The sequence below is a fragment of the Mytilus californianus genome, unplaced genomic scaffold, assembly GCF_021869535.1.
Source record: "Mytilus californianus isolate M0D057914Y unplaced genomic scaffold, xbMytCali1.0.p SCAF_7, whole genome shotgun sequence".
NCBI lineage: Eukaryota > Metazoa > Mollusca > Bivalvia > Mytilida > Mytilidae > Mytilus > Mytilus californianus.
Window position 1 is genome coordinate 102,738,765 of NW_026262723.1, and position 118,305 is coordinate 102,857,069.

A 118,305-nucleotide genomic window follows, 5' to 3' on the forward strand; every position below is an offset into this window, starting at 1 on the left:
ACCATAGTGCTAACTTAATCTATTTTATAATAGAATTAAAAATATAGTGTCAAATCTTTCATATGGATTTTTTTGTAAAAAAAAATGATGCAACATTTGCAGATATTTTTACTAGTCTTCCTTTATAAATATGCATTTCTTTAAACATAATTTAAAAGCAGTGCAAGGGAAGTAACCAAAACGTTGTATTTGGATTACCTCCCTTACACTGTTTTAAATTATCTTTATTGTTCATTAACCATTACTTTATACATAATTTAAAAGCAGTGTAAGGGAGATAATTTCAATGATGAATTTGATTTATCTCCCTTACACTGCTTTAAATTATGTTTTGAACTAAAGTATTTGTCCATTAACCAGGACAACCTTGTTTTTCCCCCTTTTTTGCCCCTAATTCCTAAACGGTTTGAGCCATAACCCCCCAAAGAAAATCCTAACCATCCCTTTGTGGTATGGAAACTTGTAGTATAATTTCAGAGAGATCCATACACCGTTCCACAGTTATTGTCTGGAAACTAGAAAATGCTTATTTTTGGCCCCTTTTTGGCCCCTAATTCCTTAACTGTTGGTACCATAACCCCCAAAATCAATCCCAACCTTCCTTTTGTGGTATTTAACCTTATGGTCAAATTTCAAAAAGATCCATTCACTTAAACTAAAGTTAGAGTGCGAAAACCAATGTGTCTTCGGACGACGACGCCGGACGACGACGACGACGCCAACGTCATACCATTATATGACCACAAAATTTTTTTGCGGTCGTATAAAAACAGAATATATTGGTTTTTTCCTGGAAATAACTGCCATATAAAACATTCGCCAGATCTATTAAGTAGTTAATACAAATATCACAGATCAACAACTAAGTTCTAATTTTTCATTCTTCTGAGACAGTTGGTACATTTTATTAAGTGTCTTTTTCACACGGAGAGAGGTCAACCTAGCTGCAGGATTCTGACTCCAACATTCTGTCATAACTTTTATCATAGCTTTCAAATACTGAAAATAGAAAAATACACAACTAATTGTAAACAGGAATAACTATTACAGCGGATTTCATTCAGTGTGTAGGAACCGTGAAGTCATTATTAGGTTAGGTAAACTACCCTCCTTTATGAGTAGACTAGTCCGACAGACTGATAGAATTGGTTATCTGTGGGACTAGTCTACTCATATAGGAGGGTGGTTTACCTAACCTAATAATGACTTCACGCTTCAGCAAGCAAGCAAGCTAACCAAAGATATTACCTTTTCCTACACACTCAATGAAATCAGCTGTAATTTGAATAAATGGAACATGTGAATAGCTCTCACTGTGACAGCTACCTAACAAAGATACAGGAAAAGAATATTTAAATCATTTGAGGATCACATATATCATGTTTGTTTTCATTATCATCTTTAACTAAAGTTATAGAAGCTATACATGTTTACTTATCTTTAAACTGCATTCAACTTTATTCAGATTTGCTTTCATGGTTCCTGCTTTAGAAATTGGAATTTTGAAAGTGTTATTGTGGATTCTTATTCGTGGGGTACCAATTTCTGTTGATTTTGTGGGTATTGGCAAACCCAAAATTTAAATGTTCAAAAACATATAAATTTTCTATAGCCTTTTATACAAACTTTTGCAAAACCACAAAATGAAATATCCATGAAAAAATAAATTTTTTCCTCTATTCGCAAAAATTAATAGATCCCCAGAATTTCATTTTCAAAGAAACTTAAGAACAGACAGTTATCAGTTGGTAGCAGTTCCATCATCACAACTATACTAGAAAGCTTGAATCTGTAACCACCTATTAGAAATCTTACCTGGTCATTTAACCACCTATTGGGAATCTCTGGTCGCATTTTCTCTATACAGACAACTTTCCTCATTTCATCAAAACTAGGATCTGTCTGTACACAGTCATAATATGGGACTTGTTGGTCTTCAACTACACCTTCTGAAATTAACAGCATGAAATCTTATTTGTTTGTAAACACATTGCATTTTTGAATGTTATATTCATAGGGATATTGCACTTATACTGACAAATTGATCAGAGCACCATATCATGTTGTATAAATTTGCTACTGCAATATAATTTTCTTGGATGAACAATATTTCTGAATGTTTGAGCAATAACCTTTTTATAATTGGTATCAAAATATTTCAATCATCTGAACAAACTTTTTTTTTAAATGTGCATGTTCCATTTTGTTTACTCCATTACAGATTTTACCTTTAAAACTGCGAAATTTTTTTACAGTTGACATCCTTAGTCAAAAGTATCTCTCACATAAGCATTTCACTACAACAAAAATATTAATAAAATTGAGAATGGAAATGGGGAATGTGTCAAAGAGACAGCAACCTGACCAAAGAGCAGAAAACAGTGCAAGACCATCAATGGGTCTTCAACAATATCTGATTATAGACAGACACCTTGCTTAATTCCATGGAATTATTTTTTGTCAAAAGAGATTGTATGTCCAATTTCATATTTTCTGTCTTTTGTTTCCAAGTACATTATCATATTATACTTTTGGAACCTCTGTAGTCTCTCCTAAACTCCTGAAGGAAGAGTTCTTTTCCTTGTCAGTGCTGTTTTTTGTTAAATTATAATGGAACCTTTTACTCACATGCATGCCTCTTTCATACAAGATAAAGCCCACTTCCAAATAAATTGATATTTTTAATAAACTGTTAACACAGAGATATGTCTCGCCTATTTGTTATTCTGATAATGCAAATGTTGAAATTAAAATAGCAATACTTTAACATGTAAGCTATGCAAATATTCAAAGCCAATGAACCATGACTGAAGGTACAGGGCTAAACAATCTCCATGGAAATGAGATGTGCCAATGTTAATACAACTGCTAACCAAATACCATTGTCTTTTCGTAAGTCATTCCCTTTAAAGTTTAAACAAACCTAAACACATCCATGGGACACAGATGATGCCCCCCCCCTTGCATATAATGTTATAAAGGGAAATAAATCAAGAACTGTAAAAGTGACGCTACCCAAATTTGTTCTTGATCTGAGTTTTGTGGTGATAAGCATTTAGGATACGTTTCATACCATTTAGTTAAGGCACAGGGGCGGATCCAGCCATTTTTAAAAGGGGGGGTTCCCAACCCAGGATAAAGGGGGGTTCCAACTATATGTCCCCATTCAAATGCATTGATCGTCAAAAAAAAAAGGGGGGGGGGGGGGTTCAAACCCCGGAACCCCCCCCCCCCCCCTGGATCCACCACTGAGGCAAACTTATTAGAGAACGGAAACGAAAAATTCAGCAATTTTTCCATTTGTAAAGGAGCATAACTCTAGAACGGTAAAAGTGACGCCACCAAAATTAAAATTTGATCTGTGTTATGTGGTAATCAGCATTGTGTATAAGTTTCATAAAATTTTGTTGAGGTAAAAGTTAGAGAACAGAAACCAATTTTGGGACGTACTGACGTAAGTATGCACGTACGGACGTACAGACGGACGAGGGTAAAACTTAATGGGGCATAAAAACATAAAAAACCTTGAATTGAAAGCAATGTGACAAGAAATAAAGATCAATATTTATGTACATATAAGTTGATTTTACCATTTGCAACACATCTGCGACATATCTCCCACATAACTAATCCAAAAGCATAAATATCAGCTTTTCTATATGCGTCAAAATGATGTGTTAACAATGTCTCATCTAATACTTCTGGTGCCATATATCGTTTGGTTCCCTGCCTTGTGATAGGTGGTACATCTACTTCATTGTTTTCACTGAAAGTTAACATACAAAGGTTAAAAATCATTCCTAGGAGCCTATAGTTTTGCAAGAATTTTATCTTGAGTAAGCCTATTTTTTTATAAAGTTATCTGATAATTGTAAGAAAAATTTATTCTTTGTATGCAAGTGTGTGGGGAGGGATAATGATTCTGCCTATTAAGATATTCTATTACAATATCACAATTTTCTTCCAACTTGCAATTAAAGAATTTACATCATCTTATATGTACACCCCTTCGGGGGTGATAACCCTGTCCTGTGATTGCTGCTGTTAGTGTAAAAGGGTAATGTTTACTTTCAACAATTTATTTCTTTAATAAAAAAAAACAAAGAAAGAAAAAAAATCTCAAACTTTTTCTTCAGATCATATTTTTTTAACACGGAGAAGCTTCTGTTAAAATATTCATAAAATTCTATAAAGGTTTGGCAAAGGATACTGATGTCTGAAATTTTTAACATTAGATTGCATCTAAAGGTAAACTGCAAAAAATACTAAGTCTAGTTATTAGTAAACTAGAACGGTTAAAGTGACACCACCAAAAGTTTCATAACATTTGGTTGAGGCAAACTAAAATTAGAGAACGGAAACCAACTTTGGGACGTACGGACGGACGGACAAGGGTAAAACTTAATGCCCCCTCCGCTATGGCTGAGGTATAAAAACTGAAAAGTTACAAAAAAGTTTTCAAATTTTGCTCTGGGTACTGTCTTTTGATCATGAAAACTGATGCCACTGACGATGGAATGTAGGATGGCTTTGTCTCCATTCTGCAACTCTCTTCACAGTCTTGACATAACAGGAGTGTGTATCTTTGTATAAGTTGCAATGTAATATCTCTGTTCTCATGTATTCAATAGGTTCAACAACCATCTTTCAGAACAGAACATATATATTTCTAAGGAGCTTACAGTAAATACTTTTATACATGAATACTGCTATGTACATATTGACATTGTAAGTAGTTTTACCTGATATATCTACCTGCTAATCCTAAATCAGCAATACATTGTAAGTAGTTTTACCTGATATATCTACCTGCTAATCCTAAATCAGCAATACATTGTAAGTAGTTTTACCTGATATATCTTACTGCTAATCCTAAATCAGCAATACATTGTAAGTAGTTTTACCTGATATATCTACCTGCTAATCCTAAATCAGCAATACATGGAAAGTAGTTTTACCTGATATATCTAACTGCTAATCCTAAATCAGCAATACATTGTAAGTAGTTTTACCTGATATATCTTACTGCTAATCCTAAATCAGCAATACATGGAAAGTAGTTTTACCTGATATATCTTACTGCTAATCCTAAATCAGCAATACATGGAAAGTAGTTTTACCTGATATATCTAACTGCTAATCCTAAATCAGCAATACATTGTAAGTAGTTTTACCTGATATATCTTACTGCTAATCCTAAATCAGCAATACATGGAAAGTAGTTTTACCTGATATATCTTACTGCTAATCCTAAATCAGCAATACATGGAAAGTAGTTTTACCTGATATATCTAACTGCTAATCCTAAATCAGCAATACATTGTAAGTAGTTTTACCTGATATATCTTACTGCTAATCCTAAATCAGCAATACATGGAAAGTAGTTTTACCTGATATATCTAACTGCTAATCCTAAATCAGCAATACATTGTAAGTAGTTTTACCTGATATATCTTACTGCTAATCCTAAATCAGCAATACATTGTAAGTAGTTTTACCTGATATATCTTACTGCTAATCCTAAATCAGCAATACATTGTAAGTAGTTTTACCTGATATATCTTACTGCTAATCCTAAATCAGCAATACATTGTAAGTAGTTTTACCTGATATATCTTACTGCTAATCCTAAATCAGCAATACATGGAAAGTAGTTTTACCTGATATATCTTACTGCTAATCCTAAATCAGCAAGACATGGAAAGTAGTTTTACCTGATATATCTAACTGCTAATCCTAAATCAGCAATACATGGAAAGTAGTTTTACCTGATATATCTAACTGCTAATCCTAAATCAGCAATACATTGTAAGTAGTTTTACCTGATATATCTTACTGCTAATCCTAAATCAGCAATACATTGTAAGTAGTTTTACCTGATATATCTTACTGCTAATCCTAAATCAGCAATACATTGTAAGTAGTTTTACCTGATATATCTTACTGCTAATCCTAAATCAGCAATACATGGAAAGTAGTTTTACCTGATATATCTAACTGCTAATCCTAAATCAGCAATACATTGTAAGTAGTTTTACCTGATATATCTAACTGCTAATCCTAAATCAGCAATACATTGTAAGTAGTTTTACCTGATATATCTTACTGCTAATCCTAAATCAGCAATACATTGTAAGTAGTTTTACCTGATATATCTTACTGCTAATCCTAAATCAGCAATACATGGAAAGTAGTTTTACCTGATATATCTAACTGCTAATCCTAAATCAGCAATACATGGAAAGTAGTTTTACCTGATATATCTAACTGCTAATCCTAAATCAGCAATACATTGTAAGTAGTTTTACCTGATATATCTAACTGCTAATCCTAAATCAGCAATACATTGTAAGTAGTTTTACCTGATATATCTTACTGCTAATCCTAAATCAGCAATACATGGAAAGTAGTTTTACCTGATATATCTAACTGCTAATCCTAAATCAGCAATACATGGAAAGTAGTTTTACCTGATATATCTAACTGCTAATCCTAAATCAGCAATACATTGTAAGTAGTTTTACCTGATATATCTTACTGCTAATCCTAAATCAGCAATACATGGTAAGTAGTTTTACCTGATATATCTAACTGCTAATCCTAAATCAGCAATACATGGAAAGTAGTTTTACCTGATATATCTAACTGCTAATCCTAAATCAGCAATAAATGGTAAGTAGTTTTACCTGATATATCTAACTGCTAATCCTAAATCAGCAATACATGGTAAGTAGTTTTTCCTGATATATCTAACTGCTAATCCTAAATCAGCAATACATGGAAAGTAGTTTTACCTGATATATCTTACTGCTAATCCTAAATCAGCAATACATGGTAAGTAGTTTTACCTGATATATCTAACTGCTAATCCTAAATCAGCAATACATGGTAAGTAGTTTACCTGATATATCTAACTGCTAATCCTAAATCAGCAATACATGGAAAGTAGTTTTACCTGATATATCTTACTGCTAATCCTAAATCAGCAATACATGGTAAGTAGTTTTACCTGATATATCTAACTGCTAATCCTAAATCAGCAATACATGGAAAGTAGTTTTACCTGATATATCTAACTGCTAATCCTAAATCAGCAATACATGGTAAGTAGTTTTACCTGATATATCTAACTGCTAATCCTAAATCAGCAATACATGGTAAGTAGTTTTACCTGATATATCTAACTGCTAATCCTAAATCAGCAATACATGGTAAGTAGTTTTACCTGATATATCTAACTGCTAATCCTAAATCAGCAATACATGGTAAGTAGTTTTACCTGATATATCTAACTGCTAATCCTAAATCAGCAATACATGGTAAGTAGTTTTACCTGATATATCTAACTGCTAATCCTAAATCAGCAATACATGGAAAGTAGTTTTACCTGATATATCTTACTGCTAATCCTAAATCAGCAATACATGGTAAGTAGTTTTACCTGATATATCTAACTGCTAATCCTAAATCAGCAATACATGGAAAGTAGTTTTACCTGATATATCTAACTGCTAATCCTAAATCAGCAAGACATGGTAAGTAGTTTTACCTGATATATCTAACTGCTAAACCTATTAAAGTCAGCAATACATGGAAAGTAGTTTTACCTGATATATCTACCTGCTAATCCTAAATCAGCAAGACATGGTAAGTAGTTTTACCTGATATATCTAACTGCTAAACCTATTAAAGTCAGCAATACATGGTAAGTAGTTTTACCTGATATATCTTACTGCTAAACCTCAATCAGCAATATCCTAAATCAGCAATACATGGAAAGTAGTTTTACCTGATATATCTACCTGCTAATCCTAAATCAGCAATACATCGAAAGTAGTTTTACCTGATATATCTAACTGCTAATCCTAAATCAGCAATACATGGAAAGTAGTTTTACCTGATATATCTGACTGCTTATCCTAAATCAGCAAGACATGGTAAGTAGTTTTACCTGATATATCTGACTGCTAATCCTAAATCAGCAATACAACAACTACCATCCCTTTTTACCAAAATGTTTTTACTTTTAATATCTCTGTGAGCCATGGCAGGTTTTCCTAAAACATATCAAAGTTAGCTCTTTATTTTCATAGGTATATCTATGTTATTTTTACAGAGATTATATAAAATCATTGTTGCATCTCAAAAGACAGTTCCAATTAAACATAAATGGTATGGAGAGTAATTCTTATTTCTTACTTTACAGGAAAACCTTTATAAACAAATTTAACTGCTTAACTTGTCTATACACATAGGGCTACCAGGTGGTATATGGTGACCAATCTTACAAAATGTAAAGAAATAAAAAATCCGAACATAATATTCCTTTAAAAAATTTTATGATAAATGTCTACCTTTTGTGCCAAATATTTCTGTATGTAAATGAGTGAGTCCACATGATATAGTATGAACCATCTTCAGTGTATCATCCACATCTAGAATGTGTGTTGACAGGTAATCATACAGGGAACCATTCTCATGGTAATCTGTTATCAGAAATAGCTGTGTCCAGGATCCTGTTCCCTTAATATCTGATGCTATAAAACCTGTTTTAAAAAAATTCAGTTGTACTGTAATAAGTTCAAATAACAAGACAGGGTCATTTCTACAATACAACAAGCTGAAGTAGTAAAGTCTTTTTATTTCATGTTTGCATGCTCAGAAAGGGATGTAACTGCTTTACTTTTTTGTGTCTCTATTTTTTTTAATTAAAATAAAATTATTTTTGTGCTATAGTACAATAAATAAACCTGATTTATGCATACATTTACCATATATTTTCTGATATTAAACTGAAGGACACCTGAGAGTAAATGGGGAAAAGTTTTCCATAGGGGAAAAGTGTCTTTTATTTCATAGTTATAGTTCATATATTCTTTTGATCCAAGATTTCAATTTTATTCTTTTTTCTAACTATAGGCTGTTCGACAAAGTAAAATGTTTTTGTGTTTTGAAGGTTTATTATTATGTAAAGCAAATAATTTTGTTAATAGTTTTTACAGAATATGATGGTCAATGTGCTTGTCCATACTGTATTGAAATAGTTTTACAGGGTATGATGGTCAATGTGCTTGTCCATACTGTATTGAAATAGTTTTTACAGGGTATGATGGTCAATGTGCTTGTCCATACTGTATTGAAATAGTTTTTACAGGGTATGATGGTCAATGTGCTTGTCCATACTGTATTGAAATAGTTTTTACAGGGTATGATGGTCAATGTGCTTGTCCATACTGTATTGAAATAGTTTTTACAGGGTATGATGGTCAATGTGCTTGTCCATACTGTATTGAAATAGTTTTTACAGAGTAGGATGGTCAATGTGCTTGTCCATACTGTATTGAAAATCACATTGAGGCATCTTGTCCAATACTGTATTTCAAAGCATGTATGTTCATTCAAAACTGTTTTACTATAGTCCAGCCCATATTCTTATTCTTTTAAATTTATACAGGTAAATGTGTTCTTACATTTTTTCCTACAACCCTCCAACATATAATGTGGGATGTTTAACATTGCTAATTGATGTTCAACACAAACCTAGTATATTATCATGTCTAAGTAAAACTGTCTGATATAATTCTGTTTCCCTGAACCAACTTCCTTCTTCTGTTGTAAAGAATATTTTGACAGCAACATTTTCTTCCCTCCATTTTCCTTTCCAAACCTCTCCATATCTACCTTTTCCAATACTTTTTATCAAATTGATCTGTCTTGCTATTGTTCTTTGGACCTGAAAAACAATCAATCAATTTCTTGACTCAGGTAGGTTTATATATGACTAAATAAATGGGGAATGTGTCCATAAGGCACAGATGATGCCCCCGCTTGCATATAACGTTATAAAGGGACATAACTCCTGAACAGTAAAAGTGACGCTACCCAAATTCGTATTTGATCTGAGTTTTGTGGTAATAAGCATTGTGTATAAGATTCATAACATTTGGTTGAGGCAAACTTAAGTTAGAGAACGGAAACGAAAAATTCAGCAATTTTTCCATTTGTAAAGGGGCATAACTCTAGAATGGTAAAAGTGATGCCACCAATATTCAAACTTGATCTGTGTTTTGTGGTATTTGGCATTGTGTATAAGATTCATAACATTTGGTAAAGGCAAACTAAAGTTAGAGAACTGAAACGAAAAATTCAGCAATTTTTCCATTTGTAAAGGGGCATAACTCTAGAACGGTAAAAGTGAAGCCAATAAAATTCAGACCTGATCTGTGTTTTGTGGTAATGAGCATTGTGTAGAAGTTTCATAACATTTGGGGCCAAAATAAAAATATTGTATGTTTGCCCAAACGCGACCGACCCAAAAAAAACATGCGGACTCAAATTCTTTTTTTGCTGTTTTTTTTAAGATTTTTTTTTCGGATTTTTTCGTGTCCGCTCCGTCATCGTATAAAACTTAATGTTCGTCGTCTTTGCGTTTGAAAGTAACTGTGAATAAGATTAAAAGAAAGCGTGTAAGAGATGCAGTTAATTGATGCAGAAATGCCTTAAGAACAAAGCCCCTGTATATCTCACTGAAAAATTTATAGAAATGCCAGAAATAAACCAATACTGTTTGAGGAATGCGTCTTGCAAAAATTTACAAGTTCCAAAAGCCAAAACAGAGCTGTATAAGAAATCTTTTATATATTCAGGATCTATTTTATGGAATAACTTACCAACATCCCTGAAAAAATCAACCTCAAGTACCAGCCCATTCAAAAAAGATTTAAAAAATTACTTGTTGGAACATTAAGAAGCTGTGTAATTTTATATGTATAATAATTTTCACACACTTACTCAAACTTAAGATATTGTTGAGGTAATTTGAATGATGCCAATACTATATGAATTTGTAATTTTTACCTGTTTTGTAAATTGTATATTTCATAACAATTTTTATTTCATTTTTTCATATATGTGTGTTTGTTTGATATTTCTGTAATTGTTTGTTATATTTCATTGTATTTCATGAGGGCCTCGGGGAAGATTAGTTTTATGTATAGCTAACTGTGTAACCCTCTTTAAATAAAGAATTATTATTATTATTATTATTATTATTATGATATTCTATGTTCTCGGTTTTTATCTTCTGAATTAAAGACATAAAGAAGTAAATCATGTGAAAATGGCAGACAGTTTTTTTACGCTGTCGTTGTCTGTACTACTTAAAATAAACCAAAAAATAAAGCCTATTGTGTCTAATAGGCTTTATCGCTTTAACAATAAGAAAACTTGGAATGATGTTTTTGATGAGGTTGCCGATCCTAATGAGATGGACATGCGGAAAACCGATGAAGTCGTTGTTACTGTATCCGACAAGAGTGGGCTACAAACTTTCGAGCCTAAAATGAGTGAACCTATTGAAAGAATTTGCCTACCTACCTACCCACACCCAGTCATCATGGGTCGGGTTTGGGCAAACTGAAACCATAAAAAAATTATTTACCTGATTTTAAACATTTTTTTTTGTTTTTTTTTTGTTTTAAAAGATTCAAGAGACAGCAATCAATCTGTCATGTTTTTTGGAAAGTTTAGTTGTGTATTTCAGCTAGCGGTAAACTGTCCAATGAGAAAGTGAATGTAATAAAATATGTATAACATGTAAACTGACCATGTGAGACCCTCATGGGTAGTCAGTCAAGGTTGTTAAACATCCCCCTTGTAGTAGTATAACATGTTTAACAAAATAAATGAAAAGCGTTCTAATGTACCCTGCCTATATTTGATCTTTCAAAGGGTGATAACTCAAAAATATTTTGTGTTTATTCTTTTTATTTACATATATCCTACAAGAAATGTTGGCATGGAATAGCTTACAATGCAATTTTCCATTTAATTTCCATTTCCATGGGACATAACTCATAATAAAAATAGTTGATCAGTGCTGATTATCAAACTCATCTAAGACCTGGCTGATATTCACCTTTGAAGTACATTTCATGAAAATGTGATAAGAAATGTAGGTGTGAGAGAATTCATAATGCAATTTTATACATAATTTACATAACAAAGGGATGTAATTCCTGTAAAAATAGTTACTGTCTTTTTGTGTGTATAGTACGCAGGTTTTTACACTGGGAATGAATTCTGAACAGGGGGTGCGTATTATGTATGGCTTCACGGTTCTTCAAACTTTTTTCAGGCTGAATTCCAACCAAGAAACCAGGTGGTCTGGAGGAAAATATTTTCGTAGCATTAACTTGATTGTTGTTATGTTTTACATGTATATTTGTACCTTTTTGTAACCGATTTGTAATGGTATATGCAAATAAAAATCATTAAAATGCTTTAGTAGTTGTTTTTTGCGTTTTCTTGTGTTCTCCGTTGCCACCTGGAAGTTGCATTTGATCATGTCCAAATTAGAGATGAAGGATTCTGTCAATGGTCAAATTAGTGTATGTGTTTCTTGAGTTTATTACTTACTTTGTGTTCTAACAAGGAATGCAGAAAGTAAATGCATGAAAATTTAATAAAACATGCCCGTTTGATGATAGCGACCACCATTGTTTTTTTACTTTCGTGGTATCAGGTAATCATATGTCATGTGACTTTTAATGTTGTAAAGTTGAATTAAGTGATGATTTTAAACACATTTTTACTTATAACATTTTTTTTAATAAAATGCCTCGCTGAGTGCAGCCTGATACAACCGCAAAGGGTGAACCCTGAACAGTTGAGGCAAGTTTGGACACAATATTCAAGCTTGATACTGTCTGAATTTGGATTGTGATAAAATTTTTGACCTAATATAGGTTTTTGACACAAAATAAATGTGGTCAATGCAAACATCTTAAAATTTGATATCCAAAATCTAACAACATGGTTAGATTCTATATATAAAAAACACCAATAATTTAATTTTAGTTGAAATCAAACAAAGTTTAATTTTGGACCCTTCAAACCTTAATATGAACTAATTTGAAACCAGGGCCCAAAATAAAAATCTAAATGCACAATAAGATTCAGCAAATCATACAGTCGCAATAATTCAGTTTTTGATGAAATCAAACAAAGTTTAATTTTGGACCCTTTTGACCTCAATGTAGACCAATTTAAAAATGGGGCCCAATATCCAAAAAAATTATACAAGGTTAGAACCCCCAAAAATTAAAGACTTAATTAGTCCCATCAAAATTGGTTTGTATTTGTTTTCAATTGAAGATTTCTTGCTATTGCGCAATACTGTGCAATTGAAAATTTCTTGCTATTGTGCAATACTTTGCAATTGAAGATTTATTTCTATTGCGCGATACTGTGCGATTGAAGATTTTTTGCTATTGCGCAATACTGTGCAATTGAAGATTTCTTGCTTTTGTGCAATACTGTGCAATTGAAGATTTCTTGCTATTGTGCAATACTGTGATATTGCGCAATACTGTGCAATTGAAGATTTCTTGCTATTGCACAAAACTGTGCAATTGAAGATTTCAAAAATTTTGAAGAAAAAAAATGAACCCCCCCAAAAAAAAATTGGAAAAAAAAATCCCCCCAACTTTTTGACCCCCCCCCCTTTGGAGTAATTACCCATAAACTCAATCCCAGCCTTCCCTTTGTGATATGGAACCTTGTGGTACAATTTCAGAGAGATCCATACACTTACACACAAATTATTGTCCAGAAACTACAAAAATGCTTGTTTTTGGCCCTTTATTCCTAAACTGTTGGTACCATCACCCCCAAAATCAATCCCAACCTTCCTTTTGTGGTATTGAACCTTCTGGTAAAAATTCATAGAGATCCATTCACTTAAACTTAAGTTGTTGTCCGGAAACCAAATGTGTCTTCGGACGACGACGACATCATAGCATTATACATAAAAAAAAATTGTTGTGGTCGTATACAAACCTTCATTCAAATCATAATTGCAAACATGTCAATGCCATCTTGTTTTGACAACAATTAGACTTCCTAATTGATATTCAACAAGAGTGTGATAATTCGGATTAAACGATTCAATGAGTACCAACAAACAATAAATAAAATTAGCAGAGATTAAATATTTATTTCAGCACTAATTTATCAACATAAATATTACAATTTATTAATTTATTGAGTATTTAAGAATATTCGTAATGATTCCGTACAGCCATTTGCATTTAAACAACTTCCCAATTTAACACTTCCTGTTATTCTCAATCAAACACATTCGTGGAAACAATAAAGAATCAAACATTGTTTGCTGAATTATTTATTCTACAACAATATTTTCATTATCCTGTAATCAACCAATACTGGAGTTCAATTAGTCTCCGAAAAAGAAATCACGCATTTTACTGAGTTTCAAGTTGGGAATTTTCCAGAAAGTCCCTGCTTGTTAGGCATAAGAAGAAACTTTTTTTCTCAAGTTTCAAGGGAAAAAAAGTGGGTGTGTACTATGCAGCAGTGCGTTTTATACACACCAAAAGACGGTAATCAGCACTGATTTTCAACACTGTCCAAACATTGCTAATTAAAACTTTTAACATAAATTTGATGAAAATTTGACAAGGAGTGTAGGCTTGGGAGGGCTTTCAATGCAATATTCCATACAATTTACATTTCCAAGGGACATAACTCCTAATTTTTTTTTATCAGCACTGATTTTCTACCTTGTCTGAGACATTGCTGAAGTATACCTTTTATATAAATGTCATGACAGTCTAGAAAGAATTGCAGCGTGATAGCACTTATAAAACAAAAACGGATAGACCCACATACTTTCCAAGAGGCAATACTCCTTTAAAAAATGTAAATTCACATCTATTTTTGGATTCATCTTAGACATTGCTAATATAAACCTTTTAAATACATCTTATAAAAATCTGGCAAGAATTGTAAGTTCTTTTTCCCTCGTCTAAGTTTTTTTTCAATATTTGTCTTGCAATTTTTTTTCTGATTACTTTGTCTAATATCTATTAAATAATGTATAAAAGACTCACCAAGAAAGGTATCCCTGATCCACTTCCTGAGGAATGATCGATATAAGATTTGAGAGATTCTCCATTACATATAAATGATTCACTTTGTCCAATATCATCTTTTAACAACAAACGTTGTGATAAATTTCTTTTATATCTAAAAAAAAAAGTTAAAGGAACATAACATATCTCAGCTGTCTTGTCCAATTAAGTACATTCAATAAATTGACCATGAAATTTATAGGAATATTACTGGTATTGAAGAGTTTTCTCAATCCTGCACCAATATAAACTGTAAATTAAATTGTTACTAATTTTTTTAACAATGTGAATAAAGAAATAAAATGAAATGTGGGTATACATTAATGAAACATTAGAATAAAATCCAATCTGAAGTCTTTTACAATCCTTTGCCCCCTTAATTTGGACAATAAACGAGTCAACAACAAATGTTGCCATAGGTTTAGAAATGACAAGGTTAGGGAGAGAACTGGGAAAATGAGTTTACATGGAATAAGATGAAAAACAATAAGCATATATAATGAACTTACCTTATATAGATTGAACTTACCTTATATAGAGACAGGTAATTGTTATGATGAATATTATCAAACATGTAGACACTGACACAATTAAAGCTATCTGCGTGATGTCACTGAGTGAAGCTGTTGGGTGGACTTCTGAAAAATGACAATGATATTGGATGGCTGTTTAACGTCAAGTGGCAAATTAAATGCATATTTAGGAAAAAGATGTCACAATATTATAAGTCATGAAGATATTAATATAATTAATTCGCAGCATTGCTTGCGGGTTATTTTCGCGGGTGTAAAATTTCGCGATTCAAGGGCAACAAAGTATACGAAAATTTTGGCGGTTTTTATTTTGGTGGATTCTTAAATCCCAATTAATTATTTTGGTGGATACTGAAATTGTTTTAGTTAAAAGATTGTAAAACAAGTGTCTATTGTTATGGTAATTGATTTTTTTACCTGAATGACATCTTAATTATTGATTATATTCTGATACAGTTAATAAATATAATACCAGTGACTTAGATATTTGTTACAGGTATTCAAACGTCTTGTAAATTTTACAGTTGATTAGTTAAGAAAATGTCCGGAACTTTGATGTACTTACCGGTACTAATTAGGTTACAAAACTATCATGTGTGTTTACAACTCTTATATAGTTTGACACTAATTAATAAGGGTAATTACCTGACAATAGATATAAGAAGATGTGGTATGAGTGCCAATGAGACAACTCTCCATCCAAGTCAAAATTTATAAAAGTAAACCATTATAGGTCACAGTACGGTCTTCAACACAGAGCCTTGGCTCACACCGAACAGTAAGCTATAAAGGGACTACCTTACTCTCTTATTCTAATTGACACTTATTAATAAGGGTATACACACCTGACAGTCATTTTATAAAATACATGTATGTACAATGCCATTTGGCATTTATGTTGTTAAAAGTAAAATATACCGTTATTGACTTGCCGACCGAAAAAAATAGATCGTTTACAAAATGCTTTAGCTATTTGAAAGTTACCAACATATGCATAAATTTTCGCTGAATTTATTTTCGCGATTTTCGTTTATCCGCCAAAATAAGCGAAAATAAACACCCCGCGAAAATAACCCGCTATACGGTATTATACAAAACACTACCTCAGAACAAACATGTGAAAAGAATTAGGCTAAATACAATTGAGTACTCAAAATGCATTTTAAATCTTTAAAAGCAATTTAAAAAAAAATTTAAGCAAACACAATGATAACAAAATTTTGTAGATAGCAATAAAAAGACATCAATAGTATATCGACTTGACATAATAAAATGATTTAAAATTCAGCACAGAACTGAGAAAATGGTCCTCAAAGCATTAGATTTTCTCTGTTTCTATACTTTATCCTTATATCACTATCATGTTAAGTCAATACATTATTTTTGTCTTCTTCTTTTAAGACGCTATTTAATTGAGCCGTGGAGTAACCAGCCAAAATAAAGAAAAGAAAAACAATTATAAAAGCAGGCATGTATGTAGCTCAGTGGGATCACTATTTATTTCCTGTAATGTAAAATTGGAAAAATTAGAAAACAAATGTTTTTCCAATCTGATAAAATTATTTTCAACTTCCAAGAAATCACAGCAAAAATAAGTGTACTAATTATTATCTCCCCTGAAACTAGAAACCAAGTCAAGTTAGAAATATGTACCGTGAAGTATCTTAAACTGTATTCATAACAGAAAGCATAACATATTATTTTTAAATTAAACTCCGTTTGGTGAACCAACGCGTGTGTGAATCATTTCGATAGAGTCCACACACCACGCAGGTGCCAAACATAAATGAACTATAACGGTTAAATTTACAACCATGCTGATAAACAGACCAACTAAAGCAGACGATCAAAAATTTATATATATACCAAATAATTATCAAGGGAACAATTTTTGACAATTTTATTTTCCATTATCGGCGACCAAAACCTTCCCATTGTTGCCGACGCGCCAGGAAGTCGTAACATCCAACAATGGCCAGGTTGGAAGAGAAGCCTTGTGAAGTGGTAGGAACCATGGGAAGTTCGTCCATTTAGATACCAAGCCTTTAGAACAATGTCATGTATCATATAAAAGTAAAACAAACTCAAGTTACATTGTAAACAAACTCTATTTTTCTATATTTATCTTATCTATTTATAACTCTTTATTGATACTTTCACTTTTCATTGTTTCTCTCACCTTGACAACGTCAAATTCAATGTACCACTTTGAGTACTTCATTAATTAATTTCTGTATGAAAATTGTCCTGATGACGCCTGCCTTGCAGGCGAAACATGTAGACCATGGAAATAAAATTGCAGACCATTTGAAGTGTTGTTGTAAAAGTTGGATGCCCTGACAATAAGTTTGCAGATATTCTAAATAATTTTACACAAGAAATAATTTATGTGCACCTACCTGGAGAAGCAGTAGATTTATCTTGTAAATCTGGCTCTATTTCTTCATTACAATAATCTTCTTCATCACAACATTCTATTGTTTTAGGTAATGCATGTGGCACTAAGTGTCCTTTACACTAAAATATAACAATATTGTAACATGTGTAATAAATTATCCAAAACCATATTTATCTATTGTCAACACTATAAATTTTTGTGTTATTATTTTTTTAGTTTTAATGTAAGACATTTTAAGGACTCATACCCTACACTCATTGGTGAAAAAATGGGTTGTTTAGTAGCTTGTTGAAACTTTTTTGACATTCAAGTTCTTGGAATTGATTCTTCTATACTGAATGTTTATAAAAAAGTAGCACCTACATATATTTGCTATTTAATAAAAATTCAAACCAACCCATTCTCTTTGGAAGGTGAAATGTTCTAAGATTTAGATAACCTCTTTGGATATGCCAACAGAACATTTCCAGCAATTTTCACATTTTTACATTTACAAATTCTACATTTCTACGAATAAATTTAAATTTACACTTTAGATTGCAAATTCCCACCATAATGAACCCTTATAGCAGAGGTTATCAAAAGGTAATGCAGATTAACAATTTTCCGCCATTGTGATGACATTTGGATCAAACTGAAGAGTTTTGATTTTGATCCATATGGAACTAATTACAAGTTTCTGAACTGAAAAAAGTGGATGAACGACCAAACAGTTAAGGTTAAATGAGCTAAATGCTTGAGGAATGCATTGAAAGAACATTATAATATTGTTCATCGAAAAGGAACCAAAGGGACTTGGAATTTAATGTGTTGCGTTTCTATTGGCACTTAATATAAATGATGTAACTAGCCACAATAGAGGAATTTACCTGTAAAACAGAGTTTCCTGCCTTGTCTTTTTCATGGTCTGAAAAACACCCATAGGTCCAATAATGTTCTTCAAAACCATTTTCATAAGTGACTCTAATTGCAGTAAAACATTTACTAGTTGCTTCACAAGTTTCATTCACTGCATCATGAGGACAAGGGTCACATTTACATTTTATACCATTTACTGAAAATAAAAATCTTGTCTTAATGAAAAAAAAAAAAACATAAACAATATAAAATTGAATTAAATTTGTTGCCTTTCCATCTATGTACACATTCTAATCTTAATAGCAGCAGAGGAGAAAACAATCATAACACATACAATTTTTTTTGTCAGCACAGTTCAAAGTTATAGTCCAGAAATGTCTTGTACATCTGCCAATTAAGGTATAACCTCTCATAATGCAGGGAGTCATATAACATATCTTCCTTTTAATAAAAATGTTAAAAGGCATTCACCACTTATAGTCAGGATGATGGACAAACAATTTAGAATAGGACTTACTCCATAATAAAATGCACAGAAGTGAATAATGAATAGAAATAAATGGAGAATGTGTCCATTGGACACAGATGATGCCCCTGCTTGCATATAAAGTTATAAAGGGGCATAACTCAAGAACGGTAAAAATGACGCCACCTAAATTCGACCTCGATCTGGATTTTGTGTTAATAAGCATTGTTAAGGCAAATTAAAGTTAGAGAACAGAAATAAATTTTGGAACGTACGTACGGACAGACAAGGGTAACACTTAATGTCCCCTCCGGTGACAGAGGGGGCATAAAAATTAAAGACTCATTTCATTTAGATACAATAATTTTACTTTTCAGGTTTTACAAATTTGTTAAAAAAAGGAGTTAGAAGGTATATGTATATGTCAGGCCATAATCTTGATGGCAAAATGACGATTTAAGTCTCCAAAGAATTTTGAAAATCGCTAAAACTCGCCAGACGACTGACTTCGTAGCAAAGTCAAGTAGCTATCAAAATCAGTATAAGGGAGACCAACTTGTGATTTACAAGTTGCACTGGTAAACAAAAATTGGATGGACAAGGAAAATCAAGATTTTCGAAACAACCAAGGACTAATACTGTCAACGATTAAATGAAATAAATACAACGGCAACTTTGTATATCCTTGGATTTATCATTCAAAACTATTAAAACAGGAAACTGGGCGACTGTTTGAGTTATCATTTTACTATGATTTTCGTCATGAGGATGTTGCGTAATCACTCAAATGATATTTGTTTTCAGTATTTTTATTTAATACGAGTCAACCAGTTGTACTATTCGATATGTTAAGGGGTGGGAATTAACTGAGATTTTTTGCTGTCATTGATAAAAATTGAAATGTAAAAAGTAATAAAATAGCAGCTGATGGATAATTTGATTGCAAACATACGACGCATGGTCAGCTTGTGATCAGCAGTGTGTTTTTTTTCATGATCAACTCGTTTATAAGAGAGATATCTTTTATAACAGAATTAATAGAAATTAGCTCTTTATCAGTTAATTTGTATGTGATTGACAGATATCTTCATTGAAAGGTCTAAAACCATTCACGAGAATCTCAAATTACAACTTACATGATGTCCTGGACATTCAATAATGTTTTACAAAAGTATGACAAGAATTGGTCGTGGTGATATAAATCAAATTACCAAGTCATCAGATAAAATGGGAGTCATATTTCTGGATTTTTAAAAATAATTTGAAGCAGATGCACATGAGATTAATGCATGAAATACTAGCAACAAATTTTATTGAAATTTAATTCAAGTTGACATTACAAATGATATGACTAACTACATGTGTAAATAACAACTTTATTGTCTAAACTTATTTATTAAGAAATATCATTTAAAAACACTGCAAGTATATTTTTTGATACATATATAAAACAATTTCATTAATGATAAGCACAAAAACACTACGCAACTGAAATAGTAATGCAATTTCACTTCTCGAAGAAGTTGACCACTTCTCCCTACTCTCTCATGGAAGGAGAAGTCACTTCTCCCTCTCCAAAATCCTAGATAAGGCCCTGATATGTGTCAATGATCAAATAACCGAAAAACTTCCAGAAATAGTAACTTTAGATTACTCTATATTGTTTTGTGGATTTTGAAAACTTCAAGTTCACTATATTTTTATTGCTGATCTAAACTGTTTGAAATTCAAATTCACTAGAAGTTGTGGTTTTAACTATATTTTAATTTATTGGTCTCTTTTTATTAAAAAAAAATAATCATTTCACTTTACTAATTTTAAAACAATTATTCTCATAGTGCAGGGGTCAGCTGTGATTCATTTTGAATTTTTAAGCTCAAATTATTGTATTTAAAAATTTGTAAGGGTTCTGCGGAACCCAGTGTCTCGCCTATTTTTGCTGTTAGTCGCAGGCTCAACAAAAATGGGGAAATAATTATTAAAAATTTTCCTCTAGATACTATCTTTTGAATTTAAGAAGCTTCTGTTCAAGTTTGGTAAGAATCCAGGATGGTTTATGAATCTAAAAAAAAATTTTAAAAACTTTAACTGCAGACTGTATGTAATGTTAACTGGAAGAAAAACTAAGTCCATTTATAAGTAATATACAGAAAAACAGGAAATTTTTTTTTACAAAATTTCCTTCTAGATACTAGCTTTTGATCATAAACAAGCTTCTGTCCAAGTTTGGTACAAATCAAGGATAGTTTAAGAAAGTTATTAAAATTTTGAAAACTTTAACAGGAGAGTGAATGTACATGTAATGTTAACTGGCAGAAAAACTTAGTCCATTTATAAGTAAAATATGTATAAACAGGATTTTTTTTTAACAAAATTTACTGTTGAATACTATCTTATGATCATAAACAAGCTTCTGTCCAAGTTTGGTTCAAATCCAGGATAGTTTAAGAAAGTTATTAAAATTTGAGAAACTTTAAACACAGAGTGAATATAATGTTAACTGGCAGAAAAACAAAGTCCATTTATAGGGAAAATACGGATAAACAGGATTTTTTTTTTAACAAAATTGACTTTTGAATACTATCTTATGGTCATAAACAAGCTTCTGTCCAAGTATGGTACAAATCCAGGATAGTTTAAGAAAGTTATTAAAATTTGAAAAACTTTAACCACAGAGTGAATATTTGTGGCCGCCGCCGACGATGATGCCAACGGAATGTAGGATCGCTATCTCTCGCTTTTGCGACAAAAGTCGCAGGCTCGACAAAAATGTATTTTAATGAAAAAGAAAACTTAGATATAACCATGTTGTTTGTTTTCTATAAATATAAAAATAAGAAGATGTGGTATGATTGCCAATGAGACAACTGTCCACCAGAGACCAAATGACATAGAAGTTACAAACAACTGTTTTGATTTTTTCTTTTTTTTAAACGGTATATAATTTAATTTGAAATTTACTTTTGTTAGAGATACAAAGAGTACCGGAAGTACTGGTACCTTATCCCATCTTCATTAATGCTAGTATACAGCATTTCAGTGATAAGGTTAGTACTTGTTAGTACACAATATACAGTTCGGCTATAAATAATATGCAACAGATTTAAAAGAGAGTAATATGATATATTATAAATTTTAGTTTAAGAGGATAAACTAATTTTTTCTGCAACCAAATTGTGGAAGTTTTCACATTTGCCTTCTTTATTTGTCTTTTTTTTTTTTTTGTGAATAATATCTTTTGTTTTAAATCACCAGGAATAGATAAACCGTAAGTAGTCCAGGGCAGCTGACAGAGGGGTCCCTGCTTTTATTTTACAAAAAAAAAACAAATGGGTGATCAAACAGTTTTGATGAGTTTGATGAATATTTTACACACTTTACATGTATGAAAGTAATCCTAAGTATACTACATTACTATTGTTTTTTTTTACAGAATTAGACAAGTTTTACTGTGGTTTCCATTTATACTATTTGCCATATTTTTGTTAAATTGTACCGAACTCTGTCTGACATTGGGGATTGGCAACTGTAATCAAGGATACATTCTTCTATTATGAAAAAAGTAGTTTACAATATATTATACAGTTCTGATTGAAAAAAACAAAATAAACTGCTTCGCTAAGCGCAGCTGGATATGCCTGCAGAGTTCCAACCCGGAGCAGTTGGGGCAAAAATGGACACAATATTCAAGCTTGATACAGGTCTGAATTTGGATTGTAATTAAATATTTGACATATTAAAGGTTTCTGAATAAATGTAGTCAAAGAACTTGAAATTGGTTATATGAATTGAATTTATATTCAATTAAAGATTTCTTGCTGTTGCGCAATACCATGGAAGTAATATTTAAAAGGAATAACAACGACTAATTAGCATGTATTTATGGCCTGCAGAGCTCTGTACTAAAGTCATATGATTTTATCCAATTATAGTCTCAGCGGTCACTATCTGTGATACCGCGGTTGTAAAATGGCATCTGGAATTTCTTATCAGTCACGTAATTTTATCGTGTCCGGTAATTATAAATCACTTGTGGGAAATCCTTAGTTTATTAATAACAAGGTGGCGCTGTATCATATAAAACTTCTACCTTCAGAAAGAAATCGAATGATGTAAAAAACTTGAAAAACGGACTAGAATTGTTTAAACTACAACAGTTTAACATGGACAATTATATTTATTTTTGCATATTTTTGCTTTTTACTGTTTGTTTTAAACTGATGTAAAAGTGTTTTCAGATTAAAAGCGGATCATGAGTAAAACAGGTAATAACGATGAAGCGATCAGGTTCACATGATGTTGAACAAAATAATGTAGACAAAGAACATTTTACTGTTGAAATGTGCCAAGTTTATCGAGATTTATAAAAATATTTACTTTCAAGTAATTGATTACATTATTGAAACTGGACAATTAAAATAGGGATCATAAGTTCGTAAACATGTTAAATTTATATCTATTTTAAAAAAGTGTTTACAATTGAATACTAATATTAATGTAGCAAGTTACAGCAAAAAGAAAATCAACCATACAAAACGAGCTTGACGCTATCTGTCTAACCGCAAGTTTATTTTAAATGAATTTGTTTATGTACAAATAAAAGAATAGAAACGTTTAAAATTGTGAATATTTAAATTGCCTGGTATACACGAAAGACTTGGATTATTCGTATTTAATAAAAGGGGGTTGAAACATATTTTTTGTACAATCATCTTCTTAACTTTCAGAAATGGCTTCTTAATTAACTGGTTTTAAGTATTAAAATTGAAAATGATCCACCCTTTTTCTTAAATTCAATATGTGATAACTGTCGGCCTAAACTATTAAGATAAAAAAAGACATAAATTGGAAAAATAGACTAAAATCAACATTGAACGACTGACTCTATTCGGTAGCGTTCAGCAGCGGAATGTAACAAGTGAACTATTCCGGTTACTTCGTACGTACATACGACAACAACTGGTCTATTCATAATTTTCCGGGAACACGAAAATGACCGAAAAGTGTCAGTGATTCGATCTCTCACATGCTGAGAGTCAATTACCATGCCATATATTAAACCAATTAACGAGTTATCGAAAGATAGGCGGTAACGCAGATGAAACCTTTGAAGTGACGACGTTGTTATTCCTTTCAATATTACTTCCATGGCAATACTAAGTAAATCTGTTGTCAGACTATAAATAAATAAAGTTCAATTTCTTCACAATGTCATATTTGAAATTTATGAAAATCAATAGGGAGATTACATCAATAGCTATAAATAATTCACCAAAGTTTCATGAGAACTGATGAAAGCATTTTTGAGTTATTGTCGAAAAACTGGAAAATCCCCCCTTTTTTAATGAATAAAACCCTATAACTCAGAAATGTAAAATCTAAAATTTATAAAATTCTAAAGGGAGCTTACATCAACAGATATAAACAATTCACCAAAGTTTCATGAGAACTGCTAACATTTTTTAGTTATTGTCAGAAAACTGGAAAATCCCCCTTTTTTTATGAATAAAACCCTGTAACTCAGCATTTTTTAGTTATTGTCAGTTAAACTGGAAAATCCCCCTTTTTTATGAATAAAACCCTGTAACTCAGAAACGTAAAATCTAAAATTCATAAAAATCGAAAGGGAGCTCATGTCAATAGATATAAACAATTCACCAAAATTTCTTGCAAGTTGGTGAAAGCATTCTTGAGTTATTGGCGGAAAACTGGAAAATCCCCCCTTTTTTAATGATTAAAACCCCAAAACTTGGAAACGGTAAATCTGAAATTTATAAAAAACGAAAGGGAGCTCACGTCAATAGATATAAACAATTCATTAAAGTTTCATGCATATTGGTTAAAGCGTTTTTGAGTTAATGTCTGACATGTTGACGACGGACTGACGGACTGACAGACATACAACAGTATACCATAATACGTCCCGTAAACGGGCGTATAAAAAGGCAACAAAAGCAACCTTATAAAACAAATCCAGTTTAAGCCATAGATCATCAATGGGAAAATTATCCCAAATTTGTCCTGGACGAAACATTTATTCATATTTATCTCATATCAGGCCTTTTATCTTTGTCCTTAATAATTATCTGTAGAATACATTACATTTATTTGTTTACATCACACAAATAATAAAAGCCTTGCTGTCAACAAATGCAGGTAAAAATCAATACATGCATGCTCAGTGTTTCCCCCAGGACCTTTTAGCATCACGGTAATGTGATGCTATAATTTGTTTGAATCAGTTGAACTTGAATGTGATACTGATACTGGTATTGTTTGTTTGTAAAAAAGATACCATGAAAAGAATGCCATTTAACTGTTACAAAATTTCAATTGAAATTTACATTCGAAAAACACCTTAACTACTGATTTATAACAGTAAATAAATCCTTGCCTTAACTTAACTTCTGTTTAGGGGGCGTGCTCTTCCTGTGTCAAGTGACAAGTGTGTATTTGAGTTCATTATTTTTGTATATAAATATTGAAGAAACCACTTATTAGAGTGGTATTTTCCAGTAGGCTGTGGCCATTCCAAAAAAGTTACACATGAGAAAAAATCAATTGATATTATTAACCTTGTTCAATGAAAAATATGGAAATAGATGAAATAAACAATGAAAGGAAAAGTATGCGACTGGTCGTCGCCATATCCCCTTTTGTCCTTCACCTTTACACAGTGGTTTCCGCTTCCGGTTTGAAAGTTGTCTGCTTTTCAAAGCATTACAGAATATAGCAGTTTGTGGTAAAAATAATGTGTGACAGCTACTCATATTTTGGTATTCCGATAAAACGAAATATTTATCGACTCTCTTTTAACCATACATAACATATCTTAAATGTTTTATAACCATTATCAGTTTGGAGACAATCCGCCAAACTTTCCAAAGGTGGAACTATTCTCAAAGTTATCATTGGGTAACAATCCCTCAATTGAGTAATATCATAAATAGTAGAAAGGTAAATTAGGGTTAATATGTCTATTCCCCCTTAAAACTGAAAAACACTTCTTACAAACTAACAACATCATAGGTAAAGTCAGCTGAAGTCTTGTTTTCTTTCATTGAAACCTCCACATTAGCTTAAAATCCATCAAAGAGCATGCTTATAAAACATCAATAGGACCTCATATGGAAATTGCCACGACGATATCGAACAGAATCAGCAAAATTACATAGATAAAATCGAATAAGTTCAGAGACAAGCTGCTCATAACGAGCAGACATACATGCCATACATGTCATAGTAATAGATCAAGTGTCAGCAACATGTTAAATGAACTAGGATGGAAAAGCTTACAAACAAGGTGAAAAGATGCTCGACTCATCATCTGTTACAAAATAAGAAATAAACATATAGCCATAGACAAGAATGAATACCTACAAAACCAGCAAGAAGCTCCAGTCGTACAGGACACCACATAAATCGACTCGTACATTTTACAACCAGCTTCCAGAGATGGTAGGAAATGGTCTTTTTTTGTAAACACTATCAAGGACTGGAATACACTGCCTCTGGATACCGCCAGTGCAAAGTCACTTGAGATATTCAAGTCTCAAGTGACGTGACCAACACCTCTAACTTACCAAATTAACAAAAATTTTTAACCAGTTTTTAATCATGCATAACTTGCCAGAATATTCAACATGTTGAATGTGGGTAGTATATATGGTAGAAGAATAATATCTTCAACAACATGTCAGAAAACTTCTTTTTCCTTTAGTTTTTTATCAGGATTTTTCTGAAAAAAGCATTCAGAAGCATATGATTTCCAGCATATTGTATCTTATTACACCAAAAAGGAGCATATGATTTCCTGCAAATTTAAAAATCTGATTACTGAAAAGTAAGATGTCAGCCTAGTAAGAATAAACTTGCACCAATAAAACTCTGGACATCCAGTAGCACCTGCCTCATATTAATTTGATACTGCTAAAAATGAGCATTTTTTAGACTTAGGTGGATTTAGAACTCAACATTTTTATAGGGACCTGTCTATTGTTAAAGATTTCTAGATGTCTTTTAATTATTCTAGAGACAATGAAAAAGGAGCTTTACACATAATGTCCATGTATGAAATTTTTGTTGCATTTTTTCCAGGGAACTACAAATAAGAACAACCTGGAATTTGTTTTCAAACTTCATGAGTATATGCAATGTCTTGTGGTACATATGCATATCCATTGCTCTTCAATTTCTCTTTTTACCAAATACTTGAAAGCTGGGGTATCATTAGTGAGCCATAGCTCACAGTTCTACTTTATCGTAATTTCCCACATTGAAAGATTAAAATACTGACAAACCTTAATGCAATCTTGGTACCACACTAGCTTTAATTCCAATTGTTATCATTCCCAAAAGTATTTGTTGTTACATCATACATGATGTTATTATACATTACATTAGTGTTTGTTATGCATAAAATCTTTCGTACATTGAGGAAAGGAACAAATATCTTTATTGGTAAAATTTCGATATCACAGCTAAGATAAATTTGATATAATATATATGACTTTGTTAGTCCAAGAATGCAGGGATTCAGTTTGCCTAAAAGATGCATAAATCAAAACTTGGTATACAGTAAAACAGTTTTTCTGGAATTGGAAAAGATTTGAATCTAGTGTATTCAGATTACATATGCTTCAAAATCAACAGTCTCATTAAGCAACTGGAAACAGTCTTGTCTGAATTATATGTTACTGAAAGGGATTTTTTACTTACCCGATTAGTCTGAAACACTAAAACCATGACCTTTGATGAGAGGAAGCAGACTATTTTTAATTGTGGCCTTATGTTTGTAAAATTACACCAACAAAAAATACTAATTTTTTACGCTCAACTGACCCCTTCTCCGTCATCTGTTAACTTTTACAAATAAAACTTTACTTTGTCACAATCTTCCTTGGGGTATCTTGTTTAGAAAGTATGTGTGGTGATTCCTCCTGCCAACCAACAATGTAAGTATTGTCTTATCTCGTAAACAATCATAGAGAGAGAAAATCTGACAATTGCAGAAATGTTCAGGATGATGAGATCTACCTATCATATTTTAGACAAAAACTGGCTGACAACTCCTTACAGGAATTATTTCCCTTAAAAGAAAAACAATTTTTTGAACCAATTTTTTCGTTTTTGCCTATTACATGTATCTTGAAAATTATAAGAAAGAGAGAAACTGTAAACAGCAAAGTCATCAGCAAGACAAGATCTTCAAATAAACCATAATGGCTGAAATTGCCAGTCAAATCTTTTGCAGGAGTTATTGCCCTTAAATGAAAATTTATAACAAATTTTTTTTTTGTGTTTTTGCCTATTATCTTGAAAACTATGATAAATAGAGAGAAACTTTAAATAGCATTATTCATCAGTAAGACAGGATCTATCTACAGTTAAGCAAGCAAGGCTGAAATTTTCAGTTGACTCCTTATAGGAATTATTTCCCTTCAATGACATTTTTTTTCAATTTTGTTGGTGTTTTTGCATATTATCTTGAGAACAATAATGATAGAAAAGAACTTTAAATAGCAAAAGTTATCAACAAGACAAGATCGGCTAATAAGTCAAACTTGACAGAGAGAGATAGTCAACTCCTTAAAGTAGTTATTTCCCTTAAACGATGATTTTTTTTACTCATTTTGGCATTTTTGGCATAAACTTTAGTACAGATAGTTTAGTGTTTAGTTTATATGACCATACTAACTATATGAATTTAACATTTTTCTATTTCAGATCCAAAACATATTTAACTGCCTTTACTGGTTTGTACATGATGATTGTTTTGAAGGGGAGGATTGTATAGAACTTTGTTTACATCAACAATATTGGTATAGTGAGTAATTTACACTTACATGTATCTTCACTAAACGGGTGATGATGCAATGATTTATCATGAGGAGAGGATTAACCATTTTCAATGTAAAGCTGACACATCGAAGGTCAAGGTCACCTGAATGCACTATAGAAATTTCTGTTTTAATATGGTTGACATAATTACAGTCATAATAGGCTATGTATGGAGATCCTGTGGCAAAATTTTATCTGTAAGGGGTTCAATAACAATATTTCTTGCATGTTGGAACTCAAAAATTTAAGATAACATTGCAAATTCATGGTACATGTTTTTTTTCCTTGCATATTTTTAAGGATCATTTATAAAGAATTTCATTAAAAAAAAATGTTACACTTCAATACATCTAGGTTAAATCAACTTGATAATATATCTCCATGCTACTAAAATCTTTACTTATGGAAAATATTCTAAGAATCAAGCAAATTAAAACTAGCATGTTGAATAACAGGCAAAACAGTAAATATTAAAATACATTTAATTATAGAATCAAGTTTTGTTCTTTATCTTTTGCCAAGTTATTTTGATAAGTGAATGCTTTAAGTCTTTTTTGTAATGAAATTTGTGATACTTTCATACATTCATTCCATGATATTTTTATAACCAAAACCCAATAAATAAATGTATTAGTCTCATTTATATCTTAAAGAGGGTGTCTGAGATTTCAAATTCTTGTTGTTGTATGATTTTTTCCTCACCATTTAATATTGAATTTTTCATTTCAAGATTTAATGTTGAGGCAGACAGACTGTAAAAATATTTTCTATTTGCAATATTTTTGTTGAAAAGAGTTAAAAGAGTTAGGGTTAGGGTCAATGGTAGAAAGAATTTGAAACTCTGTCTGAATATTGTGCTTATTGATTCATCATCTTTCTAAGGTCATTAAGATAGTGATTTTCAGTCTACAAAAATATGCTTGTAATACTTATAGTACTGTGAAAAAAATGCTTTAAATCCATGAATTCACGCTTTTTTTACTTTCTTTTTTTGTTTTGTAGCAATAGCAATGCTTAAGCAAATAGTACAGACAGTCCTGCTTGTGACATCTACAGCAGTGGTGATACCCTACACAACGTCACTGCTAGGAAGTCTACTGTATGGTTGGCCTCAGACAAAGAACAAATATCGTAGAGCATTTAGTCCAAAGAAAGTTTATGCTTTTAATTATGCCTTACTACAAAAGTTATATATAACCTTGAAATATGCATCATCCTACATGAAATGGAAGAAACTCTACAACAAGTTAGATCCATTTACTGTCAGAAAGGTAAACTAACGTTTTGTACCTCACTGTCAGAATTGCACCATTGAATAGCCATTGCTTTGTCCTTCACTGTCAGAAAGGTAAATAGCCTGTGCTTTGTACTTCAATGAAAGAGGCATAGACATGTTAGAGGGAAGTCAGTGCTTTGTAAATCATTGTAAAAAATATGAGTAGTCAAGGCTTTGTACATCACTGTCAGAAATCTAAATACCGAAATAGTGAGAACTTTATACTATCAATGTAACAATGGTAAACAGTCAGGGCTTGTTTTTCACTGTCAGAGAGGTATATAGTGTGTACTTATTTTCTTGCTATGAGGACTATAAACTTTCTATTGTTTGAATAGCCAGTAAAAAAGTGTTTTATTATACAGAACATGCAGAAAAATTATTGCTTCCAGTACATAGTTCATACCCATTAAATAGTTTTTGAAACTATTAATCTGTAAATAGTCTATTTTACGGGAAAATATTTGCTTCTAAAAAAAAGTTCATAAACTGTAAATAGTTTTTGCAACTATTGTACCTCAATATGTATTTTCTTTATAAAATTATAGACAAATGAATTTACTATTTTTACGAATTTGTCTGAATTGTATGACCCTTAAAGAATTGTATGACCCTTAAGTGCTGTCCCCTGGTGTTTTTGTCAGGTAAGCAATCAACTAAATCAAACTTTAACCTCTCCTGAGTTCATGCTGCCACAAACAATCCACTTATTTAAATTGGAATAAACATAATGTATTGTATTGTATATTTTAAAATAATTTCTGTTTTAAAGTGCAATTAAACATGCTGTATTTTTGCTTTTTTTGTTATTTTTAGAACATACCATATGGAAGAAATGATTGTACCCTAGACTTGTACCATCCTAACATTCCACGAAAGGATGGTGGGGATATGTCAATGCCAGTGGTGGTGTTTGTGTATGGAGGGGCCTGGTCTTCTGGAGAAAAGACCATGTATGGTCCTCTTTGTGTAGAGATCGCCAATAGACTGAAGGCAGTAGTGTGTTGTCCAAATTTATCAATCTATCCAAAGGTTGGTTGTATACTATACAGTAATAAACATAATAGATGGCTTTCAAATTCATGCACTTTCCCGGGATTTCCTATGTCACAATACTTATGTTATTATGTCACAGTAAGAAATGATTGTTAAATGATGTCATTTATGCCAATTGACCTTGGGCCAACGGGTGTAACTCATTCATAAACAACTTGAGATTGGTTTGTATTGTATTGTATATTTGAATAGCTTCACTTCTTCTGGTTTAAACTGCAATTGAGCAGCTGTTTAAAAGGACTTACATGTAAGCTTGCTGTATTTTGCTTTAATTTGTTGTATTTAAAACATACATTATGGAAGAAATGACTTGTACCATTCTAACATTTCATGAATGGCTTCTTTGGTTCAGATATTTTTTGCAGTTTATGTGATCACAAAAATAACATGAATAATAGAAATTACCCCACAATAAAATTTTCACTTTTACATTATTTCCTAAAAAATTTAATATGAACTCAATGTCGATGTCAATGATACATGTATTCATATCCAACAATAACCAAACGATCTACAAGTGAAGATCTACAGATTTTTGTTATACCAGTACTTAAACTTATGAACTTGAAAATCTGAGTTTGTATGTTTGTTTTTGATATATAGAAATACAGAAAGTGAAAAAGTATGACTTGTTTTGAAAAATATATGTAAGATGTTACAATAAATAAATGATAATAGTTTTGTTGTAGGGCTATGTGGATGATATGATACAAGATGTTGTGGACTGTGTGGCATGGATTTGTGACAATCCACATATTCATGGTGCTAATAAGGTATCTAATGATAGCAATGTACTTTTTATCAAAGTTATTTTTGTGAACTGTATGTTTCCCTCCAGATGTCTTGCTTTGTTTTGTATGCTTGTTTGTCTTCTCATTGATGTAGACCCCCACATCTCCTTTTATTCATACTCACTTTTTGTCCTTCTTTATATAATGCTTTATCTGAGAGGTTAGACAAGAATTCCCGATAAGTGAGAGTGACATGTACAGTTTTTACAGCATGTAAATGGTTTTGTATCCCTATTATTTTTATTTACTTGTTCAGAATGCTGACCTGTCCAATTATCAAACTTATGGGAGATTTCCGCAGTAAAAGGTGTTGACCTGACAAAAGCAATACTGGGAGTTAATGTTTTATCAATTTAGCTTAAAAATATCAGCCGTAAAACACAGTTTGCATTGAAATACAGTTGATAAATTTCAGTCCTTAAGTTGATTGGTGTAATAGGGACTTAACATTTCGATAAAAAATATGGTATATGGTTAGTCAATGTGTGTTGGAGAAATGAGTACTGGGTACTTTACTTGAATTAACGGGTAAAACTGTAAAAAAAAGATATCATAATTACAGGGTACTATCAATCAAGGGGAAAAATGGAATCATATGAATGGTAGATTCAATTAAGCATGGATTCATTGAATGAAAGATTGGTAGAAAATGTTTTTCTTAGAAATGGAATAGGATGAATAATGAAAAGTTTTAGTCATGAGCAAAAAAACTTTTATTAAACTAGTATAAAAAAAAGGGACCTTGAAAGTATGTGCTTAAGAAATTACTAGAATGGAACCAACTATAAAACAGTACACATGATCGACTTAAAAAAAAAGGGAATCTAATAAAAAAATATACTTTATTTTACAGAATGATATAGTACTGATTGGACATTCCTCGGGAGCACATTTATGTGTGATGTCAGTGTTAGAATTGTTAAGCTTAGAAATTCCAGGTGAATCTCAGCAAAGTAGGATCAGATTTGATGAATCATATTTTAACACTAAGCCTCGTTCTGACACACTTGATGATAGTTCAGGATCATCAGCATCATTCTGTGTGGTTAATGATAACCAGGAGAAGTCTGTTGTAGCTCCTGTTTCTACTGAAACCAAAGATACTTTGCCTAGCTTACCAGAGAGTACTGAGGGTACCAGTTTATCAACCAGTACATTTGAGATTGTCAAGTCAGAAGGAGCTGAACTTGAGAGTCAAGAAACTGATGACAATACTGAAGGAAAAAGTGTAGAAAAGGGAGATAATTCACAAAGTATGGCTACTGGTGATACAAATAAAGAAGAAACTGAAGTGAAATCAACAAGTCATACACAAGACCTTGAAACTATAAATAGCAATGATGAAATAGCCAGACCAAAGGAACTCGAACCACATGCAACTCTGACAGATCTTAGTAAATCAATTAAAGTAGTCATAGGTAGTTATCACATTTTAATTTTTATGTTGAAACTGTACTGATGATTTAAGCAGTCATTTTTTTCTTGCAATATTAAGCCAAACTTTGAACTGTGTTTTCATAGAATTCTGATATCAAAACGGTTAGATTATTGTGTTAACTCACAGCATTCATATCACACTTTATTAATTTTTAAATCCTTTAAAACAGCTTGACAGAATTTCATAAATCTAGTACAGAATTTTTTGGATTTTCTATACCAATACTATTCATGTGTTCATCCGGTCTCGTATGCTCTATAATACTTAAAATTCTTTCGAGCTTAAAATTGTATCCACAGTGTACATGGTGTAAGTAGCAATGTCTTTTATGAGTTTGAAAAGCAGTCTACCAACTATTTTTAAAGAAATAAGCCCCTTGGAAGTAAAAACTATATAAAAAATAGCATTGTAAGAGCTCTCAAGCCTATATTTCTTGCAGGATTATTCTGAAAATTATAACAAAGATTATTATTTTAATGCCTCAGTCCAGTTTCAAAAATCAGTGCCGATTAACTATTCTTAAAGGAGTTATTCCATTTGGCAATAAAGTTTATTTGGAAATTGCATTGTTAGGGCACTCAAACCTACATTTCTTGTAAGAAATTTTTTTGAAATTTATGTCAATGGTTTATATTAGCAAAGAGCTTGGTAAGTTCTAAAATCAACACTGATCAAATTTGATTACATGAGTTATGTCCCTTTTGATTTCTGACTCCAAAATATGATTCCTGTGGTCAACTCATGTAAAGTTTTATTAGATGATATACTGTGCATTACTGGATAGCTGTAACACAAGGCAATTTACTATATTGACCTATGCAATTTTAATGAATCTTTATTTTAATGCAAAGATTGACAAATTTATTGACTACATGTATTTAAACTTATTGAAATGTATTTTGGATAGGTTTGGCTGGAGTGTATAATATAAGTGATCACTTTGAACATGAGTCCACTAGAGGTATAGAAGACATATCTTGTATGGCTAGAGCTATGTATGGAGAAGAATATTTTGATAGATTTTCACCAATTGTGCTTAGTAGAACATTATCACCCAATGCAAGGTAAGAAGTAGGAAATTTTTTTATTATGATGACCATGAATTTCATCTTTTTTTTTAACTAGTAGAATTTTTTTTATTTGTTTTTACAAGAATTACACAGCGAATTTAGGATCGAAAAAAAACCATAGTATTGTTTTATTGTTTGTAGATTATATGATTACACAAAAGAATGATGTAATAATTCATCAAATTATTAACATTCATTTTCATTATCTTCATTTGAAAATACCGATTTTAACTTTATTGCTGTTTTTCGTATAACCTAAGAAAAGTGCTCAAATTTATTTGGAATTCTTTTAAATAGTAATTTGAGAAGTTTCTGGTGTTTAATCCAATAAGATTGTCTGAAAAGTAATATTTACCTATTTTTCAGTGCACCTTGTGTATTACTGTTACATGGAACAGAAGATTATGTTGTACCAGTAACATCGACAACCAAACTTGCTGAAGCGTTACAAGATAACATGATGGATGTCACTGTCAGGATCATTCCCGGTTGTGATCATTATGAAATCTGTTTGGACATGATGTTACCTAAGTCGAAATTCTATAAACCAATGATTGATTTGTTGTTAGAGGTTACAAATAAAGTACTTAATAGGAAAATTGTTGCATGGTCAGAGTCTAATTGATGTTGGTCATATTGTAGGTGTATTTGCATTGGTATATATGTGAACAAAATTTACAGATGTGGTAATGTATATGCATTGTAGTTCATTCCACACTAATTTTTATAACATACCAACAATTGATTTCTATGCACAGGTAAAACCATCAAACTATAAACATAATCATGAAACACTTAAAAAATCTGCATTTATGAAATAAAATATGGGTAGGTGTATGTTGTTGAGTGACTGGAAAAATTAAATTTGACTTCTAATGATTTAAAAAAAAAATTCAATGTTTAAATGTTTTAACTTGTTTATCAAACATTTTTTAAATACATTGCAAGTCTTAAGTTTTTAGGCATGGTCCAATGAAATAATGTTAATCCAAGAAGAGTTTTCTGGTTACTTTAGATGTAGTTTAAAAAGGATATATCCACTTCCACATTTTAATTCACAGTTGATTTACCAGTAGTTATAGTTTTTAATTTTGCTTCTGTGTACAATACATTTCTGTGTTAATAGTTTTTGTTTGGCTTCATACAGAGTTTTTTTGTTGTTGTCAACTGCAGTATATCACAGATCTGACAGAATATTAAGACATTTCATTGTACTTTGTTTATTCATTATTGCAATTTGCCATTTTTTCATGGCCATCTGATTTTTCTATTTTAAGGCCATATCAGATTATTATTTTATTATGATTTATACATGAAAATTTTGGGTAGAAAGAGTTTTTGATACCCAATACTTTATCTTCATGCAGTAAACAAATATGAATTCTTTCAAATTTTCTTTTCATATTGCATTAAAGAAAAATCTGACCACCCTTTATACTGATAATGAAGACAACATTTTTTCATTCTTTTAATATTAATCCTGCATCATTTTTAAGAACATTTTTCTTTTGAATTGGATGTGAATCTGAATTTTCCTGTTATCCTTAAGAATTGAATTGGTATGGCCTTTACAGTGTGCCATTCATATAAAAAAACATGAAAGAACAAAGTTTTTGTGATACAAAGTTTGTAAATGTAGAAATTGTTTGTTGTTTGTGTGCTATGTGTAATTGAAATGTTTAAGCTTTTTTGTTAATGTATAACAAATTAATTGTTTACAGAGATGCATTCTGTTTTGTAATAAGATCCTACATGAAATTAAATATGAAATCAGATATTGATTTATCACTGTGGTAGCAGTTTTAATATTATGCCATATATCAGCAAGCACTACCTTAGCATGTCCATAAAGGAATATACATCCAGGTCCCACATGTTCAAGTGGAGATAATTAAACTGAATTATAGATTTCAAATTGAGTTCATTGATACTAGTCTCTTTTCAAAGCAACTCCTTCTTAACAGCTAGACGATTTTTTGATGAATTTTAAAATTGTTGTAGAATACTAAATGAAGATGTGCATAACAAAATATAATCCCAGTCCAACATGAAAAAGGAGAGCGAATCAAATTTACGGGGCGAGTCTCCTTTTGTGAGTTCACTCACAGTTCTAGTATTTGCATGTTTTCAGTAATCTTCGTGTATTGAATATAAATATTTGAGTACCCTTAGCATCAGTTTTTGCGTCCTCGTGATCTTTCACGGCCAGTATTCATTGACATATATCCATATAAATTTGTGTGCAGGTGCAACTTGGAATGAGTGGCCAAATAACATCAGGTGAAAGTTGCATTCTCCAGTGACTGTTTAAAGTTTTTAACATCTAAATCCAGTTTTCTGATACTAAGTGACAAGCTTTTGACTTTAAAAGGAATATATTAATGAGGTGTACATTATTACACAAGTTCAAACTAAATATCACAGTAAAGTCTTTTAATATTATTTTTATAAGTACTAACACTGATTTTGTTTAAAAAAAATTAAAACTAAGTATATATTGCTAATTTGCTAGTATGTACATGTATGTACAGTTATGAGAACTCATGAACCTACATCCTTTCGATACTGTTAAATAAAATTTTGCCATTGCACATGGTCATGCATTCCTCATACTGTTTATGATGTCTTCAATTTAAATCTGTTGGATGTGTACTGATTAATATTTTAATCTGGGAGAACATGATTTATTTGTTAGTTGTAATTGGCTTTGAAATAGCTTTCAGTAACTGTGAGTACTCTTATATCGATGATTTGTGTCTATTGTTTTTATATTTGTTTTAGTGCCTCTTACCAACCTTTTGAGTTAAGCCAATTGCAACTGATTTTTAGTTTGTTCTTATGTTGTGCTGTTACACCACTGTTCACCATTGTTTCAGGTAAGGGGAGGTTTGAGGGCTCACAAACATGTTTAACCCGCCACATTACTTATGCGCCTGTCCGAAGTCAAGAGCCTGTAGTACAGTGGTAGTTGTTGGATCATCTCTGTCATATTGGTTTTTCGTAAATTGTTTTGTTATAGATTAGGCCATTAGTTTTCTCATTTGAATTGTTTCACATTTTTCATGTTGGGGCCTTTTATAGCATTTGGGCATAGGGATTGCTATCCTGCGGCATAAAGTATTTGTATAAAGCTTTATATTTCAGAAGGTAGAAGACCTGTATGCTTCATACCTTGTATGCAGATACCTTTTGTAACAAAGTTTCTGTCTGTCAAATGTCCATGGACCTTGACCTCATTTTCATGGTCTAAAAAATTACACTGTTTTTGTACCGTAATGTGAATTTCTCACTTATTATGAGTAATAGGATAACTATATTTGGAATATGGGTTCTTGCAACGTCTACATGTCCGTCAGATAGGGTTCACCTGACCTCGACCTCATTTCCTGGATCAATGATCAAGGTTAGTTACGTGATAAGGATGTATCTCAGAAACTATAAGCAGTAGGTCAACTATATGGGGTGTTTGAAATGATTTTAATGGGTACATGTTAGTCTGGCAGCTTTCATCTGAACTTGACCTCATTTTCATGGTTTATTGGTCAATGTTTAGTTTGTGTGTTTTGGTCTGTTTTTCAATTACTATAATCAATAGGTTAACTATATTTGGTGTATGAAATACTTGTAAGGTGTTCATGTCTGTCTGGCAGGTATCCCTTGTCCTTGACCTCATTTTCATGGTTCATTAGTAAATATTAAGTTTCTGTAGTTTGGTCCTCTCCTCAGATAATAGGTCAATGATTTTAGGGTTTATATGTCTGTCTGGCAGGTTTAATCTGACCTTGGCCTCATTTTCATGGTTCATTGGTCAATATTTACTTTACCTGGTTAAGCCTATTTCTTAAGATATTATAAGCAATAGGTCAACTATATTTAGTGCATGGAATGATTGTAAGGTGTACATAAAATTGAGAATGGAAATGGGGAATATGTCAAGGAGACAACAACCCGACCAAAGAGCAGACAACAGCCGAAGGCCACCAATGGGTCTTCAATGCAGCGAGAAAATCCCGCACCCGGAGGTGGTCCTCAGCTGGCCGTAAATAAAATGTCTGTCTGTCATGTATCATCAGACCTTGACCTCATTTATAGGGATCATTGATAATGTTAAGCTTGTGTGATACTTGCAGTATAAGGTATATTTTTAAGACTTTCAACATTAAATCAATCATGGTCAGTAAAGCAGTCTTGTGCACTCTTGTTTCTCATTGTTGAAGGCCATACTGTAGCCTAAAAATGCTTATATTCACTTCATTTGAACTCTGGTAGATAGTTGTCTCATTTGCAATCCTATCACATCTCTTTATTTTTATATACAATAGCATATAAAGAATAAGATAAACTGCCTTTTCAAGGGGAGATAACTTTTGCACAAACATGATCAATTCAAAGGTAAATGAACTAGATATCACTGAAAACCAAGCAATTTAACACATATTTTGTGAACTAGCAAGAAAACGAGAATAGATATCCCATGGTCATTTCTAATTCTTGAAACTGATATAGAATTTAGTATGAAAAAAAATCCACTGTTGAAATAATTTTCCAGCAGAATATAATAAAAGAGAATTTGTTATAAATATTTTTATTGGCAATGTTTTCTGAAGCATTTTATCCAGAGATCATAACCCCTGCACATTAACATGGAGAACAACATTCAGATATGTACATCATTCTACATTGTCTAAAAATATTGGTAAATAGAAAGTCTGATTGTATAAACCTTTGTAACTATAAATCTGATATTCTATAGTACAAAAAATAGTTAATATCAACATTTGCCAAACATAGCAGATTTACCAGATCTTTCTAACTTAGTATCTCCACTTAAGGTCTGTGTTCCCCCAAGTGTTAATATGTTATTATGTTTTTTTCTGATGGGGCAGCAATGCATTGTAATAAAAAAATGTGCCTTCACAATACTATCATATCAAATCTAATGCATAAATTTAGCCAACAGTCTTTTTGTTTCACAATAAAAACATTCACTAAAACAAATCATTCTTTTTTATTTCACTTGAAAATATTTTTTTTTCTTTTTCCTTGGATTTAATTAATTGATTGATTTTTTTTACTTGTTAGCTTAAGGTCCAGTTCTATGACAAGAAGGTCAGTCCTTGTTATAAAAGGTTTATTATTCTGCAATAAAATTTGCACTTAATTAAGAGGGTTAATACAGTTGAAATGTTCTGATCTGGCTTATGGTGCAGGTGTTCTTAAATGAGTGGACCTGTGTATATATCATTTATTGGTTTCTTATCCTTCAGGTAAAAGAAACATCTTAATTGAAAATGATTTTTAGAAAATTGATAAAAAACTTCCGATAAACCATACAAAAATAACGTAGTACTTTTGAAAAACCTAGTAACCACCCAAAAAGGCAATTAGGAGACCGGCCAGCATTTTAAACTTGTCATATTATCACATACAACATATCATATCACCTCCAATAGTGACAAGATGTTTCTACCTGGGTTCAATGTATGTTTTGTCTGGGGAAGATGACATGTCTTCCTACGGACTGTTACCTTATGAGCTAGCACGTTAAAAAATCCAGCTCCGTGTGTCAGTCTAGTACAAAGCAGGGTAAATATTCATATTACATTAACATGTTCTCATCCTGAATACACACATATTAATATGCAGCTGGACGTTAAGCAGCCATCCATCATCATCATCATCAATGTATGTTTTATTGCCTAAATTCAGCACTGGGAAGGTTTTATAAGAATCTCCAATGAACAGATTTGTTCTAGATTTGATAAATCAGCACTAGGAAGGTTTAGAAAGAATCTCAAATGAACTTACTTTTTTTTATCTGATAAATCAGCTATTATTGCAAGTCTCCCTGAATTAAAATCTGTGAGTTTTCATATCTGAATGGAATAATAAATTACCTTAAATAATGGCAACACCAGGTTACAGTGATTATATTTTTAATAATTACATATAACCAGAATATGCAATTACTAAAATATACAAGTCATTATTTTACTCGCATGTAAAATACAGAAACTCACAGTTTAGTTTAATAAACATCACAAAATTGTTTGGCAACAATCAAACTTCTATGGCATAACCATTCTTAAATAAACACCAGCTTTAAAAATCTGCCACCTTTAAAGTAATGGCCAAGTATTTCTGATATTTTATCAATGTCAAAATTTCATACAATATAATATGTGTTCACATGAGTGCCTTCATTTATAAACTCTGTAATATAAGTTGTGACTGTGAACTTTTAGTGTCTTTCAGTATCAAAACTAACTGCTTTTGAAAAATTTAACCAACTGATTTACAGTTTTTAAGTCAATATTTGCAAATCAATTAAGCTTTACTGCAAATTTTATATGTGCAAATTGTAAACAAACTTTTAACACTCACACAAAATGTGAAAAGTGATTTTTTTTTCTCTCACAGTTTCCTTAAAATTGGTTGACAATTAATTATATAATGTAACATGACACATTAATAATATGAGAAATAAATTTACCACAAATGGTAGTTTTAAACTTAGTACTTCAAATCTGAAAAATCTTGTTAACATTATACTCTAATATTTACACTAAAAATGCTATCTATAGCAAAAAAAATTCCAACCTTCTAAAAATACACACAAAATACATTGTAAATAGACATCACTAACATTGAATCATATTTAACAAAGTTATTGCACATTATGGACAAATGTCTTTTTTACATAAATAAATTATATAAATAACAAATTTTACTCCCCATTTAAAGTAAAGGCTTTATAAAAGTATTAGGCTGATAAGGCCTTTATACCAATTATTTTTTAACAGAATGATAAAAAAAAAGTAAAATGGATGAGACACCATTACCAAATATTTTTTTTATACAACTCATTTCATCTGAAAACTTGAAGGTTTTTTTCTTTAAAAAACAAGAAAACATTATATAATTGCCAATGACACAACAACCCATCAATAACAAAAAGTGGAAGTTTAAAGGTCACAGTTTTCAGGAACTTAACACCTAAGGCATTTAAGGCACCTCAAAATATTTTGGTAGAACCTCAATGAAAGTTGTTTAAAGTATTGTTCTTTGGAGAAATTTAAATTGAGTTAAACAAGAAAAAGTTAAGATACTTAATAATTGTTAATAATTACTACGTGCAATTGATAAATACAACATTTATTTCAGGAACATTCTTTACTTTGCTGATACAAATTTTCTTATTTATACATACAGCTATAAGGCTATCATTTTTACGACAATATGGAAGAACATTTTATCATGATTCAAACATCACAGTTGATTCTTCTTTCCCTTAAAAGTAATTTATTTCAGTTTATTAAGTCATTTTAATTAAAAATATAAAGCATGTTAAAACACTAAATTCTTTTATAACCGTACCATCATACCCCAAATACCCTTCTCCAATGGTAATACAAAATATATGCCTTTTTCAAAATTGTTATTATGAAGTAGTTTTGTTAAAAGGTATTTAAAATGTAAAACTAGTTATTGATTTTAGTGACTTTTATGCTGTTTTACTTGAAAAGCCATTCTGTATTCCCTTTGGATAACATTTTGTACTTAAAAGTGTCATTTTAACTGACAAACACACATGGCCTGAAATCAGCAATAAACTCTACTAAATCTTATCTTTTTTGGAAATCTTATATATTTGAGTAATGAGAAAATTAGTTTATTAACCATACATATATGATAGACACAATATGATTTTCATATTTCTGCAAAAAAAAACTAATGGCAACTAAATTAAAAGCTAAATATACATCAATGTATTTTACAAGTAAAGTTGATATTTGGGACTTCAAAATAACCTGTCATTGAATAAGGTTAGATTTTTTGTAGTTAAAATGAATAATGGATAACTTGACTACTAATTAAAATAGTACAGTTAAATAAAAAGAAAACAAATAATTTCTAATTGGCAAAAGCATATTTTGGATGATCAAGAGTAGCCAATGAAATACCAATAGCTTATTTTGTGATTAATCAAGAAATAGCCTTTAAAATAAAATGGATCTATAAAACAAAGACAAATAACAACAAATGGGTCTGAGCAAGAAACAAGTTGAGAACATCATATTTTCAAAACAATGTTGCCATGGTTTTTTCATTAAAATAAACAAAAGACAAAATGAAGAATGATAATGACAAATGTTGAGATTCAGAAAGAATGTAAGACATGATCTGATTAAAATCTTGAACTTGTGCTATAATCTACAATGTGGAATGTTTAAAATAAAGTATAATACATCATCTAGAAACATCAAATACAGTCAGTATTTTTTCATATAGGTATTTTTGCCTTTTAGAAGATAAGAATTTATAGGGGATTTAAAAAAAGTTAAATCTGGAGTTCAGATATATTTTGGAAATAACTTACTTTCATATTTATATATTTGCCAGCATTAATGAATCATTTTATAGTTGCAAACTGAGATATGACTGATACCAAAGCAAGGAAGTGAATATCTTTAATCATCAAATTTAAGATTGATGCTTTAAATAATAATTAATCCAAGCAATTATCCCAATCTAATGCAAAAATGAAAAATCTGACTAAAAATTAGAATTTTCATACTGCATCATGCATATGCAAAATACAGCTGGAACATCAATCATGAAATTAATGCTTGAAATTATCAAGTTCTAGTCAGTACAGATATAGACAAATATAGTTATTTAAACAAGCTATACAAACACAAATAATTTCAAAAACCTTTGAATTCCAAAAATAAAACACTCCTTTTTAAAACACATTTTATTGATTGCAAATGAACAAACTAATGGTTAAAAGCTGGTTTCTTCATATAAATCTTTGATAGAATTTCTTGCATGACATCAATATAAGCACTTTTAACTAGCAGAAAAAATAATACATTTTTTTTTACATTCATATATATTTAAGGTTTTATAGACAGATGTTAAAAAGAAACAAAATACATAGCTGTAAAAACGTAATGGAAGAAAAGTATTTTTTTGCATGACAGTCAAACTTTAAAACTGTTTCTTTGGAAAAATTCATTAGTTTATATATGACATGATATTCTGTACAGAAAAATACCCAAAAATGTTAACATGTGTGTTTTGTTATTTCATGAATACAGAATTAAATCTGAACAAACAATGAATAAATTATAAACTAATAATACACATTAATTATCGACATCGGTTTTGACTAGAGTTTGTGGCTCCATCTGTCATCATGTCATCGTTGTTTGGAGCTCCTGCTGAAACGATAAAATATAATAATTAATCATCATATAATACACTGTATTAAATTGACTAATGTTGTCTACTGGATTCTTTTATTCAAAGTTCTGCCAATCATAAAAAGTAGCATTTCCATATATGTAAAATATTACACTTAATTATTTCTTTACAAATATTTGATTCAAAGCAGTTGTTGGTTCCTCCCTTGTCAAGTACTCAAACAGATATATATGTGATCTGTTTAAAAGTCTTCAACTTTCGTAAATCATTTTCTAGCAGAATTTTGTTATTTAAGGTGGCACCATTTCCAAGAGAGTTGGTCAATCCATCATTACCTGCATGTTTCTGAAGAACAATATTTGGAAGAAAATTTGAAAAAAAATATCCACCATTCTTATTCAAGATCTGACATTAGCATTGTCATCTTTGGAGATACTAAATACATACTGTAAGTTCAGAAATTTTTTGCAATGATATTATTATTGCCAAAATTGTGACAAGATAGGTGTTTCTAAATAAAATCTTGCATTTCTAATTTTGATAGCATTATTGGTATGCAGCATGTTGATTTTTCAACAATCACGATAATAATAAATGCACACAATTATTTCTGAAATTACAGTATTTATTTCATCACAATTAGCATAAAAAAGCTCCAAACTATGACTTAGATTCTTTAAATAAGGCCCAATTAAGTAATAAATTATTATTCTGTAATAGGACATGATATAAGAAATCTGAGTTACAGCATTAAAACTTGCATCCTGCACTTATTAATGCAAAATAAAACTACTTGATTGCTGCAGTACTGAAAGACCGAATTTAAATCATAAGAAATTTAACAATGCAATTTCTTCTAGTAAAACTTCTTTTTTTTATTGCATAAAACAATGACCTTCATGCATATAAATGCATCAAGCTTTCAACATGTGTAACTTTATATTGTAATGCATTTTTCAAGGAAAAATATATTTCAATGCTCCTTTGTTCACTATATAAAATAAATGTGATGTCAATAAAAACAACAGATTTACAGTGGTTTTTGATCATTGTTGAAGGTCATACCTTGACTTATTGTTGCTTACATCCACATAATTAGTTCTCTGGTGGGAAAATTGTCTCATTGGCAATCGTACCACATTTCCTTATTTTTATATTAGAGAAATTACATACAAATTACAATCTACATGCAGTTTCTAAAATTTGTAAATCAGTTGCCGAGTTAGATTATAAAATAAAAGTAATCTGTGCCAATTTTCAGATTATCAAATAACATAAAAATATCAATGACAACCATTTCTACATAAGCCTAGTTTTTCATGATACATTGCTGTATATTCAAGCAAAACTAAAGGAAACTAAAGCTGAGCCTCCAGTATTTTCTTCATTATGTATGGTCAAAATATTTTGGTAAATAGGCACATTAATTCCACTTATTGTTGTTATAACTCAGTGTTCTCCCAAGGCTGTTTTAGCACATCAATTCTAGGTTCTTATCATGCTATCTACATTCACAAGGATGCTAAAAAATGTCACCCTTCCCTTTTTAACAACAAAACAGTTATTGACAAATTCACAATTAAATGGCTTAACTTGACAGCTTTGAAGTCAATCACACTATTAATTACACCCCTGGTCCTGCATTTTTATTTAAAATATACTCCAGAAAGTTATCTTTGATGACAAAAATTTATGTAATCATATAATTAAAAGAAGCTATATCAACGAACATTCCCTTGAATGATTTTAATTTTCTTAGAACCAGTTGTTGGCATGATACGGGTTATGTTCTTCTCATATATTTTATGATGGTATGATACTAAACCCCCAACGGGAGGGATTGTGCTTGATTTTCATATGATGAAGATATAATCTTTTAATCAGTTAAATTGAGGTCTGGAGCTGGCATGTCAGTAACTGCTAGAAGTCCTTTGTTAATTTATGTATCATTGTCATTTTGCTTAGTTTCTTTTGTTACCTATTCTAACATTGGACTCAGACTATATTTCAACTGAGTTTTACTGTGAGTATTGCTATGTGTTTGTTTATTCTACATTGGCTAGAGGTATAGGGGGAGGGTTGAGATCTCACAAAACATGTTTAACCCCGCCGCATTTTTGTGCCTGTCCCAAGTCAGGAGCCTCTGGCCTTTGTTAGTCTTGTATGTTTTTTAATTTTAGTTCATTTATATGTTTTGGAGTTGTGACATCCATTTTCACTGAACTAGTACACATTTTTATTTAGGGGCCAGCTGAGGCCCGCCTCCGGGTGCGGGATTTTCTTGCTGTGTTGGACCCATTGGTGGCCTTCGGCTGTTTTCTGCTCTTTGGTCGGGTTGTTGTCTCTTTGACACATTCCCCTTTCCATTCTCAATTTAAAAAAATAAGTTATTGAAAATATTCCAATGTTCTTGGAGATGGCAAAGGTTAATAGCCCTATAATTATAATAGTAGTAATAACATATACAGGCATGAGAGCACCAGATGGATGCCCTATATTTCTTTATCGATCCTCTTTCAAATAAGTGACGTTGTGATTGGCTTAATGCTGTCACATGGTGACCCTCTTTGGATCCTTAGGGGGTCTGTCGCAAATGATATTACTTATAATGTCCTGCCCTCTGCTTTGCGTGGGGGACAAAAATAAGGAAGATGTGGTATGCTTGCCAATGGAACCTAGCTCCACTAAAGATGTAAACATCTGTCAATAATTAGAGGAAGCAGCTTTGACATTCAGCTGAAGCATCACATAGACTGTGAGTTAACTTTCAAATCTAACAGGTTTAGCAAACTTAAAATAATTAAAGAAATGGAAGACATGCTGAAAAGGTAGAAGATAAAAAAAAAAAAAAGTGGAAAATATTTAAGCAAACGCCACAATAAGCAGAATGCACCATTTTCCTTTGTACTTACATACAGTTTACTAATGCTCAATGGATAATGAAAACTCCTGAATTTTTGTCTCTCCCTCTTTACATAATCATAAATACATTATAATTTGATTTTCAACATTTCATGTTACACAATACTTTACATAAAAATAAGAAAGGCTTCAATGAGAGAAACATCATAGATGGAAACATTTACCCTGGAAATTTTATTGTGAATGTGATGGGTGCCAAAATTTCTAGGGAGAACACTGGTATTGTCAGGGAAATAGTATTTCTGATAAAATTTATCTGACTCGGAAAATTATCAGAACTCCCCAAGGGTCAATATTTTAAATATGTTTAATTTTATAAACAGGGATATGGAATGTTATTAAACTTTTTCAATAAAGAAAACAATTGTATACAAAACATGAAACAAATTGGTTCTTGTGCTTTCATTTGCTGTAAATGTCTTACCGTTTTGCATAGCTGATTTTTTCTTTTCCTTTTTACCATATGTAATGACAGCATTGTAAATCAAGTCTAAAACAAAGATAAATTTAATTAATAAATATGGCAAATAATAACCGGATAGGTAGTAAAACTACAGTAGACTCTTGTTATCTTGAAATTGAGTCAACAGGAGTTTGACACAAGGGGAGTTCAAGTGAAACCAATCAAAGGAAGAAAACTAATTTGGCACAAGATAAAACCAGCATTGCATATCCTGATCATACATTGTATTTGTGGACATTAATACAAATCACGTTCCTTTAGAAAGTGATTTCATTTCTGTGCTGGATTATATGCTGTATATTTCAAATATTAATTTTATTCAATTTAAATTTTTATGTTCTGTTTTAAAACAAAATATACAATGAAGTAAGTTTATTTGAACAATACATGTTTTATAGACTCAAGTGAAACAAGTTTTAAAAAAAATTCTTTTGAATTCTTTTAGAATGGATGAACATGACATCAATTGTCAGATTCCAGGTAAGTAGTAATCATCCCTTTTTAGAACATTCACATTTAGCATGTATAAACTTATTTGTTAAAACAACTCTTATAAAATTGTACAAGATATATATGACTGACCTTTCCATTCATCGACTGTGTGCTCTTGTTCATCAACTGTATGATCGTATGGTTGTGGCGCAGGCTATAATTTAAATAAGTAAACAAAGATTATGAAAAGTCTAAAGCTTATATTTATAAACACCATACCAAAATAAAAGCTGGAAAGTCTATTTTATTTTTCACAAAGTCTTTAAAAGTTTTATAATTTTGATAGTATTTTCCTCTAAGTATTATATTGCAATAAAATATGTATTACCTGTTTATGAAAATAAATAACTTGACACAACATACAAAACACATTTTATGATAAATTTAACCACTTCAGATTTAATAGAACGTTTTAATTACTTTTGAACTATAGTAACCAGACGCACACCTGTGCCAGTATTAATCACCTGGTGAAAAATATCCTGTCTGCTAATGAGGACAAATATTTGCAAATACTAGTTTGTGTTACTGTTCATTTTTGTAATTTAAATGTTTAATCTAGGTCCTATAGTTCTTGAGATAACAACCAAAACTGCATAAAAACAATAAAAACCAACATTTCATTGGCAATCATTGCAACAGGTTGTCATATTTTTTCTGATATTTTCAGGGTAAACATATCCTGTTGTGCTGATATCTTTTTTTAGGAATTTAGGCTTCTAACATCTAGCAACAATAGTTTTCATGATAACAGCCAATAACTAAAAGGGATATTCCAGGGGCAATAACCCCAATACAAGTTGTTAGATTTTTCAGGGATGATACATCTTGTCTTACTGGTAATTTTTGCAATTTACACTTTTAACCTTAAAGATAATAGTAAAAAGCTGTGAACTTTGGTAAAAACGTACATTTCAGGGGCAATAATACCATAAAGAGTCTTCAGATTTTTCAGAATTTTTTTCAGGTAAACAAAGCCTGTTGTGCTGACCATTTAGCCTAGTCAGTTTTTCTCTAATTGTTTTGTTTTTAAAATATTAGCCCAAACTGTAGTTTGACCCCTATGTTTTATTTTTAGCCACAGAGGCCATGTTGGTTGATCAACCTAGACGAAAAAATCTCAAACTTCATAATGAACATTCTATACTCTATAGATAAAGCTGACAAACCTTGGTTTCAATCCTCTTAGCAGTTTCAGAGAAGATTTGTAAAGAAAAATTTATGGAGGACAGGTGATGGACCTCTGGACAAAAGACGCAAAGTGATGACAAAAGCTCAAATTGCCCTTTGGGCCTGGTGAGTTAAAAACATTCAACTTGTTGCAATGATTTAAACTATTATGTTGTGTAAACAAAGCTCATGTTACGAAACAACAAATTTGTTAAAGGATTACTCAAATAGTTATTAGCATTTGCAAAATAATATGTTATGCATGAAACAGATTTACATCTTGCACAAAGAATGAAAAATCTAATAAAGTGTCTTGATGGATAAAATGGCTGCAGCAGAATCATGATTTTTCCATTGATTAAAGTTCATAAATAAAAGGCATGAAACAATAACAAAACCAAAATATTAGTCCAGAAATTTTTGGTGTGAATCTTTTTTTGACAATTTTGAGTATGTACCAGATACACTATCAAACTCACTGAACTTGACCACCATTTTGATCAGTGGTACTTTTACGCTCTGATGTTACAGATTATAAAGGTGTTTAGATATATAACAGGTTAAAATTATAACCTTACCAATATATACTGAAGGAAGGATAAATAAGTTCTAAACACCTTGTACATTGTAATTTTCTGATTAGTTTTTAAGAAGAGCTTTTCAAAATCTGCATGCAAAATAAAATTAATATAGGCAAGCTATGCAAAAGAAAAGTGGATATGTCTGGTAGCAGCAAAACTTCCACCATAACTTCAATGTAACTGATATTTAAAAAAAATGTATTCATATAATATAAATTTCATTAACCAGTGTCAAATACTTGACCATTTTATTCCAAATAAGATCAATAACAACATGCAGATTTTGCAACAAAATACCATTAATGGTTAAATACCAGGCTCATGCTTAAAATGTGAACTTTAACTCACCGCATGAGCTTCACCGACATGGACACTCACCCCATTGACCTCACTTTCATCATACCATACATGTATATAAGGATGCATTAAAGCTTCATCAACAGAAATTCTCTTTTCAGGATCCACAACAAGCATTTTGGATAATAAATCTCTTGCCATACTCGCCCGTAAACCTGGATGTTCAGTACTGTCTTGTGGAAATATCACATCAGGGAAAAGTCTATCAAAGTTATACCCTGCATATCGTGGCCGGTTTTCTACATAGTTCCTAACTGTAGGTTGCAATCGTTGCATAAATTCCTTAGAAGGTGTCCCTAATTGTTCAATAATTTTATTCCACTGATCAATATCTGTACAATTATTAAAGAAATACATGGAAATTATGACGCATGAATCTGGCTGTGAATTTCCACAAATGTGCACCAACCTTTTTTCACAAACTGTTTCCAATATAAGTTTATATGGTAAATCATTTCACACTTTGCTGAATTTAAAATTTGAAGGGGAATTTAGTGGTGTGACAGATTTCTGGAGTTAAAAAAAAGTGTTGTTTTGAAAGTATATGAATTATACAAATAGACCTTTTGTAGGTATAGTTTTTGTCAAAACAATACATAAAACATAAGGAAACAGAGGTATATGAAAGAAACGGCTGTCCACCTAGTGGTACTATGAAATTTTAGAGGAACTCGGCCACTGATAAGATGTATAAAAAAAAATTGTTACTTGTATTTTGCAATGTAAAAGAATGCAGTACAACATCATTGATATATCAGTAAATTATGGATTTACATATGAAAAAAATGTGTCAGGATGCCCTCGCAATTAGCCATAGGTACCATGAACTTCAACTGTTACTCACAATTATACACTAATAAAGGAAAAAATAATCATAATAGACCAATGTCTGATGGCATAATGAAATAGAATAAGTCTTGTTTTATTGATTAGGATACGATCACTTCCTGGAAACATGACAGCTCCTCTGATCAGTTCTGCCATTATACAACCTACACTCCATATATCAACTGAAATAAACAAAAGTAACTACAACATCAAAAGTCATATTTCTTTTCATATTTACTTTAAAATATCTGATGGTCAGAATAAAAAAGTTAGGCATATCATAATTCCATCATTTCAACATATAATATCTTTGATGGTTGCTAACATTGCATGAAAGCAAAAAGTCTACCACCAGGTATATCTGGACAAGGGCCTGCCAGTTTAAAACTGACATTTTTAATTGAGTTACCTTTGTAGACATTTAATGCTGAATTTTAATGGACATGATATTTTTTATGTTCTGCTGTTTTGATACTATATAAATTTATTATTCTTCTATGCATTAATTTCTGTCGCTTAAATGGGCATAGATGATTTCACTTTCCGCTGAATTGGTTTGAAAATCTGGCGCTAAAATGGGTCACACTTTAGCGCTAAAATGTCCTCTGCCGATGTTGACCTCTAGATGTCTTTTGTTTTGTGAAGAAAAATATGTTATTCACCTAAAAAATAATTACAGGTTTACTATTGAGAAGCATTTTCATTAGAATGGAAGAAAAGAGATCTATCTTATTTTTCAATCATAATACAGAATCTATAATAAGGATATAGATCATCGTCCTACCATTTTCTTTGTATCCCATGCCTAAAATGACTTCAGGTGCCCTATAATATCTTGTGACTACATAAGGAGTCATCATAAAACCTGTCCCTTGTGTCCTTGCTAGTCCAAAGTCCAGTATCTTTAATGTACAGTCTGACTTCACAACAATATTACTTGGTTTTAAGTCCTGAAATCAAAGAAATTAATGTTTAAAAGACAAACTTCTGATAACTTTTTTGCAATTACTTTCAGTTACTCAGACAGATATTGAAGTAGTATACTGTGAAAGTACTTTTATTTGTTGGGTACCAATTTTCATGGTTTTTGTGGATGGCTTTTTCCACAAATTTAAGTGTCAAACGAAATATAACAATTGTTGACTAAATCAAGACATAGATGGAAAGATCCCCATGTTGGTTTGACTTCATGGATATGGGCATTATTGATTTAATCTTGAAAATACATCGAATATAAGCAAACACACTATCAACTATAATTACAACTTCAGATAGGATTTTAAAAATCCTTAAAAAAACCTAAACTCTACGACTTTTAACATTTCTATTTTCATAAAAATAATAGTTTTGATCGATGAGAGTCAGATTTCCGGTGATGATATGCCAGATGATAAAGTGTTCATTTTATCTACTCATAATTCTCATACGTAAATAAAATCATATTGGGCTTGCTTTTTTTATTTCAAAAGAATTAAATTCTACAATTCAAAATATATTTGTAGCGTTTTCCTATGTAACCATTTTCTTTAAGTGATATGTTTACGGCCCAATTAACGCCTTTGATGATCGTTAATCTGTTGATCTCAGGTTAATTAGTGTCATTATTTCTGATTTCACGTGTGCAACAATTAAAATGTTTACTTTGCAATATCCTTCAATTGAGACAATTTGTAAGCATAGCTTATATCCGAAAGCAATTGTTTTATAAAACACTGCTTTTCAAACACATTGAATCAACTTTGTAAAATGAAAAATTTCGTGTAAAATATGTTTTTATGTATATTCCGCACACCCATAATGCAGAATCAGAATGAATAACAAATTAGGTTTCTGACTTAATTCTTTATTATGCAATGATGCTACATGAAGAAAAAAATGAAATTTGTAATGACCATAATATTTTGATATTTATCAATAAATATTCTATTAAAAGAATATTGCACATAAATCATCTTAATATCTTTAAGGAAGATAATTAAAGAATTTGAAAAGATATCAATGTGCCCTCTGATTTGTCAAAAAAAAAAAAAAAAAACATGGTGAAAATGTAAAATCAACTATTTATCTTATTTGTTGCTTGTAGTACTGTATTATCTGCACTCCTGTCTGCCAATTTGAATTTTTTAATAATTGCCTGAATTTGGTAGAGCTTTTGATCGATGGTCAGACTATTTTGACATAAAATATAAGGTATCTTATTATGATTTTTTTTTTTTTTATGTATAAGGGTTTGTCTAAATGCATCCAATATAATTGTATTATGCTGTCCGTTTTATAATACTTCTTATTAGTAATACATTATAGTTACCCTATGAATAATACCAGCAGAATGAAGATGTTTGATACCACACAGTATCTGGTACAACAAGTAGGACATTCTATCATGGTCTAGGTCCATGTTAATCACTTGGCACAAATTGGCATCCATTAATTCCATCACAAGATATCTGTTAAACAAAGAAGGCAGAAATATCAACTATAATGATAATGCAAATGTTCACATAATTGATATTTCCTAGGACCTTAACTTTCGTTTTCATTTGTTTTTGTACTCAATAGAGAAATAATATCAGCTTTATCAAAATCGTTTTGGAACTACTTACAAGTCAGTTAATCCCTTTTTTTTCATTTCAAAAGGGGGCATACCTCAAAACAAAATTTTTATCGTTTCTATTTTCTTTTGGTTTTTGTGTAGTTACTGTCTACAGAAAAGCAAGTATTTCTTATTGTTTCACAAACATTTTCATAATAATCTGTATTACACAAAAAAGGCAATGTACAAAAGTAAATAAATTAATAGTTATAGGTTTCATAATGAGTGAGAATTGGTTATTGCTTGATATTAAATCGAGTTATTTAATTTTAATATAATTATAAACGAGTCTTTGGCAAGTTTATTATTACTATTCAAATTAAATAAAGTGAGTTGATATCAAGCGATATCCAATTCTCACGAGTTGTTAAACCTATTTTTCTTCTGGTGAACCTTCTTATTGTGTAAAATGAAAAATTCTGTGAATTGTTGATCTAGTCTTTTGCACATACCTGTATGACTTCATATGTCCTGTTCTGGGATCTAACTTTAAAGGGATAGTAGTTACCATTTTGATAAAATTATGACCAAGTTTTAAAGCTGGTAAAATCAAAGATATGTACTAAAATTTCACATGAAGATTGCTGGAATGTTTACATAAACTACAGAAGTGTTAATAATTGATAATTAATATCATGTTGCGTGCCTTTTCATCTCAATAATTATGCATCAGATTTACTTCCCAAACTTTCCCTACACAGCGAGTGAAATGACCCAGATATAAATAGATATGAACATGTGCATTTTGTTTTCTAATGTATTTGATAATTTCTTTAAATCAAACGTACATTTTTGACACCATTTATCAAATTATGTAAATGGCAAAATGTAACAAAAGCCTGCATATTATTCAAACCCAACGTTCTCAAACAATGCCGACAATATATACATGTGTTTGTGAATTGAATTGGGGCCATCATGAAGGATACACAGGAAGAATAATATTAAATTGTATGAAGTTGATTTTTAATTTTTGCTAAGTTGGGAGATCACTGCCCTTAAATTAATAAAGATATCTTGGACAATAACGATTTGAACATGTCACGATTTGTTTTCATGTGATCTGGAATAATTTTAATGAAAAATGTAGCTACTATCTGTTTAACATCAGACATTTTAAATTTTTTTATATGCCTCAGAATGTAATAAAATGTGCCAAAAAGAAGATTTTCAGGTGAAAAGTGTGAGTGTTTTGTGTATTTTTGAAGAAATCACATATGTGGGTTGCCATGGGCGAAATGTACATCGTCTTAACCTTTGAAAGTCATCAATGAACTTACGAATAGCCAATGGAAATGTCATAATATCGTCTCATGATGCTGTATAAGCCAATCAAATTAACACAGTTTTTGTATCAATCACACTTCCTGCAGTGTGATACAAGAAATATCTCTTCATACAAGAAATAGATTATAGGCCACAACCATGATAAGGGAACTTCTTTTACCTACATTCTATATCACTTTTGAGCTGTTTTTATATATGTTTACTCGGTTTGTTCTGACATTTTTGAAACTTACAAAGTGTTTCTTAAAAAAAAATCTCTTGTTGATTGATTGTTGGTTGCTTAACATCCAATGGCAAATATTTCATGCATGCTCAAGACGAGAACAAATCAACAATAAATACAATAGGTAGGTCCTGTAATAGAGGCAGTCCGGGATGAAGGTCAGGAAAATTTTAGACTGCCACGGGAAAATGAGGGTATATTGGATAGGGACCCAAATTTAGCCTTACAACAGGCCACCTACGGACCCCTCAAAGAGTTGTTGCAAGGGTTCTTAATGTGCAAAGAGCGTGGCACTCTCTTTACACGAGGCATCAGATTTAAAATCTCTTGTTGAAGATCATACCACTATAAGGTCAAGTAAGTGCCTGTTCCAAGGCAGAAGCCTTGAACTCACTAACAGCATATTTTTTTGTCTATTTACAATAAAATGCTTCGCTGGGCGCAGCTTGATACGACCGCAGAGGTCGAACCCTGAACAGTTGAGGCAAGTATGGACACAACATTCAAGCTTGATACAGCTCTGAATTTGGATTGTGATTAAATATTTGACACAGCATAGGTTTCTGACACAGAAAGAATGTGGTCTAAGAACTTGAATTTTTTTAATTTACCTATTATGGTCCAATGTCCAAAATCAAAATACATGGTTAGATTCAGCATATCAAAGAACCCCATATATTCAATTTTTGTTGAAATCAAACAAAGTTTAATTTTGGACCCCAACTTGGACAAACTTGAAAACTGGGCCCATAATCAAAAATCTAAACACATGTTTAGATTCAGCATATCAAAGAACCCCAAGAATTCATTTTTTGTTAAAATCGAACTAAGTTCAATTTTGGACCCTTTGGACCTTAATGTAGACCAATTTAAAAAACGGGACCCAAAATTAAAAATCTAAATACACGGTTAGATTTGGAATATCAAAGAACCCCAATAATTCAATTTTTGATGAAATCAAACCAAGTTTAATTTTGGACCCTTTTGACCTCAATATGAACCAATTTGATAGCGGGGCCCACAAATAAAAAATAAAATCTAAATACATGGTTAGATTCAGCATATCAAAGAACCCCATATATTCAATTTTTGTTGAAATAAAAAAAAGTTTAATTTTGGACCCCAATTTGGACCAACTTGAAAACTGGGCCAAAAATCTAAAATCTAAATACATGTTTAGATTCAGCATATCAAAGAACCCCATATATTCAATTTTTGTTGAAATCAAACAAAAAACAGTTTAATTTTAGACCCCAACTTGGACCAACTTGAAAACTGGGCCCATAATCAAAAATCTAAACACATGTTTAGATTCAGCATATCAAAGAACCCCAAGAATTCAATTTTTGTTAAAATCAAACTAAGTTTAATTTTGGACCCTTTGGACTTTAATGTAGACAAATTTAAAAAACAGGACCCAAAATTAAAAATCTAAATACACGGTTAGATTTGGCATATCAAAGAACCCCAATAATTCAATTTTTTATGAAATCAAACGAAGTTTAATTTTGGACCCTTTTGACCTCAATATGAACCAATTTGATAGCGGGGTCCACAAATAAAAAATCTAAATACATGGTTAGATTCAGAATATCAAAGAACCCCATATATTCAATTTTTGTTAAAATCAAACAAAGTTTAAATTTGGACCCCAATTTGGACAAACTTGAAAACTGGGCCAAAAATCAAAAATTTAAATACATGTTTAGATTCAGCATATCAAAGAACCCCATATATTCAATTTTTGTTAAAATCAAACAAAGTTTAATTTTGGACCCTTTGGACCTTAATGTAGACCAATTTGAAAACTGGACCCAAAATTAAAAATCTAAATACACGGTTAGATTCGGCATAACAAATAAATAAATGTGGTCAAAGATTTTACAAATCTAATGCGCCATACTGTGCAATTAAATATTACTTCTTGAAATTTTTCAATATTTGAAATTTGAAAAAAAAAAAATATTTGAAGAATAATTCTTTTTAATTTCTGACATCTGAAATGAGAAAAAATTGACCCCCCACAATTTCTTTTAACCCCCCCCCTTTTTTCCCCCAAAAAATTCTTTCCCTCAAGATATGGTCATAATCTCAATCAAATTTCCAATGGAGTTTGCAACCATAATTACCCATTTAAATTTACCATAGTGCTAACTTAATCTATTTTATAATAGAATTTAAAATATAGTGTCAAATCTTTCATATGGATTTTTTTGTAAAAAAAAAAGATGCAACATTTGCAGATATTTTTACTGGTCTTCCTTTATAAATATGCATTTCTTTAAACACAATTTAAAAGCAGTGTAAGGGAAGTAACCAGAACGTTGTATTTGGATTACCTCCCTTACACTGTTTTAAATTATCTTAATTGTTCATTAACCATTACTTTATACATAATTTAAAAGCAGTGTAAGTGAGATAATTTCAATGATGTATTTGATTTATCTCCCTTACACTGCTTTAAATTATGTTTTGTACTAAAGTATTTGTCCATTAACCAGGACAACCTTGTTTTTCCCCCTTTTTTGCCCCTAATTCCTAAACGGTTTGAGCCATAACCCCCCAAAGCAAATCCTAACCATCCCTTTGTGGTATGGAAACTTGTAGTATAATTTCAGAGAGATCCATACACCGTTCCACAGTTATTGTCTGGAAACTAGAAAATGCTTATTTTTGGCCCCTTTTTGGCCCCCAATTCCTTAACTGTTGGTACCATAACCCCCAAAAGCAATCCCCACCTTCCTTTTGTGGTATTGAACCTTATGGTAAAATTTCAAAGAGATCCATTCACTTAAACTAAAGTTAGAGTGCGAAAACCAATGTGTCTTCGGACGACGACGACGACGACGCCAACGTCATACCAATATACGACAGCAAAAATTTTTTGCAGTCGTATAAAAATGGAATAAACAGATATTGAGTTTTCTCTTTTGAATTCTTGGCACTGTGAAAAGTTCAGGTGATTCAGAGATGAGAGTGCACAACAATAAAATATAATTAAATTCTATAAGACATGAATTTACAAATTAAATACAATTGTTCTGAAACAAAACTTACACATCTTGGAATTCTTCTAATGACTTTTGAGGTGTGAAAACATTTAACAAACCAATAATCTAAAATACAAATATCAATTTGTTATCAATATGTTAAACTTGGCAATAGATTATTGTGCATGCATATATATATTTAATTTCTCATTATAGATCTATTCTATAATCTAGTTAAAACTGTTTTGTTCTTCCTTAATTTCATTCTCTTTTTTCATGTTTTTGCATTCTTCTCTGCAGTCAATTAAAATTATGCAACTGCACCAAAAATATTCTGTTACAGGGTTCATTTGGTACGAGTCACTTAAAATGAACAAAAGAAATTCCAGCACAGTGTCTTAGTGCATGAAATAATCTTGTCTCTGTCAGGGACTTACATCAGTAACAGCACTGTAGTATTTACTCAATAACATTTGTATCTATGTGTCATGAGTGTACCACAAATATCAACTTCAGTTCAGTAGGTAATGTAACTAGTGATGGAAGATAACCTTGTAATGTATACAAATGTACAGAGTGCACTTCTAATTTTGTTGTATATATGTTCATTTGATACAGATTTCTCTGTCAATCAGAGATCACATGTCACAAAAAATTGTTTAATGCACAAAAACTATTTCAATATAAAATAAATAGTACAATTTCCATTTTTGCTTTTTGTCACTGAATGTAGTTTTTTAATGCCTAACAAAGTTTATACAAATGTACAGTATGCATTGCAAGAAAAAAAAAATAACATTTAAAATTTACTAAATCTCGAAGAGTACATGGTAATTAAACTAAAATCTTTCTAGATAAACAAAACCAATAAGAAATGATTTGTAACAGAAAACCTATATTTTACTTGTCAACTTTATTATGAAAGCACATGTACAGTCTATATAAACATGTTAGTTGTATAATTGATTACATTTGTATACTGAGTAGACCCTAGTTTCTACAGAATGCTTACATTTAAATCTATATACTGTCAAAGTACTTTTATTCGTGGGGTACAAATTTTTGTGGTTTTCGTGGATGGCTTTATCCACAAATTTTAGTGTCCAACGAAATATAGCAACTGTTGTCCAAATCAAGGCACAGTAAGATCCCCATGTAGGAGCATGTCAACTACATGGATACGGGCATATAAACTAGAGAATACATCGAATATCAGCAAACGCACTATGAACTATATACAACTGCAGGCAGGATTTTACCATTTAATCTTTAAAAAACATAAACTGTAGGACTTTAACCTTTAAATTCTCATAAAGAAATATTTTTGATCGATGAAAGTCGATTTCTGGTGATGATATGCTATGATGAAGTAATCATTTTATCTCCTCATAATTCTCATACGGAAAAAAATAATTTCATTTTAGGCTTGCTTTTCATAAGAATTCATTCAACAATTCAGAGTACATTTATAGCATTTGTTTATGTAACCGTTTTCTTTAAGTGACATGTTTTTTGCCCAATTAACACCTTTGATGATCTTTAATCTGTTGATCCTTTGATCTCGGGTTAATTAGTGTCATCACTTCTGATTACACGTGTGCAACAATTCAAATGTTTACTTTGCAATTTCTTTCAATCGAGACAATTTGTAAGCATAGATGAACCAGCTTATTTCCGAAAGTAATTATTTTATTTCAAATTTGTTGAATGTTGTCAGTTATGAAAGACAAACAAGTTAGTGAAGATGAACACCTTATTTTGCAATGTCCACAAATCATTATAAAACAACAAATGACTATTATAAAGAATCTTCGTTTCTGATGGTTTCAAATTCTTCACGATTTTTTTCCCTCAAAAAACTAAAATCCATGAATTTAAGAACCAACGAACATGTAACTTTTGCTCAAACCACGAAAATTGATACCCACAAATAAAAGTACTTTCACGGTATTTACAATGTATATAAGAAACTTACATTCTTATGGTTAACTAAATCCATGAGGACAAACTCTCTGTATGCTCTCTTGGCATGAGTTACATTTTGGAAGGGTCGGCTCAGTTTCTTTATGGCAACATTTGTCTGAGTGACAGTATCACAAGCAGCACTGGAAACATATTTTAAAACTTCAAAGATTTGTGAAGATCAATGTTAACTGCCTTATCACATGAATATATGTTTGAAAGGACTTTTAAATAAACATGTTAAAATAAAAATGGACCTCAGTGTTCTACCCCACGATTTTATGGTGGTACCAAAGTGGTATCTGAACAGATTTTATAATAGAATAATATTATAATTGTGGTGCTATAATTTCAGGAATCAGTGTTATTTTAAACATCAAGGTGCTATCTGAAGTTGTTGGGGAGAACATTTTCCCTCTGTAGATTCTGACCAAACATTTTGTAAAAGAATAACTCGTGGCTTCAAAAAGCCTGAATTTCTAATTTGAAACATGTAAAGCTAAAAACATTTACTGAATGAAAGAATTGTGCATTTATACTAAAATTTATTTCTAAAAGCAAACCTTTAAATATTACATATATTTCCCATGTAAATCTATGAAAAACTGCTAAATTGATATTGACTCTTTAGAAAATCAAGTGGATTTAGTTTTTTTTTTATTATTGTTTTTAGTACATACATGTGTAGTAGCAGATGGTGACATGCATGTTGTGATATGGTACATGTACTATGAAACTTCATGTCAGTCTGCACATACCACAATCGTAGCCATTTTGGCTTTCAGATAAGAATAATCATAAATTGTATCTGGTCTATTTAGAACTATATTCTCCTGGATTTTATTTCACATGATCCTATGAAAAACTATAAATATCCTATTGTGGTATATATATATATGTAAACCTCAGATCTGTGTACGGCCTCAAATCCGTGTCCGTTTCTCAAATCTGTGCCCCATCGTGACGTCAATAGCTAATCTATGTCCGTTAAAAAAGATACTTTTATGTTTTCTTAAGTTATTTCCCATAACTCAATGTTAAGTTGGGATGTGTTCTGCATGTATGTGTTTAACAATTTTACATGCGTGTGTAATTATTGTACGATTTACATTTTATTGAAAAACTACAACATTTTCAAATTGTTTGCTTTTCTTGATCCATTGTTTAATTGTTCTGTAGTAGTTATCGTTACTTCCCTTTATTCATTACATATTGATAACAAATACGAAATATAAGTTAATAAACAACCTCAGACAAAATGGCATCTGTATACAAGCAACTAAAGATACGTGTATGGCCTTCAACAATGAATTGAACATATTCTGTATCGTAATCTGTAAACACATGCACCTATTTGTTCAATGTTTCAATATATAGGTACCACATAAAAATGTTTAGGGTATAATTTATTGCCGGTTTAGCAACGACATTTTGTGCCACTATCTTCTTGAAAAAGGTTTTTTTCTGGTGAAACTATTCCGGTTTCGAATCTATGTATTTTTTTAAAATCCATTGTGTACCATGACATCAACATTCAACAACCACAACATAATTCTGTGTACAAATTATTGGCATAACGAGCAGAGCATACATGTTACTTTATTAATGTGCCTTCAAGAATGAAACTACACATATGTTTTTACTTGATTACGTCTTGCTATGTCTTACGTCACCACATTTCGATAAAGGACATAGATTTGTGACAAAAATGGCTATAGATTTGATTTAATAAATGACATAGATTTGAGACAATACAGGACATAGATTTGAGACAATAAAAGACATAGATTTGAGACAATAAAGGACATAAATTTGGAACGTCTATGACGCAATATTAAAAAGGACATAGATTTGCGGAAAGGACATAGATTTGAGGCTTACATATACATATATGTAGCCATCTTGGATTTCAGATTATAATTATAAATTCTATGTGGGCCATTCATGTAAAATATCAATCCGCTCCATGCAATCTGTGAGAAGGTTTTTGATAAGTATGTTACAATGTGATTTCCATGTGTATTACATAGCGTTGAGTGTTCTTTACAAGGCTATTTTTTATCATAGGGATAGTGATGAGAGTTCTTTACAAGGCTATGTTTGATCATAGGGAAAATATTATAAATTTGATGTTGTACATTTTATACATCCCTTAAAACAGATTTGGTTGGGGTATTTTCAGTTTAAAGGTTCTATGGTTTGAGAGATGATGCAGATGGATTCAAAGTGATGATAGATGATCACATAACCCAACTTCAGACAAAAAGGTTGACAATACTATTTGATAACTTATTCTATTTTTTCATAACATTTTTACTAAGTTGTATTGAACATTATGTTCATACTTGACTTTTATACTAATGTATGCCATGTATATATTTGCATTTTTTGTTTATGCTTTTTCTATGATGAGGGCCTCAGGGAAGATTAGTTATATAGCTAACTGTGTAACCCTCTTAAAATAAAGTATTGTTGTTGTTGTTGTTGTTATAGCTCGCTTGAATTAAATGTATAGCAACAATATAAAGTGGGTTACCATCAATTCATGAATCACTGAATGTTTTAAAATGGCATAATTCTTTCAACCAATTTTCATCCAGTCCTCATTTTAAAACTTAACTCAGCAGTGTGCTATTAAGGAATATAATATGTCAATACATTTATGTTTTAAAGAATTTACTTAGAGCTAGAAACAGCAGTTCACTTAAAAATTTATTTGGTAATAATTCTACTATTCCTACAATGACAGAAACATGTTTCTCAGTTACAGAGAGACTATTGCTAAATTTGTGTCTAATTCTTAAAAATATGTTTAAACAAGTTAAAACTATGTGAAAATATGTTTAAACAAGTTAAAACTATGCAAAAATATGAAAATTTTGGTCAAATCAAAGTCAAAGATTTCATGTTATTATCTAACCATTAAGTAAATTTAAAAATAACAAAAAACAAGTGTACATGTCCATATGACACCTGCCCCACTAGCACTATCACGTAACAAAAAAACAAGTGTATGTGTCCATTTGACACCTGCCCCACTAGCACTATCACATAACAAAACAAGAGGCTGTCAGAGTGACAGCAAACCAGATTTTTTAACATTTATTTGTCCTGGCATTTTCAATATCACAAGGACCATAACCCCTGAACGGTAAAAGTGACAATCATCAATACTGAACTTGACCTCCATTTTGTCATCAGTAACAACATATTAAAATTTGAAAAGCTTTGGTTAAACAGTTCATGAGTAACAGCACCGACATGACTGGAATCACCATTTTTCAATCTTAAGAACCCCAACTCCTGAACGATAAAAGTGAAAATCATCAATATTGAACTTGACCACCATTTTGACATCAGTAACAACATATTAAAATTTTAAAAGCTGTGGTTGAACGGTTCACGAATTAAAGCATGGACACGACTGGAAACACCATTTTTCAATCTTTCAAGAACAATAACTCCTTAACGGTGAAAGTGATAATCGTCAATATCGAACTTGACCTCCATTTTGTCATCAGTAACAACATATAAAAATTTGAAAAGCTTTGGTTGAACGGTTCATGAGTAAATGCATGGACACTGTTTGGCAGCCGCCCGCCCATATGCCCACCAGCCCACTGTACATCCCCAAATCAATAACCGATTTTTACTTCGTAAATCCGGTTAAAAAACAAGTGAATGTGTATATATGACACCTGCCCCACTACCACTATCACATTTCTTTCGCAAAATCTGAATTTTAATTTGGCATACATGTATATGTTTTAAAATGTCATATATATAATAAACATGTATTTTAAGTTTCAAGTTGAACGTGTGACTACAATTTCATGGTAAACTACCTTAACCAAAAGCTTTTATCTGACATAGGACAGAAGAACGGACAAACAAACATATATGTACAAAAAGACTGGAAAAACAAATTCCTCCTTCTATTATAGGCGTAGAATAAAAACACATAGTTAAGGCTTACCACACAATTCCTTGTGCTCCAGATCCTATTGGTTTCAGGCTATGGTATCTGTCAAGTATTGTAAATGTAGAGTCGCCAACCTCTACAGTGTAAAACTTGGGTTGAACAGAATTATTCATGGTTTTCTCTTTAGTTCATTTCCATAGTTCATACAAGTAATAGTTTACTTCTTCACAAAAATATTTAAAATGCTTTTTAGACCGTATCACAACTTTTTCTTTTGGCTGTAAAAGAAAAAAATTGTATTCAGTTAAAACTACTAATCTACAGCATGTACACAGTGGGTTTCCTGCATTCTTAATATATAAAATTACTGACCTAAAGCTTAAGGCAAAAGATAAGAAGAAGACTAACTTAAAGGAGCATAAGCTAGTTTTTGGTTTTAAACATTTAATAAAATCCAGTTGTGACATAATATTTCGGTATGAGCAGTCAATTTTAGTTCAATTTCGTCGAAATAAGCTCAGAAACATTGATGATGTATTATTCACTTGCAAGTCGATAATTCAACTTATTTGAATCCTTATATATTATTCATGCAAACTTTAATTTAACCCTTAACTGGGATGGGCTATGCAAGGGCTTAGCATGTTTACTTATTAAAAAGAAATGAATGTCAACATTGAAAATTAGATATACTTTGCTGCTGCTACATATATATTGATAACTATAAAGTGATAGATTATTTTAAAATATAAGAAAAAGGACTAATATGTTTATGGGAACCAGCCTAAAAGGCTTACCATCGCATGGAGCAACATTTATTTTGATGATTATCTTATTCCTTGGCCTACAAAACCACGGGATGATGATAGGTACACATGCGTAATATATAATGCTGTAACTTACAGAGGCTACAAAAAATATATACATGTATTGACAGTTTGATTCACTAAAACTACTGACCACCAAAGTATTATCCTTTAATGAAACAGGCTTAGGTGTTTGCCCTTCATAAAATATAATTTTGATATTTAGTACAGGTCTGCCTCATATTATAAAGCAAAAGAACTGTTGACACAGAGATATGTCTCACCTGCATGTAAAAAAGGTAGAGACAGTGGGTAGGTAGGTAGGCATTTTCTTTTTTTTCGGCAAAGAGAAATTGAAGTGTAAGACGTTTTTTAGTCTTCATGCCTATGTGATTAAAAAAAAAACTTTTTCACATCAGGACAATAAAAGATTTTGAGTAGGCAGCTATTTTCTGGGTAGGTAGGGTTAGGGCAAACAAACGTATTCTTTTTTATGGCCTGGTGGTCGCCATTTTTGCATTTGGGAAAAAAATATATTTATGTCGATTAAAAGTCATGATTGGCGAAAGAAGTATAATGTCATGAATGTTCAACTTCGTCCATATTTTTAATTTTGTTTCAGGTTTCTCTGATATTTACCATTTTACAATACTCGGATTTCACCTTGAACTGTCGATTTTGTCAAAAAATCAATAATCAGCTAATTGCAATTGATAGCAATCTGCAACAATGGCCTAATTAATAAAGGTGTTAAAACAAGGAATTATTTGAATCTGGAATAATTTTTAATTCTGGAAAATTGATGAGAAATTTATGATGAAAACTAACCCAACTAAATAGGGTTAGCCATGCGCGCATGGCTAAGGGGGGTTAGTTAGTTCATACTGAAATGATAGTGAAAGTAAAATTAACCTTAGCCATGCGTGCATGGCTAACCCTATTTAGTTGGGTAAGTTTTCATCATACATTTCTAATCAATTTTCCAGAATTCAAAATTATTCCAGATTCAAATAATTCCTTGTTTTAATTATATTGTTTAATGAAAATGTGTGGTAAATTGGCGCCAAGTTTCAACTGAATGATTGTTTTTTCAACTTTGATAACAATAATTGTTTTGAAGAGGGTACTTCACAATCGTTTCAGCGGCACACCTGTTTTATGCATAGTTTCACGTCTCAACTTTTAGTTTTAACGATGGTTCCGACAAGAAAACTATTGTTTTAAAGAAAGTGTTCAAAAGTAACACAAATATCTTATTTTATTCTTTGTCCTTTAACTAGACAATAAACTGATTAATGATGAATCCCGTGTTTCTAGAAGTTTTACAGTATATCTATTTAGTTCTAGAAATTTTTGTTCTGATTGAGTGTTCATTTATTACAATAAAGAATATAAAAAAGATATGTAGAATTATAATTATCTATATAAATGAGACAACAATTAATGCTGCAACATGAATTTTTCTTGTTAGAAAAATATGTTAATGTGAGTTGACAAAAAAAAATTGAGAGCAGCGAAAAAAGTAATTGACCCAGAGGAAACCCTGCATGTACTTTAACATATAAATTATACAAAAAAAATGTCAATGACACATGAATGAAGGTGCAGGGCCAAATAATCTCCATGGAAATGGGAAATGACAATGCTAATACATCTGCATACATGTACCAAATAACGGTGTCTTGTCACTTACAATGTACCATTATTGGCTCGTCTTAACTGACCTATTCACACAACTTTTGACTGCCAGAGACAGCACTTCGACAACCAGAAACAGCACACTCAAGTTTGCTGCAGCAAAACAAAATTGTAACCTGAATAGACTCAGTATGCATAAAATTGAACCAGTTGTATAGGGAATACATGAAGGATGACTAACAAGCCATCTTTTCCAAAAAAAAAAAAAAAAAGGTACTGGCTACCCTTACCCACAAAAAGTAACAATAAGAAATAATTGTGACCTCCGAGACTAATTGCTGAAATGTATTTCCGGACAGGAACCCAATTTCATGTGGCATTGCAGGTAACAATAACATCATTTTTTTATTGTTACCTGCAGTTATTGTTGCACAGATAAAAAAAAAATAAATTGCTTCGCCGAGCGCAGCTGGATACGACCGCAGAGGTCCAACCCTGAACAGTTGGGGCAAAAATGGACACAATATTCGCACTTGATACAGGTCTGAATTTGGATTGTAACTAAATATTTGAAACATAATAGGTTTCTCACACAGAATAACTGTAGTCAAAGAACTTAGAATTGGTTATATGATTTGAATTTATATTCAATTTTATGCTTTTGTGCAATACACTATGCTGCTGCGAATTGACAATGACCCCCCCCCCCCCCCCCCCAAAAAAAAACAACATTTACCCCCCCTTTTGTTTTGCATTTGTGCAATACACTATGCTGTTGCGAATTGACCCCCCTCCCCCCCCCCCCCTTTCCCCTTTTAAAAAAAAAAAAATATATTTGAATTTTCTTTTTAATTTCTGAAATCTGAAATGAGAAAAAATTGTCCTCCCCCCCCGCCACAATTTTTTTTTCTCAAATAAATGACAGCTAATCACCTCAAGACAATACAACATTTCTTTATACATAATTTAAAAGCAGTGTAAGGGAGGTAATCCAAACATAACATTGTACTTTTTTTTAATAGTCCATTAACCAGGAAACCCTTGGTTTCCCCCCTTTTTTGCCCCTAATTCCTATGAATGGTTTGAGCCATAACCCCCCAAAGCCAATCCTAACATCCCTTTGTGGAATTGAAACTTGTAGTATAATTTCAGAGAGATCCATACACCGTTCCACAAGTTATTGTCTGGAAACTAGAAAAATGCTTATTTGGGCCCCTTTTTGGCCCCTTATTCCTAAACTGTTCGGACTATAACCCCCAAAATCAATCCCAACTTACCTTTTGTGGTTATAAACTTTGTGTTTAAATTTCATAGATTTCTATTTTCATTCACTCAAGTTATTGTCTGGAAACCAAATGTCTTCGGATGATGCTGACGACGTGATACCAATATACGAACGCAAAATTTTTTGCAGTCGTATAAAAACTTGTTTCAGTCTTCACAATAAACTTTTTAACCTACAAGGCAGGGGGACTTGTGGTTGATAAGATTTTACAAGTCCCTTGAAAATTCTATAAGTCCCCCCCACCCCAAATTACCATCCCCCCGAACTAGCGAGGGGGGTTTGTGGGCATGCCCCCAAAATTTTTTTGAAAAGTGAGATGCAAATTCCTGCATTCTGAGAGCTTTGAGAGTCATGTTTGGAAGATACTAAATATAAATATAAATTCAATAGGATTAGTATTATAGTACAAAAAGCAAAGCACCCCTAGAGAGCTGCGAGGGTACAGTGGAATCCGTGTACACTCCCTATCACGATTAATGGAGATGTGGCACTAACTTATATACAAATACCACCACGGACAATCCCCAACCCAACACCAAGGGAGTGTTAGGACACCAGTAAGTCTGTTATTATGGTGGAGGAAGCCAAAGTACTCTGAGTACATACCGGACTCCTCTTCGGAAACAGAAAAACAGAAGACAGATTGATCTCAGGTCAAAGTCAGGGGCCACTTTTACCTACAAAGGCCCCCAAAGTACCCATGTTAGTTTAAACTCCTGTCTAGGTACCAGAGATGTGTGTGGGAGGGTGCAAATCACCCTTCTAATGTAATGAAATTTCCAATGCCCAGACTCAGAATTGAACCCAGGACCTTCAGTACTGTAGCCAATGGTCTTAACCACTGAGCCACCCACCCACACACATACCCGGTATATCTGAGAACTTTCAGTCTTCGAATTTAGCCACAAGTCCCCAATATTTAACACAATATATATGTTTTCTTCATTTATTAAATCAATCTCTTGTAAATACAACCACGGTCTGTCCTTGCTCCAAATATCGAGAAAATTACGTTCTCTAACCCCTTATTATATTTGCGCTTTGAAATATGTCTGTTTTCAGTTGATGCCGGTCTTTTAATTGGCTTTCCCGGCTGGGCACCATTCATACACTTCAAAAACAATGCCATAATGCCATGTTTGTCAACATTTAGATATTGACTAATCAAAGAAGCCGATACAAAATGTATTTATCTTCAATACCTTAATCGATAAGTTCAAGCGGCCTCATTATAAAGAGTAAAGGAACAGTTCACCTGGATACCAGGATAAGAATACAGAATACAGGATAAGCCCTGTCTGTTAAAAACGACTAGATTTTTAGGTACGCGGACAGTGACAAAATACAAATACACAGCGGACCGGTGATTTCACAATATATACTAGTCCCCCAGGTTAAAATTTTCCATAAGCCAGTCAGACTAGTCATAACAGAATATTAACAAGTCCCCAATAAAATTTACAAGCCATGGACGTCGGACTTGTGGCTAAATTCGAAGACAGTTGTTTGATTTCCAAGCAATCAACACAAGAAAATTATGATGTAATAAATGGAGAATGTGTCCCCATGGACACAGATGATGCCCCCGCTTGCATACAACATTATAAAGGGACATAACTCAAGAACAATAAAAGTGACGCTACCCAAATTTGTACTTGATCTAAGTTTTGTGGTGATAAGTATTGTGTATAGGTTTCATGTTTGGTTGGGGCAAACTTAAGTTACAGAACAGAAACTAAAAATTTTGCAATTTTTCGATTTATAAAGGGGCATAACTCAATAATGGTTAAAGTGACACTACCCAAATTCAACTTGATCTGTGTTTTATCAGTGGAAGGCGAAATTAAACATTGCATTGTATAAAGCATTGATTGTAGTTGATTCAACTGGACAAAGGAAGATAACTCCAATTTTAAAAATTACTTGAACAATGACATCATTGATATTTTTAGAAAAAAAAGAAAAATTTTGCAAATTTTCCATTTGTAAAGGGGCATAACTCTAGAACAGTAAAAGTGAAGCCACCAAAATTCAAACTTGATCTGTGTATTGTGGTAATAAGCATTGTGTATAAGTTTCATAACATTTGGTTGAGTAAAACTTAAGTTAGAGATAGAGTGGAAACTAAAAATTTTGCAATTTTTCCATTTATAAAGGGGCATAACTCTAGAACGGTTAAAGTGACGCTACCAAAATTCAAACTTGATCTGTGTTTTGTGGTAAGCATTGTGTATAAGTTTGATAACATTTGGTTGAGGCAAACTTAAGTTAGAGAACGGAAACCAATTTTGGGACGTACTGACGTACGGATGTACGTACGCACAGACTGACATAATGTATCAATTAAATTGTTGGATGATTGCTGTTCATAACCTCAGAGGAACAATTTGTTCCAGTAGAGAAATTTCTAATGAAATTGCTCAACGAGAACAATCGGATCAAAAAGTATTTTCCAATGAGTTTTGGAAAATGCTAAAAAAGAAACAAGATGGAGCAGAAGGACATAGCCAGAATGGAACTGTTTAATGGGCGGTAAAGACATGCATATAGAGTTTGCGATGTGTTTTTGGAGTGGTACCATCTGAAATATATTGGCTTTAAAAATGCTACCAAAGGCTACATACTTGATGTGCAGGTAATGTCACAAAAAAAAGCTAAAATAATCCTTAAAATGTGTAAATGAGCTTTCAATTTATCATTGCTATGTTCAATAAATAATTTGCCATTCATACACATAAAGATGTTCAAATGTATGTAAAACATTGTATACGGGTCAATGACATGAAGACATTACAAAGTATACACACAAAAGTTATAATTTGCAAATGTAAAATTTTCGCAGGTAACAATAAAAAATATTATTATTGCCTGCTATTTCCGTATGAAATTGGTTTCCTGTTCGGAATTACATTTCGGTGTTTAATCTAGGAAGTAACAATCATTACTTTTTGCAGATAATCATAGCCAGTGCCTACACAAAACCCAAAATAATGCTCTCTAATCATAAGTCGTTATGCCTTATGTGGTACTTAATTTGTACATAAGAGATGAAGAACGCTGGTCATTAATTCCGTTTGTCCTATGTAAAGTCCGTTTATTTAATGTAACGTCAGCGAAATACACTTCCAGACGAACGAAATCACCAGAGTTTACTGTACATATATCATTTGTAATATAAACATATCGAACTAGTTTCAAATGTCAAATAATTATGGTAAATATTTCCACTTTTCGTAAAGCGTTGTGAGAGTTCTTCCTTTGTTTGTTTTATTCTCACCTGGAATAATTTCTGATTTGATGCTCTTATAGTTCTTCTTCAGATGATCATCCAGTTTCTTTTTCTTCAACACAGGTGATGAATCAAAATAATTTATCGACCGAGTAAGGTTGACTATTTCGCTGTAAACGTCATCGAATTTTGCGTAAATGTAATTATCGCATAAACGAGAATGCTTGTTTGCAGATTATTTAACAATTTTGTTTACAATTTTTACACATCAACGCTCAATAATATGAACATTCTTTTTGACAAGTAAAATATATTTTGATTTGAATTACAAATACTAAAAGCAAATCGAGTGATGAGGTTATAAAATAGGTCTAACACCTCCGATTTCAGTAAACTGGGCCCTGGTGAAATATTTTCGATTTCGCAAGTTTCACTTCAAATATTCAGTGGATATTCATCTATTAAAAATCTAGTGCAGCGTTACTGTCGCTATAGATCCAACGTAATTTAAAATGTATATGTTATGATCACGGGTTTATATAAAATACACCTTATCGCTATACACCTTATCGCTATTTGTCCGCCATTACTGGACATCACAAAAGTTCCCGTAAAATTTTGACGTCATAATAGAAAATATCTGACGCCACAATGGAAAAGTGATTGTTGTATGACGTCAAAAGTTCAAGCGGGACAGATTCTCGGGTCAAGCGGGAATAGCGATAAGGTGTATTTGTCCGCCATTACTGGACATCACACAAGTTCCCGTAAAAATTTGACGTCATAATAGAAAATGTCTGACGCCACAATGGAAAAGTGATTGTTGTATGACGTCAAAAGTTCGAGCGGGACAGATTCTCGGGTCAAGCGGGAATAGCGATAAGGTGTATAGTCCTTGATATATGATAACTTAATATTCTAAGCTGCCGGTCACTATGACAATGCATGTAAACTCGACTTCTCGGCCTTGTCTGTAGTATCCTGCAGAAGGCTAGAGCACAATTTTAATTGTAGTAACAATTTAAAATTCAATTAAAAGGTAAACGTTGAGCCTTTGTACAAACGTGAAAATAACTTAGCTATATGCTTCTTTTATGGAATTTCTCTAACTGAACTTTTCATTGACATTTTGCAAAACCGGTTATTACCAAACCTCTCTCTATATATATATATATATATCTGCTGCTGTCAGTGTTAAAGTGCAATGGTGACTGAAAAAGTTGAGTCCATTTATCAGTAAAATACAGATTGAAAAACAAAAATTTTTCTTCAGATGCTTATTATTGATCTTGAGATTACTAAGAACTGTCAAATTTTAATTACAACTGATCCATTAAGGTTTACAAATGTATCGTGTCAAAGATTTATTCCAAGACTATCTGTAAATGTTAACTGTAAAACAAACTAAGTCCATCTATCAGTGAAACACTGAAAAATTGAGAAATAAAAACTAAGTTTGTTTATCAGTAAAATATGGAAAAATGAAAATAAACATTTCAAAACTTTGCTTTGGAGTTTCTGGTCTTTTGATCATATAAAAGCTTCTGTCCAAATTTCATCAAATTCTATGAAGATTTGACAAAGTTGTTGATGTTTAAAAAAAACTTTTACAACACACTGAACCTGAATGTTGATGATGCCGACGCCATCGCCGTCGACGATGGAATCTGAATTGCTTTGCCTCGCTTCCGCGACATACATGTCGCAGGTACGACAAGAATAGTACTTGAGAAAAGGGAAATTACAGACCAGTTAGTTTGCTACCAGCTATCTAAAAAAAAATGAAAATACCATTGAAATTGACAGCTTGTTGAATATTTTGATAATATCTTCAATCATTCTTGGTATAGGCAGGGTTTAGATATCAATCAATCCTTTTAAAAATGGTTGAAGATCTTAATAAAACTGAAAAAAATGCAGCAAGTCTTAAGAATATATGCTTTTGATTGCCTTCCACATGATCTACTTTTACTGAAACTTAAAGCACATTGCTTATCTCAAACAGCCTTAGATATGTTAAATAGTTACTTGTCAAAAAGAAAACAGTGTATTAAAATTGGTGAATACATACGTACTTTGTTAGATATTTTCAAAGGGGTGCTTCAAGGGTCCAACCTTGGCCCCTTAATCGATGAATAATTTTTGTGTATACACAAGTGCGATTTATATAATTATGCACTGAGATGATAACACTTTACCTAAAGAAAACAAGTCTTTAGAAAGGATTATTACTTCTTTGCAAGAAGACAGTCATTCTTTATTTAATCGTTTTTGTAAATAGAATGAAGGCTAACTCCGATGCTCACAAGCAATCTAATTAGAATGTTAATCTCTGATTTCGTCATAGAAAGATCACAAGGGTAAAGCGAGTTACGATAGACCTGAATTTTAATCAAATTGGTTTAATTTGTTTATAATGATTGCGAATGTTGGAGGTGGTCTAATATGCCAAGAGAAAATTGGACCTGCCCTTTATGTGAAAATGGCGATATTGGTGATACATACCAATATCTCCTCAAATGCAACCTTTTTTACAACAGAAACTATGGAAAAGATTGATTGATTGGTGTTTATCGCCACCTTAACACTATTGTGCTTTTTCGTGGCGGTCAGTTTTTATAGGTGAAGGAAGCCGCAGTGCTCGGAGAGGACCACCGACCTTCGATAGGAAAACTGACAATCCTAGTCAATAAGATTATCATAGAGTCGAATGCACCTGCCCCGTGCGGGATTCGAACTCACAACCTCAGTGTTGACAGGCTAGTGATACAGTAGTTCGACTTCTTAGACCACTCGGCCACCGAGGCCCCAGAGAAATAAAAGAAAACTTAGATAAGAAATTCACAAAGAATTGTAATATTCTTAAGTTCAGGGAGGGCTCGGATTTTCATTTCTATATCTTTTCATTTTTTTGGACCATTTCTTTTTACTCTTTGATTTTCTGCCAAGTGTTCTCTATTCTTTATATTTCATCACACCTTTAATCTGTTTCTATATTTTTTGGGCCCTTTTTTAACCATTTTTTTCATTTTTACATCGCGATGACCTTGAGGTCATTCCGATGTATTGCTATCGCCTAGATTTCCATTATGTAAATTAGTTTTGGGTTTGTAACCGATCTATAAACATGATAAATATGCGCACATAAACGAGTGCAAAATAACATTCCTTATCGTTTGATATAAATACATCTCTTCAATGAATACTGATAAAAATATTTTTGTTTACAACATAAGTTAATAATATGAAAATGTTTTGTAGTTAGATATATATATATATAAGTAAAAAATCATTGATAATATCAATGCACACGTACCGAAAAATTTTGTTAAAGCATGCGGAAGAATATCTCAAAGAACGTTTTGCGACAATATCGGCAAGGACCGGTAACTCTGTAATTGTTTTTGCGGGAAAATATGAATGCCTACTCGTATCCAATCTTAGAAAAATCGAATTTTTACAGAAAAGTGTCCACCATGCACTTGCATTGCACTATTATTAGAATAGTAGAACAGAATGATATACAAAAATGAAATGGATGCAAATCATATATATATGTAACTGTTATTTTAATATAATATATAACAGTTTACTGATTTGTATCACTACAATATAATAGTTATTACGGTGAAGTTGAATTTCCTGTCATTTATTCATCATCCACGCACGAACTTGTCTCAGAAAAAAATATATCTCTGTACATTAACCTCAGTTTCAGATAGAGAGATATATGTTGTTTCTTTCTGAGACAAGTGCTTTTGACCATCCTCAAGAACTTGTGGTCATCCGATGTTCAGTACTTCAGTACTTTGATTGACCACTATTCTCTAATCCGCTGTAATTCCCATTCACACCCCCATTCACGTTTACCCGTTCATATACTCATACATGGTAATTGAAACTAGAAAATATACTTATATTACTGTATTATGTTATAAAGTAGGTCTTCTAAAAATACAACAGCATTTTATTTATGATTATATACAAGGCACTGACCATTCATGTTTTGTGGAGGGAGGAAGGTTTTTTTAAACAAATTCGGCTAGTTTCCATTTAAAATAAGGGGAATACAAATCGACATTCAGTTTTAAAAACAAATGTTCCTGTATGTTATTGAAAAAAGTCGTTTGTTATTTAGTAAAGTCCTATAAAGACTGTTCCGAGAAAAGATATTTCCCTAGAAATCGTACGTATACAATGTGAGTGTTTGCGACATTTCTTATATCGGTACTAAAATTCTTGATACTAAACATATATTTTTACTATTTCTTTAAAGATCGATTTTAGTTGGTAATTTCTTTCCTGATCACTTAGAAGATTTCACTCTTCACTTTCGATCTTTATCCTGAAATATTGTATTAGAAACCAAAAAAAAAAATATTCGTATTCCAATCAGCATGTACATGTAACGTGACGGTACCCAAATTGCACCTATTTTGACAGTTTTTTCACCTAAGTTTTTTTATGATAAAGACAAAAATTTCCATTCTGTGTTTATTTTGTAGCCGTATCCTTCTTTATTATATAGGTACACCAATTTGATTTTTAATCCCTATTGAGTCATAGAAAAATGGGTTTGAATCGACCTCCAAACTATCCATGATTACGTAATGAGGAGTACCCAAATTGCATCCATGCTTAAATTCACATCCTTAAAAATCAAATAACAGATGTATTGTTTTATTTTTTCAAATATTTAGAACAATTTGGCATTAGTACATGCTCACTATTCATTTTTTTTTAAAGGGATGCTTGTAACATATTTTTTTTGTTCATTTTTACGTTTTTGTGAACGTCGCATGGCGGCGTTTTTGTACATTTTTCTTTTCCAGTGAAAGCTTCATCTGTTGATATAAACTGTGAACGTCTAGTGTATATTTGAATATATTCACCTATTTTGTAAGACGTGTATAATGTCTTATAACTAAAATACAAATTGTTTAGTCTCAAAGAAAACTTTTAAGAATTTCTCAGCTGTTTATGTTGAATAGGTGCAATTTGGGTACTCGGTGCAATTTGGGTACCGTGACGTTAGTTGCTTTTGAATATAGACATTACACATAGGTGTCAGTATTTACACACCCATCGATAAGTTGTCATAAATCACGTATGTTGAAGCTGGGGTTAATTAACGGCCAGTTTAGGAAGTAAAATCAAGCTGTGGCTTAATTTCCTATCTAGATTAGCAGATGCAGTATAGCAATATAATTATGTTAGAAAAAATTTTGTGGTGACCCCGACTTGGGGGGGGGGGGGGGAACACGTGCCCCCTGTGTTTCCTGTAAATCCGCCACTTAATATAACATGCTGGATAAAACTTTTCTTTCAATTGATATATTTGTGATACCTTTAAATCGAATTCGTAGTACATCTTTTAGGTATTTTGAATTTGATGATGTCATTGGTTTGTGTGCACAAAGGAAGGTACTTTCCTGTTTCTTTAAAGTAGGAAGTTGAAATCAAAATGATTTTAACAAGTCCCAAGCAATGACTACACAGAAAACAGCAGAAGGTAAACACAGCATTTTTTTTTAACATCATCTACATCAAAACAACTGACTGTTTGGACCCTGCACGAACTTCTGCAGTATTTTTTGTTAAATTATCAGTCACTCCTTCAGAAAAAATAACAAAAATTCAGAGAGTTTGTATTGAAGGACACCGAATCCCTGTTTAAGATTTCCATTAGGCATTACCTCATTTCAATAAGGCATATGCTACTGGTTGATCTCCTGAAGGTGATTGGTTTAAACAATTTGATTATGGCATTTATGCATGTTGTTTTCACTTTGTTGTCATTATAGTTTTGATAGTTAGATATTGTATGCTCCTTATCAGTCACACTGTACAGAGTTTGTGTCAGTCTTTTAGTGTCTAGTAGAGTTAGGTAGCCTGAAATTGTCTAATTTGTGTTAATAGTAATGAAAATATATATATATTGTTAAACTTATTGACACTGATGAAGGCTATTTGTTAAGCCGAAATATTTTTCAACATGATTTCATAACATCATCTTCTTATATTACCATCTTCTATTAGTACTGTTGTGCAAATCTTTAGACTTATATAATTTTTTCCTTATCTGCACAGTATCGTCTATTCTAGACGATCCGGTACATATTAAATTTGCTGGTTGGTCCTTTTATAGACCTATATATATATTTGCAGATCTAAAATTGTTGGGCTGTTATTTAGACGATTATGTATACAGAATGTGTTTCAGCCTTGTATCACCATCACTGGTGATCAGATGGATAAAATCTGTTGTAGAGTTGTCACAGGTTCAGACGTACTTTTATATATATATAATAAGTACGTCTAAACAAGTGACAACTCTACGACAGATCCATCCATTGGATCACCAATGAAGGTGATACATGGCTGAAAACACATATTATATTCATAATAACTCTAAATATCAGCACAATAATGTTAAATCTGCAAATTTGCGGAAGCAAATTTTTGTTCTTCCCTCGCCGGGATTTGAACTCCTGAATATATATATATATATATATATATATATATATACAAGTCTAAATTGAAAACAACGTTCAAACCTATGATTGCGTTGGATAAAAAATGCAATTTTTATACGTGTGCATGCAAAACAAATTTCTTGGTAGAGGGGTCTAAATACAGCACAAACAACATTTTCCAAAAGACCAAAAAGTGAAAAAGTATATTTCATCAAAACGCATTTGACTAACAGGTCGAACAACTGATGTTCTTAAACCCTGCTGACTGCCATGGCGATTGCCAAATAAACGGATCACAAGATGTAACAAAATGGATCTAATTACTAATTTAATACCAAACAGGAAACAATAAACTTTCGGAAAAGATGGTATACCGCAAACATGAGGTGCAAAAATTTGTACACCATATCCGGATTTCGACAATCAATGTCTCTTCAGTGATGTTAGGAATCTAAACAGTATTATAAATTTTAAATGGCAGATGAATTTGCATACAAGTGTGAATACGTCTATGTCTTATTTATATGCTGTAACGATTTTAATATGAGGCAGGTGTTACCTATGAAAGGGGACGAAGTTCGTATAAGTTATTTTTTGGTCCTGTTGTTAGGGATTTTAGTTGTGAGGTCATTTTCAATGTAAACAAAGAAACGCTATCATCAGGTAATTTATATTAAAATAAAATTGTTATAATTTATATCTTAAAACGACGAAGATACAAAGTCGGCTTGTTATTCTTATTAGATACTAAAATCTGACTGATTGATAAGGTGAGTTTCACAAGAGAACACATTTTGTTTGCTATAAAATCGTATGTCGAATAAGCCTCCCTCCATCTGTCTGTATGGTCTTGTAAACGCTCTTATGTGTACAATTCTTACCAGATTTTAATGAAATTCATCAAAAGTATAAATTACCACTGTCTTTCACAGGGGAAAGTTATAACCTATGTATAAAACTATGGTCAACTGGTCAACTGGTATGGCAGTTAGCCAGTATCGTGCTTTAATGGTGCTGCATTGACTTGTCGTTGCATAATATTTATTTAGGCACAATGCATGTAAACTTGTGTGTTGTATTTTGGACAGCGATCTTAAAGGAAATTAATTTGCCATTGGAAAATTCCACGATACACAGTATACACATCCCAGTGATCAACAGCGTGTGGTTGAATTTGAACTTGAACTTGACTTCGCTCACAATATTGAATGCTAAAAATAGCTGACATCAATTTTGTCCACTGCACGAGATTTTCATATGGCGGGAAATATCATGTAATAGTAAACTCAGGTGACCTTACTGAACGACCGTGGGAAAAATCATTCAGAGTTAAATTTGCTATGTAATTATTGACACTTTTGTGCGTTTGTATTGAGGCTCTGGAAGGTCCATTTACAATTGATTTACCAGAATCTAAAATATAATCCTTTTCCAAATAAATAAACACGTCTTCTTTAATTATTTTATTTTTTATATTTTATCAGTCTGGTAGTTATACGTCCATGGTCAACAATATTCATTTAAGGTTGGGGAAAATACGGTGCATGTCGTTCAGTAGGGCGTTGGTAAAGATCCTCAGTGAAAATGTGTAGATCGTTAAAATTCTGTCCACTTATTATTGTAACATAATCTTTTCTTGTGGAATAAGTGCATCTGGGCACACGCAATAATTTAATTTAAATGTTTTTTGTAGATATATTTGATTTTTTTTTTTTTCATAGTAATTGTTGAAATATTTTTTTTTTCATTACGCCAAGGATTTATAACTAACATACGGATTATGCGCATCCGATTTTATTTTTTATAATTAAAGATCAATTACAGAGGTAAACGCATGTATTTTTTTCATATAATTAATTAAATTGTGAATGTTGTGGCTTGGGTGCGAAATTTCTCTCAGAAAATGCCTGTACCAAGTCAGGAATATGACAGTTGTTGTCCATTCGTTTGATGTGTTTGTGCTTTTGATTTTGCCATTTGATTAGGGACTTTCCGTTTTGAATTTTCCTCGGAGTTCAGTATTTTTGTGATTTAACTTTTTATAACAAAGGGCATGCATACAAAATTGATCCCTTTGTTCAACAGAGCTGTCACTTGACAGTTTCTTCTCGAAACTCTAATAATTTAAGTCAGTTATGTAACGAGATAGTGAAACATTGCAAAATAAATTGAGAATGACAAAGTTCACTTGTTGATCAGATAAATTTACTTTGCGGTTCAGATTGGACGAGTTACCTTAAAACCACATTTTGTTTTAAGCCAGTTGATTTTTATACAGTGAACAATTAATGCACTGGATATGGCTTTTTGAGTAAGTCATAAAGTTTCCTAATTGTTGTAAAATCGTCTTTGTTGAAAGAATACAATGTATGACCTGATCGGACTATAATAGAAATATAAAATAAGTTTTTTTCTTCATATTTTTCTTCATTCGTACGTTTTTTTTAAGTGACAATGACATGGGACAAAAACATATAATAATAATTATCTTCTTCTGAATGCTGATGTCACATCTAATCTGTCAAAGAAAGGAAAACATTTGTTATTAAGATTTAATACCGTGTTTTTAAAGCACACCGGTGCAATCAAGATCGATTAAATGTACATAGGTAAATAATCTGGCTAAGGTAGCAATACACAGTTAGGAAAAAAACTTAAAATTGACACTCATAATTTTTAAACACCCTCTTTCCCTTCCTTTCTAACAAATAAGGCTTAATATTTGTGTTATGCATGTGTATATTTATAGAAAGAGAACCTTCCATAGATTTGATTTCTTATGGTTATAATGGTGAAATATAATCTCTTTTGGTGTAACCATGGCAACAATCTGCATTTCTTTGATACAAAATATTGCAAAAAAGGGGGGTGAACATGTCACAAAAGTCTCCAAAATTTGGTCCAAAGGAAAATTTCAATCAATTACAGTGATACCTTTCCTGAATCCATAGACATATATCTATCAAGAGGTCCAAAAAAAATCATATGCATTTCTGCTCGTTTTTCCATAAAATTGAATTGAAAAGATCCAGCACAAAATCTTTGTTGATAAACACTACAATAATTTATGGACCTATGGGCGGTACGGATAGGAAAATACGGACTGTCAAACAGAAAAATGGCCTATAAAACATGCTAAAAACAATCTAAATGTTCATATAAACCCACTAAGAAGGCTTTATTATTCTTCAATTATCTAAAAATCAATTTTATTGTACAAAATTTTTCATATTTAAAAAATTCACCATGGCCATAATGCGAAACTAAACTTCTAACTGTGTATTGCTACCTTAAGGATAAATATTTTTTTTTTTCAATTCCACTGTAAATGGATTTCTGTGTTTTGCTAGCTTAAACGAGCAAATTGGCCTGCTAGTTTTGAAAATTGGTTCAGGAATAAATATTTTATGAAGGTTAGCAGTTGACACTGAAATGCAACCAAAAAGTGATTTGGTGAAACATGCCATGTCACAGTGTAAATCCTCCTTTTTTTAGTCAAATTTCTAAAACTATACCTTCTGTTCTTGTCTTTTCTTGTTTAAAAACTTAAATCAACCTTAACAGTAGACAAATTTTACAAGTTAAAGCTATTTTAAGGCTCTAGAATGCGAATTTTTTTGTGTATTAGCATACCAAAGCCTTTGTTAAAATTTAGCAAATACTGAATTAATTTATAACAGCGGGAACAAATTTAGACTTAATTCATGCTTAATTGTGACTTTATACAAGTTTGCTAAAATAATAAATTTGATTTAGTCACATGAAAAAATATAAATTGGGAGTATAATCCGTGATTTGTGGTGTGACACCAATTCAGATCCAATAAAATATTTTGCTGTTATATTAATTGATATTAATACAATATATACACAAGTTTACAAATTGTTTTCATCTAATTTATTTCATTTTTATGAAGTCTTAGATTGAAACATGTTATAAGTTTATAATTTTATTGTATTTTGTTGATAATTATTTATAATTTAATTTTGGATGTAACACGTCTTCTGATTGGCTGTTGTCATTTTGTTTATCAGCTCATAGACATAATTTTGTCATGTGACCGTGACGTCATCAATGTTTGTTCATGATAAACTCCGGTTTAAAATGGAATTAAGAATTAAATTATAAGAAATGACTGTAATATTTTTTCTGCCTATTCGAAATAACATAAAAAATGTGGTCCACACTTTAAATAACCCGCTATGCAGGTTATTCAGTGTGGACCACATTTTTGATGTTATTTCTTCATAGACAGAAAAAATATTACAGTAATTCCTTAAATAATTTAAACTGTCAAAAACAGGAAAAACTCATTTTGTACTTATTTCAACCAAGCCTGCAGATATTCCTCATATTGAGTGTAAATCAAGATCAGATTAGGAACAGGTGTGATTTTTCCTGATTTTGCAAATGATAGATTTTTGTTTGAAATGTTCCAGTTTGAAATGTTCCATCTGAGTGTTTGTTTAGTCAATTGTATAATCACGAGACACCTCTTAAGAACAGGACATACTTTGAAAAATATCACCTTTCAAATAATCGAGGTGAACCAAAATTGGGACACCCAAATAGAAAACAGAGAGAGAGATTTTGATGCATCAGCTACATACTCTTGAACCTGATGGACTTAATGAGAGGGATGAAAAACAGTTTTATCAAAAAGCAAAAGAAAAAATCTTGAACTTCATAGTATTTAACTAACACAATTATTTGTTTTGAATCTATTAATCGCAATGTACAATAAGCTGCAAAAATATGTTTAAAGGACATGTACGATAAGCTACAAAATTTTGTTAACAGCATCCAATTTGACTTGGATGGCTGCACTTGTCTGATGAAGCTAATTTGTTTAGCGAAATATTGCTTGAATATATAAAATAAAATATATCAACTATTTTTATAACACTCATTAGCGTGTTAAGGTTACCTTCTTAGGCATTTATATATAAATATATATATATATATATATATATATATATATATATATGTTTGCGGTATACCATCTTTTCTGCAAGTTTATTGTTTTCTGTTTGGTAATAAATTAATAATAAGATCTATTTTGTTACATCTTGTGATCCGTTTATTTGGCAATCGCCAATGGCAGTCAACAGGGTTAAAGAACATCAGTTGTTCGACCTGCTAGTCAAATGCGCTTTGTTAAAATATACTTTTTCACTCATTTGGTCTTTTGGAAAATGTTGTTTGTGCTGTATTTAGACCCTCTACCAAGAATAAAATTGAGAATGGAAATGGGTAATGTGTCAAAGAGACAACAACCCGACCATAGAGCAGACAACAGCCGAAGGCCACCAATGGGTCTTCAATGAAGCGAGAAACTCCCGCACCCGGAGGCGTCCTTCAGCTGGCCCCTAAAATTTGTTTTGCATGCACACGTATAAAAATTACGGTTTTTATCCAATGCAATCATAGGTTTGAACGTTGTTTTCAATTTAGACTTGTATATATATATATATATATATATATTCAGGAGTTCGAATCCCGGCGAGGGAAGAACAAAAATTTGCTTCCGAAAATTTGCAGATTTAACATTGTTGTGATGATATTTAGAGTAATTATGAATATAATATGTGTTTTCAGCCGTGTATCACCTTCATTGGTGATCCAATGGATGGATCTGTCGTAGAGTTGTCACTTGTTTAGACGTACTTATTATATATATATAAAAGTACGTCTGAACCAGTGACAACTCTATGACAGATTTTATCCATCAGATCACCAGTGATGGTGATACAAGGCTGAAAACACATGATCAATAGACCAAAACTTACCTGTATTATTGAGCTATTTTACACATACAATTAGTATTGTTAAACTTATTGACACTGACAAAGGCTGTTTGTTAAGCCGAAATATTTTTCAACACGATTTTATAACATCATCTTCATATATTACAATCTTCTATTAGTATCATTGTGCAAATCTTTAGACTTGTATATATCCTTTATGATAGATAATTTAGCTAATCTGCAATCAATTCCATCATTCATGCCTAATATATCATGTACTATGTTATAACTCTTAGATTCTTCTGACGAAGAAAGGTAACACTAGGACACCGAAAGCTGAATTTTTAGTTCAGTCTAGGTGACTAAGTGGTCTAGAGCGCTGGACACAGTGAAGGCGGTATTGTCTCGATATCCCAATAGCATGAGTTCGAATCCCAGCGAGGGAAGAACAAAAATTTGCTTTCGCAAATTTGCAGATTTAACATTGTTTATATATATAAGTGTCTATAGATAGCAACACATAACATACAAATCTATTTGAGTGTAGATTAATCAGTACAAAGATTAATTACAATTACTCAAATGAATTTATAAATTGCCTAACAATGTAATTTTAACACACTATTTAGTATGTAAGTATTAATATGTTAAAAATATTTACAATGTGATAAAAAATAAACGCAATATTTCGCTAGACAAACTAGCTTCATCGAGCATGAATCTATCCAGGTGAAATCGGATGCAGATAAGAAATTTTTGCAACTCATTGTACATGAATTTTGCTGCCTTATAAATAATTCAAAGTTAGGATGAAGTTCAAGATTATTTATTAAATTACGAAATTTGTTGTTGAAGTTTGCAACGTGCATTGGCCAATATCATAGAGATATAAAGGATGATGCTGTATAATTAATTAATCTTTATCTTTCCTGTATCTTTTCTCGTCTTTTTCATTAAGCCCATCAGGTTCTAAAGTATGGAGCTGGTGGATCGATGCATGCTTGATGAAGCTAGTTTGTCTAGCGAAATATTGCATCTATTTTTTATCGCATTGTAAATATTTTTAACATTTTGATATTTACATTCTAAATAGCTTATTATGCAATTTATAATTTTATTTGTGTAAAATGTATTAATCTTTGTACTGATTAATCCACACTCAAATAGATATATATGTTATGTGTTGCTATTTATAGGCACTGATGTGAAAAACATTAGCAGTAAAAAACTTATTTGTTAAAAAATCATAAATTTTTAATAATTTCTTTATGTGCTAGGATTTCCACTATATATTTTATAAATCTTTTGGTTTGGCGAATAAAAAAATTTCCAAAATTATGAAGAGTACTGGAGCACAATTTTGTACAGTTGTTGTTATTCTTGATATTCAACAAAAATTCGGTAATCTTAGTATTTGTTTAAAAATTACTTATTTTGAGAAATATCCTTTTCTGATAGGATTTCAATAAAAATTGATATAGGTATGATATCCTACTCCAAATATCTTGCCAGCTTAGAAAATTATGTGTTTGCCACCATTTTCAAAATAAGCAACATTCAAGACATCATTCAAAATTCTCATCCAAGAAATTTGATAACTACATAGAACATTATAGTTGAACGATATATCATAAAGAATTACAGGGATTTCATTAATTGCACAACCTTTGTTTGTTTAAAATTGTGTTGATATGGTAACAATTGTTAATTTCCCGTTACTGAAATCTTGCCAATATAAAAATTGATACAGTCCACATGTTTTTAAAAGATATTGAAAAGTTGTAATATTGAGGAAGTTATTTATCTTGTATACATAATACTTTTGTACTACAACTAGTGAGGCACTTTAGATTAGAAGCAGTGATAATTGCTCCATCAAAGTTTACATATAAGGAAGGAGATTTTCTTATGCCTTACCTTCAAATCACATGAGTTTTCATGGTATAGATTCAGTGTAAAGTTCATGAGGGAACAATGAAGAAGGTATGGTAAGATCCATTATTTGGCCCATGAAATTTCAAAAATAATTCACTGATACCAGCCTTTCAAAATTGTGTTAATTTTATAGATCTATTAATGAGGCCAAAAAAAAATAATTCATGTGTTTCTGCTAACCCTTCCTACCCTAATTTTTAGTGCCTACCCTAACACTTTTTATGCCATTTTTTTTCAGCACGTTAGCGGAAACACATGTATTATTTTTTTTAGCCTGAACAGGTTAATATGATATGGACAGTTAAGTTCAGAAAGTTTACTTGTGATGTCACCTTCATTTCATAAACATGTTTGACCAAAAATGGCCATATTACGTTAAATGTAAGAAGTTTGAACCCCTAATGCCAATATGTAAGACAAAATTCAAAAATACTGATGTCCGACAGTCACATGTCTTTTAAACATCTGAAGGATGTTATTTGGTAGATTTATTATACTTTCTGATTTTCTAAATCAAGGGGCCAAAAAAGTTCTCAGTCTTCTACTTTTCAATTTTGCATCCATTTTATTTTTTATAAATTGTTCAGAAATTTCATGTCTGCTTTGATGTTGATTCCGACTTAACGATAGATATACCTGTATATTGATCAAGTTGATGCTTGTCATTTCTTACTTATTGATGTAACAGATGTATAATTTGTTTATCTTTTGTAGGTCATAAATAACAAAGGCCATAGGAATGTATCAATGATTACCTGTAAGTCATGTGTACATACAAATACAATTTTTTAAGATATATATACATGTGTCTCCTGTATTTTAGTTAATTAACAGGCATTTTATTCACCCTTTTCACTTTCCAGTTCAAAGTGATTTTGCTTGTAGAATATGTTTATGTATAATCAGTATATATATTTTAACTAACTAGGTCCCTAGTCAAATGCACCTTTGATCTATGTTTTATTGTTTATCATAGAAAATCAACACCTTTTAATTAAGGTGGGGTAACTATCCAAATGCTTCTGGTTAGATATTCATACATATAAATATAATAAAGATAGAAAGTCACTCATTTAAATCAATATCTGTAAGGTAAGAATAATAATGACACTTTCTTTATTTCTTGTATTCAAGGAAGAGCGAATTCTCCGTAATTGTATAAAATAGAAACAAATCAATAATTTCTTCAGGAAATATTTGGTGGAATTACAATGTATGTTTCTTCTGAAATTTCTAAATATGAACATTTATCAATTGCTAAATTAATCATATGAATACCAGAATACTTCCTGTGCATGATTTATGACTATGCATTTTATTTGTGTATTAAGTTATTGATATCAGAATTTCACTTGAAAATAAGTAAAATTAATGTTTTTCTAGTGATATCAGAGACATTGTGTATATATGTCTCTGGTGATATATATTGAAAAAATTGTACTGTTTCTTCTAAACATGATTAAATCTTTTTTCTATAACTTTTTTTTTGATTTACAGGAATAAAGGAAAGATGAATAACCCAATCCATAGACAGAGGATTACGAAATCTGGCTGGTTACGTAAACAGGGTGGTATGGTCAGAACATGGCATAGACGATGGTTCTGTTTAAATGGTGACTGTTTGTTCTATTTCACAAAGGAAGATGACCTGCGACCTCAAGGATCCATTTTCTTGCCTGGAAACAGAATAGCTGAGATTCAATGGACACCAGATGATTCAGATAAATATCTATTTGAAATTTGTCCAGGTAACCAAAAAAAAAATCAAAATTAGGGATAGGCATGCTCTAATACTAGCATTTGTGGCTGGTCTAATTTAATTAATTGCTTTTATTGTTCTTTTAAAGATTCAAAATATATTGTGTGCCTCTATGAATACACAGTATAGTGTATGAATTACTTTTTGTTCTCTCATAATTAAAACATTTGTTTTTTTAAAGGTAATCACTTTACATAAGTAAAATTAACTTCTAATTCATGGATTTTTAATACAATAATTGCTGCCTAATGCAGTGTAATGCTGTTGTCATCTCGCCTGTGACAAAATTTTGGTTGGCCAGCATTAGTGTTACTTTCCTACAGCAGCCAGTGGCGGATCCAGAACTTTATGTAAGGGGGACCCACTGACTGACCTAAGGGGGGGGGGGGCCTGCTCCAGTCATGCTTCAGTGATTCCCTATATAATCAACCAAATTTTTCCCACAAAAGGGGGGCCCAGGTCCTCCAACCCCCCCCCCCCCCCCCCCCCCCCCCCCCTGGATCCTCCTATGGCAGCAAAGGCTGCATTTATAATATGCATATTACCTCAATACTGAATACCCACTTTCACCAAGGATGACAAACATTTTTATTGAAGTAGTTCATGATTAGACCTTATCAGCCAGGCATTGTCACATGACCTGCTTCAGTGGCCAATACCTCAATATCGTATGCCCACTTTCGCATTTGTATTGAAGTAGTTCTAGATTAGACCTTATCAGCCAGGCATTGTCACATGACCTGCTCCAGTGTCCTAATTCAGTTTTGGGATGATGTTTGGATAGGTCAACAATAGTAGTTATGTGAATTAGGTGAGGGGTTTATGTCTATCTAAATATCTCATATGGCCTTGACCTCAAATTCAGGCTCAAGACGTCAGGTTAAGCTTTAAGGGTGAGGTTTTTGTCGAGCCTTCGACTTTTGTCGAAAAAGCGAGACATAGCGATCCTACATTCCGTCGGCGTCGTCGTCGTCGTCGGCGGCGTCCACAAATATTCACTCTGTGGTTAAAGTTTTTGAAATTTTAATAACTTTCTTAAACTATCCTGGATTTCTACCAAACTTGGACAGAAGCTTGTTTATGATCATAAGATAGTATTCAAAATTAAATTTTGTAAAAAAAAATTCCATTTTTTCCGTATTTTACTTATAAATGGACTTAGTTTTTCTGCCAGTTAACATTACATTCACTCTGTGGTTAAAGTTTTTGAAATTTTAATAACTTTCTTAAACTATCCTGGATTTCTACCAAACTTGGAAAGAAGCTTGTTTATGATCATAAGATAGTATCCAGAAGTAAATTTTGTAAAAAAAAAATCCATTTTTTCCGTATTTTACTTATAAATGGACTTAGTTTTTCTGCCAGGAAACATTACATTCACTCTGTGGTTAAAGTTTTTGAAATTATAATAACTTTCTTAAACTATCCTGGACTTCTACCACACTTGGACAGAAGCTTGTTTATGATCAAAAGCTAGTATCTAGAAGTAAATTTTGTAAAAAAAAAATTCCCTTTTTTCTGTATTTTACTTATAAATGGACTTAGTTTTTCTTCCAGTCAACATTACATACAGTCTGCAGTTTAAGTTTTTAAAACATTAATTAGATTCAGAAATTATCCTGGATTTTTACCAAACTTGGACAGAAGCTACTTACAATCAAAAGATAGTATAGAGAGGAATATTTTTATTAATTTTTTTCCTCATTTTTGTTGAGCCTGCGATTAATAGCAAAAGTAGGCGAGACACTGGGTTCCGCGGAACCCTTACGAATTTTTTTCCTCAGTAATCATACATGGTATGTCAACAATTTGGGTTTATGCATTTATTGTGAGTAGTCATATATGGCATTGACTTCAAATTCACGCCCCAGTGTGTATGAATATTCACAGATACTATATATAATAGGTCAATATTTGGTATGTGGATTGGTTACATGGACTATACGACTGTCTGAAATAGATCACATTGTCTTAGCATCAATTTCATGCATCAGTCTATTTTTCTCAGTATCTAGGTCTGATAAGTCAGCAGTATTTGGTGCACATTACAATTTTTAACCAGGTTTTCCCCGAGGGGAAAATCAAGTAATTAAAATGGTAGAAAACAGCAGGCGGTTGCGAACAGTTTCAGTGCAATAACTTATAAATGAACCAACCAATGCTTTTCAGATTTTGATTTGTTGATACTGATGACAAAATGGAGGTCTAGTTCAATATTAGCTATTTTCACTTGTACTGTTCAGCAGTTATGGTCCTTAATATAATTGAAAATGGCACTTTATGTTGTTTCCGTGCAATGCTTTTAAAATTTTAATATGTTGTTACTGAAGATCAAATGGTGGTCAAGTTGACATTGACAATTTTCCTGTTTTGCTGTTCAGAAGTTATGGTCGTTGATACATTTGTAGATTGGAAAATAGGCATAGAACCTGGCAGTTCAAAAAATACTATAAGAGCTTTCTAAATACAGAAAATCCAGTTTGCTGTCAATTTAACAGTTCATTCCTTGTTTTATTTGCCTTCAATGGCTTTCATAAAGCGCGCTTAACTAACTGGTAGATTGAGTTACAAAGGAAGGTGTAATTTTTCTGGTGATGGAGGTAACCCAGAAATTTTATTTTCCTGCTTTATTCACAGGCTTACATAGATTTAACATTTTGAGACCAAAAAGGTTTTAAACTTCATTTTGAAACAGCATGTGATCTTATGTATCATCATGTAAACTGATGTTATATACATCTCTTTATATATATATTTCTCTAATTTTCAACTAGATAAATTTCAGATAGTTATCTGTTGTTGCTGTCTCCTTGACATTTTTACCATATTTCTTTTTTTTTAAATGTAATTTTTTTTCAGAGACATATGTTACAAATTACAGTATAAACAAATAAATGTATTTTTGGTTGGAAATAGTCTTTATTAGAATCTTTCAAAATAGTTTATTTGATGATACATGTACTGCTATATATCAGAGGCTGAGGTACAACTAGGCAAATTTTGTTATTGTTTGGATTTTCCTTACACATGATATAAAGTCTAGTTTCTATACAGGCGAGAGAGTAGTTTTTCGCCAAAGAGCAATTTTCTTCATTTCTCACTTGATGCTTAAAAGTTTTATGCATAAATTTGTAGCAATTTAAGTTTAATGAATAATGTGTTATAAAGATGGTTATCATCACTAGCAGCAAAAGAAGTAAAAGATGAAAAATGAAATGGAATTAATTGGTAAGGCATATCAAGTGTAGTAGAAGTATTGCATCTTGGCCAGAAGTATTCTCTTGTCTATATGGAGTATGTGATTGAAAACTTAACCCAGATTCATAAATTTTAAGTAAATGAAACAGCAGATAATGATAAGGTGTTAAAACCTATAACTTTTCAGACCCAGAACTGTGTAAGTATATCACAATATTTTGTTTGTTATGCTTATATTGTTAATAGATTGTGTCTTTTTACTTACATAATATTGCACAGGTGATGATTTTCTTGTTTTTGGTCCAGTAATCGATGCTGATGTATTTCAGCTATCGTTTACTGGCACTAATGCACACATCTTCAAAGAAACACTTCTGTGATAACTTTGTGTAATATAGATAGCATAATATACATACATGACTTTGATTTGAATAGCTTTACATCTCTATGCATTGTGATTTCTGTAGTGCCTATAAGCGCTTGTCTGCTTTAATGTGGAATGTTATATAAACCTTATGGAGATCTTTTGACATGGTCTGCTTTAATCTGAAATGCTATAGTTTAAAGTAATTCGTATGACTTGTCATTTCTAACAAAAATATGACAAGTTTTTATTCCAAGATAACAAACAATTGCTAGTTCCATATAAACTAATTATTTTTAAAAGATAGGTGATGTATGGTGATATATACTGTTACCATGGTTACTAATCATTCTGGTGTTTTTTTTTTTGTTGGCACTGAACAAAATTTAATTTATATCCAATTTTAACCTTTTAAGGTCTTTCATTTTGTACATATGTTAACATACATGTACATTGCACAAATTAGTTATGGTCACAGGTATATACTATTGTATATTATAAACAACATACCAAAAATGTTGTTTTGTTTATATATTAACGTGAGTTTCTCATAATCAAGCATATATAATATTTAGATCATCTTCAGAATATGAATTAGTTACTTTTTATTCACTTAATTTTTTTTGTTTTTTGTACAAGATGCAGTGATCTTATATAAGTATGAACTTCCTATAACGGGATGTCCTCCAAAACAGTATGACCTACTTTACAGATGCATTAACTTGTTTATAAAAGATACAAGATGTATTTATATGTGACATTTCCAGATATACTTAAATATAACCATATGTCAAAGAAAGTGTGTTTTTAACACATTTGATTCCTGAATTGCATGTTACATGTTGAATATTTTGATATATTGATTTTGCTTCTCAGCAACTGTGTCTTTGCACTTATATTTTGATGTTAAAAAAGGGGTATAGTAACTTGTTAATGAAACCCAGTTTAGAAATTTGCTTTAAGATGATGGAAGAAGCACTTATGAGAAAAATGATAAGCAAGGTCAGGGAATGAAATTAAGGACATTTATACAAATTCTCTTTTACATTTACCTATTAATTCACATCAGGGCTAATATAACAGACACATTGAGAACTAAAATAAGAAAGAAATCAGAAATCAATTTGTTGATTCTGAAATAAAAGTTAATGACTGGCACTGGAGAAATAATTTATAGGGTCAGAACTTAAATCATAGGTCAGTCAATTTAGTTCTGTCAAGAGCTCTTTATTTTTCAAAGGCACAGCTTTATCTTAATATGTCAGATTTAGCATTTCTAGTACAACTGGCCTTCAATAAACATCACATGGACACATTACACTAACAAAGGAAATTTTAACAACACATACAATTATAAATGAAAATATATAGAACAAAGAAAAGCAGTAATAACTCTTGCTTGTTTTAGTTTGTAATGATATTTATGGATTATATCACATTGTTATAAGATACTTTTTACATTTATTAATAAAGTAAATGAAGACATTTGATTGTGCTTTCAGGTAAAACCCAGTCGAGAACAGCACCAAGTGAAGTTTTTCAACTCTGTGCCGGTAATAATGACGAAAGACAGCAATGGATGAAAGCTATAAGAAAAGTCATATACTCAGATATTGGAGGAGGTATTATAACTGTCTAAGATGACCAAGTTATCAGAAACATTTGTTTACATTAAAAGTATTAGGAACAAATATTATGGTATATTTACCCCCTCATAACTAATTTATTTAATTATATATACATTAAGGTAATGCTACTACCTAAAAAACAGGATTAATAGCTTTGGTTAAGTTTTGTGTTTTGGTCCACTTTGTATAATAACATTAACTGTACCAGATACCCATTTCAACAATAACATATTGGCCAATTTGCAATAAAAAAGTGGTTTTTTTTTTGTGGTTTACAACCTGTACAGATCACGTCAGCCAATCAATACCATTCTAGGTGTTCAAGTCTTGCTGCGGTCAATTTGCTTTAAATTTATTAGTTACTTACCAAAGGTCAGTAGTTTTTTCTCTGGTTTCCTCTTCGAAATAACCAGACAACAAAGAAATTGTGTATGTATATAGGAAGTGGCATTCAATGATTAAACCTTCACAAACAAACAAACAAACTAAAAGCTAATTTACAACTGATGTTGCAATTTGGTGAAAAAAAATACTAATTATGGAAACTTGACTATTTTGTAGCAATTTTTGGTCAGAGTATAGAGGAGACAATGATGTATGAGCAGCGAATGAGGAGATCTATTCCATATTTGATTGAACAGAGTGTAGAATTTTTAACACAATATGGTCTAGAAGTTGAAGGTATTTTCAGGTAATCAGCAATGTAATAGAATAGAAAATATTTGTACTTCAAAACTATTTTAAATTTTAGCACCAGTAGTGCTGATGATAAGATAATGTTAATCTTCTGCAACATTGTTTTCATATATGTCAATCTGTTACTAAAGATGGTTGCAACAATATACAATTATGGCCCGTTGAAAAGGTGAATATCCAAAATAGTCAACACGAGAAGGTTATTTGACTGAGGGCGCAGCCCGAAGTGAAATAACTTTTAAGGGTTGACAATTTTGGATATTCATCGCTTCTAAGGGGCCACAATTGTTTTATTATACCGAACTAACAGTGGAAGGGCATTTTGAATCATTGTAAAAGCACTTACCCTTACTTGAGTCAGTAACAAACACAAGTTGACATTCCAAAATACATGTAATTTGTGTCTTAGAATTCTCATATGTACAACAAAGGTAGATTCTTTTTGTAAAATATTGATGGCCCTGAAAAGGACAGTTATTAGAGATATCATCGGCACAAGATGCATGTCAAAAGCCTTATTTCCTCTTCTCTCGATCAATGGGCTTCCTGTAACTTGAACATTGCCATTTTGTTTATTTACGTCTGTGACGTCATTTTCATGAGTACAAATCAACAAACTAAAAAGGTTATTCGCCGGTGAATAATAGGGTTATTCAACCCTGGTGTTAATTTTTAGGGTTATTCGTTCTTCCTTGCAATTGAATGAAAATTAACTGAATTATTCCATGTCACGTGATAACGTTTTACCCAATAGAATTGTTTGAAATATATGTAAGGTATAATAATAACCGTAGTTGACACTTACTGTACAAATAACTGATCAACTCTTATAGATTAAGATGCACTCAAGTTTATGTACAAAAATAAGGTGCAGATGATCTACTATCATGCGATATCATTTTCAATGAACCCAGAGGACACACCTGTGGTAAAATACAAATATATTGCTGATCTGCAATTTCTGGGCCATTTCGGCTGTTCAAATCAAACTCCCACATCATATGCTTTTATGAATTAGTTACCCGATGTCAAATCAGTGCCAATGACGTCATTGAATTGGATTCTAACTGTGACATAAGAACATTATCCCTGTACTGGAAACTACACGAATGTGAAAGTTGTCAAAACATGGAAACATAAACGAAACTATCATGATTCGAAATTGTTGAGAGCTCATTCTTGTCTCGCCTGTGATGAAAGTTGCAGTATGCGAGACATAGGTATTACTATCTGGCGGTGGCTGTGGCATAAACTATTTGTATAAAGCTTTTTATTTCAGAAGGTTGAAGACCTGAATGCTTCATATCTTGTATGCAGATACCTTATGTTACGAAGTTTCCGTCTGTCATATGTCCATTGTCCTTTATCCATTTTTGTCGAGCCTTCGACTTTTGTCGAAAAAGCGAGACATAGCGATCCTACATTCCGTCGTCGTCGTCGTCGTTGTCGTCGGCGGCGTCCACAAATATTCACTCTGTGGTTAAAGTTTTTGAAATTTTAATAACTTTCTTAAACTATCCTGGATTTCTACCAAACTTGGACAGAAGCTTGTTTATGATCATAAGATTATATTCAAAAGTAAATTTTGTAAAAAAAAAATTCCATTTTTTCCGTATTTTACTTATAAATGGACTTAGTTTTTCTGCCAGGAAACATTACATTCACTCTGTGGTTAAAGTTTTTGAAATTTTAATAACTTTCTTAAACTATCCTGGATTTCTACCAAACTTGGAAAGAAGCTTGTTTATGATCATAAGATAGTATCCAGAAGTAAATTTTGTAAAAAAAAAATTCCCCATTTTTTCCGTATTTTACTTATAAATGGACTAAGTTTTTCTGCCAGTTAACATTACATTCACTCTGTGGTTAAAGTTTTTAAAATTTTAACAACTTTCTTAAACTATCCTGGATTTGTACCACACTTGGACAGAAGCTTGTTTATGATCAAAAGCTAGTATCTAGAAGGAAGTTTTGATAAAATTTTGTTCCATTTTTTCCGTATTTTACTTATAAATGGACTTAGTTTTTCTTCCAGTTAACTTTACATACAGTCTGCAGTTAAAGTTTTAAAAACATTTATTAGATTCAAAAACCATCCTGGATTTTACCAAACTTGGACAGAAGCTACTTACAATCAAAAGATAGTATAGAGAGGAATATTTTTATTAATTTTTTTCCTCATTTTTGTTGAGCCTGCGATTAACAGCAAAAGTAGGCGAGACACTGGGTTCCGCGGAACCCTTGCGAATTTTCATGGTTCAATGACTGCTTGAAAAATAATTATAGTTTTTTTTGTCATATGAATTTCTCACTTATTATGTTTAATAGAATAACTATATTTAGTATATCGGTTCCTTGCAACTTCTACATGTCCGTCAGACAGGGTTCACCTGACCTCAACCTCATTTCATGGATCAGTGATCGAGGTTAAAGTTACGTGATTAGGTCAGTTTCTCAGATACTATAAGCAGTAGGTCAATATATGTGGTGTATAGAATGCTTGTAAGGGGTACATGTTAGTCTGGCAGGTTTCATCTGACCTTGACCTCAATTTCATGGTTCACTGGTTAATGTTAAGTTTTTATGCCCCAGCCGTAGCGGAGGGGGCATTAAGTTTTACCCTTGTCCGTCTGTACATTCGTACATCCGTACTTCCCAAAATTGGTTTCCGTTCTCTTACTTGTGTTTGCCTAAACCAAATGTTATGAAACTTATACACAATGCTTATTACCACAAAATACAGATCAAGTTTGAATTTTGGTGGTGTCACTTTAACCGTTCTAGAGTTATGCCCCTTTATAAAATTTTTAGTTTCCGTTCTGTAACTTAAGTTTGTCCCAACCGAAGATTATGAAACCTATACACAATACTTATTACCACAAAACTCAGATCTAGTACAAATTTGGGTAGCGTCACTTTTATTGTTTTGAGTTATGTCCCTTTATAATGGTGTATGCAAGCGGGGGCATCATCTGTGTCCATGAGGACACATTTTCCATTTTTTGTTTTGGTCTGTTTTTCAAGTACTATAAGCAATAGGTCAACTATAGTTGGTGTATGGAATGATTGTAAGGTATACATGTTGGTCTAGCCGATAGCATCTGACCTTGACCTCATTTTCATGGTTTGGTCTGTTTTTGTCCCCCGCACATGCTTTTGCGGGGGACATAGAAATACAGGGCGTTCGTCCGTCCGTCCAATCTTGTTAGCCCTCTCACAGGTACAATTCTTGCCAGATTTTTTATAAAACTTATACTCTAGGTTTATATCAGCAATATCTCGGATAAGTTCTATAATGGTGTCTGATCGACTTTTAAAAAAAGAGTTATGCCCCTTGGAAATAATAAATTTATGGAAATCGGCCTCATTAGTGCTCTCACGGGTACAATTCATGCCAGATTTTTATAAAACTTATACTATAGGTTTATATCAGCAATATCTCAAACAAGTTCTATAATGGTGGCTGATAAACTTTTTTTAAAAGAGTTATGCCCTTTGAAATATTAAATTTTGGGATAATGGCCTCGTTAGCGCTCTCACGGGTACAATTCTTGCCAGATTTTTATAAAACTTATACTATAGGTTAATGTCAGCAATATGTTGGACAAGTTATATAATGGTGGATGATCAACTTTTTTAAAAAGAGTTATGCCCCTTTGAAATATTAAATTTATAGAAAATAGCCTCGTAAGGGCTCTCATGGGTACAGTTCTTGCCAGATTTTTGTCTCGCCTTTCCGGTGTTGGTGGCGGCGGCAGCAGCGGCGTCAACAATGTATTAGTTTGTGATTATGTCTAGTTTATGGTAAACCACTAGTGATAGGTCAATGATATTTGGTATGCAGTTGTATTAGCATTGGCACATCTCATTTCCATGGAGATTATTTGGCCCTGCCCCCTCAGTCATGGTCTATTGACTTTGAAACTTTTGCTTGGTTTACATGTATTAGTTTGTGATTAGGTCAGTTCAAGGAGAACCATTAGTGGTAGGTCAATGATATGTGGTATGCAGTTGTATTAGCATTGGCACATCTCATTTCCATTGATAATATTTGGCCCTGCCCCCTCAGTCATGGTCTGTTGACTTTGAAACTTTTGCTTAGTTTACATGTATTAGTTTGTGATTAGATCAGTTTTAGATGAACTGCTAATGTTAAGTCAATGATATTTGGTATGCAAATTTATTGGCATTTGCAAGTCTCGTTTACATGGAAATTATATAGCCCCACCCCCTCATCATGGTTCATTGACTTTGAAACTTTTAAATAGTGTACAAGTTTAAGTTTGTTTAAAGGGAACGACTTATGATAAGTCAATGGTATTTAGTATGCAGTTGTATTAGCATTGGCACATCTCATTTCCATGGAGATTGTTTAGCCATGTACCTTCAGTCATGGTTCATTGGCTTTGAATATTTGCATAACTTACATGTTAAAGTCTTGCTATTTTAGTTTCAACATTTGCATTATCAAAATTACAAAGAGGCGAGACATATATCTGTGTTTACAGTTTATTATAAAACATATACTATAGGTTTATATCAGCAATATCAATTATTTTTAAAAGAATTATGGTCCTTGGAAATATTAATTATATGGAAAATTGCATTGTTAGCACTCTCACGTGTACAATGCTTGCCAGATTTTTATGAAACTTATATAATAGGTTTACATGTATATCTGCAATATCTTGGACAAATTCTCAAATCAGTGCATATCTATTATTTTTTAAAGAGTTATGCCCCTTGGAAACATTAATTATATTGGAAATTGCATTGCATTTGCTCTCAAGCCTTCATTATTCCAAGAAATTAAAAAAAAATTTTTTTTTTAAGTTATTGCCCTTGGACAGATAAAATATGTGCAACACGGGGGACATTGGAACTCTGTTCTTTTATTCAAGTACTATAAGCAATAGGTCAACTTTATTTGGTGTATGAAATGATTGTAAGGTGTATATGTCGGTCTAGCCAGTATCATCTGACCTTGACCTCATTTTCATGGTCCATTGGTCAATGTTAAGTTTTTGATGTTTTGGTCTGTTTTTCAAACACTAATAGCAAAAGGTCAGCTATATTTGGTGTATGGAATGATTGTAAGGTGTACATGTAGGTCTAGCCGATATCATCTGACTTTGACCTCATTTTCATGGTCCATCGGTCAATGTTAAAATTTTGACAAAAATAGGTATTACTATCCGGTGGTTGCGGCGTAAACTATTTGTATAAAGCTTTATATTTCTGAAGGTAGAAGACCTGGATGCTTTATACCTTGTATGCAGATACCTTATGTTACGAAGTTTCCTTCTGTCATATGCTCATTGTCCTTGACCTCATTTTCATGGTTCAGTGACTGCTTGAAAAAAAATTGCAGTTTTTTTTGTTATGTGAATTTCTCACTTATTATTAGTAATAGGATAACTATATTTGGTATATGGATTCCTTGCAACGTCTACATGTCCATCAGACAGGGTTAACATGACCTCGACCTCAATTCATGGATCAGTGATCAAGGTTAAAGTTACATGATTAGGTCTGTTTCTCAGATAGTACAAGCAGCAGGTAAACTATATGTGGTGTATGGAATGATTGTAAGGGGAACATGTCAGTCTGGCAGGTTTCATCTGACCTGGACCTCGTTTTCATGGTTCATTGGTCATTGTTAATTTTTAGCTCACCTGGCCCAAAGGGCCAAGTGAGCTTTTCTCATCACTTGGCGTCCGTCGTCCGTCGTCCGTCGTCCGTCGTCCGTAAACTTTTACAAAAATCTTCTCCTCTGAAACTACTGGGCCAAATTTGACAAAACTTGTCCACAATCATCAATAGGGTATCTAGTTTAAAAAATGTGTCCGGTGACCCGGCCAACTAACCAAGATGGCCGCCATGGCTAAAAATAGAACATAGGGGTAAAATGTAGATTTTGGCTTATATCTCTGAAACCAAAGCATTTAGAGCAAATCTGACATGGGGTAAAATTGTTTATCATGTCAAGATCTATCTGCCCTGAAATTTTCAGATGAATCTGATACCCGTTGTTGGGTTGCTGCCCCTGAATTGGTAATTTTAAGGAAATTTTGCCGTTTTTGGTTATTGTCTTGAATATTATTATAGAAAGAGATAAACTGTAAACAGCAATAATGTTCAGCAAAGTAAGATCTACAAATAAGTCAACATGACCAAAATGGTCAGTTGACCCCTTAAGGAGTTATTGCCCTTTATAGTCAATTTTTAACCATTTTTCGTAAATTTTTGTAATCTTTTACAAAAATCTTCTCCTCTGAAACTACTAAGACAAATTTAACCAAACTTGTCCACAATCATCATTAGGGTATCTAGTTTAAAAAAATGTGTCCGATGACCTGCCCGCGAACCAAGATGGCCGACATGGCTAAAAAATAGTTCATAGGGTAAAATGCAGTTTTTGGCTCATATCTCTGAAACCAAAGCATTTAGAGCAAATCTGACAGAATAAAATTGTTCATTAGGTCAAGTTCTATCTGCCCTGAAATTTTCAGACCAATCAGGCAACACGTTGTTGGGTTGATGCCCCTGAATTGGTAATTTTAGGAAAATTTTGCAGCTTTTGGTTATTATCTTGAATATTATTATAGCTAGAGATAAACTGTAAACAGCAATAATGTACAGCAAAGTAAGATCTACAAATAAGTCAACATGACCAAAATTGTCAATTGACCCCTTAAGGAGTTATTGCCCTTTATAGTCAATTTTTTTTAATTTTCATAAATTTTTGTAAATTTTTACAAAATATTTTCCACTGTAACTACTGGGCCAAGATCATTATAGATAGAGATAATTGTAAGCAGCAAGAATGTTCAGTAAAGTAAGATCTACAAACACATCACCATCACCAAAACACAATTTCGTCATGAATCCATCTGTGTCCTTTGCTTAATATGCACATACTGACCAAGGTGAGCGACACAGGCTCTTTAGAGCCTCTAGTTTGTGTTTCTGTCTGTTTTTCAAGTACTATAAGCAATAGGTCAACTATATATGCTGTATGGAATGATTGTAAGGTGTACATGTCTGTCTAGCTGGTGTCATCTGACCTTGACCTCATTTTAATGGTTCATTGGTCAATGTTAAGTTTTTGTGTTTTGGTCTGTTTTTCAAGTACTATAAGCAATAGGTCAACTTTATTTGGTTTATTGAATGATTGTAAGGTGTACTTGTCTGTCTAGCCGGTGTCATCTGACCTTGACCTCATTTTAATGGTTTATTGGTTAATGTTAAGTTTTTGTGTTTTGGTCTGTTTTTCGAGTTCTATAAGCAATAGGTCAATTGTATTTGGTTTATTGAATGATTGTAAGGTGTACTTGTCTGTCTAGCCGGTGTCATCTGACCTTGACCTCATTTTCATGGTTCATTGGTTAATGTTAAGTTTTGTGTTTTAGTCTGTTTTTCAAATACAATAGCAATAGGTTAACTATTATTGATGTATGGAATAATTGTAAGGTGTACATGTCTGTGTGACAGTTTTTATCTGACCTTGACCTCATTGTCATGGATCTATAAAAATGTTAAGTTTATATGATACTTGTATTCCTTCATCTTTTAGACTTTCAATATAAAATCAATGGTCAGTAAAACACGCAAGACATTTCAGCGTGTGCACTCTTGTTATGTTTTGGTCTGTTTTTCAAATACTAATAGCAATAGGTATTCAGCTACTGTAAATTCAGAAATTATTGCGAGGTTTTTATTAATGCGAATAATGCGATTGGATGAGTATCGCAATAATAAGAACTCGCATTCTGAATTTCGATACATATAATGTATCCAGATTTTCTTGAAATCGCAATAATTAATCTAGCATTTTTGTCCATTCTTTAAAAATCGCAAAAATAAATGCACGCAATAATTTCTGAATTTACAGTATCATAAGGAAAAGAATGTCAACATTGAAAGTGAAACAACGATGAATCATTTGGTTGACTGATTTGATCCACAAAAAAATTATTCGAACACAGGTAAAAACGACGATAAACATACTTTTTAACCTACTATATGAAATCAAACGGACCTAGAATATTCCAATTGCAAGTGGTCGCTATCAGTTTATGTTTATATTTATGTATATATCAGGTTATATGACTGTCGGCAGTCTTCGGAGGTCATCTCGATGGGTAATTACATGATGCCTAGACAAAAATACACACAATATGTTGATACATATAATCGAGTCCACGCATTGTTAATTGTTTATTTTAGACTTTTTATACGACTGCAAAAATATTTTGTGGTCGTATATTGGTATGACGTTGGCGTCGTCGTCGTCGTCCAAAGACACATTGGTTTTCGCACTCTAACTTGAGTTAAGTGAATGGATCTCTATGAAATTTTACCATAAGGTTCAATACCACAAAAGGAAGGTTGGGATTGATTTTGGGGGTTATGGTACCAACAGTTAAGGAATTAGGGGCCAAAAATAAGCATTTTTGTAACTTCCAGACATAACTTGTGTGTTGGTGTATGGATCTCTCTGACATTGTACCACAAGGTTCCATATCACACAGGGAATGCTGGGATTGATTTTGGGGGTAATTGCCTCAAAATTTTAGGAATTAGGGGCCAAAAAAGGGGCAAAAAACAAGCATTTTTCTAGTTTCATGATAATAACTTGTGTGTAAGTGTATGGATCTTTCTGAAATTGTACTACAAGGTTCCATATCACAAAGGGAAAGCTGGAATTGAGTTTGGGGGTAATTGCCCAAAATGTTTAGGAATAAGGGGCCAAAAAGGGGCCAAAAATAAGCATTTTTCTAGTTTCCAGACAATAACTTGTGTTCAAATGTATGGATCTTTATGAAATTGTACTGTAAGGTACCATACCACAAAGGGAAGTCTGGGATTGATTTTGGGGGTAATTGCCTCAAAATTTTAGGAATTAGGAGCCAAAAAGGGGCAAAAAACAAGCATTTTTCTAGTTTCAGGACAATAACTTGTGTGCAAGTGTATGGTTCTTTATGAAATTGTACTGCAAGGTACCATATCACAAAGGGAAAGCTGGGTTTGAGTTTGGGGGTAATTGCCGTAAACGTTTAGGAATTTGGGGTCAAAAAGGGGCCTAAAAACAAGCATTTTTTTAGTTTCCAGACAATAACTTGTGTTCAAGTGTATGGATCTTTATGAAATTGTACTACAAGGTTCCATATCACAAAGGGAAAGCTGGGTTTGAGTTTGGGGGTATTTGCCCAAAACGTTTAGGAATTTGGGGCCAAAAAGGGGCCTAAAAACAAGCATTTTTCTAGTTTCCAGACAATAACTTGTGTTCAATTTTATGGATCTCTCTGAAATTGTACTGCAAGGTACCATACCACAAAGGGAAGGCTGGGATTGAGTTTGGGGGTGATGAATCATAAGGGGGTTCAAAAAATTTGGGGGAGGGATTTTTTTTTTCTTTAAAATTTTCCATTTTAAATTGGTTATTTCTGATTTATATATAAAAGCAAATAATAATGATATGGTTTGAATAGGTAAATTAAAAAAATTTAAGTTCTTAGACCACATTCATTCTGTGTCAGAAACCTATGCTGTGTCAAATATTTAATCACAATCCAAATTCAGTGCTGTATGTTGCTTGAATGTTGTGTCCATACTTGCCCCAACTGTTCAGGGTTCGACCTCTGCGGTCGTATCAAGCTGCGCCCAGTGGAGCATTTTATTGTAATTTGGATATACGTTTTAGTATGATATAAATCTAATATGAGAATTTGAGTCAAATTGGTGAACATGAATTTGACAGCTAGTGCCCCTTGAAAGGGGCATTAGCTACGAGATATAAAAAAAATTAGAATATGATTTTTTTTGTTCAATCATTAATGAAAGTGAAATAGTGAAATAATAATTCACTTTAAGCAGTTCAGTGTGTGAATATATATATGAATATATTACAGATTACCAGGAAGAACAACATTAATTAAGGAGTTAAAAGACCGATTTGATTGTGCTGAAAGAATTGTATTTGATATATCAGAACATGATGTACATTCGGTGGCATCCCTGTTAAAAATGTACTTCAGAGAACTTCCAGAATCCATTATACCATCATCCTATTATCAGCGATTGATGAATGTTGCCATGAATTTTCAGGATGCTAAAGAAACTGAGAAAAAGACAGAAGCTGTTGCAAATGCAGCTAACGCATTATCAAGCCTTCCGGACGATAATTATCTTATTGTCAAATATTTATGTAAATTTTTATGTGAAGTGGGAGAAAAATCGCACATCAATAAAATGACAACTTTAAATCTTGCAACAGTTTTCGGACCAAACATAATACGTAATGTAATTGAAGCAGATAGTCCAGAACTAATGATGGCTACTGCTGATTTAACTCAACAGTTATGTTTCATGTTGATAAATAATTGTGAGGACATATTCATCGACAAAAAGGAAGAAGAGAAATTGGAAGAGACAAAACCTGAAGTTCCTGTTGAAAATTTGTTAGACTTTTCTGATAAACCTGAGTCGGCTGATGAAATTAAGCCTCTTCCTCGAATCTCTCTGAGAAATAATAAAGCAGGATCAAGAGGCTCATCTCTTCTTACCTCAGTAACAGAAGAACTTGAAAAAAGGAAAGATAACAATATATTACAACCATTATTTCCATCTTGTAGGAATTCAGATAAACAAAATACTAGTGGAATAGATTTGTTAGATTTTACAGAACCTGTCAAAATAGAATCTGATAATAATAATATTATATCACCTCCTGATCCCCCAAAACAGAAACCCGTTCCACCAGCTAGAAGGAAGAAGAAAAGTCAAAATGGGGGTGACGATATATCCCCTTCTTGCACATTGTCTCGAACCAGTAGTACCGAGTCTGAAGCAATACAAGATCTCAAAAATCAAATCGAACAACTAAAAACAGAATTAGAAAGCACTCGTAAAGAATGCGAGGCAAAAATTCAGGACCTTAAAACCAATTACAATGGCAAAATAAATGTTTTACGTACAAACAGTGCAAATAGTGAAAGAATATACAAAGAACGAATTCAGGCAATTAACCAGTCACATTCAGCTCAGATGGAAGATTTAAAAAAGGAACTTGAAAAAGGAAGAATAGATAGAGATGGTGCTGTTTCAAAAGTTATGAAGTTACAGACAGAACTTAATCGTTATCACCTTCAGTATGGACAACTTCATAGTCCAACTTAATTTTATGGTTAAAATTCTATATTATACTATTTGTTTGTAAGTAGATATTCTGTTGAATATACTTCACATATACAGTATACTGACAGATGTCCTCTCCTATTGGTCCTTATACAAAAATTTGTTCCACCACTCAGGCTTCCATTTTAAATTGAGCCTCATTTTGAAAATTATGTCCTGTTATTTTGGTGATGAATTTTAAAACCTTCTTAGACTGAAGTTGTAAAGGTTAAGAAAAGATTGTTGACTTACGAGGAACTATGTTAAACATTTTTTTTATACGACCGCAAAAAAATTTTGTGGTCGTATATTGGTATGACGTTGGCGTCGTCGTCGTCATCCGGCGTCGTCGTCGTCCGGCGTCGTCGTCCGAATACATATTGGTTTTCGCACTCTAACTTTAGTTTAAGTGAATGGATCTTTTTGAAATTTGACCATAAGGTTAAATACCACAAAAGGAAGGTTGGGATTGATTTTGGGGGTTATGGTACCAACAGTTAAGGAATTAGGGGCCAAAAAGGGGCCAAAAATGAGCATTTTCTAGTTTCCAGACAATAACTGTGGAACGGTGTATGGATCTCTCTGAAATTATACTACAAGTTTCCATACCACAAAGGGATGGTTAGGATTTGCTTTGGGGGGTTATGGCTCAAACCGTTTAGGAATTAGGGGCAAAAAAGGGGGAAAAACAAGGTTGTCCTGGTTAATGGACAAATACTTTAGTACAAAACATAATTTAAAGCAGTGTAAGGGAGATAAATCAAATACATCATTGAAATTATCTCCCTTACACTGCTTTTAAATTATGTATAAAGTAATGGTTAATGAACAATAAAGATAATCTAAAACAGTGTAAGGGAGGTAATCCAAATACAACGTTTTGGTTACTTCCCTTACACTGCTTTTAAATTATGTTTAAAGAAATGCATTTTTATAAAGGAAGACCAGTAAAAATATCTGCAAATGTTTTCATCTTTTTTTTTAACAAAAAAATCCATATGAAAGATTTGACACTATATTTTTATTAATTCTATTATAAAATAGATTAAGTTAGCACTATGGTAAATTTAAATGGGTAATTATGGTTGCCAACTCCATTGGAAATTTGAATTGAGATTATGACCATATCTTGAGGGAAAGAATTTTTTTGGGGGAAAAAGGGGGGGGGGGGATAAAAAGAAATTGTGGGGGGCCAATTTTTTCTCATTTCAGATTTCAGAAATTAAAAAGAATTATTCTTCAAATATTATTTTTTTTTCAAATTTCAAATATTGAAAAATTTCAAGAAGTAATCTTTAATTGCACAGTATGGCGCATTAGATTTGTAAAATCTTTGATCACATTTATTTATTTGTTATGCCGAATCTAACAGTGTATTTAGATTTTTAATTTTGGGTCCAGTTTTCAAATTGGTCTACATTAATGTCCAAAGGGTCCAAAATTAAACTTTGTTTGATTTTAGCAAAAATTGAATATATGAGGTTCTTTGATATGCTGAATCTAAACATGTATTTAGATTTTTGATTTTTGGCCCAGTTTTCAAGTTGGTCCAAATTGGGGTCCAAAATTAAACTTTGTTTGATTTCAACAAAAATTGAATATATGGGGTTCTTTGATATGCTGAATCTAACCATGTATTTAGATTTTTTATTTGTGGACCCCGTTATCTAATTGGTTCATATTGAGGTCAAAAGGGTCCAAAATTAAACTTTGTTTGATTTCATCTAAAATTGAATTATTGGGGTTCTTTGATATTCCAAATCTAACCGTGTATTTAGGTTTTTAATTTTGGGACCTGTTTTTTAAATTGGTCTACATTGAGGTCCAAAGGGTCCAAAATTAAACTTAGTTTGATTTTGACAAAAATTGAATTCTTGGGGTTCATTGATTTGCTGAATCTAAACATGTGTTTAGATTTTTGATTATGGGCCCAGTTTTCAAGTTGGTCCAAGATAGGGTCCAGTATTTAAACTTTGTTTGATTTCAACAAAAATTGAATATATGGGGTTCTTTGACATGCTGAATCTAAACATGTATTTAGATTTTTGATTATGGGCCCAGTTTTCAAGTTGGTCCAAATTGGGGTCCAAAATTAAACTTTGTTTGATTTCAACAAAAATTGAATATATGAGGTTCTTTGATATGCTGAATCTAACCATGTATTTAGATTTTTTATTTGTAGGCCCCGCTATCAAATTGGTTCATATTGAGGTCAAAAGGATCCAAAATTAAACTTTGTTTGATTTCATCGAAAATTGAATTATTGGGGTTCTTTGATATGCCAAATCTAACCGTGTATTTAGATTTTTAATTTTAAGTCCCGTTTTTTAAATTGGTCTACATTAAGGTCCAAAGGGTCCAAAATTAACTTAGTTTGATTTTAGCAAAAATTGAATTCTTGGGGTTCTTTGATATGCTGAATCTAAACATGTGTTTAGATTTTTGATTATGGGCCCAGTTTTCAAGTTTGTCCAAGTTGGGGTCCAAAATTAAACTTTGTTTGATTTTAACAAAAATTGAATATATGGGGTTCTTTGATATGCTGAATCTAACCATGTATTTTGATTTTGGACATTGGACCATAATAGGTAAATTAAAAAAATTCAAGTTCTTAGACTACATTCTTTCTGTGTCAGAAACCTATGCTGTGTCAAATATTTAATAACAATCCAAATTCAGAGCTGTATCAAGCTTGAATGTTGTGTCCATACTTGCCCCAACTGTTCAGGGTTCGACCTCTGCGGTCGTATCAAGCTGCGCCCGAGCGAAGCATTTTATTTAAATCTTTGATTGGAAGCTTATGTTGAAGACTAATTAATAAATTTTATAAAAGGTAAACAGAAAGATATGCTAACATTTACCCCTATCAACTTTGCTTATTTGTTATAGGTAAACAAAAAAGTTTTCAAAAAAGTAACACCTCAACCAAGATATATAAGGGGAGATAGAAGTATTAGGGCTTGTATCCATCTTTGGAGTTATCAGTGCAATTAATTTTCATTTTTTTACATTTATGGCTGTAACATGTAGTTTTATAGTGACCATCTCTTGCTTTTTTTTCCCCAACAAGTTCTGGAAAGTTAGACCTGATTGGATCCTATTGATTAAACTTTCTACTATTACAGAATTGATTTTTGTGCCTGAAGATTGTTTAAAGTCATTCAGGATCATTGGTGCTGAATAGGTATGATATGTCCTTTTTGAATATTTGATATTTCTTCCAATAATTAAGTTTGATTAATTGTTTATAGTTGTATATGTAACAGTGAATTTTGTTTTATTTTTATGATTATTTTCTGCTAATTTACATCTATTTAAGTTTAAATTAACTGTTATTTAAATATTAAATCATGGACTTTTCAACTAGATAAGATTATATGATATTGTTGAACATTTATAGTATCAAACAAAGTTTAATCGTTTTTTAAAGTGAAATCTTGATCATGTTGATGGTTGAAAAAAACTAAGAAGTATATATACAATCTGATGGATTGATTATTGCTTTTTTAATGTCCAGTGGCAAACATTTCATGCATAATCAGGACGATATCTATAATCTGTTTTGAGTTAGATTTCTTTTTGTAGGGTATAACTTATTATAATAAAATATTTGTTTAATCCCGTTTACTGTACTCATCCTCCCTATTCATGAAATATTTGTCACTGGATGTTATTGGTAAGCAAACAACAATCTTTCAGTCGACCCTTTTCCCTATATTTTTTTTTCTAAAGAGCATTTAGATGCTATATAATTATCAGATATCATGCCCCCTTAATTTTTATTCAATTTATAAATTTATTTTATGAAGACTGAAAGAAAATGTAAAATTTTAAAGGGATTTCATGTCATATGGGGAAAAATTATTGACTTCAGGCAGTTTGTGTGAAATTTGACAGATCTGTTTCCTGAGGAAATCATGTTTCAAATAAAAAAATATATTTTTTTAATGCAAATCAGCTCCAAAAAAACTTCCTTGTGAAAACAAGTGAATTTGAATGTGTTAACAAACCCATAGAACAGGAAATCACAGTGGCCAGCACTGCTACTAAACAAACCCATAGAACAGGAAATCACAGTGGCCATAACTGCTACTAAACAAACCCATAGAACAGGAAATCACAGTGGCCAGAACTGCTACTAAACAAACCCATAGAACAGGAAATCACAGTGGCCAGAACTGCTACTAAACATATTCATAGAACAGGAAATCACAGTGGCCAGAACTGCTACTAAACAAACCCATAGAACAGGAAATCACAGTGGTCAGCACAACTTCTCGTTATTGTATAGTATCTTGAAATATTAAAGATTGTTTGATATATTTAAATTATTTCTGAAGAATGTAGTGAAATAAATTGAAAATGATCTATAGAAAAGTAATGACAATTAAATATTTTTTTATGCAATGGTAACTTTATGATGTAACTTAAAATGGCACCGTTCACAGGAAATAGTGACTTGTTATACATTTTCAACAATGATACCTTTAGTATCCTCAACATAGGTCACCTGCTAAAATAGTATTACTGGGTATTTACACATTGATTTGTTAATTTATTAACTTGAAACTTCTGAACCAAATTATTGTCTACATATTTTCTTGGAGCTTTTTTTCTTCTTCAAATATTGGCTAGAAAAAAACAGATAGTTTGGATAACTGTTCAAATGGAATTCCATTGCCTTTTTTTAGTCTGTACACATCATGTTTACTTGTTTTGATTGATACCTTTGTTTGTAATTGTCCTAGATTATATTTAAACTGCTAAAAGTTATAAATAGCTAATAATGTAATCTGAATGAAATGGTCAATTCTAAGAAAAAATATTTCTTAATGTGCAAAATTCTCAAGAATTAAGAACTTTAATAAATATTTATGAAAATGCAAAAAAATGTATTCTGCGAATGTCATGTATCATATGTCATTGGCCAGAACATAATGTTAAAGTCAAAAAAGGTCAATTATTCAATCATCATTAAAATACTTGTTGGAGATAGGTGTATATTTTTTTAATCTGCGGTCAGGTTCTCAGATACCATCCCAAGTGATCTATTTTATGTAATGATGCATCTTGGAATGTATGTACCAAAAATAGATCACTATACATACTTTCATTGTTTAATTGATTTAGATGATTTAGCCTCACAGTAAGGCAAAAAAAAACCAACAAATATGTGGCATGAAGGTGAACTTGACTAAACTAGGAATAAACGATATCTGCAAATTGTTTTTGTTGTGCCATGTTGCCTCTCATATATAGTTTTAGACAACAAACACACACCTTGTAAGTGTGTATTTTTTTGATAAAGGATTCCTAAGGTGCTATTTTATGGATTTTGTGGGTAAAGTGTTACGTACAAATTTTCTAAAAGCTTGTATACAGAATTTGACAAAACCACTAAAATAAAGTATTCACAAATATACGTATTTTCCTCAATGTTTGAAATTAAATGTATCCCCAATGAGTAACCAAACAAAAAATTGATCTCAATTATTAAGTGAACTTTGTGAAAATTGATAATAGTCATTAGTTTAATGAAATAATAAGTCTGAAAGGCAAAAGTTTGAAGGCTTTCCTTAAAAAGTCTGAAATTGTCCCTTGAAAAATTTATTTGATTTATTAAAAATGACATACTCATAGCATGATGTCATTGTACAAGAACAAGTATTTTTCAGTTATACTCACATATTTTATAAGACTATATATTTGTGTACTGAATTTTGTCTCATTTTATTTTTTATTATATATACACCTCTATGATTTTGAAGAGATTTATTATGTTACTGTGGATTCATTATTATTCGTTGGACACCAATTTTCGTGGGTTTTATGGATACAGGTGAACCACAAATTCAAAATGTTCAACGAAATACAAATTTCCATCAGGTTGTATGCAGATTTTGGCAAAACCACGAAATTACATATCCAGGAAAATGCAAGTATTCCGTAATCCATGATAATTGGTACCCACGAAAATAAATGAATCCACAGTAGCAATATTTTATTATTTTCGTTAGAGAGCAAACAAATAACTTTTCATGATAATTTTTTTTAAGACATTAATACAGAATTAGATCAACTTTATTTTTATATAATTTTAATAAATGTAGCTGTTAATTCAGTGCCTTTCATTTGTGATAAGCATAGTGTAAACAAGAATTTATTGTTAGTAATAGTTGAAATAATTTGACGGTTATTAATATTTATATTGTCTGTTTATAATTGAGAACTCTGCACAAACAAGTGCAGAATGTTACTATGATTTTTTATTGCTGTACTTATAAGTTTATTGGTGTTACCTGGTCTCTAAACTTTTATCAGTTTTTTTTTTTTATCATATTGTCATTATTGTAGGAATATTGTTTTTGTAAAGTTACTATTAACAATAAATATAAGTTATAAACCTATTTATTGTATACCAAATAAATTATATTTGATTTATTCTGTTGCATCTGTTACTGATATCTGACACCATGCCTAATTTCTCAGATTAACTGCAAATCTGTGGTCCTTCCACAAATTATACCTGAGGTATTGGTCTACCCAAGTATTTTTGCCACTACATACAATGTTGCATACCGGTATTAGTTTTGGTTAACTAACATTTTGGTGAATTCCCAGAATCCTGTGGTGATATATCAATATTATTCCATCAATACTGTCATGTTCATAGTGCAATGCCCATGTACATTTGAATTGAGTTTGACCTTCATTCTATACTTTACCAACTTACGGTGCAGTCTTGTTATCCGCGCACCTAATACTTTCGACTTCACTTTGTTAATCTCATTAAACCAATAATCAGATAAAATTGTGTGAACAAATTCATAACATACTTTAATTTCATGAAATCTTCTTTATGCACGATTTCACCCTTAAGATTTTATGTAATGTATGTCCAAAATTAGGGAAACCCTATTTTGACCGTTCTTCAAATGTCCGGTGATTTCGTGCATGCCTTCTGAAATTGCTTGTTTTGAATACAGGAAAGATTTTATACTACAACATATAGAACAAAATATATTTCATTTTGATAAAAATTTAACTTAAAATGAAACCAATTTTATCTGATGATGGAATTTTTTTTAATGGCAAATGGCTTGCAATTATAAATTTGTGCTTGAACTTATCAATTTTATTCTTTTTGTCCATTCGGAAGACTAAAACAGTTACAAGAATGGTTTTATTTGTGTTGTATTGTGGATATGACGTAATCGGGTAATGCGCAATATCACTGGCCGCGCAGACACAGGGGATTCCACTGTATGTTTTGATTGTGATGTTGTAGTTAAATAATTGTGTTTGGTATTTTTTTGTCCAACCTACGATAGTAAGGGGCATACTATTTATTCAGTCTGTGCATCTGTCCATTAGTTGGTCTCATATCAGTTTTGGTTTAAGGCAGTTTACCATGAAGTTGTACACATTTTCATTATGATGTGAACTTTTAAAATAAGATACCAAATTTAGGTTTGACCAAGATTTCACAGTTGCCTTAACATGGAAATGCATCAGGATAAAGTTTTGGTGCCGTCTACCAGGCAGTTGTGGTCACATCAATTTGAACTTGGAACACATTTTATTTATGTTTTAAAAATATATGCCAAATTAGGGTTTTGAGAATGACCAAGGTTTGCAATTCACTTAAAATGGAAATGTGAGTGTATTAAGTGGGGCAAATATCAATTCCCACATAGTACTGTAAATTCAAATATTATTGAGAGTTTTTTTATTAATGCAAATATTGCAAATGGGTTCACCTGGGGTCATTTGGGGAAAAACATGTCATAGTACATTGTGACGTAAAGATATTTGCTTTGTGATGTCATTTTTTTCCCAGGAAAAAGCACTAGTTGGAAGATATGTCAAGCTTTAAATCAATGAAAGAAGTGAATAAATTAACAAAATCTATTAATAATCTTCAGTCAACACCAAATGTTTTGAATAACAGACAAGATGAACTGTGAGTTGTTGCTCACAAATGATACCCACACATTATGTATTCATTTAACAGGAATTTGAAGAGCAATGGATGTGAAAACACATCATATCGTAAAGCATGTTCACATGAAGCCTGATAACAATTTCAGGTCGTTCTTATTTGTAGTCTTATTTTTATGCCCCCGCCGTAGGGGAGGGGGCATTAAGTTTTATCCTTGTCCTTCTGTACGTAAATTAAGTACATTACGTATGTACGTCCCAAAATTGGTTTCCGTTCTCTAACTTTAGTTTGCCTCAACCAATTGTTATGAAACTTATCCACAATTCTTATTACCACAAAATACAGATCAAGTTTGAATTTTGGTGGTGTCACTTTAACTGTTCTAGAGTTATGCCCCTTTATAAATGGAAAAATTGCAAAATTTTTAGTTTCCGTTCTCTAACTTAAGTTTGCCTCAACCAAATATTATGAAACTGATACACAATGCTTATTACCACTAAATACAGATCAAGTTTGAAGTTTGGTAGCGTCACTCTAACAATTCTAGAGGTATGCCCCTTTATAAATGGAAAAATTGCAAAATATTTTATTCATACACAGCAATTATGTGTTAAATTATATTAGTATTTGGTAAACAGGATGTTAAGGAGAGATCAATCTGAAAATGCATCACACAGTATAGCATGCTCACATAAAACCAAATTTCAAGAAGCTTGGATTTGTTATTCCGGAAAAAACAATTGACAGGAATTTCATGGGACAAACAGACAGACAGACAGATAGGGGTAAAACAGAGTACCACCACTTTCTTGGAGCAGGGAAATAAAAACATTAAAATATGAAATAAAACAACCACTTAAGAGACTGCTGTCTTCAGACAGACAAATGAATTTATGGTGACTTCAATACTTAATTGATAGGGGGTGCCACTGGGGTTCTGTTACCCCACCCTATTCATATAATTTAGATCTTAAAAATTCGTAAGGGTTCCGCGGAACCCAGTGTCTCGCCTACTTTTGCTGTTAATCGCAGGCTCAACAAAAATGAGGAAAAAAATTAATAAAAATTTTCCTCTCTATACTATCTTTTGATTGTAAGTAGCTTCTGTCCAAGTTTGGTAAAAATCCAGGATAGTTTATGAATCTAATAAATGTTTTAAAAACTTAAACTGCAGACTGTATGTAATGTTAACTGGAAGAAAAATTAAGTCCATTTATAAGTAAAATACGGAAAAAATGGAACAAAATTTTAACAAAATTTCCTTCTAGATACTAGCTTTTAATCATAAACAAGCTTCTGTCCAAGTTTGGTACAAATCCAGGATAGTTTAAGAAAGTTGTTAAAATTTTAAAAAACTTTAACCACAGAGTGAATGTAATGTAAACTGGCAGAAAAACTAAGTCCATTTATAAGTAAAATACGGAAAAAATGGAATTTTTGTTTTACAAAATTTACTTCTGGATCAAGGCTTCCAAAACGGTCATATATTCCGGACATTTGTATATCTGGATACTATCTTATGATCATAAACAAGCTTCTTTCCAAGTTTGGTAGAAATCCAGGATAGTTTAAGAAAGTTATTAAAATTTCAAAAACTTTAACCACAGAGTGAATGTAATGTTTCCTGGCAGAAAAACTAAGTCCATTTATAAGTAAAATTTTTTTCACATAATTTACTTTTGAATGTTATCTAATGATCATAAACAAGCTTCTGTCCAAGTTTGGTAGAAATCCAGGATAGTTTAAGAAAGTTATTAAAATTTCAAAAACTTTAACCACAGAGTGAATATTTGTGGACGACGCCGACGGAATGTACGATCGCTATGTCTCGCTTTTTCGACAAAAGTCGAAGGCTCGACAAAAATGTATACCTTTTCATATATTTTCATATATTTTGTAGGTAAAAATGTAACCTTTTCCCTTATTGGTTGGTTTCGTGTGGTGTGTTGGAAAAGAGGAATATTTAGAGCTAAGATTCTGTATGTAATGTTTACTTATGGCGAGACTTTCGGCTGTGAAAAAATGACAGGGCTTTTCATATACAAGTAATTGGAACTTTATTGATCTTATCATATATTTCTATTAGTTTTCCCCAACTATTAACATATTTTCAAGCCGGAAAAAGTGACCTATTCCAGCGGCACATCCTATCACCTTGTATATAGAAAGTAGCTCCCCCGAGGATTAAAACCAGTTAATTCAAACCAAATCTGTAAAATGTTAGTTTTATTACCAAAAAAATCATTACTTTTACAACAATGACACAATACTGCATCTGTGGATTAATATAGGAGATATTTGATTTTAATCTTATATTAAACTATCACAGTTTCTTCTGAAGGTTGAAGAGTATATAGTCTCGACACTGAACAGATCCACTAAATTTTCCTCTGTTGTTTTACCTGTTGGTACAATGTACTTTGAATCTTCTATTCTGTCAGTATGAGAATAGAACTGATACACTTCATTAAAAAATATCAAATGAGACACCCTTGACATAAACAGTGAGATGACGTAAGGAGTTCAAAGCCATTTATTTATTGTATTATTTTTGGATTTTGCCTTTTTAATGGTAGGACCTCCATTTATATTTGATCTATGTTTTGTTTTAAAAAAATTGATATAATGATGTATCTACATGGAGCTATAGTTGTTAACTTCTATGTCATTTGGTCTCTTGTGGAGAGTTGTCTCATTAGCAATCATACCATAACTTCTTATTTCTATATAAAAAGCATATTTTTATGTATCTCACTCATGTACACAATTCTATAACAGATTTTATTTTTCCAAGGATGTGGCTAATTTATTTCTTTTTTTTTTTATGTAGCAAAATTGCAAACCCTACTAAAATTAGTGTCTAAAGCAAAAAATAAATAAAAAAAAATTATGAGTTTATTTTAGAATGTAGTAATTGCTCTTTAACATAGCAAAGATATGGTACAACTCCAATTTCAGGTACAAATTTAGGCATTCTAGGCATTCTTTTTTTTAACTGTTTTGATAAAGAAGATTATAAAACCTCAAGAATACTGGTACTTGGGCTTTGTCAAAAGTACCTACAGACCTTGATGATGTTATGTTAATGTATGATACTGATTTTGACTCACTGTATACTGATTTTGACTCACTGTATACTGATTTTGACTCACTGTATACTCATTTCCTGCTTTATTCAATAACATGTATATCATAAAAATTTACAATTAAATAAAATGATCTACAAATTCTCTTTCATTATAAATAGATTAGTGTAAAATACAAAATTAAAAGACTGGTCCCTGACAGTTTCAAAATCCTCTTTGAGGCATAAGGAAGATAGGGTTCTCCTTTCCAATAGAGTTCTCTTTTGTTATTGAATGTGTTGATGATAAATATGCTAACATTGATCATATACTTGTGCTCTCTTGAGAAAGACATACACTATACTAAGAGTAAGTATCAAACTTATAATAAATTTGTATAATGCATTTGTAATATGCAATAGAACCAGGGAACATATTTGACATTTGAATTTCTCCTCTTTACCTAGGAAAAAATTCAACAACAAAATAAAGTGAATTATTTGACCTGTTCAATCATCCATTATACATGTATTATGTTATACTGTAAATTCAGAAATTATAGTTGCACTTATTATTGTGATTTAAGGACCCCATGTAAAAATGTAAGGTTTTAATTTTGCAATCCGCAAAATCATTGATTTTTTTTTAAGGGTCACAGATCAAGGCTCTTGCATTTTTGGCAATAAAAACATTGCAATAATATCTGAATTTACAGTACTCAAAAAGTCTGATACTAAAGTCATGTCCCTTATATCACTTCTCTGGATGACTATTTAAAAATATAGATGTCTTTCATGACAGTGAATCCTCTATCTTGTGTACTTGTTAATTATGTTTTTTTTTATATATAATAACCAGAAATTCTCTCAGTCATTCTATATAAACTAGACCTACAATAAGGTCTTATTTAAGAACATATTTATCTTGAACACATATTATACCCATTTTCACTATAAATATTCATACCAGCATCGTTGTAATAAAATTTCACTTTAAAAATTTAATTGTTATAAATATTGTATATACATACATCATTCACAATAATTGCATTGTTGGTGCATTAACACAAGAAAAAAATTATCGCAAGATAAAACAACTTTGTATGGTCATGATAAGATATATAATTAGCAAAAAATTATAAAAAAGCACTTAACAATTTAAAAAACATATCTTTGTAATAAAGACCCCTCATTTTTGTTTCATCTTATATTGAAAAGAAAAGTATAAATAGTTCTACAGTCAAATAAAATAGTAATTTGGCTCATTTGAAATATTATTTAAGAGAATTCATGTTTTGTTGACCTCAAGTCATGTTAAATCAATAACATTTTTAAATTTCTTTTAAAAACAAATATCTGACTTATATTCTGAGACCATTGTAAAACCAAATTATGAATTTTGACTGGCAAAACTTAAACTTTTTCATTATTCACTATAAGAAATTGTTAATAACTACTAAAAAAATGATCTCCCAAAATTTTATGTTTATGATAAAATCCAATAAACAGTATACAAACAGTAATTCTGAAAACTTGCTTTTATGAATGTTACTGGACAAGGCTTATTTGGTCTCTTGTGGAGAGTTGTCTCATTGGCAATCATACCACATCTTCTTTTTTATATTTAGTGGTCACATTTTTATTTTCTTAAAAAGTGCTATAGGACCACAATTATAAACCTAAAACCTTTTGTAAGCACTCATAAATTCTGATTGATAAAAGCATTGAATTGCAAATTCTCTTAAACGAAATATTTATATATAATAAAAATATGAATGAGACAACAGTCACATGACATTATTTGGAAATCACTTCAACAATAATCTATAATTTACTGTTAGTAAAACTCATAAAATAATAAATAAATATTAAATAATTAGCACTTTTACGAAAATATAAAGTTAATAATCCAGTGTTAACAGCTACATTTTTACCAGAAATCTCTTTCCTTCGAAATATAAAATAATCCGAAAATAATATTATTATACTTGTCCCTAAATATATACACAAACTACAGTTAAGATAGTGGTTCTGTCAATCAAATCTGGCATAAATGATATCAAATTACAGCCTGACATCATATTTTGTTATTTAACAGTAAGAACAATTTTATTGTATGGCAAATTTTAAAATTGGTAAACACACTTAACTTAATCAGAATGCAAAAAATAAGGAAAAGAAGGCAAATATAAGCAAACTGAAAATAAAGATCTTGAAAACAGTGTGGAGAAATCTTAAAACAGAAAATTGTTAGTCTTAAACATCTATTCCTTATAATAATTCTTCAAATTTCTCCAATTATTTTACATTAGTTTATTCAGATTAATAGATCATATTAACTTTCAAAATATGTGATGTAATAAATATCAATTATCAATGAATTTTCCTTGTAATAAAAATTACAAGCAGTTCTAAGTTCTGAACTATTGAGCATTTATGGATGATTCTTAGAAGAATCACTGTAAACAATCATTTCCTTTGAACACATTTTCACATCATGGATTTCTTTAGCAACATAGTGATGACTGTGAAACTATACAAAAATAGCATCAAAAGTAAAATCTTCTCTGAGTTACATTGAATACAACACTTAACCAAATCTGCATAACACATAACACTAAACCTTAGTTACATTGATTACAACACAATACTGTTTCAAACAAAAACCTTACATCTATTATAATTTTTTATCTTTTGATTTAAATTGATAGCCATTTTTATAAGACCATAACATCTATCTTTAGCATACATATTAAGTATCCTGAAATGTGCAGAATTGAAGTCAAAAGACCATGACTAAGGGGCAGGGCTAAACGATTTGCTGATGGAAATACAACTACAATATTTTTGACTATTTTGAGTAGTTCCCCTTAAACTCACTTAATCACAAACTTTAACAAATTGTTGATGCCCCTGCCACTGGAAACAGGATGTTTAAGCCTTGTTTTTGTGACTTTGCCAAGGCGAGACAAAAATGAAGTTCACCCTTCTTTGATGGAAGTTATAAATTACATCGACTTATATAGAATATATAGAGAGATATACCTCTTTGCTGTATAAAACAAATAAACTGTTGACACAGAAATATGTCTCGCCTGTCGGCATAAAATTCAGAAACAGACAATCTGATGGACAGTAACATTGCTTATTAATTCAAAGTCGCTAGACCAACTAGTGGGTAGGGCCTCGAATTGGTTGACAAACTGTGATGTACAAACAGCAATGTAACTTTATAGAAAATATTGTCTATTGTAAGTAGTTCCTATCAAACTAACTTAATCATAAAACTTAACATTGAAAAATTGTTAATTGATTGAAAGTCACTGGACCATGACCTAGGGGGCAGGGCCTTAAAATAGTCGTCAAACTGATATGCACTGATAGTAATGCAACTTCAAAGAAAATATCATTGATCTATCACCAGTAGTTCATATCAATCTAACTTGAGCAGAAAACTTAACATTTAAAATAGCTAATTAATTCAAAGTCAATGAACCATGGCCTAGGGGGACAGGGCCTCAAAATAGTCGTCAAACTGATATGTACTGATAGTAATGCAACCTCATACAAAATAGCATTGATCTATCACAAGTACTTCCTATCAAACTAATTGAAGCAGAAAACTTAACATTTAAAATTGTTAATTAATTCAAAGTCACTGGACCATGGCCTAGGGTGCAGGGTCTCAAAATTGTCATCAA

At 31.7% G+C, this 118,305-nt stretch overlaps 4 protein-coding genes across 11 annotated transcripts; 2 read left to right on the forward strand and 2 right to left on the reverse strand.

Moving 5' to 3' along the window:
• Positions 1–770: 770 nt before the first annotated feature.
• Positions 771–25,840, reverse strand: LOC127707978 (bone morphogenetic protein receptor type-1B-like). Its single transcript, XM_052212753.1, has 11 exons — positions 25,764–25,840; positions 18,734–18,918; positions 17,866–17,983; positions 15,463–15,571; positions 14,913–15,048; positions 9,541–9,733; positions 8,355–8,546; positions 7,952–8,057; positions 3,591–3,766; positions 1,816–1,949; positions 771–999 (listed from the first exon to the last, which is right to left on the reverse strand). The coding sequence occupies exons 1-11, from the start codon at positions 25,834–25,836 to the stop codon at positions 856–858; spliced, it is 1,566 nt and encodes a 521-aa protein (XP_052068713.1). The 5' UTR covers positions 25,837–25,840; the 3' UTR covers positions 771–855.
• Positions 25,841–25,868: 28 nt separating this feature from the next.
• LOC127707979 (uncharacterized) lies at positions 25,869–36,434 on the forward strand. Of its 2 annotated transcripts, none has more exons than XM_052212755.1 (8): positions 25,869–25,964; positions 28,915–29,014; positions 30,031–30,299; positions 31,121–31,336; positions 32,050–32,133; positions 33,005–33,569; positions 34,497–34,653; positions 35,026–36,434. In XM_052212755.1, the coding sequence occupies exons 3-8, from the start codon at positions 30,039–30,041 to the stop codon at positions 35,282–35,284; spliced, it is 1,542 nt and encodes a 513-aa protein (XP_052068715.1). In that variant the 5' UTR covers positions 25,869–25,964; positions 28,915–29,014; positions 30,031–30,038; the 3' UTR covers positions 35,285–36,434. The 2 variants fall into 2 exon arrangements, with proteins under 2 accessions (XP_052068715.1, XP_052068714.1); XM_052212754.1 differs by having other exon boundaries at positions 25,869–25,930.
• Positions 36,435–39,228: 2,794 nt separating this feature from the next.
• Positions 39,229–70,796, reverse strand: LOC127707980 (stress-activated protein kinase JNK-like). 5 transcript variants are annotated; one of them, XM_052212758.1, is made up of 12 exons: positions 70,666–70,790; positions 63,714–63,937; positions 59,751–59,880; positions 57,843–57,901; positions 52,991–53,129; positions 51,467–51,632; positions 50,793–50,864; positions 49,846–50,186; positions 47,837–47,900; positions 47,216–47,281; positions 46,782–46,838; positions 43,798–43,886 (listed from the first exon to the last, which is right to left on the reverse strand). In XM_052212758.1, exons 2-11 carry the CDS (start codon positions 63,830–63,832, stop codon positions 46,792–46,794), a joined length of 1,203 nt encoding a protein of 400 aa, XP_052068718.1. In that variant the 5' UTR covers positions 63,833–63,937; positions 70,666–70,790; the 3' UTR covers positions 43,798–43,886; positions 46,782–46,791. The 5 variants fall into 5 exon arrangements, with proteins under 5 accessions (XP_052068716.1, XP_052068720.1, XP_052068717.1 ...); XM_052212759.1 differs by having other exon boundaries at positions 43,825–43,883; XM_052212756.1 differs by lacking the exon at positions 46,782–46,838 and having other exon boundaries at positions 39,229–43,886; positions 70,666–70,796.
• A 5,230-nt stretch (positions 70,797–76,026) lies between these two features.
• On the forward strand, positions 76,027–103,873 carry LOC127707975 (rho GTPase-activating protein 24-like). 3 transcript variants are annotated; one of them, XM_052212748.1, is made up of 7 exons: positions 76,027–76,129; positions 85,490–85,532; positions 86,273–86,523; positions 89,920–89,931; positions 91,599–91,718; positions 92,286–92,415; positions 102,335–103,873. In XM_052212748.1, exons 3-7 carry the CDS (start codon positions 86,286–86,288, stop codon positions 103,599–103,601), a joined length of 1,767 nt encoding a protein of 588 aa, XP_052068708.1. In that variant the 5' UTR covers positions 76,027–76,129; positions 85,490–85,532; positions 86,273–86,285; the 3' UTR covers positions 103,602–103,873. The 3 variants fall into 3 exon arrangements, with proteins under 3 accessions (XP_052068708.1, XP_052068710.1, XP_052068709.1); XM_052212750.1 differs by lacking the exon at positions 89,920–89,931; XM_052212749.1 differs by lacking the exon at positions 85,490–85,532.
• The last annotated feature ends 14,432 nt before the right edge of the window (positions 103,874–118,305 follow it).

Coding starts and splice junctions, on each gene's coding strand:
- LOC127707980 (XM_052212756.1), bottom strand. CDS start 63,832: ATGAATAATTCTGTTCAACCCAAGTTTTACACTGTAGAGGTTGGCGAC. Junction 51,633..52,990: donor CTGCTGGTATTATTCATAGG/GTAACTATAATG, acceptor CTTTGATTTCAG/GACTTAAAACCAAGTAATAT. Junction 47,282..47,836: donor CACAGTCGATGAATGGAAAG/GTCAGTCATATA, acceptor TCTTTGTTTTAG/ACTTGATTTACAATGCTGTC.
- LOC127707979 (XM_052212755.1), top strand. CDS start 30,039: ATGCTTAAGCAAATAGTACAGACAGTCCTGCTTGTGACATCTACAGCA. Junction 31,337..32,049: donor ATTTATCAATCTATCCAAAG/GTTGGTTGTATA, acceptor GTTTTGTTGTAG/GGCTATGTGGATGATATGAT. Junction 34,654..35,025: donor ACATTATCACCCAATGCAAG/GTAAGAAGTAGG, acceptor CCTATTTTTCAG/TGCACCTTGTGTATTACTGT.
- LOC127707975 (XM_052212748.1), top strand. CDS start 86,286: ATGAATAACCCAATCCATAGACAGAGGATTACGAAATCTGGCTGGTTA. Junction 91,719..92,285: donor ATACTCAGATATTGGAGGAG/GTATTATAACTG, acceptor ACTATTTTGTAG/CAATTTTTGGTCAGAGTATA. Junction 92,416..102,334: donor GAAGTTGAAGGTATTTTCAG/GTAATCAGCAAT, acceptor AATATATTACAG/ATTACCAGGAAGAACAACAT.
- LOC127707978 (XM_052212753.1), bottom strand. CDS start 25,836: ATGGCGACGACCAGTCGCATACTTTTCCTTTCATTGTTTATTTCATCT. Junction 18,919..25,763: donor CATATTTTTCATTGAACAAG/GTTAATAATATC, acceptor TTTTATTTTCAG/TAAATGGTATAAAATGTAAA. Junction 8,547..9,540: donor TAGACATGATAATATACTAG/GTTTGTGTTGAA, acceptor TTTTTAAAACAG/GTTTTATAGCATCAGATATT.